This window comes from Balaenoptera acutorostrata, chromosome 2, assembly GCF_949987535.1.
Source record: "Balaenoptera acutorostrata chromosome 2, mBalAcu1.1, whole genome shotgun sequence".
In the NCBI taxonomy this organism is placed as follows: Eukaryota; Metazoa; Chordata; class Mammalia; order Artiodactyla; family Balaenopteridae; genus Balaenoptera; species Balaenoptera acutorostrata.
In genome coordinates, this window is record NC_080065.1 from 105,985,927 (window position 1) to 106,116,378 (window position 130,452).

General features: G+C 39.3%; 1 protein-coding gene and 3 pseudogenes across 1 annotated transcript; 2 read left to right on the forward strand and 2 right to left on the reverse strand.

Annotated features, from left to right (window-relative positions):
* Nucleotides 1-36,652: 36,652 nt before the first annotated feature.
* Nucleotides 36,653-40,805, reverse strand: LOC130706543 (protein FAM170A-like; annotated as a pseudogene).
* A 1,240-nt stretch (nucleotides 40,806-42,045) lies between these two features.
* Nucleotides 42,046-104,068, reverse strand: LOC130706528 (peroxisomal multifunctional enzyme type 2-like). Its single transcript, XM_057539086.1, has 19 exons — nucleotides 103,934-104,068; nucleotides 101,944-102,003; nucleotides 100,644-100,665; nucleotides 100,497-100,543; nucleotides 98,943-99,027; nucleotides 97,670-97,857; nucleotides 91,109-91,200; nucleotides 88,474-88,498; nucleotides 86,759-86,887; nucleotides 83,461-83,564; nucleotides 81,780-82,016; nucleotides 79,247-79,298; nucleotides 72,715-72,786; nucleotides 69,729-69,832; nucleotides 65,271-65,336; nucleotides 57,198-57,267; nucleotides 56,390-56,496; nucleotides 54,491-54,577; nucleotides 42,046-42,168 (listed from the first exon to the last, which is right to left on the reverse strand). Exons 1-19 carry the CDS (start codon nucleotides 104,016-104,018, stop codon nucleotides 42,142-42,144), a joined length of 1,659 nt encoding a protein of 552 aa, XP_057395069.1. The 5' UTR covers nucleotides 104,019-104,068; the 3' UTR covers nucleotides 42,046-42,141.
* LOC130706537 (60S ribosomal protein L21-like) lies at nucleotides 53,763-54,247 on the forward strand (annotated as a pseudogene).
* A 9,713-nt stretch (nucleotides 104,069-113,781) lies between the features above and the next one.
* On the forward strand, nucleotides 113,782-114,076 carry LOC130706539 (transcription and mRNA export factor ENY2-like; annotated as a pseudogene).
* Nucleotides 114,077-130,452: the final 16,376 nt, after the last annotated feature.

Below are 130,452 nucleotides of genomic sequence, written 5' to 3' on the forward strand. Positions count from 1 at the left end.
GATGTTGTTCCAAAATATTCTGGTTTGCATTGTTTCCGATAAAAAGTCAACAACTTTCTTATGGTTATTCCCCTGCATTTAATCTCTCTTTTCTCTGACTGCTTTTAAAATTTTCTCTTTAACAATGATTTTATAAAATTTGAATTATGTGCCTTTGCTTTTCTTTTTCTTGATTAGAATTTTTTGAGCTTCTAGGACATGCAGCCTTATAATTTTGAACAAATTTGGAAAATATTAGCCATTATTTATTCAATTCCTGTAAACCTCCTTCCTGGAACTCTAGTAACACTATTGTTAGAGTTCTTAGTACCATCCCATATTTCACCAAAGGTAAATATATCTGTATGGATAATTTCTATTGTTATGTCTTTAAGCTCACTGATATTTTTTCTGTGGTGTTTAATCTGCACATAACGTATTTTGGGTTCTAGACATTCTATTTTGTTCCTTTTAATATATGGAATTTCTTCCTCACTATGTTCATGTTTACATCAACCCTTGAATGATCTGGACATTTCCCTTTTCCCAGTGCTGAGGCACCTGAATTAAAGTTCAGGGGTCACCTAGGTAAAGTACAGGGGAATTACTGTTATACATTTGTCACAGTGAAAAATGATCTTTCATCATAGGCCTCTCTTCCAGTCAATGGGTTCATGGTCTGAGAATCAGATCACATCTGGAATCTAGGGGGAAAAAATTGTGGGCAGCTTTTTAATGGGCAGCTTCCCTCTGCCTCATCATTTATTTTTATTTATTTTGATTGTACATATTATGCAAAATGCTTGCTTGCTGCATATTCAGATTTCTGTAAGGACTAACATATCCTGTTAACCATTTCTATATCTCACTGTGAGTCAAGCTTCCTCATCTGCCACACAGATCTTGTTGCTCGTTGTGATCATTGCACTTACCTTGCTTTTGATTGCTAAGCACTACCATCTCCTCTTTGTTATTTTGAGATGCAATCAAATTAATTGCTATCAGGATTCCCAGTCCTAAAACAGCATCTTTTACTGTCATTCATAGCCTAGAGAGAACAGCCATCCCTGAGCTCCTAAACAATTTTTGTTCCCCTTTCACCAGTTACTTGCTTAGTACTGTCACCTGGCATGTCCTCTAGGCCTTCACATGAAATACTGTCAGCTGTTTATCCAGCTTTATGTAATATATCCTACCTACGTCTCTTTCTGAATCTTGGAATCCTTTTTCCATCATCAGCCCTGATAACTCCGACATTCCTACCTAATTTATTTTGTGTCACTATTTTTTTTTACATGTTTCTAATAGCTATCCTAGGAGAGAATAGCATGATCTCCCACTGTAGATGCCAGAGTGTTAAATTCTATTTCACAGGACTATCACCCATATTGATAAACTCCCCCATCCCCAACTTTCTTTTTTGTTCTGTTCCCCTTCATTCAGCATCCTCAACATATACAATCCTGTGCATCTACTCTTGTCTCCTCATGCTATATTGGTACATATTAGCCAAATCCTGCAGCAATGGCAGCACATAGTTTTCCTCATTCCTTAGCAAGCCTAATAGTTCTCCATATGGATGTTCTGGGATTTGTGCTGGTACTATCTTAGATCGGGTTTCCTGAAAATGGGGATTTTTAATGGGAAAGTTAATGGACAATGCTCTTAGGAAGTTCACCTGGAAGAATGTGAGAAAGGCAGAATCTGGCAGAAGGAGAAGCTGAATCACAATGTACAGTTGACCCTCGAACAATGAGAGAGTTGTTGAACAACCCTCCACACAGTTGAAGATCTGAGTATAACTTATAATTGGCCCTCCTTCTATGTGGTTCCTCCTTATACACAGTTCTGCATCCATGGATTCAGCAACTGCAGATCGTATACTACTGTAGTATAGTAATGACCTATTTCTGGATCTCAGTGCTGGTTACACAGTATGTTTAGTTTAAGAAAATCCACTGTGTTTTAAATGAACAATAGATGGAAATTAATGCAGCATATTGTAATTCAGTGAGTTTTTTTATGGGTTAGAGGTTTAGAAAAAAGTTTTTAAAAATCTTTATTAAAAGATACTTTTCAGAGCCAATTGTTTTCAGAAAAAAAAGTTTTCTCAAATGAAAATAAAGATGAAAAGGCAAAACTTTAAATACTCTAAAAAATTTCCCCAGAGTTGGATTTTTTCAGTTTATATAATGCAATCTGCTTAAGCTGATCTATTCTAAACAGTCTTTCACCACTGTGACAGTCCAAAGTTAACAACTTTTATTTATATATGTAAGGTCCTTCCAGGGTACATTTGAATCATCAAAGACAGACAAAGATGTGTTTAATTTCATTTAAGTCTATTTGGTTAAATTTTCTCTCTTTGAACATCAGTAGAGCCATGTGTGATATCTAATGGAAAATATTTCAGATTATTTGCTTAGATGGTCATGTGTGAGTCTATCGTCTATTATTTATATTTTAAAGTCATTTAATTTTAGAACTATATAATTTTGTTCTCTATTTTCTTCCTTCCTTCTTAGGTGTACACCTAATACATAGATGGATTACAAAAGTATAGGAACTAGAATGTTTATAACATCACTGTTTATAATAGGCCAAAACTGCCAACTACACTATTAATGCCTATCAATACTAGAATGGATAAATAAACTGTGGTATATGTCCATAATCATAGTATGTAACAATGAGAATCAAAATCAAAATCCACGTACAACAATATAAATGAAACTCACAGACATATCAATTGAAAGAAGTTCAATTATTCATGAAATACTCATGAATTCAATGTTCAATTATTCATGGCTGAATAATATTCTGATGTGTATGTGTGTGTATCACAATTTGTTTATCCATTTAGCTGTCAACACTTAGGTTGTTTCCATGTCTTGACTATGAAATAATGCTGCAATGACCATGACACTGCAGATGTCTCTTCAACATAATGATTTTGTTCTCTTTGGATATACACCCAGAAATGCAATTGCTGGATCATATGGCAGTTCTATTTTTAATTACTTGAGGAACCTCCAAACTGTTTTTCATAGTGGCTATATTAAAACACTTCCTGATGTGAAATTCCTATACACTAGCAATGAAAGATCAGAAAGAGAAATTAAGGAAACAATCCCATTTACCATTGCAACAAAAAGAATAAAATACCCAGGAATAAATACCTAAGGAGGCAAAAGACCTGTACTCAGAAAACTATAAGATACTGATGAAAGAAATCAAAAATGACACAAACAGAAGGAGAGATATACCATGTTCTTGGATTGGAAGAATCAATATTGTGATAATAACTATACTACTAAAAGCAATCTACAGATTCAATGCAATCCCTATCAAATTATCAGTGGCATTTTTCACAGAATTAGAACAGAAAATTTTACAGTTTGTATGGAAACACAAAAGTCCCCAAATAGCCAAAGCAATCTTGAAAAAGAAGAAACGGAGCTGGAGGAATCAGGCTCCCTGACTTCAGACTATACTATAAAGCTACAGTAATCAAGACAGTATGGTACTGGCACAAAAACAGAAATATACATCAGTGGAACAGGATAGAAAGCCCAGAGATAAACCCACGCACTTATGGTCACCTTATCTATGAAAAAGGAGGCAAGAATATACAATGGAGAAAAGAAAATCTCTTCAACAAGTGGTGCTGGGAAAACTGGACAGCTACATGTAAAAGAATGAAATTACAACACTCCCTAACACCATACACACAAAAAAACTCAAAATGGATTAAAGACCTAAATGTAAGGCCGGACACTATAAAACACTTACAGGAAAACATAGGCAGAACACTCTGACATAAATCACAGAAGATGTTTTCTGACCCACCTCCTACAGTAATGAAAATAAAAATAAAGAAATGGGACCTAATTAAACTTAAAAGCTTTTGCACAGCAAAGGAAACCATAAACAAGACAAAAAGACAACCCTCAGAATGGCAGAAAATATTTGTAAACAAAGCAACTGACAAGGGATTAATCTCCAAAATATACAAACAGCTCACGCAGCTCAAAATCAAAACAACAAACAACCCAATCAAAAAATGGGCAGAAGGCTGAAATAGACATTTCTCCAAAGAAGACATACAGATGGCCAACAAACACATGAAAAGATGCTCAACATCACTAATTATTAGAGAAATGCAAATCAAAACCAAAATGATGTATCACCTCACACCAGTCAGAATGGCCATCATCAAAAAATCTACAAACAATTAATGCTGGAGAGGGAGTGGAGAAAAGGGAACCCTCCTACACTGTTGGTGGGAATGTAAATTGATACAGCCACTATGGAGAACAGTATGGAGGTGCCTTAAAAAACTAAAAATAGAACTACCATATGAACCAGCAATCCCTCTCCTGGGCATATACCCAAAGAAAACCATAATTCCAAAAGATACATGCACCCCAATGTTCATTGCAGCACTATTTACAATAGCCAGGACATGGAAGCAACCTAAATGTCCATCAACAGAGGAATGGATAAAGAAGATGTGGTAAATATAGACAATGGAATATTACTCAGCCATAAAAAGGAACAAAACTGTGCCATTTGCAGAGATGTGGATGGACCTAGAGACTGTCATGCAGAGTGGGGTAAGTCGGAAAGAAAAAAACAAATATCATATGTTAACATATATATGTGGAATATAGAAAAATGGGACAGATGAACCTATTTGCAAAGCAGAAATAGAGACACAGATGTAGAGAACAAACGTATGGACACCAAGGGGGGAGAGGGGAGTGGGATGGATTGGGAGATTGGGATTGACATATGTACACTACTATGTATGAAGTAGATGGCTGGTGAGGGCCTACTGTATAGCACGGGGTGGGGGGAAAGAAGGTACAATCTGTTTGCAGGACATATATTAAGTTAACCTTAAAAATGCATTCCAATATACATTAGGTGCAGACAAATACTGTTTGATTCCACTTACACAAGGTACCTAGAATAGTCAACTTCATAGAGTCAGAAAGTACATTGGTAGATACCAGGGGCCGGGAGGTGGGGGGGTGGGGGAGGGGGAATGGGGAGTTAGTGTTTAATGGGGACAGAGTTTCAGTTTAGGCAGGTGAAAAATTCAGGAGATGGATGACGGTGAGAGCTGCACAACAATGTGAATGTACTTAGTGCCACTGAACTGTATGGTTAAATAGGGTTAAAATAGTATGTTTTATACTACGTGACTTTACCACAATAAAAAAACATTAAAAAAATTAAAACAAATGTTAGATTTGTTACTTCTCAGTATTGCTGTAAAACCTGCCTAACAAATACTATCGTCTATTTGTTGAACGCAATTGATATTTGCCTAGGAAAGCTGATGTGTCCGAAATAACAATATTATAGCCAGAGTATTCAGTGTTTACCTTTCCCACATATCTTAAGTAAGAAACTTAAGTTCAGGGAAGTGAAACAATTTGAGGGAATAATGGAATTAGTAAAAAGTAAAACAGATCTGTCTCATTTGAAGTGTTAATATTTACTCTATACCATCTCTCCAAAAGAAAAGAAACTGTATGTAGAAGCCATGTGGGGTTTTCTGTTTATATCCCACCACCCAACCAAATAAGTTATTAACATACCATATTCCAATAACAAAGAAACATGTTCCTGCAATTACCCTAATATGGGCATCAGAGCCACTATCTGAGCTAAAATCTATCGGACTTAAGAGGCCAGCATCACTCCTGTAACACGTTAAGTAGCTTCCTGGGGAGTGGAGGTTGAAGAAGTAATGATCCTCTGAGAGGAGGTATCTGGAATATGTTTGTGTCTGAACTTACCCACATTTATATGTGACATTCCAGAGTCACACCATCATAGCTCTTCTCCTTAAATCAGAGAAGTTGTCAAACTATACAGAGAGTCATTGTTGAAGTTACTTTTTAGTCCATATAAAATTACTTAGTGTTTGTCCAACAAACGAAAAACTAAACAAAGCAAACAAACAAAAAGCAAAAACAACTGAAATAAAAGTTTTTTTAAAATGTTTCATTGATAAAAGTCAAGTTCCTGGAAACAAATTTTGGTAAAAATCTATGCCTTCTCCCATGAAATGATTCACAACAAAATAAAACGAGAAGCATTGAAAAAGATAATCAGGAAATAGCAAAAATAAAATACATAAAATGACACAGGAAAATCACAAACCTTTCAACATCGTCTATAGATAAGCAGTTCTTTTTCTCTTCTCAACAAAAATTAAGAAACATTAATACTGCATCACATCAAGTTTAAATTCTAATTTCTGAGGTTAACAGAAATGTTTGCAAATGTTAAGTTATAGCTAATGAACTAACATAAATGAACCAGTATCCTAATAGTTTTCATTTATTAAACCAGGCTGATCAAAATCAGAAAAAGTAAACACAATGAGCTATGTGCTGTAGACATTGCAAATATTAAGCGCATTATTAAAGTTCTCTTTGATAATCTTTTCTAAAATTAATTTCAAAACCTTTTCTCAAGCCAGAGTCTATGCACTAACAGACAAAGCAACCCATGTATGATTTTCTTATTGTTTTGAATTTCTATTCCAGCTTTTCTCTTTCCTCTGGAACTGATAAGAAAAAGTGTAAGTAGAAAGAGGTTGAGCAGAGCAAACTAAGCACATGCACATAAAAAACACCCATTAACGTATGTTGACACACAAGTTGCCCATAGGCAGTATCTTTTAATGGTTCTTAATTTTGTTGCTTCCTACGTTGATGGACTTAGAGATTCTCATACTAGGTGAAGTAAGTCAGAAAGAAAAAGACAAATACCATATGATATCACTTATATGTGGAATCTAAAATATGACACAAATGAACCTATCAACAAAACAGAAACAGACCCACAGACATAGAGCAGACTTGTGGTTGCAAAGAGGAAGGAGGGTGGGGAGGGATGGATTGGGAGTTTGGGGTTAGTAGATGTAAACTATTATATATAAAATGGATAAACAACAAGGTTCTACTGTATAGCACAGGGAACTATACTGAATACTCTTCAGGCAACAGAAGTACTAGCTAGATTGGAGACAGGGTTGGGCACGAAAGCAAGCAGAGTCAGAGCACATTTAGGTGTTTGAATTTTGTGCTTAAAATATTTTAAGCAGGATTACTCCAGAGAAATGTTTACATCATGGAAAGATCACTCTGCCCCATAATTGAGAATTGATTGTACGTGGGCAGGGGTAACAGATAGAAACCTATTGGGAAAAATTGAGACCAGAAGTAATGCAGAGGAAATGTTGAAGAGAGGGTAATTTGGAGATTTTTTTTAAAATTAACTTTTATTGGCGTATAGTTGATTTACAATGTTGTGTAGTTTCTGCTGTACAGCAAAGTGAATCAGTTATACATATACATATAGTCACTCTTTTTTAGAGTCTTTTCCCATATAGGGCATTACAGAGTATCGAGTAGAGGTCCCTATGCTATACATAGGTTCTTATCAGTTACCTATTTTTAGAAATGGAGTCAATAGGTCTTTTTGATTAATAGGATGTACGAGAAGAACGACAGAAATAACCCCCATATTTCTGGCTTGAGAATCTAGGTTATGGTGGGCCATTCATCAAAATAAGGAATAGTGGGAGAAGATCAGCTTTTGGAGGGAACACGATTTCAATTTTGGGCAAACTGCCTACAGTAAGCGAAGTGAAGCTATGGCTGGAGATGCCAAACAGACAGCTATGGTTCTACAACTCTGAAAGTTTGGTTTCAACTCTCAGGCAGAGCAAGAAAAGTCTCTCTGTAACTCAAGCCTAAATCTCCAACGCAGTCCCGTCACTGAAAGCTCGCCCCTACACCAGCCCCTTGCACTCTTAGCCCTTTGTTCACATCTGCCTTTTGACGTTGTACCCCTTAATTCTGGGGCTCACCGAAACCCCGAAAGGCTAGCCTCCAGGGCGCTGAAAGATAAGAAAGCCCTTGTAATAAGAAAGGTCACTCCTAGGCTTTGAGCCAGGACCTCGCCCCTCCCCCGCGCTGCCTCCAACCAGGGGGGTGCGTGGCCTGGAGGCGGGGCCCTCTTCTCCCGGAGGGTTGGTGCCCCTGTCACCCCGCCCCCTGCTCCCTACAAAGGCGCGTGTACCCGTGACGCTATCCTGGCACCAGGCCAACGGCGAGCTTCTTTGCTTACTGGGCACAAGGAAGTCCGCGGGCATTCCGAATGCAGACTCGAATCAAGGTGTAAAAGTGAGCCTTGGGCATGGCCATCAACGGTAAGCCAGTGAGACAACTCAGTAAACTGTGGTCTCCACGCTCCCGGTCGCTTCCGCGAAGGGTGTAGCTACGGCGACTGAGCAGCGCCAAACTTCTTCAAACGAAATCTCACGAGGGAGCCGAGCAAGCTGAGTATCGGCTCCGTCGCCAAGCTCCACCTGGCACAAGCACCCAGATCTTCATGCGGGGTATTTGCTTCCGTCTTGCGTTGTCATCTTTCCAATAATCCCGTTCTTCTGTTTACAAAAAAAAAAAAAAAAAAAAAAACTGCAAAAAGAATAAAAGAAAAAAAAAGGTTGTGTGCGTTATTCTTACTTTCAGAAATGTCAGTGCAAAATCAACCCAACTGTGATCTTCCATGAGGTGTGCTCAGCCACAGGCCCACAAGAGCGAGAATGAAGGCTTTCTCAGCCATTGCTGGGAAGCTAATACACCACTTCCCAGACTCACAGCTGGGCTCTGGCTAGTCACAGAGTGAGGTGTATGATACACTGCCAAAGAGGATTGCTTTATTCGTGTACACTGTTCTCTAATGCTCTTAGCTTGTTCTCATGTCCTCGTTCTTGTGGGGGGAGCCAGAAGAAGAGACTTAAAGGTACCAGTTAAAGGTGAGTGGTGGCGTCTAGTATCCAGCTGCAAGGAGAACGGTGTCTTCACTAGACCACCTGTGGCATGATTGGGGCGTGGTTCCTGGCTGCAGAGCCCCCGACCTCACTCACTGGCTCTCATAGTAATTCTGTCAGCTGTCACTGAGCTGCAGCTGGTTTGAGATTGCAGCTGTGCAGGGTGATTGAGCACATATAGACCACAGTAGCCAAGTTTAATACGAAAATGGATTCATTTGGGAACCAACACAGGCTTTCCAGGAACTCATACTGCATAAGTCAGAATCAAGCCTTGGACGGAGATAGATTTTTTTTCCCTGGAATCACAAGATGTTCTCTAGGGGACCCTATACTGTAAAGGCAGCTGTAATTTGCATGAACTTAAGACTCATTAATTTATCCCATACACACTACTAAATATAAAATAGATAACCAACAAGGACCTACTGTATAGCACAGAGAACTATACTCAATATTTTCTAATAACTTATAAGGGAAAAGAATCTAAAAAAAATAGATATATGTGTCTGTATAACTGAATCACTTTGCTGTACACCTGAAACTAACACAACATTGTAAATCAACTGTACTTCAATTTAAAAAAAAAGATCCATTGATAGCACCAGGAACGAAACACCTCAGACCTGGCTTTTCCTCAAGCTCAGTTTAGTAGGTAGCAATCTAATGGATTTTTTGCTAATTTTTTTTCTCTTTTATCTTGTTTCTTAGCCTTGGATAGATGACCCAGTTTGGACCTAATGCAGCAAGAAAATATCTGCAGGAAAAAAATCGTTTTTAAATGCATCTTTCAGAGTAGGAAAGTTTATGTCCATGTGGCCTTACTGGACCTCTGAAGCACCCACCATCTTGGTGGTGACAGTAGCTACAGCACAGCTGGAGAAAGCTTGGGTTTCTGCAAGAGGAGCGCATGAAAGCACAACTAACCTCTCTACAGAAGATTTTTCCCAGTAGAGTTTAGGTTCACAGACCCTGGCCAACCAGCACAGTATGACTAGTAACCTGACAGGCTTAAACAAGAACTTTTCTCTTTCCTCCATCCCGCAGATAATCCTAAATAAATTGGCTGGCAACTGCAGTACAGGTCTGGATTGTGCTGGAATCTGGGAATGTCATTTTTGCTTATGATAACTGCTGCTAGTGTTTTTCTAGCAGTGAGGCTGCTACTACACTGACCTTCTGTATGCGGTGCTCTTTGTTTTTTGTTTGTTTGTTTTTTCAGCAATAGAAACATCAATGGTTTAATGGATGGGTGATCTTGCACATCTGAAGCAAGGTCCTGGAGCTACATCCCACCATGTGCTGCGGACAGTGGGCAGGATATGTTAGCAGTCTTTGCTCTGCTGTGCTCTTTGGAAAAGTAAGACACAAGAGAGTATTGCAGCTGGGTTAGGCCTACTTTGGAGGTTAGAGGAGTTACGTCCATTTCTAGTATAACAGGGCAAGATATGGTGATAGCACTAAGTGGTGGACAGTGTATTAAAGTTAAGTTTTTAATAAAAGCAGGACCATGTTTTCCATTTTAAACTTATCTCTTGGTACTTGCCTGGCTGTCCAGTGGTTGAGATTCCGCACTTTCACTGCAAGGGGCACGGGATCAATCCCTGGTCAGGGAACTAAGATCCCACATGCAGTGAGATGCAGCCAGAAGTTAAAAAAAACAAAAAACAAAAAAACTTACCTCTTGTGCACTCAGAACCCTATGCAGGAGGTAAGATCTGAATATTCATGCATTCAGCCTTTACTTATTAAGGGTGCTATGAGTCAGGCACTCTTCTTGGCCTAAGAACAGAATGGACAAGGTCCCTGCACTTACAGATCTTACATTCTGGAGAAGGGAGAGGATAAACAGCAAAGGAAGAAATGATTTCCTCTCATTGCAAGTGCTAAGGAAAAATTGTATCAATTTATCAAACAGAGCGCATTACGTTCTAGGCAACTTGTTCATGGTTTACAAATATTAACTCATAACACCCTAAAAAGTAAGTGCATAATTATCCTCAGTTTTAGATGGGAAACCTAAAGCGCAAAAAGGTGAAGTAATTTAGCTAGCATGGAGTAAAGAGAGGATTCAAACCCCAGTGGTAGAACTCTGTTGCCTGAAACAAGGTAACAGGATTCAAAAGAGATAGAAAGTTGAGACAGAGGAGGGAAGTACTAATTTAGAGAGGGCATCCAGGAAAGGCTTATGAGCAGATGAATTTTGAGCTGAGACTTGAAAGTTGAGAAGAAACGGTCAAGCAAGGATTGTGACGGAACTCTCCAAGCAGCATGAACAGCACATGCAAAGGCCCTGTGGGGAGAAAACCGTCACACCTCCTGGCACAAGAGGAGGTCACAGAGGGAGGCAGGGACCGGATTGTGTGGAATCTTGGAGGCCACAGTGGAAAGTATGGATTTTATTCTAGTTATAATGCAGAGCGTGTCAGAAGCGGGGGAGTAAAATGATCCGTTGTGCAAAACTACATATTCCCCTCTGTGCACTTATAAGAATGTAAATGCGTAGAGAAAAGCCCAGGAGAACATATCACCTGATTAAGTAGTTAGTTCTGGGCATGATTTGGGACCATGGCAATGATCAAGGGGACTTTGGCTTTTTCTGTTTTTTACCTGAAAAGCTACTTGTGTAATTATACAAATGAATAACTTCTAAAAACAATTTAAGCTCCATAAAATCCCATATGTTGTGTAGCTTAAAACCCTCTCAGTTACAAGCAGCTGCATCACTCTGAATTAAGCACAATATCTGTGGAGCTTGTGAACTCTGCTTCAGACACAAACCTGAATTACAGGATGTATATCTCCCTTAGAGAAACCGCAAGCAGTCGTGTGTATCGTGCAGTGAGCAAAACCTCTTAGGGAGAAGTTGGTAAGACTGAAAAGAGGCACAGTAAGTAAAGCTGATTGTGAGGCTGAGAAAACCCAAATAGGGAGTAAGAACTTGATAAATGAACTTGTTTACAAAATAGAAAGAGACTCACAGACAGAGAAAACAAAACTTATGGTTACCAAGGTGGGTGGGGGGATAAATTAGGAGTTGAGATGAACAGATACACGCTACTGTATATAAAATAGATAAATAACAAGGACCTACTGTATAGCACAGGAAAGTATATTCAATATCCTGTAATAATCTATGATGGAAAAGAATTTGAAAAATAGATAGATATGTATAACTGAATCACTTTGCTATACACCTGAAACACAACATTGTAAATTAACTATACTTGAATTATTTAAAAGGGTTAAAAAAAAAAAAAGAGTAAGAACTTGGCTGGTTTCTCCCAGTGGGAAGCAATTGATAATTCTATGCATTGTCTAAACTATGAAAACCAGTTTTAGTATATAGGGAGCTACAGCCAGTTTTAGTATACAGTGAGCTATTGCCAGTTTTGTCTTTCTTTGTAGAATATACCTGATGAAATGTGCTTTAAGAGTAACCCGGATTATCCTGGACACCTACTCCCATGACAGTTGAGCCACTTGGGATTTACTACCCACTTTCACATCTCATTGCTTTCAATCTTCCTCCTTCCTGTTCACAACCTCTCACTCATCACATGGCTTATTTCCTGCTACGTGACTCTTCACCTCAGCTCCTTTCATTCTGCTTGGAGACTTTAGAAGCCCTGTGCATGATCCAGCCAATGCCCTGCTTCCTAGTTGCTTAATGCCCTGACTTCCAGTGACTTTTTTATCCAGTCAGCTTTGGCAACTTTTTGCTATAGTCACACCCTGGACACGTTCGTTACCAGTTACCACTTTGGCAATCTCACATCCAAACCTTTCCAGCTCAAGTACTCCCGCTGCAGAATCCTTCCCTATCATGGCAACTTCCAATGTGTCCCTCCGTGTCTCTCTGGACACCCAGAGCCTCTTTCTGTCTTCCTCTCTGTCTTGCTTAGACACCATGACTCATCATTAGAATCCACAACCTTGCTTCTCTTTTCCTCCTAGAAAACTTTTTACTCCTAGAAAACTTTGAGATTTTCCAGCTTAAAATGTTCTCTAATTTCCATGATCATTTCTTTCTGGATGCATGAGTTATTTACAGGTATATTTCTTCATATCAAATATATGGGGATTTCCTAGTAATCTTTTTGTTGTTGATTTTGAGCTGAATGCCTTATTATCAGAGAGCATACTCTGATTTCAATCCTTTTAAACATATTGAGGGTGGCTTTATGACCCAATTTTAGTAAAATTTGATTCAATTTTAGTAAAGATTCCATGTATATTTGAAAAGAATGTGTGATTTGCAGTCTGGGGCTCAGGCTTCTATACATGGCTATTAGGTTAAGTTTGCAGATCATATTATTCAAGCCTTTTATATCCTTACTGATATTTTGCCTGCTTGTTCTATTAGTTACTGAGAAAAATGTGTATAAAATACCCCACTATGACTGTAGACTGTGAGGAAAGCCTAATGATTTAACACAGATTAGTGGAAAATATAGAATGAGAAAATGCAAGGAAAAGTTCTGGAAAGAGTGATACAAGTTATTTTTACTTGGAAGTGACACCTCGATTTTTTTTTAAATGATTTATTTATTTATTTATTTATTTATTTATTTATTTATTTTATTTGTTTATTTTTGGCTGCATTGGGTCTTCGTTGCTGCGTGCAGGCTTTCTCTAGTTGTGGCGAGCGGGGGCTACTCTTCGCTGCAGTGCCTGGGCTTCTGATTGCGGTGGCTTCTCTTGTTGCAGAGCAGGGGCTCTAGGTGCGCGGGCTTCAGTAGTTGTGGCGCACGGGCTCAGTTGCTCTGCAGCCTGAGGGATCTTCTCGGACCAGGGAATCGAACCCATGTCCCCTGCACTGGCAGGTGGATTCTTAACCACTGTGCCACCAGGGAGGTCCGACACCTCGATTTTAATCCCATCTTCTTCTCTTTCTATCTTCATAGACTTGGATAAATTTTTTAACTGCCCATAATCTCCTCCTAAAAGATATCATTTAAGTGCCTAGTAAGTAGTAAATGCTCAGTAAAATTTAATTTTCTTCCTTTTATGCAGAGGAACGGAAGGTTTACTCTAGAACAACACAGAGACTATAACTGTAGTCACCTGTAGTCACAGGTGGTTGGATATATTTATGCTTACCCGTGGGTAGAGTCCCTGGCGTGAACCATAGGTTCAGTACTTTCCATCTAATTCTCAGTATTAAAGAATCTCTTCAACATTTGTATATGACAGGTGGCTTAACAAGTTTATTCGTTATCTGTCATTACACAACAAATTACTACAAAACCTAGACAGTTTAAAATCACAAACATTTGTTTATTATTTCAGTTTCTATGAGTCATAAATCTGGGCCTGGTTTAACGGGGTACCTCCAACTCAGAGTTTCTCAAAATGTCTCTCACAAGGCTGTAATCAAGGTGTCGACTGGCATCAGTCATCTCAAGGCCCATTTGGGGGAGGCTCCACTCTGAGCCCACTCCTGTGGCCACGGGCAAGCCTCCGGTCTTTGCTGGCTATTGGCTGGAGACATGAGTTCCTCGCCACGTGGGCCTCTCCAGAAAGCTCCTCACAACTTGGCAGTTGTCCTCCCTCAGAGTGAGCAAATGAGAGAGCAAGAGAAGGCACCTAGACAGAAGCCATAGCCTCTTTTTTTTTTTTTTAATAGACTTCATTTGTTAGAGCAGTTTTAGGTTCACAACAAAATAGAGCAAAAAGTACAGAGGGTTCTTATATAACCCCTTCCCTGACACATGTACAACTACGCACACCGTGGACATCCCCCGCCAGAGTGGTAAATTTGTTACAAGATGAGCCTATATTGACACAACATTATCACCCAAAGTCCACGTTTAGGTATGGTACATTTTATTGGTTTTGACAAATGTATAATGACATGTATCCTCCATTATTGTACCATACAGAATAGTGTCACTGCCTTAAAAATCCTCTGTGCTCTGCCTGTTCATCCCTCCTTCTCCCTAACCCCTGGCAACCACGGATCTTTTTACTGTCTTCATTTTTATTTTTCTTTTTTGTCCTTTCCAGAATGTCATATAGTAGGAATTATACAGTGGGGAGTCTTTTCAGATTGGTTTCTCTCACTTAGAACATGCACTTAAGTTTCCTCCATGTCTTTTCATGGCTTGATAGCTCACTTCTTTTTAGCACTAAATAATATTCCATAGTCTGGATGTACCACAGTTTATTTACCGTTCCATCTGCTGAAGGACATCTTGGTTACTTCCAAGTTTTGGCACGCCACAGTCTTTTTGAAACCTAATCTTAGAAATAACATCCCATTACTGCTGTGGAATGCAGTTCATTGGAAGCAAATCAATAAATCCAGCCCGCACTCAAAAGGGAGAGATTACACAAGGGTGTGAATATCAAGATGGGGGAGGGAGGATCACAGAAGCTATCTTGGAGCTTGCCTACCACACCAGGGAAGACGAGTGTTTACAGCTACCTTGACCATGCCCAACCAGCCACATCAGTGAAAGGATGCCCTTTATAGAGTCTGTGCCTGGAAAGAGTCTACTCTCGTTTCATTGTAGCGTAATTTACCAGAGTACTAAGACTACTGAGCAACACAAATGGATGCTCTTTTTGCTTTTTGAGAATGATCCTAAAGCAATGCACAGCACTATAAAATGTGCTGCCAGCTCGTTTTACTACAAAAATAGAATCTACTTCTGGCACATTCTCTTGTACAGCTGCCCATTCCATTCCAGTTTTTAAACAAGAGAGAGACCTCCCAATTACACTGTGCCATTTATCCCACTCCTCCCTGTACTGCAGAGTGGAGTATAGAATAGAGGCCAAAATATCTGATAAATAAAATAATTCCAGGATTACTGCACATATTATATCACATATATTTACTTATACTTCTGTACAGAAATGACAATGAGCTGAATAGACGGTTTTACAAAGTAGGCATCCACTTGAGAAATGTTTGGATGTCATGTTAAAGTGCAATGTGCAAAATTTAAAATAAAGAATATTTATTAACGCTCACAGTAAAATACATATATATGTGATATCATGTTATATACAGATTAATAAAATATCACTGGAATGGATATATGAATTCAGATTCTACATTTTTTTTTGTAGGGAAACTTTATACTATTTACCCTCAAGTGGAATGGAAGGGTGACATCTGGTGCTTTTTCTCATCTGCAGATTCTAAAATCCCCATACTAGTCCAACATTTGGGGAAAAAGTATTTGTGAAACCATCTCTCGGTGGGAACAGTGGATCTACATGCTTATTTACAACTTTTAACAGATGAATCCCTTAACTCTCTGAGAGATGTGTCCAAATGTAGCATGGAACCTCTGCTCTTTGCCGTATTGGATAGTTACATCCAACCTGAATATGTTAAACAATTTGGTGATTTCTGCCTCAGGTGGAAACATGAAGGTCCACGATAGTTAGAAAACAGTGGCACCACGTCGCCACAAGAGGGAGTAAAGAGCCACAAAAACATCTCATTCAGTATGTTTAGGGCTAGGCTCTAGCATTTTGGAGAAAACAGAACTTTTGCTGTTTCTATTCCCCCCACACTCTTACCTCTTCTAATAATCCAGAGAGAGACTTTCTTCTGGCCAAATGCAGGCCCAATACCTGCAGATCTCTCTGTAGAGATGAAGAAAATAGAACCGGGAGCAGCTTACTTCTCCTGTGCTGTCCCAGGCTGACTTTCCAGAGGAATGCTCCCAGATACCGATTCACACAGAAGTGGGTTCCTGTCTCATGGTTGAAGACACCCTTCAGTGCCTGTCTCTGCTCTCTGATTCACCACCCAGGCCTAAATATCTGGTTTATGAGAATACATGCAATGTTCAGTGATTCAAGTAGTTTTTTTTTTTTTTTTTTTTATTTACTTATGGCTGTGTTGGGTCTTCGTTTCTGTGCGAGGGCTTTCTCTAGTTGCGGCGAGCGGGGGCCACTCTTCATCGCGGTGCGCGGGCCTCTCATTATCGCGGCCTCTCTTGTTGCGGAGCACAGGCTCCAGACGCGCAGGCTCAGTAATTGTGTCTCGTGGGCCTAGTTGCTCCGCGGCATGTGGGATCCTCCCAGACCAGGGCTCGAACCCGTGTCCCCTGCATTGGCAGGCAGACTCTCAACCACCGCGCCACCAGGGAAGCCCCTCAAGTAGTTCTTGAATTAACTTGCCACAGCACTAAAGTAACTAGGTAATACAGTGGCCAATGAGTAACTTTGAAAGGCCACCAGTAAGCGCTCAATAAGCAGAGAAAGGTCAGACTTTGAGCCTAAGAAAACACACCTTTCTTGGAATGACATAAATAGAAATCCTCAGTTATAATCCACGATCATTGCTGAGTCCTTTGCGCCTGGGGAAGTTCTAAAACTCCGAGCCCCATAAATGGTAACACATTATACCCAATTAACCATACAGGGTGTTTGGGGATTTTTTTCATTGTTAGCACAGCCTGGGAAAAAAAAATGATGAATAGAGCTGAATAAGATAGCTTTCCCTCATCAGAGTTAGTCAGACGCTGCAGGCAGAATGTCAGGCAAAAAATACAGGGAAGAGTAAATACAATGGGAGATAACTTATGACTGTGACCACAGAAATGTGATTCCTTGAGTCCTGACTGATGCTTACTAATCCTGTTTGGATTCAACAGAACAGGTTTCAAAACTACGATTTAAAACTTTTCTTGAAAATAAATTATCAAATCACTGCCGCAAGAGTTCCCTCTTTTACTAGATTTCTATGATAACTCTTCTCCAAAGAGTTCAAAGTGTTGTACTGAATAGAAATGTGAATTTTTAAAAAACACTGTCAGAGGCAAAGCTTAATCTAGTCACAGTGCTGGGAGAAAGGTTGGGAGATGGGAAAAACCATAACCAAGATGTCTTAAAGACTGAAGATGACTCCAGATGGCTGAAGAAAGAGCAATGGCGAAATCTTTTGGCCTGAAAACATTTAGCTAGCTAAAGGAATGAGAATACAGCCATGGCCCTGTACAACAGCAATCTTGAAAGCTTGGGGGAGCTAATTGCAACTCGGGAGACACGTCACAACTTGAATCTTGGAATCTTCCCACAGACTTCAGATCCAGAACGTTTCATGATACAATCCCAAAACTCCTCTCCCTAACACTTTTCTGCTATGAACACTGGTCCCTCTTCTACAATGCTCATTTATTATGAAGAAATATATGCCTCCAACTCACCACATACTTGTATTCCTGCCATTGTATCAGTGTTCCTTCCCAGCTTTAGATCTGCTCAAGTCAACAAGATTTTACAGTTGGGCCCCAAAAGCTCAGAAACGCCTGAGAAGCAGGCCAGCCTGGTACACAGGCCAAGTCTCTAAGTCAAGCTCTCTCTCAGAAGCCTCAGCAAAGGAACGTGAAGTCCTGGTGGCTTGTCATGATCCATCTCTGCAGTCAGGGGAATATGAAGCTTTGATTGGTCAGACCTGGGTCACAGGCCACGTTTAGAGCTGGGGGTGAAATTAGATCTACATTGAGAGTAGGAGAAGAGTAGATTCCCAGTTAATGTGAGAAGCTATTAGAAATAGAGTAAATGGGGACTTCCCTGGTGGCACAGTGGATAAGACTCCACGCTCCCAATCCAGGGGGCCTGAGTTCAATCCCTGGTCAGGGAACTAGATCCCACATGCATGCCACAACTAAGAGTTTGCATGTCACAACTAAGGAGCCTGCCTGCTGCAACTAAGGAGGCAGCCTGCTGCAACTAAGACCTGGTGTAACCAAATAAATAAATAATTTTTTTTTTTTTTTAAAGAAAGAAATAGTGTAAATGAATTCTGGGAAGCCAAGAAGTAACATGTGTCTACCTCCACCACTTTTCAGGCCTTCCCTCTCTATCATATCCTGCACAGGCCCATTTGGCTTCCAGGGAACCTTGGATGTCTGAATCTAGTGCAGATGGAGCCCTTGGTGTTGTGCAGTGTGGTGGCCCTGACTATTCACAACCACACACCAGGTCATTGCTGTGTGAGGAGGATCATTAGTATCCATTTGCTCAATACTGTGTCAGTCTCTGCTCATACCTTTTGTTAATTTCTATTGTCACCAAGTCACCCCCCCCACCATACACACACAACACACACACACACACACACACACACACACACACACACATCACAGGGAGACAAGCCAAGCCAATGATAACATCTGACAGCAACAAAAATGACCTCAGATAATAGGCATCATGGTGATAGGGGAAACTTCAAGGATGGTCAGGGTGATGGAGGGTGTTCATTACCACTGTTTTAAATTCATCTTAGAACAAGGCATGTCATCTGTACAAAATTCATGTAAAATAAATCATTTGTTTCAAATAAACATCTCTGTTCCCTCCTTTCAGCATTGTATTTAAAAAAAATAAATTAAAAGAGTCGATACTTTTTACCCACATGTGGTTCCCATATTAACCACATGTAATCAAATCAATTATTGAGTGGTTCACTAGGAAAGAGTGATTGTCCTTCCACAGTGAGACATCTTCTCCCAATTTTCAGAGCAGCAAGCAGATATAACGAGAATATAACAATTCTTCCAGGAAAGACATTCTTTTTCCTCAGAGTGATCCAGTTCTGCCCCCACAGTGTGTCATTTGCCCCTGGAACATCCCACTATCAGCCTTTTGGATGATCCTGGGGGTACTGACTCCTAGGAACTAGGTCTCCTGATGCTCTCAGACCTACCGTGAAAAAATGTGGGCTCAGGAACTGAAGGGTGAGGACTCCCATCCTGCTAGGCTGGAGAGCGCACAGGCAAGGAGCAGTGTGTGTGGTTAAAAGGGCAGCTACCACCCCAGCTCCACCACATACCAACTGTGTGCCCTTTAACAGTCCTTTCTTTCTGAGCCTGAGTTTTCTCACCTGTAAAATGGTGATAAGAGTTCCTACCCTCTAGAGTTGTGATGGAGACATGATGGTCCACAGAGAGAGTTTAGCATAGTGCCAGGCACATGGTACTAAATAAAGATTGGTTTTGATTAGGGTTTTGATTTGTGTTATCTTTTTTTTTCTCATTTTGTTTTTAAGTGCCCAGGAGGTAAAGCTTGGCCTGAACTCTTACTTCCATCAGGAGGACTGTCATTGACAACTTAGAGCAACCTTAAACAAGAGGAACTCAGTTAGATAACTTGGTCCTTCACTAAATATAAGAAAACAACCAGTACTTAGATTTCCCTTTACTTACCAACTTGGAAGAGCTAGCAAACAAATTTTAGTCAGCCTAAGGAATGTTTAAAAACCCTAATATCCTCTTTCTAGAGAGTTTGTCCTTCTAGTTTACATTATTTTGACTCAGTTCTGGCTCAAAGATATAATATGACGCATCACACAATCCAAAAAGGAAAAGGTCAGAGCATTGTTAAGAGTGATAGCTTCTACTTAGTGAGGATATACTAGACATCCTGCTATGAATGTTTTATGTGCCTTAGTGATTATTTGAGATAGGCACTGGATATGCCCATTATATAGATGAGGAAACTGAGAAATGAAATGAAAGAAAGGAAGTTTCAAAGAAATGAAATCACATTCCCAAGCTTCAACTACGAAGCTTGTTTTCTTAACCTTAGGCCACTTTGCAGCCTTCCAAAATACTTTCAGTGATTGAAAATGCTTAAAAATAATAAACCTTAATTTGAATCAATATATTCTCATGATACTTTAGGACAGACTTTAATTCTGAGTTCTAGCCAGTCTGTCTCCACTGACCAGGTCAGGTGCCTACTAATCTGTTTCTAGGCAAAGTTTCCCGGCACTAAGTTTTCTTAGGTTCCCTCTCCCTTCTCTAAAAGAGCAAGAACTTTCCACAGGGAATATAAAACCAACCTAGAAATCATCTTGTATCAATCAGAACTCTTTCAGTTACAGTAAAGAAACTTGACTCACACTGGCTTAAGCAAAAAAATTAAATGTATTGGCTCCTGAAACTGGAGAAGTCCAGGGGAAGGTGACTGCAGGTGAGGCTGGAAGTACTGCCTCAGATGATAGCATCAGGACTCACCTTCTCTCCATCTCTCCATCCCTCCACTTTCCAGGTTCCTTCCTTTCTCAGGCTGCCTCTCTCCTCAAGGAAGCACATTGGCTGTCAGAAGCTCCAGACTCATAGCCTCATAGTTTCAAGTCCAGGGGGAAGACAGAAGAATTCTTTCCCTGTATCTCTAGCAAAAGTCCTAGGATGATTTACAGTTGAGCCTGATTGCACAGCTGCATTACATGTTCATTCTTGAATCAATCACTGGCACAAAGGGGAGGCCATGCTCCGATTGACCAGACCCAGGTCACGTGCCCAGCTGTCATCAGAGTTACCATCTGCATCTGGATAGAGAGCTGGAGAGAGGTGGTACTGCTGTCCTACAGAGAAACCAGGATGTTGTTAACAATAGAAAGAGAATGGATGCTGAGCAACAAAATGTAGATGACCACAACGTAAACGATGTTAGGTCCTAATACCCTATGAGCCTAGGGACTCAACTACACATACTCCTAACTAAACTCTGGGCCCATGAGTGACAACATGACGTAACATTAGAAATCAGAACAATTCCTAAAATCACGGCCAGATAACGATTGCCAACCTACGGGCAGAGGTCCTAAGTTCGGGCAAAATATAGATTTAAAGAGTTAATATAAAGCATCTCTCACTCAACAATTAAGTTATGCCAGAGTCAATACCTGTGAATCCAGAGCAATGTAACAAGTATCAATCATCCCTCTTTCCCCACATTCACTTTGTCATGACCTTGGAAATTCCAGGATTTAAAATAAAGGAGCCATAACAGAGACTAAAGGAGCCAGAGGCAAGCAGGCTCAGAAGCTTTCAGCTTATCCTGAAGAGCTAACACAGGAGAAAGGTTCTTCTCAGATGGTGTCCATATGGTTTACATACAGTGTACATGGAATTTGTATCAAATCTACAGCCAGGGACAAGGGTGATGCAGAAGGAACAAACCAATCACATTTCTTAGAGCTGGGATACACCGAGAACATGACCTCAGCCTGGCACCGGTGAATGAGAGGAGTCATTGTTGAAAGGAGCCAGTGAACTGCTAAGACGGAATGTGGCTCTGGTTGGATGAAACCATTAGCACAGCCCTGGTACCCTTGGTTGAATATGTTATTACATTTCAAAAGTAAAGAGAAAGGTGCAACATGATAGTAGTGAATATTTTCAAAATGAAGATCAACATTTATCTCCAAATACGAATCTTCCTCAAATATAAACTGCTAATTTAAAAGGCCTCAAGTATTAAGTCTCCTAAATAAATTCTCTGTGCATCTGATTCCTTCTTCATAAAACAGCCTGGATGATGGTTTTAGTTTCAAATCTAAAATTCAACAGCAAGCATTTTCTTAGAAAAGGCAGCTACTAACTACAGAGGTATCTTAGTCCAGCGATGTGGCCTCAGGTCACACTAAAAACCACTCCCATCACCTCCGCATCCCTGTACACATTCTCCAGGTGGTGGTGATGATGATGATGATGATGATGATGAAGGTGATGGCGGCAGCTAACAGGAATCGAGCCCTTATTATATGCTAAACACTCTTCTTTACCCAAGTGCTTTACATGGATTATTTAAGTATTGCAATTAGGTTCACTTAACAGATAAAAATAACAAGAAATGGAGAAAATAGTAACCTGCACAAGGTCACAGCTTGCAAGTGACTCCCTCACCCAGATGTTTATTAACCCAGTCATCTGATTTGTGGACATGACAGTATGGATCTCCATTTTATTGCTGTCAGTAACAAGCTAGTTGTTACTTGTAATAATTGTCAGCATTCGAATTTGGATATGCATGAACAAGCCTCACATAGGTAAGGACAGGACTTAGATGATTTAGGTAATTTTTTGACAGCAACTTTCTTTGACCCATCACAGAACATTCTGCCATTGAACATCTGAAACTAGAGAAGGAGAATCCTCAGGATTCAACTCGGCCACCTACCCATTTTCTGGGAGCTGTAGGGTGCTGTACAGTGTAGGGCTCTCGGTATCAGTCCTGGGTTCAAGTCCTGGCTCTGCCACTTACCAGCTGAGTCACTGGGAAATTTTCTTATCTTTTCAGTGTTAGTTTCTCTTCTATAAAGTAGAGGATAAACATCACATACCTCATAGTGAAAAAGTACGATATAAGACAGCTGTGTTATTTTAGCCCCAGTAAATGGTTCACGATAGAATCATATTCAGGGTGGGAAAGTCTGAATCCCAAGATGATCACTATAAGATATCTGCAGAAGGGACAGAAAATTCAGAAGAACACAGGAAAGGATTAAATTCAGAGACAGCCATTCTACCTCTGCAAGAACTAATCTTTTTTTTTAATATAAATTTATTTATTTTATTTTATTTATGGCTGTGTTGGGTCTTCGTTGCTGCACGCAGGCTTTTCTCTGGTTGCGAAGAGCAGGGGCTACTCTTCGTTGCGGTGAGCAGGCTTCTTATTGTGGTGGCTTCTTTTGTTGGGAGCACGGGCTCTAGGCATGCTGGCTTCAGTAGTTGTGGAACACGGGCTCAGTAGTTGTGGCTCGCGGGCTCTAAAGTGCAGGCTCAGTAGTTGTGGCGCACGGGCTTAGTTGCTCTGCAGCATGTGGGATCTTGACTGAAATAACCCTCAATGTGCCACTTTGTCTTTCCTGGAGCAAAGAACAGTTTTGTCATCTGTAAGAACTTCCATCAAAGTTTCCCTCATCCACTCTCACTTGTAGGTAGGGTTTTCAAATTATAACTATAGCAGCAGAGTTGCTAAGTGTGAGGAAAGGGGGGAGGGGGTTAGGAGGCACAGGTCAGGCAATTGGCCTCTACCTTTAGGAGTGCCCCTTCTTGAGATGCCAAGAAGCTGATGGTGATGGTTCAACACCTCTCAGGGAAGTATGATGCCTGCTCCAACTCATTAGTCTTGCTTTTGATAATATCTACTTCCCCACTACCAAAGCTATCCCTCCTAAAATCAGCTCTTACTCCCTTGAAAAGTGGATCAAGAAGGTGGAGAGGGTAGGAGTTTGGCTCAGTAGTTTATATTTCAGAATTCATCCCACCATCATCGTCATCCCACAATATTATTTGGTCACTGGTGTTTATCAGGCATCAGAACTACTGTTGGTTGGCTCTTTTAATTCCACAACATACTTTGGAGAGTCTCCACATGGTATTTGCTGCCTAAAGTTGGCAGTCAGTCACTCTTAGAGACGATTCAAGAGAATACTTGATGAATCTTATGAGTAAGAGAAGCCAGACACAAAGGAGTACATACTGAATGATTCCATTTATATGAAGTTCAAAAACAGGTGAAACTAATCTAGTGCTAGAAGTCAAAATACTGGATGCCTTGGGTGGGGATTTCTGGGTAATAGAAATGTTCTTCATCAGACTGCTGGTTAATAGGTGTGTTTCCTTTGTGAGAAAATTCTAGCACTGTAGCCTTATGATTTTTCTATATGTATGTTATACTTCAATAAGTTTACTGAGAAGAGGAGGAGGAGGGGGAAGTAGAGGAGGAGGAGGAGAGAATGGAATAAAATAAAGGACAGAAGGAAATGAATGAAAATTTAAAACAAATAAGGAAACACAATATTAAGAGCTTGAAAAGATGTTCAACGTCATTAGTTAAAATCACAATGAGCTATCACTACATACCTATTAGAACAACTACAATTAAAAATAGTGATTATGACAAATGCTGACAAGGATGTGGAGAAACTTGATCTCTCATACATTGCCAGTGTGAATGTAAAACGGCATAACCACTCTGGAAAATGTTTTTTGCAGTATTTAGGATATGATTCAACAATCACAAGCTAGGGCATTTATCTCAGAGAAACAAAAACTCATTGCACACAAAAACATGTGTACAAATATTCATAGAAACTCTATTTATAGGAAAATATTGGAAACAACTCAAATGTCAATCAATGGGTGAATGGTTGAATAAACTCTAATACATCCATATAATGGAATACTACTCAGTAATAAAAAGGAATGAATTACTGATACATGCAGCATGCCCATGGATCTCAAGGGCGTTATGCTTAGTGAAAAAGAAGTCAATCTCAAATAGCTACATACTGTGTGATTCTGTTTACAAAACATTCTCAAAGATATAAAACTGTAGAGGTGGAGAACAGATGATTGGTTACTAGGGATGGGAGGGGAATGGAGTGGGAATGGGTGTGAGTACAGAGAGTCAGGTAGCATGAGAGAGTTCTTTTGTAGTGATGAGACAGTTCTGTATCTTGATCATGGTGGTGGTAACACGAATCTATAAATGGGATAAAATTACATAGAACTCACAATCCTGCAGCCTGTGTAACTAAAACCACATTCACAGAAAGATAGATGAGATGAAAAGGCAGAGGGCTATGTACGAGATGAAGGAACAAGATAAAACCCCAGAAAAACAACTAAATGAAGTGGAGATAGGCAACAATCAAGAAAAAGAATTCAGAAAAATGATAGTGAAGATGATCCAGGACCTCGGAAAAAGAATGGAGGCAAAGATCGAGAAGATGCAAGAAATGTTTAACAAAGACCTAGAAGAATTAAAGAACAAACAAACAGAGATGAACAATACAATAACTGAAATGAAAACTACACTAGAAGGAATCAATAGCAGAATAACTGAGGCAGAAGAACGGATAAGTGACCTGGAAGACAGAATGGTGGAATTCACTGCTGCGGAACAGAATAAAGAAAAAAGAAGGAAAAGAAATGAAGACAGCCTAAGAGACCTCTGGGACAACATTAAACGCAACAACATTCGCATTATAGGGGTCCCAGAAGGAGAAGAGAGAGAGAAAGGACCAGAGAAAATATTTGAAGAGATTATAGTCGAAAACTTCCCTAACATGGGAAAGGAAATAGCCACCCAAGTCCAGGAAGCACAGCGAGTCCCATACAGGATAAACCCAAGGAGAAACACGCCGAGACACATAGTAATCAACTTGGCAAAAATGAAAGACAAAGAAAAATTATTGAAAGCAGCAAGGGAAAAATGACAAATAACATACAAGGGAACTCCCATAAGGTTAACAGCTGATTTCTCAGCAGAAACTCTACAAGCCAGAAGGGAGTGGCATGATATACTTAAAGTGATGAAAGGGAAGAACCTACAACCAAGATTACGCTACCCGACAAGGATCTCATTCAGATTTGATGGAGAAATCAAAAGCTTTACAGACAAGCAACAGCTAAGAGAATTCAGCACCACCAAACCAGCTCTACAACAAATGCTAAAGGAACTGCTCTAAGTGGGAAACACAAGAGAAGAAAAGGACCTACAAAAACAAACCCAAAACAATTAAGAAAATGGTCATAGGAACATACATATCGATAATTACCTTAAACGTGAATGGATTAAATGCTCCAACCAAAAGACACAGGCTGGCTGAATGGATACAAAAACAAGACCCATCTATATGCTGTCTACAAGAGACCCACTTCACACCTAGGGACACATACAGACTGAAAGTGAGGGGATGGAAAAAGATATTCCATGCAAATGGAAATCAAAAGAAAGCTGCAGTAGCTATACTCATATCAGATAAAATAGACTTTAAAATAAAGAAGGTTACAAGAGACAAGGAAGGACACTACATAATGATCAAGGGATCGATCCAAGAAGAAGATATAACAATTATAAATATATATGCACCCAACATAGGAGCACCTCAATACATAAGGCAACTGCTAACAGCTATAAAAGAGGAAATCGACAGTAACACAATAAGAGTGGGGGACTTTAACACCTCACTTACACCAATGGACAGATCATCCATAATGAAAATAAATAAGGAAACAGAAGCTTTAAATGACACAATAGACTAGATAGATTTCACTGATATTTATAGGACATTCCACCCAAAAACAGCAGATGACACTTTCTTCTCAAGTGCGCACGGAACATTCTCCAGGATAGATCACATCTTGGGTCACAAATCAAGCCTCAGTAAATTTAAGAAAATTGAAATCATATCAAGCATCTTTTCTGACCACAACGCTATGAGATTAGAAATGAATTACAGGGAAAAAACCGTAAAAAACACAAACACATGGAGGCTAAACAATACGTTACTAAATAAAAAAGAGATCACTGAAGAAATCAAAGAGGAAATCAAAAAATACCTAGAGACAAATGACAATAAAAACACGACGATCCAAAACCTATGGGATGCAGCAAAGGCAGTTTTAAGAGAGAAGTTTACAGCTATACAAGCCTACATCAAGAAACAAGAAAAATCTCAAGTAAACAATCTAACCTTACACCTAAAGAAACTAGAGAAAGAAGAACAAAACCCAAAGTTAGCAGAAAGAAAGAAATCATAAAGATCAGAGCAGAAATAAATGAAATAGAAACAAAGAAAACAATACCAAAGATCAATAAAACTAAAAGCTGGTTCTTTGAGAAGATAAACAACATTGATAAGCCATTAGCCAGACTCATCAAGAAAAAGAGGGAGAGGACTCAAATCAATAAAATTAGAAATGAAAAAGGAGAAGTTACAACAGACACCACAGAAATACAAAGCATCCTAAGAGACTACTACAAGCAACTCTATGCCAATCAAATGGACAACCTGGAAGAAATGGACAAATTCCTAGAAAGCTATAACCTTCCAAGACTGAACCAGGAAGAAACAGAAAATATGAACAGACCAATCACAAGTAATGAAACTGAAACTGTGATTAAAAATCTTCCAACAAACAAAAGTCCAGGACCAGATGGCTTCACAGGTGAATTCTATCAGACATTTAGAGAAGAGCTAACACCCATCCTTCTCAAACTCTTCCAAAAATTTGCAGAGGAAGGAACACTCCCAAACTCATTCTATGAGGCCACCATCACCCTGATACCAAAACCAGACAAAGATACTACAAAAAAAGAAAATGACAGACCAATATCACTGATGAATATAGATGCAAAAATCCTCAACAAAATACTAGCAAACAGAATCCAACAACACATTAAAAGGATCATACACCACGATCAAGTGGGATTTCTCCCAGGGATGCAGGGATTCTTCAATATATGCAAATCAATCAATGTGACACACCATAGTAACAAATTAAAGAATAAAAACCATATGATCATCTCAATAGATGCAGAAAAAGCTTTGACAAAATTGAACACCCATTTATGATAAAAACTCTCCAGAAAGTGGGCATAGAGGGAACCTACCTCAACATAATAAAGGCCATATACGACAAACCCACGGCAAACATCATTCTCCACGGTGAAAAACTGGAAGCGTTTCCTCTAAGATCAGGAACGAGACGAGGATGTCCACTCTCACCACTATTATTCAACATAGTTTTGGAAGCCCTAGCCACGGCAATCAGAGAAGAAAAAGAAATAAAGGAATACAAATTGGAAAAGAAGAAGTAAAACTGTCACTGTTTGCAGATGACATGATATTATATATGGGGAATCCTAAAGATGCCACCAGAAAACTACGAGAGCTAATCAATGAATTTGGTAAAGTTGCAGGATACAAAATTAATGCACAGAAATCTCTTGCATTCCTATACACTAATGATGAAAAATCTGAAAAAGAAATTATGGAAACACTCCCATTTACCATTGCAACCAAAAGAATAAAATACCTAGGAATAAACCTACCTAGGGAGACAAAAGACCTGTATGCAGAAAACTATAAGACACTGATGAAAGAAATTAAAGATGATACCAACAGGTGGAGGGATATACCATGTTCTTGGATTGGAAGAATCAATATTGTGAAAATGACTATACTGCCCAAAGCAATCTACAGATTCAATGCAATCCCTATCAAATTACCAATGGCATTTTCTATGGAACTAGAAAAAATCATCTTAAAATTTGTATGGAGACACAAAAGACCCCAAATAGCCAAAGCAGTCTTGAGGGAAAAAAACAGAGCTGTAGGAATCAGACTCCCTGACTTCAGACTATACTACAAAGCTACAGTAATCAAGACAATATGGTACTGGCACAAAAACAGGAACACAGATCAATGGAACAAGATAGAAAGCCCAGAGATAAACCCACGCACCTATGGTCAACTAATCTATAACAAACGAGGCAAAGATATACAATGGAGAAAAGACAGTCTCTTCAATAAGTGGTGCTGGGAAAACTGGACAGCTACATGTAAAAGAATGAAATTACAACACTCCCTAACACCATACACAAAAATGAACTCAAAATGGATTTGAGACCTAAATGTAAGACCGCACACTATAAAACTCTTAGAGGAAAACATAGGAAGAACACTCTTTGACATAAATCACAGCAAGATCTTTTTTGATCCACCTCCTAGAGTAATGGAAATACAAACAAAAATAAACAAATGGGACCTAACGAAACTTCAAAGCTTTTGCACAGCAAAGGAAACCATAAAGAAGACGAAAAGACAACCCTCAGAATGGGAGAAAATATTTGCAAACGAATCAACGGACAAAGGATTAATCTCCAAAATATATAAACAGCCCATGCAGCTCAATATTAAAGAAACAAACAACCCAATCCAAAAATGGGCAGAAGACCTAAATAGACATTTCTCCAAAGAACACATACAGATGGCCAAGAAGCACATGAAAAGATGCTCAACATCACTAATTATTAGAGAAATGCAAATCAAAACTACAGTGAGGTATCACCTCACACCAGTTAGAATGGGCATCATCAGAAAATCTACAAACAACAAACGCTGCAGAGGGTGTGGAGAAAAGGGAACCCTCTTGCACTGTTGGTGGGAATGTAAATTGATACAGCCACTATGGAGAACAATATGGAGGTTCCTTAAAAAACTAAAAATAGAATTACCATATGACCCGGCAATCCCACTACTGGGCATATACCCAGAGAAAACCGTAATTCAAAAAGACGCATGCACCCCAATGGTCATTGCAGCACTATTTACAATAGCCAGGTCTTGGAAGCAACCCAGATGCCCATCGACAGATGAATGGATAAAGAAGATGTGGCACATATATACAATGGAATATTACTCAGCCATAAACAGAAATGAAATGGAGGTATTTGTAATGAGGTGGATGGAATTAGAGTCTGTCATACAGAGTGAAGTAAGTCAGAAAGAGAAAAACAAATACAGTATGCTAACACATATATACGGAATCTAAGGGGGAAAAAAAAGGCCATGAAGAAGCTAGTGGCAAGACGGGAATAAAGACACAGACCTACTAGAGAATGGACTTGAGGATATGGGGAGCGGGTGGGGTGAGATGTGACAGGGTGCGGGAGTGTCATGGACATATATACACTACCAAATGTAAAATAGATAGCTACTGGGAAGCAGCCGCATAGCACAGGGAGATCAGCTCGGTGCTTTGTGACCACCTAGAGGGGTGGGATGGGGAGGGTGGGAGGGAGGGAGATGCAAGAGGGAAGAGATATGGGAACATATGGTATATGTGTAACTGATTCACTTTGTTATAAAGCAGAAGCTAACACACCATTCTAAGGCAATGATACTTAAATAAAGATTTTTTAAAAAAAAACAAAACAAAACAAAACAAGAAGACGCATGCACCCCAATGTTCATTGCAGCACTATTTACAATAGCCAGGTCATGGAAGCGACCCAGATGCCCATCGACGGACGAATGGATAAAGAAGATGTGGTACATATATACAATGGAATATTACTAACCCATAAAAAGGAACGAAATTGAGTCATTTGTTGAGACGTGGAGGGATCTAGAGACTGTCATACAGAGTGAAGTAAGTCAGAAAGAGAAAAACAAATATCGTATATTAACGCATGTATGTGGAACCTAGAAAAATGGTACAGATGAGCCGGTTTGCAGGGCAGAAGTTGAGACACAGATGTAGAGAACAGACATATGGACACCAAGGGGGGAAAACTGTGGTGGGGTGAGGATGGTGGTGTGCTGAATTGGGCGATTGGGATTGACATGTATACACTGATTTGTATAAAATTGATGACTAATAAGAACCTGCAGTATAAAATACAAACAAAACAACTAATACTAAACTTTCATTGGGTTAACTGTATGGAAGTATGTTAATATAAATGTTTCAGACATTACGTGAAATTTCTAAAAATCTTGTATGTTCTGGTATAATGTCATAATTCATAATTCTAGTTATTACTTTAAAACTTATATCTCAGAAAAAACTAAATTTCCTTATCAATTGCACTATTATGAAGTTTCATCAAATCTTTAACCATGGTCCTTTTGAAGTCTTTTGTCAGTTACAGACACTTCTGGGTGTACTCTGATGCTTTTGCAAATATGTTCCTATAAAAGGGTTTCATCTCCAAGGAATTCATAGAAAAGACTCTGACAAGTACAGGTTTCTGATAACTGACTGTACTGCTGAACTGAATGAATAAGCATTTTCAGAACTCTAATGAAAAACTGATGAACTCATAAAAGTGTTAACAAAAGATCAAGATGAAAAAGAAAATTAATTACATGGGACTGAGTGAACTGATGAGGATGATTATAATTTTGGTGATTTTCTGCTTCAAATTAAAAAACAAAAATCCCACAAGGACTCAGAGGCAAAGAATATAGAAATCAATTTTCACTGCAAAGTAAAGGAGCTGTTACAGTGGAGGATTACTGGACTGAATGTCAATATTATGACATAGTATGAGTGTGTTTCGTGTTTGGTAATTGCAATCATTGTTGCTTTTGTTGTGGTCATCCATTTACAATGCTTGGTGTCAGTCTATTTATCTCTTGTCAAAATAAAATACAGTGTGCCTGTGTGAAAAAAAAAAAAAAAAAGAAAGGCAAACTCATAGAAACCGAGAGTAGAAAAGTGGTTGCCAGTGGCTGGTGGTGGGGGAAATAGGGAGAGGTTGGTAAAAGTAAAAGGGTATAAATTTTCAGCTATGAGATGAATAAGGCCTGAGGATCTGATGTAAAACGTGGTGACTCTAGTTAATAGCACTGTAGAGTGTAATTGAAATTTGCTGAGAGTAGAGCTTAAATGTTCTCCCACACACAGAAAAGGTAAATACGTGAGGTGATGGATATGGTAATTAACTCACTGGGGGAGTCATTCCACAATGTATATGTATATCAAATCAGCACGTATGCTTTAAGTATCTTACGATTTTATTTGTCAACTAGACCTCCGTAAGGCTGAGGTGGAAAAGAAGAACAGACACACGGGAGGAAGCCACAGGTGAGTGGGGGAGGAGCCTTCCAGGCAGAGTCCAAAGGTGCTCTAGGTAGAGGCCTAGAGGGTTTTGAGATAAGACGTGAGAGATAACGAAGGCATCAGCCATGCAAAGAGCCAGGGCAGAGGGCCCTGGGCAGAGGGAACAGCGTGAGGTGTGTTCAAGGAACAGAGAAGGTCCAACCAGGAGAGCAGCGTGGGCAGCTCTTGGTGGGGATCCTCCTCTGCCCTCTCCCCTTGGGCGGAAAGACTCGCTCCCTCTCCAGAGTGTCCTCACTGACGGAGCTCCAGCCACATTAAATAACAGTTAGTCTAGTAAGAAAGACAGTAGTTTAATATCCCCAGCAACCGCTCAGTGCCTGGAGCTTAGTAGGTGTCTGTAAGATGAGTGTTTGTTGACTGACTGACTGATGGACTGACTGGTAGACGACAGGCTACTTCTATCTGACTACAGACAGCCTACGAGGAATAATGTCTGGCTCTAGCTTTACTCTCTGCTCTTGATATTTTCCCTTGTGAGAGCCTATTCCCCTGAGGCAGAAAGCAGCCAAGACACCAGCATATTCCTCCCTTTGAGCGTCCTGCCCGTGGCTGGAGGAAAGGCAGCAGGTGTACGCACTCCTGTGTGGAGTTTCTCTCCTGCCCAAGCGGCAGTCATGACCCCACCTCAGTCCTGCCCTTGTTCCAGGGTTTTCTGCCTTTTCCGGTCCTACCAGCCCTCAAACCGCCAGCTCCTGCCCCTTCCCTGCCTCTTACTGGTGACCAGCTTTTACTGCACAGAGGAGGCAGAAGCCACTGGAGGGAAGCCCACAGCTCCTCTCCCACCCCCTCCTCTGCGCTCTGCCTCAGTCCCCTCTCCCTCTGGTACCGGAGAGGGACCTCCGGCCCGGGTCCCCATCTCCTCTCTCAGTGCTTAACACACCAGCAACTCTCCCCTCTCCACTACAACCTTCCACCGCCACACAAACATGGTCTTATTTCTTCTCTTTAAAGGACAACGACCCTCTCCTAGCCCACTTCCCTCCCAGCTGTTGCCCCATTTCTCCTCCCCTTTGCAGCCCCGTCCTCGAAAAGCTGCGTGTAATTCTGTGAGGGAACGAAACCGCCCGCCTCGGCCCGGCACGACGATGACCACTTGCCTGAGGCGTCTCACAACAGGAGGTCCCGACACGGAACACGGTGCTGCCGAGGAAAACTAACCAGCAGGACTCGGGAGGGGCCAGAAGACGGCGGAGACGACCAACCTCGCAGAGCCCTTCGCACTGGAATCCATCTTGGCTGAGAGATGCGCGCGCCACCCGGAAGGACCCTGAGGCCGACTACAGGCCAAGCGAGGTGATGGGCCGGAGGCAACCCGGAAACTAACCCCGTTACCGTGAAGCCCGAGACTGCGAGGCACGTGGCAGAGCAGTCCGCCTGGGTTCCCTAACCCTGCTGCTCTCCGCCCGGGCGCTCCTTCCCAATAAAGCCTCTTGCTGTGTCAGCAATTAAAAAAAAAAAAAAAAAGTCACAAGACCTATATAAATTATTTAGAGTTAAGCATATGTAAAAGTAAATATAACAAACTGAGTATGACCAATTAAACTCTGCCCAACCCAAGGATTAAAAAAAGACTGTTCTTACTTTATGAGAACAGACCCTCTTCTTAAGTAGCAGATCAGAAAGTGAGAGTGAATCAAAGAAACACAGCATTTGAAAAGTCAGCTAGTCCAAGCCTCTTGATCACGCATACAGAAGCTGAAGCCCACATAGGTTGAGTTACTTGGTAAAGGGCCCAATGTCCTGACTCAAGGACTAGCATTTTTCACTAATTCATAAGACACAATCAAACTCAGTACCTTGGAAAGAGATGGGAAAAAATGAAGAAATCAATCATAGAGTTACTCATCTTTAAGTAGAGAAATAGCCATGACAAAATTACAGGTATTGAGGGAAAATTGAAGTGCAGAGTTTAAAATGTCAATATTCCACAGGGAAACGGGAGACTATTTAAAATATTAATAGTAAATCTCTATCTAAAAGACATTAAAAGATCTCCAATCAAAATATTAATTTTAGAATAGATATGGTATGATACAATTTATAAATCAAAAATACTTAGAAGAAACACAATCTGGTTAACAGGTAAAGTCACAAGGCAATTGCAGGAGAAAAAGAGTATCTTTCTCGAAATGTCCATCAATAGGGGAATAATTATATTATGATTTGTCACTAGAAGTAAATAAATAACATTGGCCTAAAAAATGGGATAGACCTACAGCAAAGATTTATACTAAATCTCTATATTAAAGACATCAAAATATCTCCAATCAAAATGTTAATTTTAGAATAGATATGGTATGATATAATTTATAAATAAAAAATCTCTGTAAAGCTATAAATCACATATAAAGCACCTACATATGTAAATTCATGGACCAAAAGTCTTGAAATCAGACAGCTAGTGATCAATAATCTCTACAAAAGGAAATAGTCTTGACAGTGGGGTTGGGGGGTTATGAAGGGAGAATTTTATTGTACTTTTATACATTGTACTCTTTAACATAATTGTTTTTTTAATTAATTTATTGATTTTTGGCTGCTTTGGGTCTTTGTTGCTGCTAGCGGGCATTCTCTAGTTGCAGTGAGCGGGGGCTACTCTTCACTGTGGTGCACGGGCTTCCCATTGCAGTGGCTTCTCTTGTTGCAGAGCACAAGCTCTAGGCATGCAGGCTTCAGTAGTTGTGGCACGGGGGCTCAGTAGTTTTGGCATGGGGGTTCTAGAGCGCAGGCTCAGTAGCTGTGGTGCACGGGCTTAGTTGCTCTGCGGCATGTGGGATCTTCCCAGACCAGGGCTCGAACCCATGTCCCCTGCATTTGCAGGCAGATTCTTAACCACTGCGCCACCAGGGAAGCCCAATAATTCAGTTTTTTTATAAAGAGAATATTCCTAATATTATTCCTAATTTTTAAAAATATATAGTTGGATAACACTATGAAAAATTAACGGATATATTTTTTATTATTTCTCTTTGCTCCCTGGATTTTTTTCCCCCATCCAGTCAGCTAGGCACTCTGAGTTCACTGCATTAGGAAGGTAAAGACTCAGCAGAAATGAGGGAGAAAAAAAGAAACTTCTCAGCTTTGGAATGTTAAAAACGGAGGCCACAGTAGAACAGGTGAGAATTCTGTGAACAAAATATAAATCTCATCTCAAATGTAAAAAGTATTCTCTGCACTAGGAGGCAGGAGAGGGAGGGAGGGAAGGACTGAAGGAGGGAGATCAGTGTGGCCAGGGACATGGAAACTGTGCTTGAGGACGACATGCCCAGGAAGAGAATCAGAATCTGGAGGAGATCCAGCCTGCACGTGAGCATTGCCTCCAGCCAGCACCCCCATCTCAGACCTCGGGCAATTCACAGAGTGAGTGGGAGTAAGTCAGGAGGGCCACGCACATAGTCTGTGTGGCAAGGGTTGTGGCCATTCCCTATTTGTGAGAAGTCCCCAGCAATTTCCAGGCCTCCTTCTGGAAAATGCTGGTGGACGTCCCTAGTGCTTATGTGAAAGCTTGTTCACGAACCCTGAAAGATACAGATGTAGATGACTGATAGATGGATGCATAGAGAGATAAATGTAATTAAATGAAACATCCAGGAAAGGTTTGGAAAATGCCCTTTATTGCCTATGATATTTAGACTGTCATATGATGTTAGACTGAGTGCTGGGCCCTTCATCCTCCTTCAGACCACTGGCACTCTGTCTGCTACTACTATCCCGAGGGTCCTTTCTTCTCCCTGGAAGGGATAAAACAAATGAGGCAGAACAGGAAGAGACAAGAAGCACTATAAGCTCTGCTGGTCGGGGTTACCCTCCAGCGTTGCCTTAAAGCTCAGAGCCACACACACCACAGTGAGCTTGGCTCCAGATCAACTACCGCACAACGAAGCTTCTGGAACATTACCATATCTCGGGGGACCTCATTTCCACCTGACTCCCTTTCACATTTCCCTTTGTCCCAGAAAGCTAGGTACACTGGTCAGGGTGAGATCTCAGCTCAGGCCACAGGCTCTCAGACCTCAAACTTCTGGTCCTGCGAGGCCCCCTGTCCTCTCTTCAGACCACCCCTGGCTCTCTCTGCCGAGAAGGAGCTGCTGGCAGTACGTCCTCTTAGAGCTGAGGTCCATCATGCAGACCCTGAGAAAACTCCTAGTCAAAACGCTCCACATTCTTGTTTAAGTCAACAGAGGTCAATTCCTTTGGAAGTGCTGGGTGTGTCCCAAGTTGATGCAACTGCAGAGCCATTAGATAAACCAGCACATCTCTGCGGCCCCTTCCCTTACACTCCTCGGGGCCCTCGTGACATAGGCTCAGAAGACTGTGCCAGCCTCAAGCCTTACCTCTTCCAACAGAAGGCCACACTGTCTTCTAGGATCTTGTCCCATGAATCTCAGTTGCTGTGTGGAAATCAAAAGAGAGAAAAACACTTCTTAGCTAAAGAGAATTTCCTGTGGAAGCTGAAAAGCTCAGGATCAATTCCCACTTACAGTCATGACTTTATTATTACATGACTGGGCCAGAAGCACGGGAGCTGGTTATCTCCCCTTCAGTTCCCCCTGAGGTGCTAAAGCCCCCAACTCTCCCTTATGGAAGCATGAGTCTGGGGTGGAGAGATGGGACTGGCTCGGAGAAGGTACAGCTCCCTCCGCAGCCCCAGCCCCTGCTCACTTCCTGTCCTTCGGAGAATGTAACACGCAGCCTGGACATTGGCTCCACGGTCTCCTCGGGCTGAGGTCTTCCCCCGTGGGCTGCTCCTCCTCATTCTCCTTTGCTCCTTGCTTCTCCTCCTCCTCTCCTCCTCCTCCACCTCCTCCTCGGTGGTGCTCTCGGATTCCACATCGCCCATCATCTGGGCCATGGTGAGATGGAAGACATGGCAGCTGAAGCCCTCCTGGACACCGTACCGCACGTGCTGCCGGAGGATCTCCAAGGTGGGGAACACCCGGCAGCAGGCCATGCACCTGAAGCCGGCCTCCATGGTCACCAGCCAGTCCGGTGTCTTGGCCCTGGGTCTCTCCTGGACTGCAGCTGACCCTGATGGGCTGTATGGCTCTGCCCTTTCCTCACACTCTTTCTCCGCCCCAGTGGGCTCACTGTCAGACAGGCGGTTTCTGGTGGACACAGCAGAGCGGGGAGAACCTACCCGCACATCCTCAGGAAGGGTCACTTCTTCTATCCTCAGCCGCTTTTCTAGCAACCCCAAGGGTTTCTCTGTCTCCCAGGAGACAGCTACACCCTTGATCGTTTTCACCCGCATGTAGTATATTTTCATGCCTCTTTCCTCTTTGTTTGTATACAGAGAGGTCTTACTGAATGAAGGGGATGAGAAGGCGACACACTGTGGTGGGGGAGCGGTCTCCCCTTCTTCCTGAACCCGGGCTAGGGGTGCTCTAGGCCGGGGAGTGTCTCGATGTAATCTCCAGATTCCTGGGAAAGGAAATTAAAAACATAATAACATGCTCGGGCCATGCTGGAAGCTGAGGGAGCAGGTGTGGTAGATGAGAGAGGGACATTTGCATGAGGTAGCTGTGTCATGAGCTTGGTGTCTGTTGGCCGTAGGATGGAGTGGTGTATCTGGTGTCATCTGTGGGCTTTTCATCTGCGTGTGGGGGGATACTGGAGCGGTGGCTATATACAGGGGTGTGGAGTATGGTGGTGAGGGCTGTGGTATGTGAGGGATGTGGGAGGATGCGTGTACTACGAGGAGTGTGAGTTTGGGAATATCGGTGGTGCATTACTTGTGGAATGGGGGTGTAGGAGAGGAGCACTGTGGATCACGTGCTTGGGGTTTACGTGTGCACTGAGAATGGCTGTGCCTGGAGAGCGGATGTATGTGTGAGCTGGGTGGACCTCAGCTGGATGGTCCTGCTCTCAGGCTGGAGGTCTATGATGAAGAACTCTGTCCTTCTCAGGAAGCAAAGGCAAAGGCAAACCCTACATTTTCCTCTGAAGATGCTTAATCTGGTCCCTCTGCCCTCCACCTCAAGCCCAGACCTTTCCGGCCCCTGCTCCTTAACTTCCCCACCATGGTGGTACCAGGATTCACACGCCCCCAGACTCAGCTGAGATCCACGCCCTCGTACAGCTCAGCCATCCTGCTCAGGCTCCTCCACAGAGCCCTCAGCCCCTCTGTTGACCCTGGGTTTCCTCTCAGCCTCCCTGGGATCTGTGTGCCTCCTGCCTCCCAGCCAAGCAGCCCCTCACCTGAGGAGCCCCGCGCCCTTACCACCACGGATGAGCTTGCGTGGAGAAGAAGCACAGAAGTATTCAGAGGCAGAGGGGACCTCCCCTGCCCCTGGGCTGCAGCCTTGGGCCACCACAGGAGATCCAAGCTGAGGGGGATCCTCTTGTGACTTCGAGATTCCTGAGGGAGGAATGAAAGGCTCAGGGTGGGTTCCTCAATCCTCTGTCCACAAATATTTACTGACGGTCTGACATGTGTCAGGTGCAGTGAATACACACAGTTGAGAGTGTGGTTCCCAGTGGATACTCCAGTATTTAATTAAAATCAATACTTATTCTGTCAGTGTCTTGTGGGTAATGTGGGCCTAGGTGGTGACTGTGAGTATGTGTGAAGAGTGAGTGATGTCTATCACTTAAGTCTGTGGTAAGTGTGGGGTTGGCGTGGGGAGCACAGTGCAGATGGGTGTATCTGTATCTGTGGCCTCTGTGTGCATGATTTCTGTTCACAAGTCAGGAATTCTGGGACATGTAACTTTTCCTCATCACACGGTGTGGCTTGTATTTATGGTGTGTGTTCATTCATTCATTCACCAAGGTTCAGTAAGCAGCTACTCCTATGTATCCGGCACTCTTCCATTGTTCTAGTCTCTGGTAAGGCTGCACATTCTAGTAGAGGAAGACAAACACTAAACAACAATACAATAAATACATAACACATCAGCTGGCGGTAAGTATATAAGGGTTGCCAGACTTAGCAAACAAAAATACAGGGCACCCGGTTAAATTTCAATTTCAGATAAACCCAGAATAATTTTGTAGTGTAAGTATTCCCATGCAGTATTTGGTCTTACTTATTTTTCGTGTAAGTATGGCCTATACAATATTTGGGACATACTCATACTGAAAAATTACTTGTTGTTTATCTGGAATTCAAATTTAACTGGACAGCCCGTATTTTATCTGGCAACCCTGACATGGGTTAGTGAGACTGTGCTTTACTGTGGTTTGTACAAAGCGGGTCTGGCATCACTAAAGAATGTGTTAGAAGTGTGGTGTGTATGACATGTGACTGGTTCTTACAGAGGTATTTAGAGATAGCTGAAGTTAGCTGTGTTTGCGAGAGTTGAGGAGATACATATATATATAGTGTGTGTGTCATATATATATAGTGTGTGTGTCTATATACATATCTCATCTCCAGCGTTTGGTGTTGGAGGAGAGGATTGTGACACAGGTGGGTTGTATGAGAACGTAGTACAGGAGTGATGCGTGTATATACCTACATGTGCTGTGTGTGGTTTAATAAGGAAGTTATATGTGGGGTGTGTGATATATTTGCTGTATCAGAGTGTACATGGGTGTATGAGTTACTGCCTCATAAAACACCCCTAACAAGAATTCTGTACACACTCTTACATACACCGAGTGTCACCCAGCTCCAGGCAGGGTGACAAGAACTTTACCATGCAGACTTTATATCTGATGAGCACTCTACCCCCATTCATCCCGCTCTTCTCTCCACTACCACACACACACACACACACTCACACTCACACACACACACACACTGGAATATAGAGAAAAATATTCTGAATGGTGAGACAGGGGCAGTCATTGCCTTCCCCAGCCTGTCCCAGCCACTGCCTGAAAATCTGCCTGCTGTCTAGACCTCCACTCCCAGGGCCCATCCTAGTCTCCAGGACCCTAGGCCTGGTAGGAGCTACTGGGCTCTAATCTGGGGCAGAGGCCTCCAGCTGGAAGTCTGGGGTAGGCTCCACTCTGCCCCCACTTCCTCACGTGGCCACCCCTCTCCCAGGGCAAGCTACTCGCCTACGTTTAAGGTTTAAGGCACGCAGGCACCAGGTGGCCCGTGGCTCTCAGAGCTCCCCGCAGGACCCTGAGGACATCTCTCACCCCCGCCCATGCGGGCTCAGTCTCTGGAAAGCCCTTCCCTTCCCTTGATCTCCTTTGGGAAATTCTTCCTGTCGAAGGAATAAAACCTCCTTGCCTTCAATGACACCATCCCTAGACAAACAATCTCCTTTCGAACTGCATTCCACTTCTCAAGATACTTTTCAACAAGGCCTTCAACTCATGGGGCTTCTCTTTCCACTTTGGCAAAAGGGGCCAAGCAGCTCATGGGTCTCTCTCAGCATCCTTGCATCCTTCACACCCCCACCTCATGACCCCAGGGGAAGATCAAAGAGAATAAGAGAGAACTCGGGGACTGAGAAAAGCTGCACCTCTAGGTCTGTGCAAGCAGGATGCAGCCTGCTGTGAGTCCGACAAAGCTCCAGGCCCGGCAGCCCCAGGAGAGGGTCCTCAGACCAGCGGAGCTGACCTCCCATCTCCCAGGGGCACCTGGCCGTTCTGTGCCGTCTCACACCACAGGGACCCTCCGCGTGGATACGGCAGCATCAGTGAGACAAGGTCTCTCGCACCCTGTTTCACAGGTGACACGTTCTCAGTACCCCCCTTCCTAGAGAAGGCTCAGTTTGGCAGAAACCCATGTGCCCCAGACAAGTTGCCCCCCACATACCTCCTCCCTTCTCGGCAGTTTCCTGGGACTCTTCACTTTCCAGATGTTTCCTCTTTTGTCGCCGTCTCATCGTACCAACTGGAAGATTCCCTCAGAAGATGCCTCACGTCCAACTCCTCCTCTTCCCTACAGGTTGGCCCTCCTTGGCTTTTGGGAAATCCGTTGAAATGATTCAATACAAATAAAAATAGTCAAGTCTCCTAAATGGCTGAACAACTTGGACCACTTAGTGAACAAGCAGTACTGCCTAGTGCTCACCAGGGCTGTTAAGTTTCAAAGGTTGCCAGGCCTACAGCAGAATTCTCTAACCTCAGTGATGACATCAGAGCATTCTGTGGACCTAGGTTCAACAGTCTCTGCAACAGCACAGACCCCATTTTCAAGAACAACTCCTTTTTCCCAGCAGAACCTTTCCCATGAATTCAACTCTCACATCTTTCAAATGTGGCAGGATACTTTGAGATGTTAATCTGTTCCTGTTCATTTTTTTCCTTTTCTTCCTTTATTTCACCCTTTCCCTTCTGCATTCAAGTGGGTAGCAGACCCATGTTCACTGGCCAGTGGAAGAGCCCGGCAGGGCATAGCAGAAATAACATGCTGATCATCTTGGCTTTTATTTCTAAAATCGCAAACTCCATGGAAAAGAGAGGATACTTGAGCAGAAACATAACAGAAGCAGGTTTTTGAAATTAGGTACTGTCTTGTTTCCCTACTGGAGTGTTGAAATGTGCTAATTAAGTCAGAGAGAGATGTCTGTAAATCCTGGAGGAGAAAAGGCCTCTCAAGTGTGGCTGGAGGGGTAAATGGAGAAAAATTCCAAAAGGAGATGGCTATAGTGTGCATACAAGCAGAATCATGGCAACCTGTCCCACGCATGGCACAGGAGCCACCAAACCTAAAGGAGGCATGGCCCCCGAGCTGATGGGCATCTACACTTACAACTGTGGGCTCCAGTCAACAATGATCATGCTTCCACCCACTCCCTCAAAACCTTGGCCCCGTATGACTTCCAAATAGGGATGGCGGAAATCCAAACAGGACACCAGCAGGATCAAGGCTTAAAATACAAATTACGTGCAGTTATAAAAAAATTTTCGTACTATTTCTTGCACACCTCTGCTTGTGGGCTGTAATTTATACCAGTTATAAGTGGCAATGCATCTGGATCCTCCTGATTCCACTCTAGAATTAGAGACACCTCATTTTGAGGTAGTGGCCAGGATCCAGTGGGAAGATTGGTGCACAGGATGAGGTAGCCTCCCAGAAGTCACTGCTTTCATTAGACATACCACATGGACAGAGGCGGGTCCCAATTTGAAAGGGCACTGCAGAATGACTTAAGGTTTCAGGCAGCGGGAGAGTGAAGAGAGGACAACTTCAGCCTTGTGAGGGTTTGCTGATGAGATTCAATCTTCCTGCTTCTTGGAGAATCCCTAGAAAAGAAGGGGCAAGGAGGAGTTTTTTTCTTAATTTTTTTGTGCTAGAAATTTTCAAACATACACAAAGTAAAGAGAATGATATAAAAGGAATGCAGCACCACTTACCCATCACCCAGTTGCAACAATGATCAAAAGTCTGCCATTCTTCTTCTGCTACACACACACACACAAACACACTCACTCACTCGCACACTTTTAGTTTTTTGTGTATTTATTTTGGTTTAGGAGTTTGGGGAGGGTGGGGGAAGTGCTGTTTTTTATTGTAAATCTCAGACATTATGTCATTTCTCCTTACATGCCACAGTATTTACCTCCAACAGATAAAAACTTGTTTCTAACATAACATCATTATCTCACCCAACAAATTTAATCATCATTTCTTTTACCACAATAACTAAGCCATACTCAATTGCCTCCAAATGTGTTTAAATGTCTTTTTTATACATGATCTATTGAAATCAAGATCTAAAGAAGGTCCACGCCTTGCAATATGTCCATGTGTCTTTTAGTCTACAACAGTTCTCCCTCCCTTTGATTTGGCACCGATTTATTGAAGAAACTAAGTAATTTATCCTGTAGAATTGTCCACAGGAGTCTGTTGATTGTATCCCTGTGATGTCATTTAAGATGTTCCCTATTACCTCTATTTCCTTATAAACAGGTAGTTATAGCTAGAGAATTAATTAGATTTAGATTCGATTTCATGTTACTACAAGATTATTTTATAAGTGATGCTGTGTACCTTCCTATTGCTTTGCAACAGTAAGTACAAAAAGTTGTCCAGTTTTTAATGAAGTTAAGATTGATCAGTGAGCTCACGTACTGTCACCTTGGTCCCTCCATCCATAATGATGAGGAACCACAATGCTCCTCACCAACCATTCAACAAAGAGTATTAACAACCGGTGATAATCACCACTTCCTTAGGAGCTGAACTTTCATTAGAAGTTCTAATGCCGTCATTCCAAGGAGGATGATTCTTAAGGCATCTTTCTTAGACCCTGAATTTCTGAAAGAAATGAACCTCTCCTCAGAAAAGGAAAGATGATTCCAAACGTACCAGCTCAGGTTCTCCAACCTAGAGCCAATGGGTTCATCACAGCAAGCCCCAGCTAGGTTGGGACATACTTTTGTCATTCCTTCATTTCTCTGTCCATTCTTCATTATAGAAACCGTTATTTAGCCCCTACTATGTGCCAGGCTCTCTAGATTCTGTACTTGAACATTTAAGAACAAAAGAGATGCAAAGAGTTTCTCTCAAGGAGCTTAATTCTAGAGGAGAAGATAGACCATTTTTTTTAAATAAGTAAAATACCTAGTAGGTTAGATATTTGCAAGTACCATGATGAAAAAGAAAACAAGCAACTGGATATGGGACTATAGGAAATAGGGCAATTTCTATGCTGAATGGGAGATCATGGAAGGCTTCACTAAAAGGGCCTCATCTCAGTAGTACCTGAGGGCAATAAGGGAGCTTAGAGCCAAGGTTACATTTTTCAGGCAAAAAGAGACTGGAGTCTGGGTCAGGGGTTGCCTGGCCTGTTTGAATACCAGGAAGAAAGCCAGTGTGGCTGAGGGAGGGAGAGAGTGGTAAGAGGGGAAGTCAGAGGGATAATGAGGAACCAAATTATATAGGGTTTTAGAGGCTACTGCTCAAACTTTGGCTTTTACTCTGAGTGACATGGGAAGCTTGGAGAGTTTTAAATGAGAAATTACATGTTAAAAGATCACTCTAATTGCTTTGTTAAGAACAGACTTTTGGGAGGCAAGGTCAGAATCAGAGAGAACAGTGGGCCTATTGCAATAAACCAGGAATGAGATGAACCATAAAAGGAAAAATAGGTAAACTAGACATTATCAAAACTAAAATCATTTGGTACGTGAAAGATTCTTTTAAGAGTATAAGAAGTCAAGCTAGAGACTGGGAGAAAATATTTACAAACTACATAGCCAACAAAGAAGTAAGTCTATAACATATAAAGAACGCTCAAACTCAACAGTAAGAAAATAAACAATTTGATTAGAAAATGGACAAGAGATATGAAGAAATGCTTCACTGAAAAGGATATACAAATCGCAAATAAGCACATGAAATGATGTTTCATATCACTAGCCATTAGGAAAATGAAAATGAAAACCATAATGAGATATCACCACTCATCTATCAGAATAGCTATGGGATTCAGGTAAAAAATTAGCTTGCTTCTCCAAACAAATTTTTCTTAGCACCTGTCAAGTCACTATGAAAGGTACAGTCAAGAAACATTTTGCTATCCACGGAAGAGCAAGTAAGTTAACACTGGAGAAAACACTTCATAAACCATACAAGCTGCACAAAGGTGAGGCGCAACAGTTACCCTCAGGAGCTGTAACTCTGAATACTTTTAACCTCAAATGGACCATGAACTTCTCTGTTCCAACCTAAGATTCTATAGCCGTTTCTCAGTAACCTCAGGGGATTGGTTCCAGGAGCCCCTGCAGACACCAAAATCCACAGATGCTCAAGTCCCTTATGTACAATGGCATAATATAGTCAGCCCTCCTTATCCACAAGTTTCGCATACGCAGACTTAACCAACCATGGATAGAAATTTTGATTCACATTTGGTTGAATCTAAGGATGTGTATTTACTGAAATAAATCCACCCATAAGTGGACCCACGCAGTTCAAACCCACGTTGTTCAAGAGTCAGCTGTAGTACCAAGTCCAATGTGGAGGGACAGGGGGTTCCCCGTATCACCAAGCCATTATCAGACACCACCTGAGTGTTGTACAAACGCAGCTCAATTCTGACACTATTTACACAAAGATAGCGTCAGATTCCACAGATTAAGGGCTCAGTCCTACAAGACTGCTCCTACCACACACACACACACACACACACACACACTCAGACACCAGTAGCAAATAATGCACGTTTCCATCCTTGCTTCTGACCAACCAGATGTTGCTTTCGGCTTGATTAATCCATTCACACAAAGCGGGTTCACAGAACTCAGAGAAACACTTTACTTACTAGATAACCATTTTACTTACTACATATTACAAGTTTTATATATATATAGACTCAGGAATAGCCAGATGGAAGAGATGCATAAGGTAAGGCATAGGGAAAGTGTCTAAATCTTTCATGGTCTCTGAGCATGCTACTCTCCTCATATCTCCACATGTTCACTGACTCAGAAGCAATCCAAACCCCCTCCTTTTGGGTTTTTATGGAGGCTTATTAACATAAGCATGATTGATTAAATCATTTGCCTTTGGTGAATGATTCAACCTCCAGCCCCTCTGACCTCTTCAGAGGGGTGGGAATGAAAGTTCCAACCCTCTAATCACTTGGTTGGCTCCACTAGCAACCAGCCTCCGTCCTTAGACACCTTTATTGCTCTCAGCACTTAGGAAATTCCAAGGGTTTTAGCAGCTCTGTGCCAGAAACATTGAAGACCAAATATCTATTTCCTATTATATCACACAACTGCCTTCAATTTCTACAGCACTGCCTTCAAGAGGTTGCCCAGTCCATATTTCAGTATTTCCAATGATAGGAAACAATTCCCCTCAAAACAGCTTTGACATTTATGTATAGAACACTTAAACTTTAATTTAGGAAAAAGAAGGATCTTCCATATCCATGGGGCTTTCCCTATGCATCCCAGTGATACTCTTTGAAGACCGTATCAATCAAGAATAGGCTTGACATTTTATTGTCACAAATAATTCCTCCAAATCTCAGGGGTTTAAAACAACAAAGGTTCATTTCCCGCTCCCTGTGCATGGGCTGCACGTGGGCTGGCTAGGCGTTCTGCTCTCCGCTCTCCTTATTCCTGCCCCCAGCTTGACGAAGCCACCTCTCTCAGTCATCTTTGTAGAGAGAAAGAATTCTGGAGCCTCACACTGGCAGTGTGAGTTCTGGCCCAAAAGTAACACACATCACTTCCACCCAAAATTGTTGACCACCATCTTATTTTTAGGGAAACCACTGCCCAAAACCGCCTGCCCTGACCAGGCCCGATAGTAACCACTTGCACGAGTTATCTTACAACAGGAGGTCCTGGTAAGGAACGCGGAACTAACAAACTACCACCAACCGGAAGAATTCAGGAAAGGTCAAAAGGAGAGAGGAGACTCCAGTCCATATGCCCTACCAACCTCCCAGAATCCTTCTCGCTGGAACCTATCTTAGCTGAGCAATGTGTGCACCACCAGAAAGGATCCTGAGGCAGAATGATCGGCCAGAGACAACCCGGAAACTAACCCCATTACCATAAAACCTGAGACTGTGAGCCACATGGCAGAGCAGTTCTCCTGGGTTCCCTTACCCTGCTGCTCTCCGCCCGGACACCCCTTCCTAATAAAGTCTCTTGCATTGTCAGCACGTGTGTCTCCTCAGAAAATTCATTTCTGAGTGGTAGACAAGAGCCCACTCTTGGGCCCTGGAAGAGGTCCCTCTTCCTGCAACATTATCATGTGTCTCTCCATTTTCTAGACTCCTTAGGCAAAAATCATTGTGAACAATACTACTGAATAGTACAGAAACCATACAGAAAAATTCTAATCCCTCCCTGTTAAATATGACACTTGACAAAACCATCAAGCTATGCATTCACAAAACTGGGTCTAGAACTCAGATCACTTAGGTCATGATTCAGAACCTTTTCCCACTATGCTATGTTAGGACTTTTATACCAAGACAATGTAGTTGGGTTAATAATGCCTTTACTTCATTTTTTTTTTCATAAATTGATTCAGGAGGGAGGCTTTGGAAGCCCCTAAAACACTTGCCTTAAACTGAAAAGCAACTGGAAAATAATCCCACTGCCTTTTGAAATGTTTGACCTAGTAAAGATGAGATGTCTGGGAGGCTTTTATGTTCTGAATATAGGGAATAAAAAGGAAACAATCTTCCTAAGACTTTAAGAAACAGGCGGAAAAACTCTTGACTCCCACTTTGCTATTTTGATTAGCTTGTTGACACTTCAGTTCTTTGAGTAATAGCAGTGGCAACAGCTAGAGTTTAGCCAAGATAAAAGTATATATAATAGTGTGGCAGCCCCTGCAGAACCACATACCACTGTAAATGCTTTAGCTCAATCCTATTTGCTCATAGGTCTGTGCAAAGTAACAAATGGTTCTGAAACACTTATTCCAAATAGCTTCCTTATTATTACTTTAAAGATAACTTGGCTGCCAAATACTTGCTCCCTGGTGAAAAAGAATGCATATATGGGAGGAGGATTTATGTATCAAGATATGCTGCTTATTTTGCTCCCGCTGATACAATGCACATCTAATGAATTAGAGATAATCTTCCTCTCTTCCCCAAATTGTAGACAAATGAGTATGTCGTTCCTCCCTCCCTTCAATTCATCCTGGTCATAGTTATTTTCTTTAAGAATATTATTCCCCTGCTCAAATCTTAAATGGCTTCTCAATGCGAGAAGAATAAAACCTAAAATATTCAACCGAACATTCACAGCCCTAGGATTGAAGACCCTGCTGAGTTTTCCAGACTAAGCATAACACTCACCTTCTCGCCTCCACTCAACTAGGCCAGACTTCCCTCCCTCCATCAGAGGACAGGCGCTTACTCAAGTCATTTCTTTCAAAAGTATAATTTTTCAAAGTTCAATTAAAATCCCACTTTCTACAGGAAGCCCTTCCAGATATCCCAGTGAGAATGGACCCAGCATTTTCCCAGCATGCTAGTTGTACCTCTGTGATAACTCTTTTCCCATTCTCCACTCGGGCAGACTCTTCATGAATGTGTCTGATTTCCCCCACAACATAGAGTAGGATCCCTTGTAAAGTAGAGGCCAAGATTCCTTATCTCTGGATTTTCCACATCTCCTTGCACTGAGTATGATCCCTAGCAGGACCCTGTGGGGTTCCTGGGCACAAAAGCCTATATCGGTGTCCCCCATTTCTTGATTACAGGAAATAGGCTTCGTTCAGCCTCCATGACCTTCCCTGAGTTCCAACGAGAAGGTTCAAATAGTTGCTGATTAGGGAAGGGAGGGGATGCAGACAAGGGAGGAATAGTCAAAAGAAACAATACTGCAGCCTTGGGGCAGGGTCCTGGTTCCCCCTCAAGGGATACACATAACAATATCTTTGAGCTGTTTTGCAGATACTGAAAGCCCCACCAGGGGGGAGAAGTCAACGGTGTGCTACCCACAAACACACAAACCCCAGAACCAGTTGGAACCGTAAGGTTGATGATGCTGACTCCCACTTACCTCACCACCAACCAATCAGAGGAATGTCCATGAGCTGATCACACCCTCCTCTCTGAACGATTACTATAAAACTCCTCACAACCCTCTCCGGGTCAGGGACACAGAGTTTTGAGGGCAATTGCCTGCTCTAGCCCCCTTTGCCTGGCAAAGCAATAAAGCTATTCTTTTCTACTTCACCCAAAACTCTGTCTTGAGATTTAATTCGGTGTTAGGGTACAGATGCCGGATTCGGCTTCAAGTATGAGCTCCCCTACTTGCTCCCCTAACCCGCAAAAAAACAAAAGCTTAAATAAATTACCAAAGTACTCGATCTTCTTCCTCCCTAGGCCAAACAATGTCCTGACCAGTGGCCTCTCTTCTTTTTCCCCATACCAGCATAGAAATGCCATCTCTGCATTTATGTTTGCCTGTCACCATGTTCATGTAACTGAACAAAAGTGACAGCCCTGTTCATCCCATGTCCTGTGTAATCCACCCAACTCCCTTCATCTCCATCTAAAACTGTTTTTTACACTGCCTAAAATTTAACCATAGAGAAGTAGTACTTTGAATATTTACCCCTCAAAGATTTTTATTAAAATACAAGGAACCTCATGAGAAGTGGTGCCTTAATTTAAACCATCATCAGCCATTGTTTTAGCAAGGACTAGGGGAAAACAGGCTGAGGATTGGGCCATTTTTGAATGGGATTGGAAATGTAGAGACAGGAAAAAGAAGAAATGGTATCTGGTCAGGAGGTAGATGTTGGGGAGGTGGTGAAAAAGTACCAAAAATAAATATTCAACTTCCTCATAAATTTGCAACAGACGAAATCTTCCTGAGCTGGTGTCCCTGTGTGAAGCAATGTATTAAGGACATAAGACATACAGATCCACTGCAAATTAAGAATGTTAATAAACTGAGCTGAGACTCAGAGAGTTCAAATAACTAGGGTTGAGAAGAATATTCGAAGTTTATTTTTAAAGGAGCCCAGAGATTGAGGTAAAACCCACAACTGTAAAGAACACCTTTCCATCAGGGACTTAGCTTCTACGTATGAATTGTAAGTAAAGCAAGCAGCCTTAGAAAGCAGAATCAGATGATTACTGGTGCCTAGGAAAACCTCTGGCCTAAAGAAGTAATCTGAAGTTAGCCCCATCTTCCTCTAAACCCATTTGGTAGGGTTTTGAAAATCTCCTGCATGAACCTAATACACTTGACATGAATTCATGGAAGTAAATGAGGTTAACAGGATCTGACCAACATCTTAGTGTCTCTTCCAAAGGATGGGCAGTGTATCCATCATGAGGAAGGGAATATGAAATGCTCACAAATCCCATGATTAAAATGCCTCTTGGTCTATAAATCATGTTTCCCTGCTATTCATAGCTCTGAAAAGGATTAGAGAGAAACCGACTCCTGGGTGTGACAACTGGGGTCACTGAAGATTCGATGTTGCCATGAGCCCACAGAGTCTGCCCTGCAGAAAGCAGTAAAATGATCAAACCCCCACTCCTTCTGCTGGAATATTTACTGTTGACACAAGAGTTCAGCTGTAGACTATGAGCAAAAACGATTCACAGGCGAATTCTATCCAACATTTAGAGAAGAGCTAATACCTATCCTTCTCAAACTCTTCCAAAATATAGCAGAGGTAGGAACACTCCCAAACTCATTCTATGAGGCCACCATCACCCTGATACCAAAACCAGACAAAGATGTCACAAAGAAAGAAAACAACAGACCAATATCACTGATGAACACAGATGCAAAAATCCTCAACAAAATACTGGCAAACAGAATCCAGCAGCACATTAAAAGGATAATACACCACGATCGAGTGGGGTTTATCCCAGTAATGCAAGGATTCTTCAATATATGCAAATCAATCAATGGGATAAACCATATTAACAAATTGAAGGAGAAAAACCATATGATCATCTAAATAGATGCAGAAAAAGCTTGTGACAAAATTCAACACCCATTTATGAAAAAAGCTCTCCAGAAACTAGGCATAGAGGGAACTTACCTCAACATAATAAAGGCCATATATGACAAACCCACAGCCAACATCATTCTCAATGGTGGAAAACTGAAACCATTTCCACTAAGATCAGGAACAAGACAAGGTTGCCTTCTCTCACCACTATTTTCCAACATAGTTTTGGAAGTTTTAGCCACAGCAATCAGAGAAGAAAAAGAAATAAAAGGAATCCAAATCGGAAAAGAAGAAGTAAAACTGTCACTGTTTGCAGATGACATGATACTATACACAGAGAATCCCAAAGATGCTACCAGAAAACTACTAGAGCTAATCAAGGAATTTGGTAAAGTAGCAGGATATAAAATTAATGCACAGAAATCTCTTGCATTCCTATACACTAATGATGAAAAAGCTGAAAGAGAAATTAAGGAAACACTCCCATCTACCATTACAACAAAAAGAATAAAATACCTAGGAATAAACCTACCTAAGGAGACACAAGACCTGCATGCAGAAAACTACAGTATACTGATGAAAGAAATTAAAGATAATACAAACAGATGGAGAGATATAACATGTTCTTGGATTGGATGAATCAATACTGGGAAAATGACTATACTACCCAAAGCAATCTACAGATTCAGTGCAATCCCTATCAAACTGCCAATGGCATTTTTCACAGAACTAGAACAAAAAATTTCACAATTTATATGGAAACACAAAAGACCCTGAATAGCCAAGGCAATCTTGAGAAAGAAAAACGGAGCTGGAGGAACAAGGCTCCCTGACTTCAGACTATACTACAAAGCTACAGTAATCAAGACAGTATGGTACTGGCACAAAAACAGAAATATAGATCAATGGAACAGGATAGAAAGCCCAGAGACAAACCCACACACGTATGGTCACCTTATCGTTGATAAAGGAGGCAAGAATATACAATGGAGAAAAGACAGCCTCTTCAATAAGTGGTGCTGGGAAAACTGGACAGCTACATGTAAAAGAAGGAAATTAGAACACTCCCTAACACCATACACAAAAAGAAACTCAAAATGGATTAAAGACCTAAATGTAAGGCCAGACACTATACAACTCTTAGAGGCAAACATAGGCAGACCACTCTATGACATAAATCACAGCAAGATCCTTTTTGACCTACCTCCTAGAGTAATGGAAATAAAAACAGGAATAAACAAATGGGACCTAATGAAACTTAAAAGCTTTTGCACAGCAAAGGAAACCATAAACAAGACGAAAAGACAAACCTCAGAGTGGGAGAAAATATTTGCAAACAAAGCAACTGATAAAGGATTAATCTCCAAAATGTACAGGCAGCTCCTGCAGCTCAACATCAAAAAAACAAACAACCCAATCCAAAAATGGGCAGAAGACCTAAATAGACATTTCTCTAAATAATATATACAGATTGCCAACAAGCACATGAAAGGATGCTCAACATCACTAATCATTAGAGAAATGCTAATCAAAAACTACAATGAGGTATCCCCTCACACTGGTCAGAATGGCTATCATCAAAAAATCTACAAACAATAAATGCTGGAGAGGGTGTGGAGAAAAGGGAACCCTCTTGCCCTGTTGGTGGGAATGTAAATTGATACAGCCACTATGGAGAACAGTATGGAGGTTCCTTAAAAAACTAAAAATAGAACTACCATACGACTCAGCGATCCCACTACTGGGCATATACCCTGAGAAAACCATAATTCAAAAAGAGTCATGTACCACAATGTTCACTGCAGCACTATTTACAATAGCCAGGACGTGGAAGCGACCTAAGTGTCCATCGACAGATGAATGGATAAAGAAGATGTGGCACATATATACAATGGAATATTACTCAGCCATAAAAAGAAATGGAATTGAGTTATTTGTAGTGAGGTGGATGGACCTAGAGACTGTCATACAGAGTGAAGTATGTCAGAGAAAAACAAATACTGTATGCTGATACATATATATGGGATCTAAAAAAAAAAAAATGGTTCTGAAGAATGTAGGGGCAGGACAGGGATAAAGATGCAGATGTAGAGAATGGACTTGAGGACACGGGGAGAGGGAAGGGTAAGCTGGGATGAAGTGAGAGAGTGGCATGGACACATATACACTACCAAATGTGAAATAGATAGCTAGTGGGAAGCAGCCACATAGCACAGGGAGATCAGCTTGGTGCTTTGTGTCCACCTAGAGGGGTGGGATAGGGAGGGTGGGAGGGAGACGCAAGAGGGAGGGTATATGGGGATATATATTTATGTATAGCTGATTCACTTTGTTATACAGCAGAAACTAACACACTATTGTAAAGCAATTATACTCCAATAAAGATGTTAAAAGTAAATAAATAAATAGAATAAACGTAGGTGAAATAATTAGAAAATAAGAGGGTCCCAGAATATGTGGCACCAACATTAATTGTAGGAGGATTTCAGAGAAAGCCAGTATGTGTTTTTATATGGATGAGGGAAAGGGGAGTAGTAAGGGACTGCCTCTGAGGACAAGGTAGAGCTTCCTCTGAAGCCGAAAAGACAAAAGAAATTTGCAAAGTGAAATAGTGTGCATACATGAAGCAGGAAAATGATACTGCAAGCAGCAGGAAGTAATAAGGAGAAGGCAGCCATACAAAGAAGAGTTCTGCAAAGTTATTTATATTTATGAAAGAAATCATGATACAGTAAAAAAAAAAAAAAAAAAAAAGTTAGGGCCTAGGAAGTAAGCCTTGAGCCAGGCAGACCTGGGTGTCTATCCCAGCTCCACCACTTTCTATGTGACCATGAGCAAGTTATTTAGGAGACCTGAACCTAGATTTTCCTAAATTAAATGTAGAGCTGTTACGCATAGTAGAAATAATGGGATAGCCTGCTTATAGGTACTCGACAACTTTAAGCTGTTATTATTGTTGGTGGTGGTATTTAAACTGCTCGACACAAACCATCAATGTAGTACAAATGATCAGGCCAAAAAGTGTCACCCTGGTCAACTGTATTAACAAAAATAATCTGTAAAAAACTTATAAAAGGCTGATTGCATGTCCTTTTAGTATTTTACTGGAGCACTGCTAACAGCCTCACCCCAAAATTACTTAACTCTATAGGGAGATATACTCTGTCTTGTTACTTACTATTAATTAAGCCCAGACTCTGTGACATAAGATGTTAATTTGTGTCACATTTTCATTTTATATCTGTCTGAGAGTCATGCCTTTAATTTTCTGAAGATTATATTCTGACAACAACTTGAATGATGGGTTGAGCCAAAAAGATATGGTTGGTTGGGTTTTCAGAAATGCTATGTAGACAGGCACCAATTTAGCTGAGAATAAAAAACAGAAAATAGCTTCTTTTCGGCCAGAACCTCCATCTTCCAGTAATTCGCCAAAATGACCAACACAAAGAGAAAGAGGAGGGGCACCCGCTACATGTTCTCTAGGCCTTTTAGAAAACATGGAGCTGCTCCTTTGGCCACACACATGCAAATCTACAAGAAAGGTGATATTGTAGATATCAAGGGAACGGGCACTGTTCAAAAAGGAATGCCCCACAAATGTTGCCATGGCGAAACTGGGAGAGTCTACAATGTTACCCAGCATGCTGTTGGCATCATTGTAAACATACAAGCTAAGGGCAAGATTCTTGCCAAGAGAATTAATGTGTGTATCGAGCATGTTACGCACTCTAAGAGCTGAGATAGCTTCCTGAAACGAGTGAAGGAAAATGATCAGAAAAAGAAGGAAGCCAAAGAGAAAGGTACTTGGGTTCAGCTGAAGCGCCAGCCTGCTCCCCCAGGGAAGCACACTTCGTGAGAACCAATGGAAAGAAGCCTGAACTGCTGGAGCCCACTCCCTATGAATTCATGGCATGATGGGGGTAAAGAAAATAAAAGACCTGGACTGTAAAAAAAAAAAAAAAAAAACAGAAAATAAAAAACAAGGTACGGAGGCATCTTATTTTCAATTAAAAGTTACCACTGATTTTTTAAAAAAAACTTTCTAAGTTTTATCTCATATCCATAATATTAACCAAAAGAATGCTAGGATGGAACATAATTATAGGATACAGTGAAGAGGGTAACGAAACAATGTACCTCTAACTACATTATCCATACCTTGGTTTGGAAATGGATTCTATTTCCTTCCTTCCACATCTCAGTTTGTAGAGTTTGTCCTGGATATACTGGTTTTGCAAAACGAACCTTTCAAAAAAATGTGTTTTGGGGTTAAGAATGTTTTAATATGAAACTTTTCCACTTTGCAGGGGGGTGGTATTTGGGGGGAAGGTTGGAGAGCATAAAAGGAAGAAACAGAGACTGGACTATACTTAAATTCATAAAAATAGTAGTATGATAAAATTAGTAGAGATATTTAGTAAAAGTTAATTCTTTGTCTTTCAAAATATAGAATCAATAAATAGTTTAATCTTGACGAATCAAAACACAGAAGAATAATCATATTAAGTAGAGTTATATAGGTAACTACCAGAACAACTTAAGAGAAGCAGTTAAAAGTAGCACTAGGGGCTTCCCTGGTGGCGCAGTGGTTGAGAGTCTGCCTGCTAATGCAGGGTACACGGGTTCGAGCCTTGGTCTGGGAGGATCCCACATGCCGTGGAGCAACTGGGCCCGTGAGCCACAACTGCTGAGCCTGTGCGTCTGGAGCCTGTGCGTCTGGAGCCTGTGCTCCGCAGCGGGAGAGGCCGCGACAGTGAGAGGCCTGCGCACCGCGATGAAGAGTGGCCCCCACTTGCCGTAACTGGAGAAAGCCCTCACACAGAAACGAAGACCCAACACAGCCATAAATAAATAAATAAATAAATTAATTAATTTAAAAAAAAAAAAGTAGCACTAATTAAGTCTGAGGAATAAGACCTGGGGTTGTTGTATAGGACAGAATAATTACATTTTTTATTTCTTAATTTTCTATACTATTTTATTTGCTCTGTGTATATATTATTCGCTGGTTTTTAAAATCATTATAATAATAACTATAAAATAGTTATAATAATGAGAATAATCAGTGTTATCAAAGGCAAGACATCAGAAAATAAATTTCCACTGCTGCATGGAGTACAAACTGATAAGAGCTTTTGGAGCTATTTGACACTGCCTTAAAGTTTTGTTTTGTTTTGTTTTAAGTGTATGTCTTTCGATTTATGCAAAACTGTGCAGAGTCAGTTTTCTTTGCAATTTATAATGGATGAAAACTAAAAGTGCAAAACTAGGGCTTCCCTGGTGGTGCAGTGGTTAAGAATCCGCCTGCCAATGCAGGGGACACGGGTTCGAGTCCTGGTCCAGGAAGATCCCACATGCTGCGGAGCAACTAAGCCCGTGTGCCACAACTACTGAGCCTGTGCTCTAGAGCCCACGAGCCACAACTACTGAGCCCGCGTGCTATAACTACTGAAGCCCGCACACCTAGAGCCTGTGCTCCGCAGCAAGAGAAGCCACCGCAATGAGAAGCCCGCACACCACAATGAAGAGTAGCCCCCACTCGCCACAACTAGAGAAAGCCTGCGCGCAGCAAGGAAGACTCAATACAGCCAAAAAATAAAGAAATTTACAGTGACCACAAAAAAAAAAGTGCAAAACTAAAATCAATATGCAACCAACATACTGATATAGGTGCATGTTTATTAGAGTTCAAATGCAGCCACTTAACATTTTCAATTAAATTAAGGCAAATTATAAAACAGTAAAACATGAATAAATAAATTTTTAAAGGTAAATCTTGAGTTTGTTAAGGCATATATGCTGATATATGTATGCTCCTAATTAATTTACAAAACAATCAAATCAATCTGTTAAAAGTATAACTGTATATAATATCCTTCATGATGCAAGTGTAATAGAGGCATTTAGAGCTACAAAAAGAGAACTTGCTGATTGCCAAGTCAATGAAATAATAAAAATAATAACTTCGGTATAGTACCTATTTTTAAGTGAAGTCACTAAGACTCCTCTAAAACTAAAAAGGAACAAGTAGTTAAATTATTAATAATTTACACATACCTTAATTGCTTTGAATCTTGACACATCATTATCTGCAAACTGCTGTAAAACATGCCTGGCAGAAAATCCAAATGTACATAATCCATGTAATATGGGCTTGTCAAAACCTAAAAATGAGAGAGAGAATTTAGTTAGATAAAGGCACATTTCATGTTTAAAAACCAAGAACAGTTCATTCAGGACTTCAAAAATACATTTTTAAACTGCATTAGCCTGACTCATACCACCTATCTTAACACATTATTGACCAGGGGGATTTTTGCAGAAACTAACGCCTATGGCGTTAATACATCTCCAGTCAATAATGTGTTAAGAAACATGGAAAATATTTTATAAATAATACTTCCTGGGAAAAAAATTATGAAATAAACAAAAAACGAAAAAAAAAAGGAAGGAATGTCAGAGATCTGGGGACACAAATAATTATTTTGTTTCGCTTTGGTTGTAACCATGAAATCATCCACAGTGATTTCAATATCCATGTATGTAGATGATCCTTCTTCAACCTTTCAGTTCTTTGCTCTCCCCTCCAATGGCCTTGACCTTCATGATAACTCAGACACCCATCCCCATGGTCCTATCCTAGACCTTGCACTAGCAGGAGCTACCTTCCACCATAATCTGAATTTCACGTACACCATTTTCTGAACACTACTTCCCACCTTTCCATGTCTTTTGCATAAACATATTAGGAGAGGGCTATTTTTAAAATGTTACTCAAACTTCCAGTCATAAGTAGCGACGTCTTTAAGTATTATTTAGATAACTGAGCTAATATTTTCATTGGCTCACATTATTAGCAACTCACCTGCTAAGTTAGCAAAGTCAGGATCAATGTGTAAGGGATTCCAGTCTCCACTGAGGCGGTATAAAGCAGCCTGTGGAGAAAGAATTATAAAAGAAACTAGCACCCAGTGCCTTCTTAGAATACATTAAAATAAAAACAGGAAATATGGCTGATTATTGCATAAGAAATGCATTATAATGTACCTAATAGTAGCTTTGATTAAAAAATAACTATTTTTAACAAAAAAAGATTAAGTGTAAACCAAATGCTTTTTGTAACACCTGCCACTGAGATCATAAGGCGTGAGGACTGTCAAATAATAGGAAGGGGAACCAAGAACTACATCTGGGAACAACACTGGTTACCACTGCCTAAGGAGAAATTCACAAAAAGGAATCCATCAATCTACTCTCGTTAAAACACAATGAAGGGCTTCCCTAGTGGCGCACTGGTTAAGAATCCGCCTGCCAATGCAGGGGACACGGGTTTGATCCTTGGTCCGGGAAGATCTCACATGCCGTGGAGCAACTAAGCCCGTGCGCCACAGCTACTGAGCTTGAGCTCTAGAGCCCGCGAGCCACAACTACTGAAGCCCAAGCACCCCAACTACTGAAGCCCACATGCCCTAGAGCCCACGCTCCTCAACAAAGGGAAGCCACCACAATGAGAAGTCTGTGCACCACAACAAACAGTAGCCCCCGCTCGCCGCAACTAGAGAAAGCCCGCGCACAGCAACAAAGACCCAATGCAGCCAAAAATTAATTAATTAATTAATTAATTTTTTAAAAATAAAATAAAATAAACAAACATTTTTTAAAAAAACACAATGAAGATAAGGTGTAAATGTTTATAGCCTCTTCTAACCAAGCAAAATTTATGCCAACTTTCTTAATGGGGTGTTTTAAATTGAAGCCTGTAACCCAATACTAGACATATAAACATCACACACTTCTCACAAACTTTCATTCTACTGGGTATACTAAATCCTGAGATCAGCTCATCCTGCAAAAAAACAGACTAATAACTTGCCATTAAGATTATATTCCTGCTTACTCCAGATCTTCACATCACTTCTGTACTTAGATAAGGCACAATTAGCAGAAAGATACAGATAACAATAGGAAAAAAGTCACCATACTTCCCAGCATTTAAATTGTGCGTTGGTCAAATGAGAGAGTACTTTTCAGTACTGAAGGGAAGAAATTCACAAAAGAGCTAACAGTAAGTATTTAATGTATCTGTGTATTAACTTTGGGTCTGCCTCTAGACTTCTCTCTTATCAATTGCTAGGTTAAGCTTTCCAAGACTATTAAAATGTTGTGTAGAGACTAGCCATGTCAGCATACCTGACTTTCTTAATGAGTTTTTGTTGTTTTTAATTATTGATTATTCTTTTTTAACACATTTTATTTACAGAAAATAACATCTCCTGTAATTCATAGGAAAATGTTGTTTACTTTTTAATGTTTTGTACAATTTTCATAAGCTCTTTCTCTTTCCCATCACTCTATATGATAGTTTTCTAAATTATTCACTTTTTTAATGACTCAGTATTTTTTCCCTTTATATGGCTTCTAAAAATAATTAAATCAAATCAACAATTATCATATAGATGTGACTTAAGATTCTGTATAAGATGGCAGAAGATTAAATGATAAATTTTAGAAAGCACTTTAAAAAAATAAAACACTAGGCAAATATACATCATCATGTTGCATACAAATGGTAAAAGAATGACGAATTTCAGGGCCCAAAGCGGAAGGTGTCAAACACATAATAGATCATGGGCTTTGGCACCAGACAGACCTAGGTTCAAATCCAGCTCTGCCATTAGTGGGCAATTTTCTTTATCACCCTAGCCTCAACCTTCTCATTTAAAAAACTGAGAGGCTAATCAAACTCTTACAGAGCATTATCCTTGATAAATATTAATACCTCAATAAATGTGAACTATTATGATTATTTAAAAGATTTCAGCAACAGTATAAGACAATCAAGTTTTTAAGATTAGTGTCAGTGTTCTTACCCCACAGATATCATTCCTATAAATGAAAAGAAACAACTTTTCTAAAGAAATCATATTAAAGGAATATGAAAATTTTCATATTATTTCAATGACAGCATTGCTTCCAACAGAAGGCAGAATTAGCAAAGACATAAAAGATCTATGATGAGAAATGACTAAAGTCAACTGATTGGATGTTTGACTAAATTCAATCATAATGCAAAATGACCATTCTCCAAACAATAAAGAACACTATCAAGGTTTATTTTCTGAATATCCTGAAGGACTTTCGTATTTCAGAAGAAAAGCAAAAAGCTTCGTGTTTTGGTGTTTCATTTCTGCCTAGATGTAAAAATCACTAAAATTCACACATACAAACTAAGAAAAATAGATCTATATTGTCTTACTTGAGTATTAAATGTAAGTGGGAGGATCTTCCATATATGAGTAAATTAGTTCCTAGTTTTATTTATTTAAAGTGTACCATTAGGGACTTCCCTAGTCATCCAGTGGTTAAGAATCCACCTTCCAGTGCAGGGGACATGGGTTTGATCCCTGGTCAGGGAACTAATACCCCACATGCCAAGGGGCAACTAGGCCCTTGCGCCACAACTACTGAGCGCACACCCTCTAGAGCCCGCGCACCACAACTAGAGAGCCCACGTGCCGTAACTACTGATCCCACACACCCTGGAGCCTGCGCACCAGAACTAGAGGGCCCACGTGTCTCAGTGAAAGAGTCCGCATGCCGCAACGAAGACCCTGTGTGCCACAACTAAGACCCAATGCAGCCAAATAAATAAGTAAATTTTTTTTTTAAAGTGTACATTAAGTTAAACCAAATGCTAAATAAAAAAGGTCAGGAATTAGTTCTTCCCAAATCCTCACATCCCCTAAAAAAGCAAACAGATCGACAAGAAAAACAAGTAAAACTACACAGATCCCAGGCCTACAGTGTAATTAGAAGAGAAAAACCACACACTTCAAATTCCTATAAGTAGAAAAAAAAACACCTATATCCAGCAGCACTGTCTTGTGAGCACCCTCTCAAAACTGCTAGAGAGAGTGGTAGGGGTGGGGAGGGGGAGTATAGCAGAAGCTCATGGAAGAGAAAAAAGGAAACAAAGAAAAATCACTTCGAGACACAGACAGTCTACCTCGAGGACAAAAATACTGAGAAGAATCCTGGAAGATTAGAATACTGACTACTGAGAAAAGAATTAAAAGTGCACGGGCCTCCAAACGGCAGTCCTAGAAAGGCAATACTTCTGAGGAAGAAGAGGATAAAACAAAGATGTCTCCTTCGAAGACGAATGGTGAAGAAAGAGAAGCAAGAGGGGAAATTTATGATCCTGCAGGATAAAGAGAACTACAAAAAATTTAATAAAACACTTCCCCACTATGCCTTACTCCAAAAAGCCATCCATTAAAGAAAAGGCACTTTGCTATACTGACAGATGACAATCTTGAATTTCTTTAAGAACCTTGTAAACTGTCCCAAACTACTAACTTTACCTACAAAATGCATATAGGTAAGTAATCTTCACCTGTACAAAGCTACAATAAGACTAAAAAAGAAAATAAGAACCAAAACATTATAATAAATACAATTTTCCCAAACAAAACAACTAGCAAACAGAAGAAAACGATAACACAATACTCAAGCATTTGGGGATAGGAAATAAACATCTGGAATCTGAAATTCAAAAACCAAAAATATAAATGGACAACAAACATGAAGAAATGAAGTAAGAGATGATTAAACTTGGGAAAGAAATAAAAGAAAAATCAAAGTCATACCAGAAATTGAAGACTAAATTATAATGTTCCCAAAGGAGAACATATTCAAACAAAATTTTAATAAGGGGCATAGAAGAAAAAGAAGAAAAAAACCAAGAGAATGGAAATGAGATTAATAAAGAACTACAAAAGGACAGAAAATGGTTGGAAGAAAGATAGAAAAAGATCCAATGTACATAAAGAGTACCTGAAGAAATAAAAATAAAACAATGAATAAGAACTAATATTTAAAATTATAACCCTAGAAAACTTTTTGAAAATAAAAGATCTGAACACACATATTAAAAAGGCCCACCAGGTACATGGGAAAACGGACCTGGAATGAGCAACACTGAGACTTATCCTAGTAAAACTATGAGATTTTTAAAGATGAAGGAAAAAAAAATCCTAAAGCCCTCGAGGATAAAGATCAAGTAACTTAAAGGAAGATAATGACTGGCATCAGACTTCTAAACAGCAATATAGAAAGCCAGGCAACAATGGAACACCATTTTAAGAAACTCAAGATTTCATATCCAGCCAAGCTGTCCTTTGAGTATCCAGGGTATAGAAAAATAGTTTTAAATACATAGGAACCGGACTTCCCTGGTGGCGCAGTGGTTAAGAATCCGCCTGCCAGTGCAAGGGGACATGGGTTCAAGCCCTGGTCCAGGAAGATCCCACATGCCGCAGAGCAACTAAGCCCATGTGCCACAACTACTGAGCCTGTGCTCTAGAGCCCATGAGCCACAACTACTGAGCCCATGTGCCACAACTACTGAAGCCCGCACGCCTAGAGCCCGTGCTCCGAAACAAAGAGAAACCACCACAACGAGAAGCCCGCGCACCACAATGAAGAGTAGCCCCCGATTGCTGCAACTAGAGAAAGCCCGCGCGCAGCGACGACAACCCAGTGCAGCCAAAAATAAATAAATAAATTTATTTAATAAATAAATAAAAACATAGGAACCAAAGGAATACTATACACGAGGCCTTCTTGGGGAACCTACCACAGGAGGAGCTTTATCCAACCAGGAGATATGGGAGAACCTTTGGCAAAAGGATTGATATATATTCGATTGCAAATCTAAGACTAAGACAAAGGTGGGGAAGGGGGAAGAATAATATATAAATGTTAAATTGTTCTGAAAAAGTAAAATTAATGCATTCCCCAAAATGGGAACTGTAAGGGAAAGAGAAACAAGAAAATAAAATAGGCTCTTTAATTGTTAGAAACAAGTAGGAAACAAAGCACAGCAATAAAAACTGAGAAAACAAATAGTAATAAATGAGAAAATTGGGCACTATGGGCATATAAAAAGGTATAGGACTTCCACTTTCAGCCTAGATGGAATAAGTGGAATGAACTTACTCTTCCACTGTAAACAATTAGGAAAAAAAAATTTTTTTAAGTGGGCGAGGGAGATACTGTTCTTAGACATTGGACAGTAGGCAGGACAGGATTATGATTCTTGATAGAAAAGAAACAAACAAGATGGACTCTACAATGGCCACAGCGCTCTGCCTGACAGCACTTTCTAGACTGCAGTGCAAAAAGGGAAACCGAAACATAGCAAAACAGTCTCAAAGAGTTAAAGAGATAAAGATCAGAGTTCTGGGAGAATGGGCAGCTGGAATGCAGACGTACTGAAAAGGAGGAAGCTACACAGGAAACAGCTCCAGAAATTGAAATAGAAATCCCCTTGAGGGCCAAAGAGAAAGGCCCTGGAAGATGAGACACCACCCGGAGAAGAAGCCGGGTGGAGATTAGAGGCACGCCAGCCAACAGGGAGCACTAAGACCCTGCACTTGTGAAAGAGCCATCCGGGACTTTCCTGCCCCACCCAGCCGCCGTCTGAGAACAGCCACATGAGTGACAGCCAACACCGTTTGTAGCACAAGGACCACCCAGGCGACCCAGAGTCATGCAAAATAATAAATCACTGTTTCAAAACAAAATTTTAAAAGTACTTACAATACACATGGTAATATAATAAAGAATTATACTTTAATGGATAGTATAACCAATATTCCAAAGATTAACTTTATTTAACAATGATGGTAGCTAAGGTCCTAATTGTTAGAATAAGTAGTAGGAGATATGTATCTAAGGAAACTAAAGATACTTGTTTTCATTCTCCTCAAATACAAAGCCTGACACCTGTTACCTATTTATTCTTTGGTCTTTCTGGATTATTGGAGAAGAATTTTCTCTTTATTAATTATGAAAAACCATGAAGTATACTTGTACTATATACCAGTTTGAAGATGAAGAAATTTTCCTAAAGACATGAAAAACAAAATATTCCAGAAGTGATATTGGTAGAGCTATGGTTGCCAGTTTCCCTACTGATTGAAAAGTTACTTATTTAATTTAAATACCTGGCACAAAGTTTAGGCTATAACAACATAATCTGTTCCATTTCCACTTCTCCTTAAAGGTCTGTTCGTCCACAATCATCTCCCACCACTCTCCGGTGTGAATGCTCTAATTCTTACTCCTTGTACATACATCATGCTCTTTTCTGCTATCATTACTAAGTTCTTATCCCCTTCCAGGCCATACTGCAAGCCTTATACCCCTGGCAAAACAGAAGATCTATACACCATTTTAGTTCAGAAGTCCCATCTTTCCTACCAAACTCTTCTGTATGTCATTCTCTAATGAGTAGCCCATCTCAGAATGTCTACAGCACTTACTCTATAATTCAAAGCCTTGTATTTAATCATTCGTTGCTTAGAATAGGTGCCCTAGAAATGAAGACATCTACGCCTTAAATCTAAGTGTCCTTTCAGTTCCTTGTCAATAGATCACACTTCTACTTGATTTGTATCTCCTATAGCACAGATCCAATTTAAAACAGCCCACAAATCCCCTGAAATTTATGCAAAGTTTTATGCAAAATGTTTTTGAAGAAACAGTCGGTAGTTTTTATCATATTCTCGAGTGACCATATGATACAAATGGTCAGGAACCTCTGTCAAATGATGGGTGCCCATTATTTATACAAAAAAGATTTGTTAACTTATAAACTGTCCTTTGTCACACAGCAAAATACTCAAGTCTGCTAAAAGCTAACAAAAAGTTCTATTCATCTGAAAAAAGAAAACAAGAAAATCTTTCTGCTTACTGTATAAAGAAATTCAAGCCATGGAAACTATTCAGCTTTTCTTATCTACAGCAGATACATTTTATTATTTCAGTAACACAAGAATAATAATGGAGCATTTCTGGGTTTTCTGAACCATGAAACCATGAAGTCTTCTGTTCTTTAGTGTGCTAATAAAATGAATTTCACTATGAAGCTTTAATTAAACATAAATATGAGTGCTCTCTTAAGAAACTGATAAGAAATAGGGATGGGAAGAACAATTAAAGGCAAAAACTAATCTGAGGTAGAAAGTATTGTTCTATCACCCAATTATATAGTGTATAAAAAAATACAATTAATATGTTCCAAACTTAATTCTTTCTGGCTCATGAAATTATATTCCTATTTGCCAGCACACATAAATCCTGCAGAAGTTCTCATATCAAGTATATCAAAATTAGTATCAAAAAATAAGTGAATTTTACAAATAATGTGCTGTCATCACCTGCTTATTCACAGCATAACTTCAGAGCTTTACATATTCTGCTCTATATTTGCATGGTTAGGATTCTGGCCATCGTAGGGAAGAATCGTCAGGTCTCTCAAAAACAAAGTTGCTTTTCTCATCTTTATGGTCACCTTTTGCTTCTTAGATAAATCTTTGCATGCTTACAGAATTTGTTAACTGACAGGGCATTTTAACTCCTCCATCAGAAAACATATTATTTATGCCAAACAAATGAGATTAAATCATCTACTCCTTTCTCAGATGCTTTATTGTACCTGTCCACTAAAGTTAGCATAAAATAATCTCTCTCGAAGCAATGTAGCTCAGTTTTCTTTTCCAATAGAAGAAAGGATAACTGAAATTTACCTTTTATTTTATCCTGCTCTCTAAGGCTTTAATGAAATTCTTCACTACTAAGCTAGGCAGTCTCCTTAAGGCAAGCAATCCATTGCCAACAAAGCATGATGCTTTTTCAATTGACTAATGAAAAGCCATTTTACATTTTCTTTTGATACCTAGTGGAGAAAAAAACTGCTAAGTAAAAATTCAGAAAAAACGAATTTCAACTACAGAAATATGCCATTATTTTTATTACGTAGAAGAACACAGCCACTACTTTTGGACTCACAAAATTACAGGGTATCAGAGTTATCAATCAAAAAGTGTCAGGAGTCAGGTGGCTTTATCACTTTTCAAAAATACATTCTTACCTGATTAAGTGAGGTGGTATCTGTAAGTACAGCATCAGGAGGTCTATTAGGTATGGCTACAGCTACCTGAGATCAAAAAACATTACACGTTAAATTATAACAAAATAATTGTTATTCTCTTTACCCAAACTGATATTTGATTAACAACCATGTTTCAATATACAGTCATCCCTCAGTTTTCAAGGGTGATTGGTTCCAGGACCCCTTCATGGATACCATGATCTGCAGATGCTCAAATCCCTTATATAAAACGGTGTAGTATTTGCATATAATCTATGCACATCCGCCCATACACTTATAATACCTAATACAATGGAAATGCTGTGTAAATAGTTTGGGAAATTTCTGGAATTTTTTTTTTCTGAATATTTTTGATCCACGGTTGGTTCAATCTGCAGATGCCAAACCTGTGGATACAGAACCCACAGATATGGAGGGCTGACTGTAACAAAATCTGCAAGCTGGATAAAAAGTTTATTTTAATATTTTATTTTCAGCACATAATGACATTTAAAATTTCATAACTGCTAGCTTCATCTACATTATGATTTCCCTGAAATGACCTTGTTTAACGAAAGGAATTATATAACCAGATCCATTCTCTAGGCCACAAAGGAGAAAAAGGTAAAGACTCTTTTCCCAATGCAAAAGATGACAATAACTGTAAGAATTAGACCAACAATTCACATCTATATTGATTTAATCTTTAAATGCACTTTACTAAGGGTGTAGATCTCTTTGCATTTATTTTCTTTTTAATTTTTATTGGAGTATAGTTGATTTACAATGTTGTGTTAATTTCAGGTGTACAGCAAAGTGAATCAGTTATACATATATATATATCTATATCTATATCTCCACTCTTTTTTAGATTCTTTTCCCATATAGGTCCTTACAGAATATTGAGTAGAGTTCCCTGTGCTATACAGTTAACTCCTTATTAGTTATCTATTTTATATACAGTAGTATGTATATGTCAATCCCAATCTCCTAAATTATCACTCCCCCACCATTTCCCCCCTGGTAACTATAAGTTTGTTTTCTACATCTGTGACTCTATTTCTGTTTTGTAAAGAAGTTCATTTGTATTTTTTTTTTCAGATTCTGCATATAAGTGATATCATATGATATTTGTCTTTATCTGACTTACTTCACTCAGTATGGCAGTCTCTAGGTCCATCCATGTTCCTGCAAATGGCATTATTTCATTCTTCTTTATGGCTGAGTAATATTCCATTGTATATATGTACCACTCTTCTTTACCCATTCCTTTTTTTTTTTTTAAGTGCATAAATCTTTTTTTTTAAAATAAATTTATTTATTTTTTTTGGCTGTGTTGGATCTTTGTTGCTGTGTGCGGGCTTTCTCTAGTTGCAGTGAGCGGGGGCTCTCTTCATTGCAGTGCGCAGGCTTCTCCTTGCGGTGTCTTTTCTTGTTGCGGAGCACAGGCTCTAGGCGCACAGGCTTCAGTAGTTGTAGCACGCGGGCTCAGTAGTTGCGGCTCGTGGGTGCTACAGCACAGACTCAGTAGTTGTGCCGCACGGGCTTAGTTGCTCCACGGCATGTGGGATCTTCCCGGACTGGGACTTGAACCTGTGTCCCCTGAATTGGCAGGCGGATTCTTAACCACTGCACCACCAGGGAAGCCCCCATTCCTCTGCTGATGGACATTTAGGTTGCCTCCATGTCCTGGCTATTGTGAACAGTGCTGCTATGAACATTGGGGTGTGTGGTTTTCTCCAGATGTATGCCCAGTAGTGGGATTGCTGGATCATATGCTAACTCTATTTTTCATTTCTTAAGGAACCTCCATACTGTTCTCCGTAGTGGCTGTATCAATTTACATTCCCACCAACAGTGCAAAAGGGTTCCCTTTTCTCCACACCCTCTCCAGCATTTACTGTTTGTAGATTTTTTGATGATGGCCATTCTAACCACTGTGAGGTGATAACTCATAGTTTTGATTTGCATTTCTCTAATAATTAGTGATGTTGAGCATGTTTTCATGTGCTTTTTGGCCATCTGTATGTCTTCTTTGGAGAAACGTCTGTCTAGATCTTCCTCTTTGCATTTATATCCTAATTGGAGCAGTTGAGCTTCTTGGATGTGTAGATCAACGTTTTTCATCCATGCCATTGTTCCTTCAATTATTTTTTTCTGCTTCTTTCTCTCTCCTCTCTGGTATGCCCATTACATAAAAGCTGGTGTACTTAATGGTATTTCACATTTCTCTGAAGCCTCTTCATTCTTTTTCTTCACCTTTTTTCTTTCTGTTCTTCAGACATAGATAGATTGATCGATCTTCAAGCTTTTTGATTTTTGATCTTCAAGATTTTTGATTCATCAACAGATGAATGGACTTTCAAGCTTTTTGATTAAAATCAAAAAGCCACTTCAAATCTACTGTTGAAGCCACTTCAAATCTACTGTTGAGACCCTCTAGTAAATTCTTCATTTCAGTTATTGTACTTTCAGTTCCAGAACTACTTCTATTTGGTTCTTTTTTTATATAATTTCTATTTATTGATTTCTTTCTCTTTTTTTTTTTTTTTTTTTTGAGCCACACCACGCAGCTTGCAGGATCTTAGTTCCCCGACCAGGGACTGAACCCATGCTCCCTGCAGTGGAAGTGCGGAATGCTAACCACTGGACCACCAGGGAATTCCCCAATTTTTCTCTATTTGATGAGACATTGTCCTCATACTTTACTTTACTTCTTTACACACTTTACTTCTTTAAGCATGGTTTCCTTTAGTTCTTTGACTATATTTACAATAAATGCTTTGAAGTCTTTTCCTATTAAGTTGTCTCAAAAGCAATCTCTGTTGCCTGTTCTGTTTTGTTTTGTTTTTTCCTATCTATGGGTCATACTCTTTTATTTCTTTCAGATCTTGTAATTTTTTTGTTGATAACTGGATACTTTACATAATATATTGCAGCAACTCTGGATACTGAGACCCCTTTCCCCTTCCAGGGCTTGTTGTTATTGTTAACTTGTTCATTTGTTTAGACGATTCATTTGGCTAGACGATTTTAGTTAAGTATATTTCCCCCACAGTGTGCAGACTCTGATGTTGCTCCTCAGAGGGTACAGCCTTTGGCGAGCACAGTCAGCCTGGGATGACAGTGGTTCTAGCAGGGCGCTCTGTGACCGTCTCTCCCTGATCTCTCTGTTAAACTGTCTGTCCAGCTGTTCGGCTTCACAAATTGCCAGATGACTGTTCTATTATTTTCAACAGTGCCCTGGGGCATAAATTGTTCCACAGTCTGATCCAATTAAAGTCAGGCCTTTTTGGAGGTGTAGTCTTTGAGGCCAGTCTTTGAGGTTTGTTATGATCCCATGACGACTCTTCTTAGCTGTCTCTTTCCATGGTTCTCTCTGGCAAACTTCTAGTTGGACTAGTTTAGTTTACTGCTTCCATGGAGCTACCAGCCTCCTCTTGATTATCACTAAAGTAACCTTGTTTTTGAAACCATCCTTACTTTTGAGCTTCCAAATACTTGGTACCAAAATGAGTCAGTTTCCGTGAGAAGGGCTTCAGAGCTCTCTATCATTACAGCCTGCCTTGCCCCCCAGGCAAAACCTCTGCACCACTGCCACGGACATGAGGGCAAGGATAGTGGCCCACTTCTCTCCAAGTGACATCCTCACTTTACAAGAAGAGTCCTAGGCAGAGGTCGGAGCTTCTGGTCTTCTCAGCTTGCCTCTAGCAGCAGGGGACCCCCACGCTATGAGCAGCCTGGGCAAGAGTTATCAGGGCCCTAGTGTTCTCAGCCTGCCACGGTGGAACACAGTCTCCACCCTACAAGTGGGGACAGGGTGGAGGAAGACAGCCCCGTAACTCTCAGCCACTTTTACCTGGAATTGAGCTTCTGCAACACAAGCTGGGGCCGGGGAGCCGGGGTGGGGGTAATAGGAAAAATGAGTGAGCTGCTCCTCCTAGGAAGACAGTGCAGCCCTATTCTGGGAACTGAGGGCAGAGGTAAAAGCTAGGTTAAATTGATGTAAAATCCAATTTACAAAATATTTTTAGGAAAAAAATATGTTTTTGGATAGAATTTGAGAACTAAAGAGTAACTAGAATTGTTTTATACAAGAGAAATGCTCAAGTCATTTAATGAATGATAATTTGCATTTATACAAGGATCACTTGTAAGTGTTAGGTTTTTCTAAAGAGTTTTGGATGCAGGCAAAGTTTGCATAAGAAAGTAAAGATATTCCCATAGTTACCTCAGCTACATTACACTTACGTCAGCCAGACTTTTCTATATATAACATATGTTATATATTAAAATATACAAATATAAACAGCATTTCAAATCCAAGGAACACATTCTGATTCAAAGAAGTGTGGATTACTGAAATCCTACTCTATGAAATTACACATATGGTAAGTTCAAGATACAGATAAGGATCCTTAACGACACACGTATCTCACTTATGAAGTCATAGCCTACCTTAGCTTTGTCTGATGTCCGTTTTCCACCAAAGCCTCCAGCGCCAACAACAAAGATGGAGAACTGATTATAACATATAAGTTCCTCCCCAGAATAAGAGTAGACTGAAAAGCAAATGAAAAAAAAAAAAGAGGTTATTACCAAATGACATAACTAGTTACCCAATATGTGATCAACAATCCTTTTAAAAGTTTCAGAAACAAAATCCAATTACTAAAAGGCTTTGCAATTTAAAGACACCCAAGTTTGGGATACAGAGCACTCATTTTAATCATTCACTACCAGTCTCTGGAAGGCAGAGAGAAGAGGATCTTGACAAATCCTTTCTGGACTATGAAACAGCAGTTCATCTCACCTCTTCTTAAAGTGCCCCAACTGCCTTTCATATTTCAATTCTCTCCTTCTCAAACCTTTCAAACAATTCCACTATAAAATGCAGACTAACACACATGAAAAGATGCTCATCATCGCTAATTATTAGAGAAATGCAAATCAAAACTACAACGAGGTACCACCTCACACTGGTCAGAATGACCATCATTAAAAAGTCTACAAATAACAAATGCTGGAGAGGGTGTGGAGAAAAGGGAACCCTCCTACACTGTTGGTAGGAATGTAAATTGGTGCAGCCACTATGGAAAACAGTATGGAGGTTCCTCAAAAAACGAAAAATAGAATTGCCATATGATCCAGCAATCCCACTCCTAGGCATATATCCAGACAAAACTATAATTCAAAAAGATGCATGCACCCCTATGTTCATAGCAACACTATTTACAATAGCCAAGACATGGAAACAACCTAAAAGTCCATCAACAGATGAATGGATAAAGAAGATGTGATACACAAACACACACACACTGGAATATTACTCAGCCATAAAAAAGACTGAAATAATGCCATTTGCAGCAACATGGATGCACCTAGAGATTATCATACCAAGAGAAGTCAGAAAGAGACAGACACATACCATATGATATCACTTATATGTGGAATCTAAAATATGACACAAATGAATGTATCTACGAAACAGAAACAGACTCAGAGATATAGAGAACAGACTTGTGGTTGCCTAGGGGAAGGGAAGGTGGTGGAGGGATGGATTGGGAGTTTGGGATTAGCAGATGGAAACTATTATATATAGGATGGATAAACAACAAGGTCCTACTGTATTGCACAGGGAACTATATTCAATATCCTGTGATAAGCCATAATGGAAAAGAATATGAAAAAGAATGTATATATGTATAACTAAATCACTCTGCTGTACAGCAGAATTTAACACAACATTGTAAATCCACTAAAATTCAATAATTCAATAAAATTAAAAAATTAAAATAAAATACAGATAACCACACTCCCAAATTTTCAAACATTCTTCTGAAGTCCTCAATAGAGCCTGGAATGTAAAAGAAGAAATAAGTGAGAATGAAGATATAAGCTTCAGGAGGGCAGGATCATGGCTTTTTTGCTCACCATCATATTCCCAGCAATTAGAATAGTAACTGGGACAGAAAAGGTACCTAATAAATATGTATTAAATTAATTAGTAAATCAATGAACAAACGATGTGACTGAGCAAGTTAGTGAATAAGTAAGCAAGTAATGAATGAAAGACAGCTGTCCCTCTTTCTACTGACTACTTTCCTGGTGACAGTTTGAGCATCACCTAAATCACCAGCACTATAAAACTAAGAATATGATTTTGAATTGTATAATAAGGAAAAATATAATTATAACAAAAATAAGGGAAGTCATGGTGATTTGCATTTAAAATAAGACTTTTATCCTTATTACACAGAAAATTGGATATCTAATTTCATTTATATTTTATCTACAACTTCTAATACATTATTACCCATTACCAAGCTATAGCTAAATAAATGGAGTAGATCAAGAAAGAATAGTAAAAATTAAAGCTAAGGTTACTGCAAAACTTTTTTGTGGTAGACATTTGGTAGAATGGTGAGAAGACTAAAAGAAAACCAGGAGAGTTCCAGCCAAATGTTAGCCAATATTTGGAGTGGTAAGAAAATACCAAAACCTTAAAAAAGAAAGAAGAGGGGTAAGGAGGAAGAGGGAAAGAGAGAGAACAGACACATGTTCTATGTGTCTATGATGAAATACATAGTTTACTTTGTAAACTATGAGTTAACAAAAACAATGTAGTAGAAAAATATTTAAGAGCATTAAAAATGTTCTCAATATATTATTAAGTAAAAACAAGGCAAGTTCCAAAACAACATATTCAGTATAACCTCCTATGTATTTAGAACAAAAATGATAAAGCCTATATTCCAAATACCAGACAAAAACTTTCCACTGCTATTTCCAAAATTTTTTATAATGTTTATCTATTTCTATTGTTCTTAAACTTTAAAACAAATAAATTCTAAGCAATGTATCTTTGGCTTATGTTTAGTTACTAGTATTTCAACATTCATTAAACTACTATCATCTTTTTTTCCACTGCAAATAAAATGTGGTTATGGTGTTTAAACCCCATTATAAGTTCAATAGGTTTGAATGTGCAAGGTTAAGAACCTAACTACCATTTATAAGAATGATTCAGGGGTCAAATACGTTTGAAGTTCCAAAGAGCTAACACAGAAAAGAGTATCTACAACATAGCCTAATTATCAACTGAGGGCAGTCTATGTATTCATTCCTGCCAAAAAACATACTCTAGGAAGCATAATTCTCCTCTATGTTTGCTATACCAGCCACATTTCTCACCTCTGTGCTTTGGTTATGTTGTTACAAATCTCCTGAAATGTCCCACTCTCTGGACCTCTACCCCAACCTACTCCACCCCCTCCTCCCGTATTTTCTAAAAAAGCTTATGAATTTTTAGAACACTAATCTTGCTTTCTCACAATTGGAAGATAAATAGAAACTTATTAATCAACTTCTGTGATAAAGTATTATGTTACATACAAAGCCTATGAATCTAACAATATTATTATAAGAACTAGAAATGAGTTACCATCCATAAACATTATTAAACCGGATCCTTTATCCAGGACGTCAGCAACAATTGCTTCACATTTTAATTTTCCTAAAAATGGAAAGTAAAATAATAAATAAATAAATAATAAATAAATAAGGAGACTGTTTTAAAGACCATAAGTTATATGAAGACATGAGAGAAATTAACATAACTTCCACTGTAAGTTCAGTAAAACTAAAAAATCATGATTTAGAATAATTTTCAATATAATGTTGAATCATAAACATTAAAAGCAATCAGAATACCTGAGTCACCAAATTTGAAACATCAATAATTCTGATACATTAGGTTGTAAAAAGTAACAATTTTCAATCATTCAATGAACACTTGTTAAGCATACAGCCAACACCAGCTACCCCATTCCTTCTCAAATCTCTACTCTATGGGCTTCAGTTAGACAGTGTTTCTTTCTAACTACTCTGTTCTTTTAGGGACTGTTCCATTATTTAACTGGTAATGTCTTGATGGATTAACAATTATTTGGGAGTGAACTCATAATCTTTTTCTCCAACCTGTTTGTCTCTTTTGTTCCCTATACGAATGAATGGTACTATCCACCCAACTGCCAAGCCAGAAACTTCAGCATGACCCCTGCCTCATAAAATAGTGTCTAAGTATGTGGCAAGACTGGAGTATGCAGAGACTGGGAGAAGCTAGATTATATGAAAAGTTTCTGACTTCATCCTGATGTCTATGAACAGCCATCTGGGGTTTTTAACAGGGAAGTGACAAATACACTTGCATTTTGGAAATAATATTCTGGCTGCAGTGAGATGAGCAGACCTGAAGGGAGCAAGAATGGAGGCAGAGGGCTTCCCTGGTGGCGCAGTGGTTGAGAATCTGCCTGCTAATGCAGGGGACACGGGTTCGAGCCCTGGTCTGGGAAGATCCCACATGCCGTGGAGCAGCTGGGCCCGTGAGCCACAATTACTGAGCCTGCACGTCTGGAGCCTGTGCTCTGCAACAGGAGGCCGCGATAGTGAGAGGCCCGTGCACCGCAATGAAGAGTGGCCCCCGCTTGCCGCAACTAGAGAAAGCCCTTGCACAGAAACGAAGACCCAACACAGCCAAAAATAAATAAATAAATAAACTCCAATCTCTTTAAAAAAAAAAAAAAAGAATGGAGGCAGAGAGAACACTTAGAAAGTGAGAGATGATGGTGGTCAAAGTGAGGGGGACAGAAATAGGATTCTAAATGTATTGAAGGGAGAGAATCAAAGAACTTGGTACCCGCCTTGGTATGAAAGATGGTAAAAGAAACGCTAAGGATAACTAGATTGCTGTCACTTTCACCTCCTAAATCTCTCTCTGCTTCTCCCACTTCTCTCCATCTCTCCACCACCACCTTAGCCTAAGCTACCATCATTTCATTTGAACTACCACAACAGACTTCTAACCAGGTACCTACATGTCCACTCTGACCAACTTTAAAACATGCTCTCCTATTATGTCTGAAGTTATTTTTTCCCAAAGTCAACCTGATTACCAACCTGATTATGCCAAATCCTTCTATTTTAAGTTCTAATGGTATCACGTATGTTTCATCTGTAATGTTTATCACATATAGTTGCAAGTGTACATTTATTTGTGTGGCTTTTTGACTATTGGCTGCCCTCCCCACCAGCTAGGTTATATGCTCCGTGAGGGCAGAGTCCAGATTTGCTTCCATTCTCCATTTATTCACAACCCTAGCAGAAAGTTTAGAAGTTAGAAAGTAATCAATAAATAATTGTCAAATTGCTGGTGACCTCCTCAGGTGATCAACTCCACATCCAATCAAACACCAAGCCCACTCCCTACGTATCTCTATAATTTCTCCACTTATATCCATCCCCATGCCCACAATCCTATTCAATCAACCACGGTCTCTAACCTAGATTATTACAACAGTCTCTTAGAAAATCTCCTTCTCTCTATCTCATTCCCTTAAAATCCAAGCATTACAAACATGAGCCAGAGTTGATGCTTTCTAAAATCCATGTTTGATCATATAATTCTCTCCTTTCAGTCCTTCAGTGGTTATCTATTGTCTTTAAAATAAAAGCCAAACTTCTTCACCTGACCACACACTGCACACTGCCTCAGATTAAAAAAAGGGCTGTGTGAAAACTTAGGCTGTAACACTAAACTGAAGACTCAAACTGAGACGGTGGAGCAGGAGGACACGGAACTCACCTCCCCACCAACAAACACATCAAAAATATATCTACATGTAGAACAATTCTCACCGAAAACTAAGTGCAGACTAACAGAAAGACCTGTACAACCAAGACTATAAGAAAGACCCACCGGTAATTGGGTAGAAAGGGAAGAAAAGCGATCAGGTCAGGACCTGTGTCCCTGAGAGGGGACTCAGAGGAAAAAGGAGATTACACGGGAAGAGACCTTCCCTGGGGAGTGAGCAGTTCAAGCCACACATTGGACGCCCCAGCCCTGGTGTCCAACAAGGGGAACACGAGTCCCCTTGGCTGGTTGGAGGGCCAGTGGGATTAACAGGAGGGCTGTGGGAAGCCTGGACTCCGGGAGCACGTGAACACTTACGTGCCCCTGAGGCAGGGCAGAGAGGGCGGACTGAAACCACTTGGGTAGCTGACTGGTTTCCTACGACTGCCCTGGTCCCCAGCCTGAGCTGAGAGAACACGCCAGCACCATGTGCCTCATGTCGCAGCTTCACACTCTGGGCTGCCATGATTGAGGAAAAGGCTCAGCCATGAGACACTGAGGAGGTTCAAACTCTACATGGCAACTGAGCAGCGAGGGGGCAGCAATTACTGGTGGCTGCACAGGGGCCCCAGATCTCTGATGGTGGCCATGCCAAACGAAACCCATGCTCCGGGAATATTACTCAGCCATAAAAAGAAACGAAATGGAGTTATTTGTAGTGAGGTGGATGGAGTTAGAGTCTGTCATACAGAGTGAAGTAAGTCAGAAAGAGAAAAACAAATACTGTATGCTAACACATATATATGGAATCTAAGGGGGAAAAAAAAAAGGGTCATGAAGAACCTAGTGGCAAGACGGGAATAAAGACACAGACCTAGGGGCTTCCCTGGTGGCGCAGTGGTTGAGAGTCTGCCTGCCAATGCAGGGGACACGGGTTCGAGCCCTGGTCTGGGAAGATCCCACATGCCGCGGAGCAGCTGGGCCCGTGAGCCACAACTGCTGAGCCTGCGCGTCTGGAGCCTGTGCTCCGCAACGGGAGAGGCCGCGATAGTGAGAGGCCCGCGCACCGCGATGAAGAGTGGCCCCCACTTGCCGCAACTGGAGAAAGCCCTCGCACAGAAATGAAGACCCAGCACAGCCATAAATAAATAAATAAATACAATTAAAAAAAAAAAAAAAAACAAGACACAGACCTACTAGAGAATGGACTTGAGGATATGGGGAGGGGGAAGGGTAAGATGTGACAAAGTGAGAGAGTGGCATGGACATATATACACTACCAAACGTAAAATACATAGCTAGTGGGAAGTAACCGCATAGCACAGGGAGATCAGCTCTGTGTTTTGTGACCACCTAGAGAGGTGGGATAGGGAGGGTGGGAGGGAGGGAGATGCAAGAGGGAAGAGATATGGGAACATATGTATATGTATAACTGATTCACTTTGTTATAAAGCAGAAACTAACACACCATTGTAAAGCAATTATACTCCAATAAAGATGTTAAAACAAACAAACAAACAAAACAAAACCATGCTCTGACCGTCACTGATTACCCACACCCGCCCCTCTTGCTCCACCACTGCTCCCCTCTGGAGTAAGGGTGCCAGTGCTGGGAGGGGGAGGAAGCACACACTTAAAGGAAACTTAGCCAGCTCAGACCCGACCCTCAGGGCTTCTGCTCCAGCAACTTGGGACCTGCCCCCGCACCAAATAGTGGGGTAACAGCCACTAAGCAGAGGGGAAGCTCTACCTAACATCTGGCTTGGCCCTACCCCTCCATCTACAGCTCCACCCCCTACCAAGATGACAGCTGCCAGCACACCTTGAGAAAAGACATAAGTTGTGCTCACATCAAATCCAGCTCTCCCATCAATGCCACTGGGCACATGCAGACTGTATAGGGACATGCCCACGAAAGAACACCCCTTCAAGACCACCATAGGTAACTATTTCACCAAATTTCAATAGATAAAGAAATAGATAAGCAAAATGAAAAGACAGAGGAATCTGTTTCCACTGAAAGAGCAAGAGAAAACTCCTGAAAAAAACAACTAATGAAATAGAAATAAACAATTTACCAGATAAAGAATTCAAAGCATTAGTAATAAGAATGCTAACTGAATTATGGAAAAGAATAGCTGAATACAGTGAGAGTTTTAACAAGGAGCTAGAAAATTCTAAAAAGAACCAATCAGAACTGAAGAATACAACAACTGAAAAGAAAAACACACTAAAAGGAATTAACAGCACACTAGGTGATACAGAAGAACACATAAGTGATCTGGAAGATAGAAAATGGAAATCACCCAATCAGAACAGCAAAAAGAAAAAAGATGAGAACATTTTAAAGGATCTTTGGGGTAACATCATGCATACCAACTTTCCATTATAGGGGTCCCAGAAGGAGAAGAAAGGGAGAAGGGGGTAAAAATATATTTAATGAAAATTATGGCTGAAAATTTCCCAAGTCTGAAGAAGGAAACAGCCAGGTACAGGAAACACAGAGGGTCCCAAACAAGATGAATCCAAACAGACCCGCACCAAGACATATCATAATTAAAATGGCAAAACTTAAAGAGAATTCTAGAGGCAGCAAAAGAAAAACAAAAAGCATATACAAGGGAATGCCCATAAGGCTATCAGCTGATTGTTCTGCAGAAACTTTGCAGGCCAGAAGGGAGTGGCATGGTATATTTAAAGTGCTGAAAGGGAAAAACCTACAACTTAGGATACTCTGCCCAGCAAGATTATCCTTCAGAATTGAAGGGGAGATAAAGAACTTCTTGGATAAGCATCAATACTAAAGCAACCCTAAAAGAAATGTTAAAGGGTCTTCTCTAAGTGGAAAAGAAAAAGCTGTAACAAGAATTAAGTATCTATAGAAAAGAAAAAATCCCATTAGTAAAGGCAAATATATAGGGAAGGCTGAGGCTCAACCACTTAAATAAGCTAGTACAAAGACTAAAACAAAAAAAATTGTAAAATCAAGTATAACTACAATAATCAGTAAAGGGATAAACATGAAGATGTAAACTATGACATGAAAAACACAAAGTATGGGGGCTTCCCTGGTGGCGCAGTGGTTGAGAATCTGCCTGCCAATGCAGGGGACACGGGTTCGAGCCCTGGTCTGGGAAGATCCCACATGCCGCGGAGCAGCTGGGCCCGTGAGCCACAATTACTGAGCCTGCGCGTCTGGAGCCTGTGCTCCGCAACAAGAGAGGCCGCGATAGTGAGAGGCCTGCGCACCGCGATGAAGAATGGCCCCCGCTTGCCACAACTAGAGAAAGCCCTTGCACAGAAACGAAGACCCAACACAGCCGTAAGAATTAATTAATTAAAAAAAAAAAAAAACACAAAGTACGGGGGAAGCGAGTAAAAAATGTAGAGCTTTTAAAACGTGTTTGAACTTAAGGGACTACCTGGTTTAAAACAAATAAACACAGTCATAGATCAACATCTATGAGCCCCATGGTAACCACAAATCAAAAGTCTAGAACAGATACCCAAAAACAAAAGAGAAAGGAACACAAGCAAAAGAAAAGCATGAAACCACAAAGGAAAAAAGTAAAAGAAGAAAAAAAAAAACAGGGAAGAACTACAAAAACAACCAGAAACAAGTAACACTAACACTGAAACAGAACTATTCAGCATTAAGCAATAAGAATTTTTTTTTTAATTAAAATCTCAAAAAAAATTAAAGTATAATTCTAGCTATTTGCTGACCTCTACATTATATAATGTGAAATGAAAAAGACTTTTTTTTATTTTACCACCTTACATGGTCTGTATATAATTAATATTCTGACATCAGAGTAGCAACATAAAACAAACATATCAAAGTAAAGTGAAAAGATAATGAGATTTACTGAACAAGTAAGGTATTATTGAGAAAAATAAACTGATTATTAAGACAGCCTTGGTTTTACTTACTCTAAAAGAAAATAGAAAAAAGTTAATTACAAGACATTCTGTATCTTTTAACATTGTTTGCCTTATGAAAATCAGTACCAACACAAATACCTGAGAAAAGAATGAAGAATCATATTCATGGGAATCATAACTGATTATACACAATCACTAAGTTTAGGACACACACAGAATATGCTCCTTTCAATTGTTGACCAGATGTTTAGTATTTTGAAATAATTTATTAAATAAGACTATTCAAATAGGACAAAGTTTAAGGCAACCAAAATAGGTACTAGTTAACATCAATCTACTCTAATGGCTGACATGCACATAAATAACTTATAATATTGTTTATTTAGGTTGCTCTATGCCAGTTTAACACATTGACACAGTTTGGAAGGTTAGTCAGAAAATAAAACCATCAAGAACTCACCTGCTCTGGGAAGTGGTTTATATAACTCCAAGTACTGCTCCCCATGAAGAACCTACGTTAGGGTAAGCAAAATTTTATTAGTAGACTTTCTTTTTCCACAGCTTCTTCTGTGGATACCGCTAATCACAAGTGGCATTTCACTGTCCACACGTTCACGTGACTACTTCCCCCAAATTATCTGTCTCAATTTGGCTCCCACTTCTTAATTATATGATTCAGAAATAATCAGTCCCCCAATCTAAAGACTGTCAGCTCTCTAGAATAGAAAAGATACATTTGTGTTCTTTCTTGACATTCATAAATTTTTGTTGACTGATAACTGTGGATTATTTGCCAATGGAGACACTAAACTAGGCGCATTTCCAGTGCTCGTCACTGCGCCTGGAACATAGCAGGTATCCAATAAATATCTATTGAATAAAAATGAACAAATAGGTCAGTACTAGTAAAGTAATTTCAGGTCACACCTGCCAAATACAAATGACATAACCAAAACATTAATATAAATCTTACAACCACATTCAAGTAAAAGCACTGCCAATGTCAACATTTCCTTAGTGTAAGAGTAAATACTAAAGACCCCGTGCAACATCAGAGCCACTTAACTTCAATGTATCAAAGCAAGAATATAAAAATATATGTAGGAATACAATAGGACAGTAAAAACAAAACCTGACCCATATATCCGAATGACCACACTCAACTGCTATGGGACAGTTTAATTCCCAGTCTTCCTCAGAACCCAGAAGGGAAAAAGAAAAGGGGTGAGGGTAGTGATGGGAGGACAAATGAAGGACTGCCTCACTATCATACGACCTGGAAGCTCAAGGTTAGGAAGACTGGGATTCAAATCCCAAGACGGCTATCATTCCCAGTGACAGATTTTGAACACTATTCATGATTTCCAACTCCTTCCAACTCTGAGGAAGAATTCTGAAACATTTACTTTAATTGTTTGTACTGACATTACCCAAACAGAAGAACTGTATGCAACAAATACCATGGGAGAGTGACTAAAACAACAAACTGCCTGGCATCTATTCCTTGCCTCCCTCCCAACTTCATCGAATACTTTAATAAAATAACCATAGATTCTCATAGACTCAGAGCAGCAATGAGCTAATCGATCCTCCAGTAAATGGGTTCTCCAATCAGTCAAAATCACAGAAATCAGTTCAAAAGTCTACGATTCAACAGTTATCAACTGGACTCATGGCCTGACCCTCACTTCAAGAAATAAAATAACCCCAAAGCCTTCTCACAATTGTTTGCTCCTCCCTTCTTGAAACCATTTATTCACTTTGCTTCTCAAATACCACACTCTCCTGATACACCTCATACCTCATCAGCCACTCCTTCCCAGTCTCTCTTGCTCACTCCTCCTCATCTCTTCCACCTCTCACCTCTCACCAAACTCAGGCTTTTCTCTACTTACATTCACACATGGGTGATTTCACCCAGCCTCATGTCTTTAAATCTCACTTAAATGCTACGAATCCCAGTAGGGCCTCCCCCGCAAACTCTAAACTCACATATTTAACTGCCCACTGTATACCTCCACTTGAATGTAGAATAGGCATCTCAAATCTGTCTAAAACCAACTCCTGATCATCCCCACCTTAAAGTAACTGTATATATCTATTTTATTATACATAGTAATATATCATATGTAACTACTATACATGTTAAATACATTGTATGTAATTAATTCTAAATATATGGGTATATATGCATATATATCATCCCAGTTAGCCAGACCAAAAACCTTCTTCCTTGACTCCTCTTTCTGTCCATGCATATCCAGACTAGTGCTGGAATTACCATAATCAACTCCAAACTGGTTTCCCTGCTTCCATGCTTGGCTCCCATAAATCTATTCTCCACAGAGGAGCAAAAATGAGCCTGTGAGTGAACATAGCCAGATCATACCACTCCTCAGTTCAAAGCACTACAAATGGCCTCCCATGTTAATCAGAGTATGAGGTAAAATTCTTATGATGACTACAAGGCCCTCTTCTCCTACCACTGCCCCCTTGCTCATTCTATAGCTGTATCAACCCCCTTGCTGTTCCAAAAACAAGGTAAGTATGCACCTGCCTCGGGGCCTTTTACACCTGTTCTCTCTGCTTCAAATATTCTTCACTCTTGCTCCTTCATCACTATCGTCAGGTAAGGAATATCATACCCACTTTATACATAAGGAAACTGAAGCTTAGAGAAGTTATTTACCCTTGGTCAAATAGCATGTAATGGCAGAGAGAGAATTAGTAACATTATGCCAGGGTTATGGACTGTACATAATTATTGTTGTCTTCTTTTTGCTTGCCTTTTCAACTAACTCTCTACCCTTTTTTTCTTTTTAAGAAAAATCAAAAGACATGCTAAATCTTTATCCTTGAATCAACCACTATAAACTATTGTATTAAGACACCACACACACACACACACACACACACACACAGCATGTGACATTTACCAATCATATTTAAAGAAAGAGAAGAAGAGCAAAATAAAGGTTTCTTATTATGCATACCTTTGCCAAGTTGACTGAGAGCCCAGGAATCTCTGCTAATCCTCCACCCATTATAGATTTCTGAGCTAGAATAACTCCGAAGGTAGGCAAACAGGAGAAATCAGAACTCCCTTCATAAATAAATTTCAAATCTTTCGGTTCCTTGAGAGATGCTCCCACTCCAAGGGCATACATAATAGTGTCCAGTTCCGTATAAGAAGAAGAAAATGGAGGAAGTTTATGGCCAATAGCTCCAGCCTATGGAACAATTGTAGAAAGTTATTTTTTTCACTGATACTCTTGTCAAATCTTTAAATTTCTGACTTTTCAAAACTATTAACTGCTACATACTTAGCTTTGTGAATAGAATGTCATTTTACTAAATCTGATAGGGTATCATAATTGTTTCACTATATTTTTTAAATAAAATCAATTATAATGTATGGAAAAAGACTTCATTTACAAATAAGTACTTTTTTCTTGCCCGCTTCTTGTTAACAGATAGTATATCTCATTTTCAACTTTCCTGTCTCTGATGATGGAAAAGCCTATTAATACAGTGACTGTTAGCTACTCAAAATTACAAAAAATAAAAAACTTATTATAAACAGGGATAATGAATGGCTCTATAAGATCTATTTTATAAAAGTCAGTAGAAACAGATGAGCAAAACACTGCTTAATGCTTGTAAATCAGACTCCTTCATAATGGTTTTGGTTATAATTAGATTTTACCGTAAGCTCCTACCCAGGACTATCCTTTATCTAATTGGATATTGTATTTTTCTATTTAGTGATGACATGCCTAGCTAATTTGTGAAGCATATGTTAGGTTCTAAAAGAATCATGTCCAATTTTTGATCACTTTCATTCTAAAGCAAGAGTCAGCAAACAACAGCTGAGAATTAAGAATGGTTTTTACATTTTTTTAAGAGTGGTCTAAAAAAAGAAAAAGAAGATTATGTGTCAGAAACAGTACGTGGTCCATAAAGCCTAAAATATTTACCATCTGGCCCTTTACCAAAAAAGTTTGCCAACCCCTACTCTAAAGTAAAATCACATTTACAAACTGATCATATTCTCAGGGTTACAATTAGATTGTTTATTTCATCACTATGTCTCCCCTGAGTCACCAAACACCACAACTGAATGTGTCAAATGACTTATTTCTTATTATTTATGCACTATAATTTTTTTTTAAAAAAAGAAGTACTGGACATAGTTAATCAGCAAACTTCACAAGAACTATAACCACAGCTCTCTTAGAATTTCTGACACAATGGGAGACTTTTTACTTGCAGCCATGTTGAAATATTTCCAAAATACAATCTATCAATGCTTTTCCTTAAAAGAAATGACTCAAAAGAGGCACTAAGTTAAATATCCTTTTCTAAAGAGTTAGAAAGTGACTGAAGGACGATTATCAAAAATGCTCCAAAAAACAAAAAATACGCTTGTTTATTACACGGAAGAAGAGAAAGTAAAAGTTACATTTAATATTTTAGCTTTACATTCATTCAAATTTTATAAACATTCATTACATGTTCTATAAAGTTTTATGGTCACTCACCTTTCCTATTTAACAATAAATTAATAGCTTGGAAAAGCATTTTTTGCATAAAAGAAAAGAAAAATGAAAAAAAGGAAAGAAAAGAAAAAAGTCTCCAAAGAAGGCAAAGCGTTAGGCTTTCTCTTCCACTTACAAATCCTGATGTAGCTGTTGATGTCACATTACTGGTATGATTTGCCGAAACTCCTCCATCTGAATCTATTTTATTTAGAGCTTCAATTATACCGCCAATTGAGTCTAAAAAAAAGAATAAATAACAATAATAATGCTTTTTTTCCATCAACAGACGAATGGATAAAGATGTGGTACATATATACAATAGAATATTACTCAGTCATAAAAAAAGAATGAAATAATGCCATTTGCAGTGACATGGATGGACCTAGAGATTGTCATACTGAGTGAAGTCAGAAGGAGAAAGACAAATATCTATGATATCACTTATATGTGGAATCTAAAAAAAATAGTACAAATGAACTTATTTACGTAACAGAAACAGAGTTATAGATGTAGAAAACATACTTATGGTTAGCAAGTGAGAGGGAGACACGGAGGGATAAATTGGGAGACTGGGATTGACATATACACACTACTATATATAAAATAGATAACTAATAAGAACCTACTGTAGAGCACAGGGAACTCTACTCAATACTCTATAATGACCTATATGGGAAAAGAATCTAAAAAACAGTGGATATATGTATACGTATAACGGATTCACTTTGCTATACAGCAGGAACTAACACAACATTGTAAATCAACTATACTCCAATAAAAATTAATTAAAAGAAAAATCAGTCCCACTAGGGTGTGGGAAGAGCATTTGCATATGTGAAATATCTAGCCAGTTATTTTACAGTGCTATTTAAATAGTGACCCACAGGACAAACTTCCAGATTTTTCCTATATAGTTGAACTATATTTCATTTCTACTGAAATAAAATTTAAATCATGAATGATTCAAGTCAATCAACTTCAGGATAAATAAGGATGAACGAACTGAATTTTCTCTTTAGGATCACTGGAATTTAAATAAGACAGAGTGCTTTGGTAAACCTATTACATAAAGATCATAAAAGCATCATCTTTCAAATATCCTAAAGAGCTAATATTCTCCTGGTGAAATCCAAATAAATGTAAGCTATTTCCAAAAAAAAAAAAGCTTTTGTTACAGACGTGACTAAGAAAAGCTACAATGCTTTAGACAATCATTCCTATAACATCCAGCAAGCCTGCTGCAGAACCTTCGCTGGCATTCATGAACTGACTGTACGATGTCAGGCTATTGCAGGAAAAAATCGTGAGACTCTGAACAGACCAAAGATAACTGGGTGTTTCCAACATACTCTCCCCACGTTATGATTCCAAAGAGGCTCTGAGCTTTGCAGTCTTTGAGTGATTTTTACAACTCTGTAAAGTCGGATCCTTGTCCACAGATGTGCAATTTCCATCTGGTGGAGGGACAACTAATTTTCCTTCTCTCCCCACCATCACCCCTCCTCCAGGATGCAACAATGTCAAGATTACCCCCCAGGTCTCTGTACAGGTAACTTGCTCAGAAAATATTACTGAAAATTCTTCCAGAGAAAACCACCATTATGACCAGTGACTATGGACAGAATTCAGAAGCTGCTATTCTGGGGTCTAAAAGGTTAATAAAGGAGATTCACAGAGTATCCACATATGCCATAAGGTTCCAAAAGCTCTGGGACCTTTCTAACAAACCTCCTTCTAAACTCAGACAAAAACTATAACTAAACTACAGAATGTGAGGTGACCAGGGCTCTCTGCCATTCCTGGTGACACGAGGTAGGTTTCTTGCTTACCAATCTTCCTCTTACCACCCCATTTAGGCTGCTGCCTAGATGGGAGGCTATTTAACTGAAAGTAACCTCGGTACAGGCCGGCGGTACTGCACTCAAAGACAGACCACCTGAGTTAACTCTTGGCTCAAACACTGAGAAAGCTTGGGCCACTTACTCAGCTTTTCTGGGATTTAGTTCCATCATCTGTAAAATGAGAATGATGAAATGGGTGCTTGGAAAGTCGTGATTCTACAGAAAGTGTAAGATTTTTTTTCTAACTGTACTTCAAATACTAGGGGTATCTTTTCATTTATAACTATATAGTTCATTGTTACCTTTTTCTTTATATTAGTCTAATACTTTTAAGGCAATAAAATGGAATTCTGACCTCAGAGAAGAGTTTTTAAGACACTTCTTCCTTTTTCCTTTTCCTAATTTTCATTGATAGGTGACTGCTATTCGGAGACTAAATTTATCTCAAATATCAAAAAAAAGAATACAGAAAATGCTACCGCTAATGACATAACAATCATGTTATCCTCTGATTGAGAAAAGTACAATGAATATTTCAGTGAGTGTACCAGCAGACAGGAAAGTAACATTGGGATTAAAAAAAAAAAAAGAACAGTCATTTTTCAGATATATTCTTCTATCAAACATTAAATATAACACTAGGAAGGGAAAAACAGATTTTTCTATAAAATAATCCTGATTCATGATCCTTCCCAGAAAGGTCCTTTAAAGTTCATATACTATATACATATGTGAGTTATACTAGAAAAAATAATGTGACTTTTATTGGCCATCTCTTCCTGTGGCATATCATAGATGATTCAATAATTCAAGGTAACAAGCATTTACTAAATCCTTTCTATGAGTTCAGCACTATACTAGCACCAAATACAAAAGGACATACAAGATACATTCTCTGCCTCCAAAGGAACTTACTATGCAGCTAAGAAACCACACACTTATGAAACAAAAGCAGTGGAAAGCAGTCATGATTAGACGCTCAAGTTGTAAGAGTTCAGCTAAGAAAGAGATCTTCTGAAGCCCAGAATATCTGGGGAGTTTTGTTGAACATCTGGGGCTTGAGTTTTTCTAAAGAAGCACCGAGATTAGCAGAGGTGATAAAAGGAATAAGAGGCATCTTAGAAAGGCAGAGAAACAGTAGCAAAGACAAAGTGCTAAAACAAAGCAAAATCTATTCACTAGAGAGAAAAGACCTAAGCCTAAATAATATAAGACTTAACTAAACTTTGGGGAAAATAAGGAAAAATCAGGTCAGATAAGGAGCATGTGATTAGATAAGGCAAGACTTTGAAACCAACCACCAGATGGGGAATAGATGCATTGAGCACAAATGGGTAAACACCTCCTACCGTCCTCTCAATCACACATATACCAAAAAATCAGGATCATAAGAAAACTGAAAAACTGACAGTGGGAGTAACATACATACCTTAAATTGGAGAGTTCTAATACCTACTGGAGCAGAAAATGTGCTCTAGATGATTTGAGCATCTAAGTTATCACAATTAAGAAGACAATTCCATAAGAGAAGAGAATGCTTTGTTGCCTCTGATTCTCCAACCAGGACTGAACTGACTTGGGACTCTTTACCTTGAATTCTCTGAGGCTTGGTGGCATTATCAAAGTCACAGATCTTCGTCCAGTTAGCCTTCACCGCCTCAGGAGTCAATGGCTGAGTCCTCTGTCTTACAATGGCTCCAAGGGTCCGCTCCCATCGTACTGGTTATAGAAACAAAACTAAGATACTGAACACACAGTTTAAGAGCGAGACAGAAAGCAGAATTCATGAGTCCCCTGAATTTTTTTTTTTTAACTTCAAGAAAAATGGAATTTGGATAAAAGATTCTAACTTCTAAAGATTTTTACTACAAATGTTTTTTTAAAAGAATAACAAACCCATTAGGATGTCAAATTTCTTTTTCTAATATTTGAAGCTGAAGGGAAAACCTCTCCCTCCTCTGACTATGCCAGATACTACTAAAGGTAAGATGAAATGCTGAATCAGAAAGTTAAATTATATATAATCACACCAAAAGACTGTCTTCATCACCACAGATCACTTAGATAATACACTTTAAGGTAACAGAACAGAATAGGGCTTTGTTGAATAGCAAACTGAAAACTAGTGGTGATAACAGGCCAAAGACTCCAGATAATCAAATTAATATATCAGACAACCCCACATAATTCTCCCGTTTCCTCCCTTTGCTCTTCCTCCTTGTCCATGGGAAGTCAACTAGATTGCCCAGATTCACAAAAATCATCATTGCTGCATAAGTTCCATGAAGATAATTTTTAACATTGTGTCTTTTTTAAAAAGCCTGAGGAATAAACAGAACCTTATTTAAACAGAATGGTCAGACTTTGATGATTACTAAATCGAAGATTTGTCCTGGGGAATGACAGAAGCTTCTAGAGATTTCTTATTGATAAAGTCCCATATACAGCTTTTATTGCAACAACTGATCTTCCTTTCTTAAAAGATGTCATAAGACACTTAAAAATGTTTGAATAAGTTACTTCATAACTTAGAGAACAGTCATTAATAATATTCTACAATATGTTGTAACAATGTCATCCAGTAATGGCAGCCTTTTAAATAATTCAATTAATTTTGATACCAGCATCCAACTGAAAACTTGAATTGGGATATTGGAATGTTCACAATTTTTTTTAAACACCATAAAGTAATTATCCAATCTGGAGCTCACAAGGTTTAAGAACTGGGGGAAAAGAGGACTTAAGCCAGATGAATTTACTGTTGGGCTGAAGGAGAATAATTTCTATAGATCAGCTGCAATTTCTCTTCTAGAAAGCTGTCCAGTGTGATTCCCCACTGTCTCCTTCTGATGTCTCATGCTCCAAGGAAGAAAAGAATCACTGAGAGAATTGGAGAACTTGCCTAGGACAGAGCTCTTCCCATCTTCAAAAAACGCCCTCCCTTCCACTCACTACTCTGCTGAACAAGCATGTGGGGTGCCGGAGACATGGGAAGACACACATCAATATAAAGAGAGACTGTGCTGTCTGAAAAAACAGCCAGTTCTGAATAGGACAGGACAAATATTGAATAAGCACTGCTAATAGGAAAAAAACTGAAAAGATCCTTGAAAATACCACAGGCCTGCAGGACAACTTCCATGTTTTAGAAGACCTGTTGCTATTACAATGTTTGAGTTTGATTATGCGTGCACTAAATCCAATGGTTCGGCATTTGACAAGGTCTTTACCCAGCTCTACCTGGATATGCAGGTTTAAAGATATGGAAATAATGTATGGCAAACCAAAAACCAAAAGAGACTTACATTTTCCAATCCATCCTGCTCCAACCTACCAAAAAGAGGAGGAAGAAGTTATACCATCTAATGTGAAATTACTAATAGAATTTTCATGAAATTAACAAAACAGGCAGCTATCTTTTTACGAGTATCAGAATGCTAGATGACAATGGATGAAAATAATGCAGCTCTACAAAACTCCGTTGGCCGGCATGACTTTGCACTATTCATGTTATCAGAGTAGAAAAATAAAGCAACACAATATAGCAGAAATGCATGTAGTAGAAAAGCATGACTTTGCACAGAAACCAAGGTGCGATACCAGTTCTTCTACAGACTAGCTGTCTGATTCCTGGTCAAATAGTTTGACTTCCCTAAACTCAAGATTCCCCTTATATAAAATCAGGATAATAATACACTCTTCATGAAGTAACCATGAAGGTTAAACAATATAAATACCAAATTTGCCCAGCACATCACTTGAAATACATGTCCTTCTAGAAAGACTTAATGAATCAAAAAAAATAAAAAGCAAAGAAAAATAAAGCCAGGATTTGACTTAATGAACTACATATACTCATTTTAATGAAACACCTTTATATAGAAATATGGCAAATGACCAAATACATTAATCACCGTACAGAAAGATGGTATTTTTTCTAGAAGCCATTCAAGGAAATCCTCAGAAGAAAATGTCTGATGTAAGAAAATCTGTTTGTCATATCTTCAAACACCACAACTACAGTGTTCCACATGCATATAACAGAAGAAACTGTACCAGCAGACAGCACACTTCTCAGTGGCTCTACGCTCAAGGGTATGGCTTTTTAATCACTCATTCCTTTACATATATTAACAGGACAATCGGCCTTGATGCTGTCAGAGTAGTTAAAGTGGCAGTGGTACTGATAACAGGCAAGAAAAATATCATCTTTTATCATATTTGGGGAGTGAAGCAACAAGCTGCAAACTCCTCGCAGGTGCTAGAAACGACAGCTCCAGTCGATCCAAAAAATCTCTATCTGCCACTCTAGATATCTATCAAAACTTGGCAAACAAAGTGTCAATTTACATTCAAGGTTTAAGTCAGGATATTACACACCGCTCTTACTGTATTTTGCACTCAATCTCACACAGCAAATGTCCCTTACTAAAACTGTTCACAATATAGTAAACTAAAAGAACAACATACAAAACTTCATCTACAGCATTATCCTAGTTATCTGTGCATGTCTGGGTATGTGTGTAAATTGTATACCTAAAATAAAAAGACTACTCGTGTAAAATGCACATCTAATAAAAGACTGGAAAAGAATATCCATAAAAATATTAATAGGAGTTATCTCTCGATAGTGGTAATGTGGGTGATTTTTATTTTCCTCTATAAACTCCCCTATATATTTGAAGTTTTCTACAAAAAGCATATATTATTTTTGGTCACAGAATTAATAACAAATATAAATGTAAAAGACAAAGAATTTTTGTTTAATTCCTTAATGAGATAAAAGACAGGCAGACCAAATTTGGAGCTCCACATGGCTTGATATTATTAAATTTCTCTTCTGTAAATCTAGAGTTGTAAAGTTCTTTCCACCTCTAATTTTCCACAATTCACAATCAACGACTGTGATTAAGAAAGCAGAGGTGCCTATCTCTGCATAGACAGGTGTAGACTGTTTTTCATTTACTAAACAGCTTTTTATTCAAATAAATCAGGCTAATATATCATTCACTTCAAACTGAGCCAGGTAATTTTGCTACCAAGAAATATCTTTGGATGTCATGTATTCTGCATGCAACAGGTTTATTATTATATTACCACAGAGAATCAAATAAAGGAGGGTGGTCTAAAATATAACAGTTTATGCTAGAAAAGAAAAAAGAGATCAAACTCAAATGAGGACCAAAAAATATATAAATCAGCATAAGGAAATCTAAAGGGACTTTGATTATAGAGTGAAAACTGAACCTCACTGGATGGTAGGATTATGTGTGGTTTTTATTTTTATAGCAAACTTGTAAAGCTTTGCAATAGGGAAACATAGCAAAGTTTATTTTTAAAGTTAATACAGATAATAAGTTGTGTTTACTGATCTATCATACCCAGACTGAATTCCTGCTATACTGATATAATAGTTAAAATTGAGGGGTGACTGCTAGGTATGCTAAGAGTTTAAAAATATGATCTCCAGTTCTCACAACAAAACCCCAAGAAAACTAAAACTCAGGGAGGTTAATCTGTACAATATTCCAGCGAGCCAGCAATTACCAGAGCAAGAAATCAAAACCTGGCCTGGCTGACTTTAAACCACCACCTCTGTCCCTTCACTTTACTACTCAGCATCTCTAACCAAATGAGACTTTCTGTATCTGACTAAACACATCAAACCAGCCAGTCACATTTTCATTTGACAAGAATATCAGAAATGAAGGACTAGGGAAGAACAATTTACAAAGTTGCTGTTACTTTCTCAAAAAAGGACATTAGTCATACTTGTTCCTTAATTATAACATATACATAATATTAAAAAATATACAAGTGATACCAACTGATGCAGATTTTTACAAATGTGAACAACTGGAAAATACTAATTTTTGAATCAGTTTTTATATTTAATTACACAAATATTGCTTTGGGAGAACGTGCAAAGGTGCAGAATACCTCAAACAAGCCACCATTTTCCTCACAACTCTCATGGCAAAGCCAGAGGACCAGGGGTGCCACGTAATCTGGCTTCAGAGCTTCCAGAAGATCTGAAATAAATAGCCAAAAAAAGAAAAAAAATCTATCAATAAGAATATATACATATTCAATCAATCATTTTACTTTCTGAAAATTCCTCACTTATAAAATTATAGGTTCAGAGACTTTTTAAATAAATAAGAAAAAAATTAGATAAACATAAATAATTAGTATTAACATCCAAGGCTTTTAGAAGAATCTTTTCATCCCAATGGATATATTCAGGCTTCTAACATACAAGGCATCAGATATACCTTTCCAAGATGGGTAACATACTGTTTAGAAGACAAGTTAAAGCTGCCTTGGCAAAGACTGGTGAGCAAAGGCATACATAGCATAATGAACTTAGGTACCATTCATTCCCAAAACTATTTTGCTCTCCCAGAAGCTAGAAAACTACAAAACAGCCTTGACAACTGTAATGGCAGTAAGATGATGGAAAATGGACCTTGCAACCGTTACTGATGAGTCACAAAGTGTTAAGAAATATTTTCCTGCTGCATACCTTCTGTGAGCAACTTAACAGAGCAGAAAGGTACTACACAAGGAGCATGAACACCTAGATTTTACTGCTGGCCCTGCCATGTAGGCAATTTAGGGCATTGAGCACAGCACTCAACTCTCTTGGACGTGTGTCTGCATCTGTAAGATGGTAATTAAAATGCGTTACCTGCCTATTCTACTAAGTTGTTGCAAGGCTCAAAGGAGACACGATTTGTAAATACATCTTATAATCTTTAAAGAATCAAATAAATGTAAATTTTAACTGTGAAGGGACAAAATACAGTTTTATATTTTAAAGTGACAACGATGACATTTACAGTTCCTGTAAATTAAAGAGCAGCTCTAAGAACCTTTCACTTTACAGTATTCCTGACCCCAGAAACTGTGAGATAATATATACTTGTTGTTTTAATCCACAAAATTTGAAGTAATTTATTACACAGCAGTAAATAACTAATACAGCTTGGGAAGTTAGTTCATGGGTATTCATCCTAAGATTATGTTTCATTTCATGTAAGAAACATGTAAGTCACATACATGACTTTCCATTTTTCAAATATATTTCAAAGGGGGAAATGAAATTGCAAATATCTCCCCACATTACTCATAACACCTGGTTCTTTAACAAATAATTCCTTTGACAGCCTGTAAGTTAATATTTCAGAGGAAAAGATGAAAAACGCTGAGGCAAAATAAATTTTCGGCTTTTTCTAAACTATAAAAAAGTAATAAATACCAAAATTTAAAATAACAGGAATTCAGAATCTGAAGGGCTTTTAAAAATGATCTGTAACAACTCTCTTCCTTTACAGAAGAGAAAGCAGGTCCAGAAAGATTAAATTATTTGTCTAAAGTAGATCTTATTCTCCAAACATCTTTCACTAGGGTTTGGTGGGCATAAAAGATACTACGTTAAACAGTGACCTAACATCTCTAGAGGTCAAAATTAATGGAAGCTACATTCCCAAAGGAAAGCAAATTTAAAAGCTCAAGTTTTCAATATTTTCTTGGAAACTTGCTGCTTCCCCAAGAAAGTCTACAGCCAATGGCAAAAAGTGACTAAGGTAGGAGTCTAGCACAGAAATGATACGCATAAAATTCTAAATAGTGGTTATCTCTTGGCATGAAGCAGAGGAACAGAATAGAAGGTATAAAGTTAGATGCAAGTAATGTTCCAATTCTTGGGTTGAGCAGTGAGTTCATGACTATGCATTACATTTTGATGCTTTACTTCTTGCCAGTAACCTACACTGTTGTGCATATATGTAGCATTATACTTAAATAATCCAGTTCTTTAACAAGAATTCCTTCAATAAGATATGAGAGTATAAAGAGTTTTTAAAATAAGGGACTTTTTTAAATGGCCCTGTTGACAAAAGAAAAGGAAAAGAAAAATTAGATCTCAGGTACAAATAGCTGTTCTACACTAAAGCAAACTGGTTAGGCACAGCTCTTAGGAAAAGCTAGCAAGTACATACTTGGTATTACAAATCCCAAGTTCTAAAATGAATGTTAGCTCAAACGTGGAAAGTAAAATGGTATTGTGAATAAGCATTTGTATGCCATGAAGCAGCTAATTCTAAAGTAATTTCACTCATCAATTGTTTTGTACTGTTTCACAGAAACTACTTTTAAAGTATTATAGATATTTTCTTTTTAGAAATATGTTAAAACCAGGAGTATCAAAAACCATACAGTTTTCCACCAGTCAAGTATTCTATTTCTTATATAACTAAATAAATAAGCATTGGCTCTCAATCATACATTTAAATTTTTAAATTTAAAACTTTATATTTCATGTTTTCAAAGAACAAAGTTGGAAGACTCACATTACCTGATTTCAAGACTTACTATAAAACTACAGTAATCAAAACATCATGGTATTGGTAAAAGGACAGGCCCAGAGATCAATACAACAGAACAGACAATCCAGAAATAGACCCACACATACCTACGTGGTCAACTGATTTTCCACAAAAGTGCAAAGGCAATCCAAATCAAGAATGAGGAATAGTCTTCAGGACAAATGAACTCGCAGTTTCTTCAACAAATAATTGGCACTTTTTCAAAAAGGAGAATGAACTATCATATGTTAAATAAAACTTAAGAGATACAGTAACAAAACGACTGTGAACCTTGTTTAGATCATTGTGGAATAAACTAACTCTAAAACGATATTTTTTAGATAACGAGGAAGTTTTCATATAAATTTGGTATTAGACAATGTTAATGAATTATTTTATTTGGTGTGATATTGGTATTGTGGTTATAATGTCCATATCTGTTAGAGACACATTTCCAAGTATTTATTAGGTGAAATGCAACATCTAAGATTTGCTTTGAAATGTTACAGAGAAAAAGGGAGAGGGTAACAAAATAAATAAATCAATAAGACAAAATCATTTTGAAATATGCCCAGAGCATTCTGTTCTCCTTAACAAAGGCCTATCCTCAAGGGAAGCTACCAGAGCCTTATTTGACCTAAGGGAAGAGCAATTAGACTAGTGGAACCCCTCTAGCCTTCCTGTCTCAAATAAGGGGAGAAAAAAAAAAAAGGCTAAAAAACTCTACTGAAGCTCAGAGTCCAGAGACTTTGACCTGCTAAAAAACTTGCGGATTTAATCATAAGATTATAGAACACTTCCCCTCGCCATAATTTACAGCCACTTCAACAGGCCTCCAGTATAACAACAGTGGATTACAACTGAGAGAGCTGCAAACACAAAGAGTACCTAGGGAAACCCAAAGACAACAGGGGACACAAAAACAACGACAAAGAGGAAAATGTAGCCTCTGACACCAACAGCTACAGCAACCAATGAACGCAACCTAACTCCTAGCCAGATAAACATGAAACCTCACAATAAAGCTCTGTATACCACACTTTCTACTACCCCAATACATCATGTTCAGTTTTCAACAAAAATTTCAAGGCATGCTAAAAGACAAGAAAAGTACAGGCTGAGGAGACAAAGCAAGCCTCAGAACCAGCTTGAAATATAGCAGAGATTTTGGAATTTTCAAACTAGGAGTTTAAAATAACTGTGATTAACATGCTAAGGGCTCTAATGGAGAAAAGTGGACAACTTACAAGAACAGATGACTACTGTAAGCAGACAGAAGGAAATGCTAAAAAAATCAAAAGGAAATGCTAAAAAACAAAAACAATATAACATTTTGAAATGAAAAATCAGTAAGCTTGATTTGAATATATGTCAACAGAAACTTCCCAAACTGAAATGAAATGCAAAGAGAAAAAAGGACAAAAAAATAAAAGGGAATAGAATATCCAAGAACTGTGGTATAATTACAAAAGATACATTGAGACTTCCCTGGTGGCGCAGCGGTTAAGACTCCACGCTCCCAATGCAGGAGGCCCGGGTTCAATCCCTGGCCAGGGAACTAGATCCCGCAACTAAGAGTTTGCATGCCACAACTAAGAGTTTGCATGCCACAACTAAGGAGCCCACGTGCTGCAACTAAGGAGCTTGCGAGCCACAACTAAGGAGCCTGCGAGCTGCAACTAAATGGGCCCACCTGCTGCAACTAAGACCCGGCCCAACCAAATAAATTAATCGATTAATTAATTAAAATAAAAAGATAGAACAGGCACATAATGGGAATACCAGAAGTAGAAGAAAAAAAGAAAACAACAGAAGAAATATTTTAAGCAGTGATGGCTGAGAATTTTCCAAAGTTAATCACAGATACCAACCGCAGATCCAGGAAGCTCAGAAGACATCAAGTAGAATATTGCCAAAAATCTACACCTATTATTATGCATACTATATTCAAACTGTGGAAAAAACAAGGAGAAAACCTTGGAGGAACACAGAGGGGAAAAAATACCTTATGCATAAAGAAACAAGGAAAGAATTATGTCAGACTTTCCTTCAGAAACCATGTAAGCAAAAGAAGAGTGGAGTGAAAGATTTCAGGTGCTGAAAGAAAAAAATTACCAACCCAGAATTCTGTACCCGGTGAAATTATCCTTCAAAAGTGAAAGAGACGAAAGAGAACAAAAAAACAAGCTAAAGACTGGGAAAAAATATTTGCAAAACACATATCTGATAAAGAACTTGTTTCCAAAATATTCATGGAATCCTTTTTTTTTTTTTTTTTAATTTTTATTTATTATTTATTTACTATGTTTATTTTTGGCTGTGTTGGGTCTTCGTTTTTGTGTGAGGGCTTTCTCCAGTTGCGGCGAGTGGGGGCCACTCTTCATCGCGGCGCGCGGGCCTGTCACTATCGCGGCCTCTCTTGTTGCGGAGCAGAGGCTCCAGACGCTCAGGCTCAGCAGTTGTGGCTCACGGGCCCAGCCGCTCCGCGGCATGTGGGATCCTCCCAGACCAGGGCTCGAACCCGTGTCCCCTGCATTAGCAGGCAGATTCTCAACCACTGCGCCACCAGGGAAGCCCTCATGGAATTCTTAAAACTCAACAACAAGAAAACAAAGAACCCCCCCCCAAAAAAGAAGAAGAAAACAAAGAACCCAATTTAAAAATAAGCAAAAAATAAGAACAGACACATCACCAAGGAAGACAAATAAATGGCAAATAAGCACAGGAAAAAAATGCACAACATCATAAGTCATTAGGGAACTGCAAATTAAAACAATGAAATACCCTACACACCTATTAAAAGAACTAAAATGCAAAAGATAAACAATAATAAATGCTGGCAAAGATGTGGAGCAACAAGAACTCTCACTCACTGCTAGTAGGAATGAAAAACGATAGAGCCATTTTTGAAGACAGTTTGGAAATTTTTACAAAGCTAAAGACACTCTTACCATACAATCCAGCAATTATCCTCTTTAATATTTACCCAAATGAGTTGAAAACTTACGTCCACACAAAAACCTGCACATGAATGTTTATAGCAGCTTCACTCACAACTGTCAAAAACTGGAAACAATCAAAATGTTCCACGATAGGTGAATGAAAAAACAAATTGTGGCACCTACATACCATGTAATATTATGTAGTGATAAAAAGAAATGAGCTTCAATCCTCCCAGTCATTTGGGAAAAAGAGGAGAGGATGAAGAGATGGAACACAGGGGATTTTTAGAGTGAAACCATTCTGTATGATCTAGAATCGTGGGTACGTAACATCATGCATTTGTGAAAACGCATAAAATCATACAACCTAAAGAGTGAGCCCTAAAGTAAACTATTAACTATAGTTAATGATAATCAATCAGGGACTTCTCTGGTGGTCCAGTGATAAAGAATCTGCCTTCCAATGCAGGGATGCAGGTTCGATCCCTGGTCAGGGAACTACGATCCCACATGCCGAGGGTCAACTAAGCCCGGATGCCACAACTACCGAGCTCACGTGCCTCAACAAGAGAGCCAGCGTGCCACAAAATATAGAGCCCACGCACCCTGAAGCCCATGCGCCGCAACTAGAGAGAGAACACCCACGTGCCACAACTTGAGAAAAGCCCACGCACCACAACGAAAGATCCCACATGCCTCAACGACCCGATGCAGCCAAATAAATAAATAAATAAATAAATAAACATTGATCAATACTGGTTCATCAACTGTAATAAATGTAGCACACTGATGTAAAACTGTGTGGGAGGAGGAGTATATGGGCACTCTCTTTACTACCTGCTCAATTCTTCTATAAACCTAAAACTGCCCTAAAAAACAATCTATTAATTGTTTTAAATAATTATTATTATAAACCAGTAAGAATGGTATTACCTCATTCTGTAAAGAAAAAATGTATGTATGTCTACCTACACAAAGAGAAAAAGTTTAGCTCAGTGTGGTAGAATTATGGGTCACATTTTGTTTGTTTGTGCTTTCCTAAATTTTCTATAATGAACATAAACTACACATTATGCTTTTTTAAATTGTAAGGAAATTTTTTTAGCTACTCAAAAAATTAAATACTTTTACAAAGCTCACGCCACACAGGTATGTGAGGAACAGCATTAAAAAAAAACTAAACTACTTACCATCAGGCAAAATGTCCTGGGTCAACCGTGATCCAGCAGTAGGGGCAATAGTGTTACAATGAATGTTGCTTTTCTCGCCTTCAACTGCAAGACAATTTGAAAGGCCCAGAAGACCCAGCTTTGCAGCACAATAATTTGCCTGGCCAAAGTTGCCATATATTCCTGAAGCCGATGAAGTCATGATGATCCTAAAAGGAAAATCAATCTCTCAACATCAACTTTTCTATATTTTGATAATGTTGCAACTCTAAGCATTTTTTTTTTCATTACTATTATACCTGTCAAAAGCAACTCTGTATACTGCCATTAGGTTCTTAAAGTCATGATTCATATATCTAAATTAATATAAATAATAAAAGTAATCTCTCAAAATTCAACTGTGAGATTTTATTGTTTTAGAAAGAATCCCTGGTCAGGATCAAATGAATTCAAGTGTAAGAATGTATATTCATTATGTACTGAAAACAATAAGTATTTATAAACATAAAATAAACTGCCAATTTACAAGTTAAAATTTTAGTAAGAAATATTAGATCATGAAGTTCTAATTCTTTAGTCCTCAGAACTTTGCTCCTTTCCCTTTCTGGATAATATTAAATGCCTCATATTAAATAATACCATCTCATAATCTGACCTAATCTCACTTACTCTACTTAGTAGAACAAGTAAATCCTATCATTGACTTTCAGAAACTGCTAGTATCAAGATATACTAGAACTCTCCAATAAGAACAGATATCACACGCAATTTACTTCTAGTAGATGTGTGTGAACCCTGAGTTAACAGGAATAACTTTTATGTTAGAGAGCATGGGGCCACTTACTAGGTCTGCCACGTCTGAGTCACACAGACGCAACTATAAGAGTCTTACCGTTCCTAGTTTACAAAGACTAACTCATGTCTGACCAGTGTTAGCCAGTAGAAAACAGCCACTCATCTCTCCCCAGTTGGTCACTGGGCACAAAAAATGATATTTTGGTTAGAGAATAAAGTACTGCTGAATCCTCAATGTTTGTACTGCTAAAATATCAGAGAATAGCAGGAGAATCATTAATAATGAAAAGTAGGAGGTGAAAAGAAATACTAAGTTGTCCACCTCGCTAATCTATGACTGACACCAATGTAACGGGGAGGCATCTTCCAAAACTACGTTTAAAAAGCCTGTGCATATCTGAAGGTGTATTTTTCAACGTCAAAGCAATTCTTTTCCTCTGGACATAAGAACCCACACACGGCATCTCCAAACCCCCTTGACAGCCACATACAACTCTACCTTCCAAATTTCTGTTTCTTCATGTGATCCCACGCTGCCCGGGTCACCAGGGATGAGCCCCGCAAATGAACTCTCTGGATGATATCTAAAACAAGACATTTTTATCATGAATATTGTCAAATTTAGACAGACCTATCTCAGAATCAACATAAGCAAAGACTTACTTATACAAAGATGTTCATTTTATACCTAGCATTCAAAATCAGCTATTGTCACATTGCACTCTGAGTAATCATTTCTGCTTTAGTTCCAGTTACATAACCAATCAATAATTCATACCTATTTTGCCGATAATTTATGATTAGATTATTATCTAATATATCTAACTTTATCACAAATATAATGCCACCTAAATACGATGCCTATGCATATCTAAGTGCAATGCCATCTTTAATTTTTGCCTATTTTATATAAAAATTCATAATACAAATAACCAAGAATTTTACATACATAATTGGGACTCAACACAAACGTTAGTTAAAGCATAATCAAAAACCACTCAGTTCTTCATCAAGAAATGTTTATAAAATGTTCAGTATATCCCTAAATCCCTATTTTTAACAGGATTTGCAAATGAGTTAGAGAGAGCTGGGGGTCGGGGCGTGGAGGTGTAGGAAAGAGGGGGAGGGAAAGAGGGAAAAAGAGAGACAGAGAAGCCTGCTTTCTGAAATGTCAATCTAATGAACAGACAACTTGGAGGATGATGCAGATAAACAAACAATTCCAGATTTAATCTTACTCTGATGAAACCAGAAGAGGACACACTCCAGCCCCATCAGAGCTCAAAGCAAAGCACCGACTTAAGTCCCCTCTGCCAACAAATTCTATCTTTCTCAGCTCCTTTTTTTCTCCAGTTATTACAAGGGAATTGGAAGCTAAAAGCCGTCTTTGCTTAATTCTAAGTCAGAAAGATATCTTCCTTCTTCCAAAAGAACTTCTGGCAATATTTCCCAGAAACACACTCTATAAACAATGATGTAATTCATCTCAGTTACCATGCCTGCCACCGTCGCAGCCACCAATGCTTGTTTTAGTTCTGATAGCCAATGAAAGTAAGGGCAAAAAAGAGCAAACAGGATAAAAAAATTTTATAACTGTGACTGTTCATCATCTAAACTCAATCTTTCCAACATGACATTCCTAATGGAAATTTTTCCTACTTATTAGAAGTTTCAAAATTATATCTAGGTTTTTCCCACCCAGTTCTCAGATCTCCATCGTTTTTAGTGCCTCAGACTCTCTTCCACAGCCTACTCTTGCTCTTGAAATAAGAATCACACAGCCAGACAAGCATGCAAAAGGCTGTTAGAAACAACTAATACTGCAAGAAAACGCTGACAATCTCTCAAAGAGAAAAAGGGAAACGAACGAAGTCACAAAAGCCTTTTCTTCCAACTGTTCATTTTCAGTTGTAAAGCTTACTCATCATCAGTTATATTAGCAGAAGCAAAAATAGGTAGAAGCAAGTTTTTCCTTAAGTGTGGAAATGTATCAAATATTAGAAGGCTAAATGGATAAGTATGTTCCAGAGAACGTATATTTAAAATAACTTACCCCAGTCTTCATCACTTATTCTACCAAAGGAACGGTCCCTCAAAATTCTAAAAAACTGATATTATATATGTTGAGAAGAGAAAGTCAACACTTAAAAAAAGTTTGCATGTACATTACTTTATTGGAAATTTAAAAAGAAATACTCACCCAGCATTTTTGATCACAACATCTACAATATAAAAATATTCAAGTCACAAATATAAAAGCAAGCATATTAATTTGCCTTTGCTTACAACACATTTCTTTCAAAAGCGTTCCCTGCCTCCCCCCTGCCCATGGAAAAGTAGATATAATAGGTAACAAGTGCTAGCAGAACACAATTTTATACCTATAGTAAAAAAAAAATCGGATTCACAAAAGCACAATAAGTACCCCATTATAGCAGTGCTTTCCTCTCAAGTCTACATACCTAAATGTTTCCACCTCTACCTCCTGCCAAATTTCTGTGAGCTTATTTACAGAATTAGCAGTCACACAACTCTTAGGTTCTTAGAATTCAGTGGTAATCGTAAACCATCCCTCAATTAACTTCAAAATTCACAGGGAAAGTTAAAAGTTTAAAAGATTTTTCCTTGCCACTCAAAAGTCAAAAGCCCAGAAAGGAAACCATTAGAGTCAGAAACTGATGGCCTGTCTTCATACATAATTGCATTCTCACTATAAAATAAAAGGGATTGTTTCTTAAGGTTCAACCACCATCTTGTGGCTATTTTCACCTTATGACTTCAGAACTTTGTGGTCTCTATCCCTGTGTCAGACACTATGTGAACATGTCTCTCACAAGCTCAACCAAATATAGCTAGAAAAATATATATGCTAGACCAAAAAAAGGGGGGGGAAACACATTCAAACTACAAAAATTAACATTTTTCAGATTATAAACACGTTGGGCTTATCTGCAGTAGTTTCCCTCTAGTAATTCAATAACCTTTTACTAACAATGTATGGGACTAAGTCAGGAAAATTAAACAATATATTTGAAATGCTTGAAATGCTTCTTAAAAATGAAGATTTTTATTTTATATAATTCATCTTAATTAATTTGCAAGATACTGAATCATTTTCATCTGAATCATTATAATTATCTAAAATATTCCACTGGGTCCTCTATTGCCAAAATACTGATTTATTTTTTATTTTCTAAATATATTTGGGGTATGATTAAATTATTATAAAAAGGAAACTTAGAGAATACTTACAAGTTTTTTTAAAGGCTCTTAAAGTACAAAAAAATATAAAACAAACTCAACACATACATGCATAAAAACTGTCACCTCAAGCCCTTTGTGGAATAAGATTAGGGTATGTAAAAAAATTAAAATTTAAAACAAATCTAAAAATTTGATTACCAAAAAAGAGTTTTTAATAAACAAAAGTGAAATAAAAAATATTTCATTAGAAAGGTAGAAGCTGCTCTGTTAGTACCATAAATGCAAAGAAACATTACCTATTCTTCCAAAAGCATCCAGTGCTGTCTTCACAACCTTCTCTCCTGCGTCCACTGAATCTGAGGGAAAGGGAAATTAGGACAAAACTTCAGTAATATCCCTTACAAAGGACTTCTAAATTCTGTGGCTCAGAGCACATGACAGATACTATTCATTCAACAGAACTCATTTCCAAGGAAAATACATTTATATTGCAGGCACGTAACAAACTAAAATATAAATGATACATGTTACAAAAGAAATTTAGTCCCTAAGGCAATCCTTTAACCTACCAAAAAAAAAAAAAAAGAGAGAGGGGGTAAATGAGAAGTATTTGACAAATAATATCCAAGACACCATGGTCCAACAGAACTTTCTGTGAGGATGGAAATGCTCTATTTCTGCACTAACATGGTAACCACAAACCACATGTGGCTCCTGAAGTGTGGCTAGTACGACAAATGGAATAATCTATTTTATTTCATTTCTGTTGAATTTTAAATAGCCACATAAGCACTTCCCCTTAAGGATGCAAATGAGACTTTCAGAGGGAGGGAAGGAGAAGCGTGTTTAATTTGAAAAAGCATGTTCAATTCTGTATCACTACATTTGGAAAACAAACCTACTGTTTTTGTAATACTAACTACAAAAAGAAAAGCTCAATGAAATATTACGGATTTGTGATTTTCTGCTAATCAGCCCAGGAGAAGAGCTCATATCCCCAGAGCTGTGTGTCAAATGGTCAGCTGTCAACTCAACATCACCATTGCCTCTTTCTACTTCCTCTGCAATCACAGCGGGAGCCAGGTCCCTTCCCTGGGACCCATAAGCTCCTGAGTTAGATCTGCCAAAAAGAAATACTCGCTTAAAGGGAGGAAAAGTAGGAAGAGACTGTAAACGCAGGCAATCTTGTGAGCAGGCGGCAGATGTGAGACTGACAGCACATCCAGGTGAGCTCTTGAAAACCACCTGCCACAAGCTGCGATGGTCATCGACAGTTTCCCTGACATGCACCTGCCCAGACCTTCCAATGGTAAGTCTCTAATTCTTTGTATAAAACCCTTCACACTTGGAAAACCGAGAGGGGCTTCTGTTTTCTTGACTGAATCCTGATTGATACAGGTTGAATATCAAAACTGAGGGGCAGGGAAGAGAGTCTGAAATCTTTATCTTTACAAAATAGGTTTTAAAACCCCAGAAATTTTTTTAAGTTGAAAACATTTTTCTAGACTCTCAATGTGGAAATAAGATACTAAAATGTCTGTCTCATTATTCCCTTGAACTCTCAAAACAAATCATATCCTATTTCCTTTCCTCTAAAATTTCAGAATAAAGTCACTGGCAATCTAATTTTCTCCCTGGTCCATAAAAACAATCTAATTTGCAGAAAAGTCAGTAAGCACTAGCTTTTTAAAGTAAATCTACTCAAGAGGATTCCTTACAAATACTATTAGAATCAATACATCAAACATACAGGTTGTATTTGCTGTCTTTATTTCTAATGCCTAACTTTGACTCTTACGTTTTCATAAAGATAAGAAAGTTGCATACAGCAATGATCACCTGTGCAGAATGTAATATGAAGGCTGGGTGCAGAAAGGGGGCACTTCACTTCTTACACTATATTACTTTAAGAAATGTTTTTTAAAAGCAATTTTAAAACGAAGAATTTAATGTTACTCTGTAGAAATACATAAGACCTTTTAGCTAAGGCAGGTCTTTTAAGAAAAGAGCATATTCATATTCACATCTACAGTAATGTACTGATTATATCATGCGCTCATTATTAAAAATATTAAATAGACAACTGAATAAAAGTTAGACTCATGAAATAATCTACATCAAAAGTTTAAAAAATACGTCACTAAACATCTTTGGCAGACTTAGGTAAAATCTAATTTCATAATTATACTGGAATGCCAAGATATTTGCTCAATACTTATTAACATGAGAAACAGCATCAGTGGAGGAAATATAAAACAAGCAGTATAGTTCTCTCAAATATTGTACCATAGTTGGCCACTGCTCTTCCGCCTTTCCTTCTTATTTCTTCAACAACCTTATCAGCAGCTAAGGAGCCTTTACCAACTCCCATGAAGTCCCCTCCTAGATCATTCACTGCAATGCAAAAATAAACAAATAAGAATTCAGTTCTAGACCTTAAAAATATGAGTTGGAAATGAAATTATATTATTAGTGTATTTCTTCAGTCAACTTCCTAATTCCCTACTACTATATTCCCATCTTACTGAACACACCATGAGATACGTACTTTCAAAACATGCCTCTTTGTTTTTAAATATAGATATGAAAAAATATATATACATATATAGATATGAAGCAGAAAAATATTTAAACACAGGTTCATGTCATGAAATTTTTAACTGTGCAATGCTTCTCCTTTTTTAGAAAGAAAAAGACCATGATTCAAACCACTTTTAGCAAAAAGAAAGAAAAGAAAAAAACCTAAAGATCACTTTTAAGATTAAATACACAGGAAAACAGTATGGACATTCTTCAAAAAATTACAACTAGAAGTGCCACACGATCCAGCAATCCCACTTCCAGGTATTTATTCAAAAGAATTGAAATCAGGAACCAAAGAGACAACAGCACTCCAAATGTTCAATGCAGCACTATTCACAATAGCCAAGATGTAGAAATAATCTAAATATCAACTGACAGATAAAAATGGATAAAGAAAATGTGGTACATAAATACAATGTATTTATTCAGCCTTTAAAAAAAGAAGGAAATTTTGCAATATGTAATGACATGGATGAGCTTTGAAGATAATATGGTAACCCAGTCACAGAAGGCCAAATGCTGCATGATTCCACTTACATCAAAGTACCTAAAATAGTCAAACTCATAGAATCAGAGAGTAGAATGGTGGTTGCAAAGATTAGGGGGAGGAGAAAATGGGGAGTTGCTAATCGGTGGGCATAAAGTTTCAATAATGCAAGATGAATAAGTTCTACAGATCTTATCTGCCATACAACATAGTGCCTGCAGTGCATAATACTGTATTGTACACTTAAAAATTTGTTAAATGTTCATATTAAATGTTCTTACCATAATTAAAAAGAAAGAAAGAAAGAAAGAAAGGTTAAATACACAATGTGAAATATCTTCTCCACGTCAAGAAGGTCTTTGTTTACAGGAATGGTGATAAAGAACAAGCAAGGGGCTTCCCTGGTGGCACAGTGGTTGAGAACCTGCCTGCCAATGCAGGGGACACGGGTTCGAACCATGGTCCGGGAAGATCCCACATGCCGTGGAGCAACTGGGCCCGTGAGCCACAGCTACTGAGCCTGCGCGTCTGGAGCCTGTGCTCCGCAACGAGAGGCCGTGACAGTGACAGGCCCGCGCACCGCGATGAAGAGTGGCCCCCGCTCGCCGCAACTGGAGAAAGCCCTCGCACAGAAACGAAGACCCAACACAGCCAAAAATAAATAAATTTATAAAAAAAAAAAGAACAAGCACAATATTAAACTCTTGGAGAAGCACACGTGAATTTTTATAAAACATAGTGTGTCATGGTCTACCAAAAAAAGAAATAAAAACTATTTATTGAAAGAGGTCAAAAATTACATACACAACTAATATGTGTTCAGTCACTAATTATAGCATATATGTAATTTATATGTTTAACAACTGACCACACTTACCACATAACATCTCCCTATATCCAATTATATAGATACAAACATTAATTGCACATTTACTATTTGCAAGGAAATCTACAGAAATCTACAGATGTATAAGAATGGTGCCTATCCTCAGAGTTTATAATCTACTGAAAGTTAAGTATGTGGTAACTACACTAATGCACTAATTGCATCATAAAGTTTATAAAAGCCAACATAACTAAATAATATGATAACGAAGGTAATTTATACAATAATTTAATTATTTACAAAATAACATGCAAAAACAAATGAAAAGATATATAGATCAATGCCAAATAACTTGGAAAAAACAGAATTTAAAACAAATACCTGGGACAAAGAATTAATTTGCATTGCAAAGTGATCATTTTTATAGGGTTATTGCACACTGTGCAGAATATAACAATTTAAAAATTACTAATTAATAAATGGCATAGAGGTATATACTAAAATTTAAAGTCTCTTAATATTACCAAATTGATAATTACCATACCTGGGGAAAAAAGAAAAACCCACAAGATCTGTTTTTCTTTTCAAGAATGGGTCTCTTTTGGTGGGGGCTGGAGTGAGGGCTGCAAGTGGGGTTGGGTGGTAAAGGGAGATACAGGGATGATACCGAGCAAAGCTAGCCTAATGTGCTTTTACTCTTAAAGGAAATGAGTTTTTCAAAATGTGGACTGGGATATATTTTTTCTAACAATATAGTCTTAACAGCCTTACTGCAAATAAAAAATGCCGCAAAGACACAAAATAATGGGGAAAAGGCTTACATTATCCCTCAGAGATTTAAAAAAAAAAGTGTTAAGATTCTCAAGACTAAATTCCTATTAATTATTCATTTCTGTACAATTACTCAAATGACAGGAAACAGTTTTTAAAAATCAAGATTTTAAAACATGCGGCTAACAGTCTATTAAGACCCTTTTTAACTAAGCAAGAGAAAGTTCAAGAGCAAACTGGCAAAGGCCATACTAAAGTAAAGAAAGAATTGTTCAATTGTGAAATGAAACACTACCCCCAAGTGGAAACTGTTCAAAGTGCAACCAAGTGCAAGCAAAGGTAAGAACTGAAGACTGTATAAATAATTATTGAGATCAATGATGTGCAGTGAAACAGTTTCAGAATAGATTTATTCAAGACAAGTCTCCACCTTAGAGAGTACAAACTTAACACTGACCCCACTCAGTTATCCCACTATCACCAGAGCTAAATCACAGGGATTTCAGGCTTAACTAGAAAAGCACTGGTTACACGCTGAAGGGCTTGGATAGCAACAATGTTCACAGATTGTATACAAAGAGAAATGCATCCACACTATGTGACACTGTTCAGCTTAAATATATGACTAAAATTCTAATCACAATAATATTTTAAAATACCATTACCGCCTTATACTGGTATGTATATACCTTACATTTTCAAAGACCCATCTATGTACATTGCTGCATTTGATCTCCATACAGCTTTTTAGGAGTTTGGCCGGAACAGTTGTTCCTATTTTCGCAGAAGAGCAAAGTTTAGGAAAGGTTATGTAACTTGTTCCAGGCTCCAAAGCTTGTCCAGGCTCCAAGGCTGTATGAAATGGCAAAATTCAGACTAGAACCTGGACCTACCACAATACCACTCTGCTCCTCTAATGCTGTAAACAAGTTTCTTTTATCCTAATTATTTCCACTAAAAAAAACAAACAAAAAAAAAAATCACATGTGCTTGGGGAGAATATAGAAGAAACAGTAAATCAGCCACCCCAGTCAAACAAATAGCCTTAAATTAGGGAGTAAAAATGGTTAAGATTATGATAGTTAAGGACAGAGTCTTTTCAGCTAAAACCATCAAAATATCCCCCAAAGTGATATATTTGTAAATCCTCCATATAAAATCCAGTTTATAGCTCTGAAGAGTTTTTTTTTTTTTTTTTTAAGATGTAAAATCTTTTTCCTATTTCTGTCATTTTAAATAAATCAATGACTTGGATAGTCTACTAAAGACTACATAAGGTTTTTTACTAAAAATCCACCCCAAGATTTTACTAAATACCTGCAATATGCTAACCACTAGAGCAGGGATATAAGAATCCAGAGAATTCTAAAACACACTTGGAGCCTGTAAAAGTACTCTATTAATAGGTAAATGGATACCTAAATACAAAGTATCAAGTTATCAGCTATCCAAGCCTGAAAACAGAACCATGTTTGTGACAATGCCTGTTTCCCCATATCCTCCCAACACTGGACATCATCATTCTTTTCAGTATAACAATTAAATGATTACAAGTTGTAGCTCATTATTTAATTTACATTTCTTTGAGCACTAGTAAGGTAACATTATTTTCATGGGCTTATTGGTCATTTATACTTCTTATTGTTTTGCCTGCTTAAATCACGTTTCATTTGGGGTGTTTTTCTTTCTTACAGATGTGTACGTGTCCCTTACTTATAAAAGATTTTAATTCTTTATACGTGTTGCAGATCATAAGTTCCTTTATTGAAATGTTGAAAGAGAAACAGAGGTAACATTGGAGCATTAATATTATTTGATGAGCATTACATACATTGTTTTCCAGTGTTTTGTTACAAAAACCAGATTGAGAAATCTGGATTTGTCTTTAGCAATCCTATTTGTGTACAGGACTTTGCTCTCAGAAGTTGGTTTTCTTGTTCTTTCTTGCTATCCTTCAGCCCTGACTATTGGCTCCAAAGACTAGAGCAAGAAACATGCTTTGGGTCTCCTGATATCAGGGCTGCTAAACCAGCTGAGGGAATATACGTCACTTATAGTTTGATAGGAAAAAAAAAAAAAAGCAAAGCAAATTGATTATCATCTTCCTCAAACTGTCCCATCTTCTCAACATCAGTTTGCTGGGTGAGTTATTTCCCAGGTACTCTTTCCTTTCTCCCATTTCTGAACAGCACATGTCACTGAGCCATCAAGGCTTGACATCAATTTCATTATGACTCTTCAAATGTTCACTCTGTTCCCACTCTGTATCCAGCACTGTGCTAGGTGCTTTAAGCTCGCAAGGTAGACAGTTTGTGCACTGAGGAGTTTCCAGTTCTTTCGAGGAATCGTTTACTGCCATTTCTTTCCTATTCTATAATTTCATGCCCAGATTACTACAGTTGCCTTCCCGGTGGTCTTCTGCCTCCAATCTTAATCTTTCCAGGCAATCAGCAGACTGTTGCTGGGTAATGGCCCAAAGGCAGCCTTTATACTACGTCATCCCCTTGCTCAAAATCTGCAGTGGAACCCTAATTATTCACTGCCTAACTTTCAAGATCCCTTAAAGTCTGCCCTCACTTTACTGCTTCACTTTACTATAAGTAGTTCGTCCTTTTTGCTGTAGCTCAGTGCGGGAAATTGCTTATATAGCAGTTTCTAACTTGCCACTTAATTATCAAGAGTAATAATGTTATAATGCTTTGTATTTGAAGAGTGCTTTATCACTGTGCTTACACATATTCGTGTTCATATATTTATTCAATCCAAGGGTTTGACACCAGCTGAGTCATATCCACTACCAATGACATATCTATAAACGACTTTTATTTCCAAAGTAAAATGGTGCTTCCAAATTTACAAAATCAAAATAACTTGCATATGTATTGATTCTGTGAGTGAAATCCTTTACAATGAGTAATCTGAGAAGCATATAAAAAGATGACACGGGCAATATTATACTACAAGTGTACTTATTTTTTGGAGAGGTTATTTACTTTTTTTTTTTTTTAATGCTTTCAAGAAATTCAAACCCTGCAGACTCAAAAAGTCGTTTTAATCCTTGTCTTACCCCAGAGGTAACTGCTATTAACCATCTCTTGGATGTTCTTCCAGACATTTCTGTTTTCTATGCTTGATGCCTTTCCTCCTATTTTGATAAAGTTTCCGATAGCAAACAATAGCATTAAGAATCATTTCATTGATTTTAGAGCTGTGGGCCCAATGGGGATTTCTTCCTGTATTCTGTTCATGTCCTGACTGCTACCAAAAAGTATTTGAGGTGGCTTAAATGTGCAAGGACTATTAAAAAACGGAAAAATTAAGAAAACGTACATCAGAGAAAGAGAAGCCTACTCAAAGCATATGCTAATGGTAGTTACTCTATTTGGGGACAGTGTCAGGTTTACCCTCAAGCTTCTTGACAGCCAAAGAAAAGGCGGAAAACACAGAGCTGCCATACTATTTTCACGTTTGGTAGAAAGATACAATCACCCTAGTTCATCAGAGTCTTTTCCAGAATGGCCATAAATGTATCTAAATATTTGAAGACCTCCAAAATGTTGTGACAGTTTAGAAAGCAACGTCTTAAATTAGGGCTCTTTAATTTAAGGGACTTAATCTGTCTCAACAACAAGAAGGCATCAAAGGTCTCCTTAAAGGGAGAAGAAACTGAAAATGAGAGACTGAGTCCCCTCCAGAGTTCAGTGCTGGGACCCTATCTCCTGTTTATATGCACTCACCACCTGGGTAATCTAATCCAGTCTCCTGGCTTTGAATACCACCTAGAAACTGAAAACAGATTTACACAGCTTCAACCTGTCCCCCCAACTACAGAGTCCTATGTCCCACTGCCTACCTACTATCCCCATCTGAAAGTCTACTGGGAATGTCCCCTCTCTGCGAATCCGGCCCTCCTCCAGTCTTTCCTATCTCGGTAAACCACCACTTTATCCTTCTCTCTCCCTTTCAACCCACATCAGCAAATAAGCAAATCCTGCCATACCTACCTTCAAAATATATCCAGAATTTAACTTCTTTGCACCACCTCCATCCCTACCACCTGTCTGAATCACCTCCATCTCTTATGTAGATTACTGCAATAACCTGACAGATCTCTCTGCTTCCTCTTCTTTTTTTAACAAAAAATCACAAGTGTGGACAAGAATTGTTAATAGGATAATAGACCCCAATATACCCAACGTACTTCTCCACTTCCACGCCTGCTCCCCTAGAACCTATTCCTCACACAGCACTCAGAATGATCCACTTAAACCTTAAATGAGGTCATGTTGCTCCTCCACGCTCTCCAATGGCTTCCCATCTCAATCAGGGTAAAAGCCAGTCCTTACTCTGAACTAAATGGTCCTACATGACCTGACCTCCTGTGATCTCTCATCTCTCACTTTGTTCCCCTAGATGACTTCACGCCAGCCTGGGATGCCCCCTAAGCTCACTTTGACATAATCTTGAGCACAGTGCCCAGCACACGGTAGGCAGTCACTATTATTCGCTTTTTACCCCCTTTACAAAAGGTTTTAATTCTTGATGTCATTTAATCCCCATCATAATCCTGGAAGTTATTAGGTAAGGTGGCTACTAATATTCAGAGGTCATGTAATTAGACAGCAGAAACAGGATTTATAGCCTGACCTAACTTCAAAGACAATTCACTTTCCCCACTGCAGTTCACCTTCTGGCTGTCAGGATCACACAGCGGTTAAAAACACAGGCTCTGGCATCAGACCACAGGAACTTGTAACTCATCTTTACCAGTGATTATGCAACTGCAGTACAGAAAAGAAATCATGTCGATCTTACTTCAAAAGATTGCAGTTTCAATTACCCAAAAATGCTACTCCTCCAGTTCAAGAATAGAAAGCATTCTGCCTTTCTTACTGTCCAAAAAGAGGTTCTCCTTGCTGGAACACTTCCATCTTCTTTATGTTCACGCCCTCAAGACAAAACTTAATATTCAGAGAACTCGATACAGCTCACCTACTGAGGAAATCTCAAACCTATTCCATTCCCAACATTTCCTTCAGACATGTGCGAACATTTCTTGAAAGATGTAACGTGTACGAAACCAAATGTCCCTTGTTGTAATTATCAGCCACAGGCTTAGCAGTTCTTATACCCAGATTTAAATCTCCCATAATGCTTTATATTACGGAATATAAAACATAGCAATCATATTTACATGAAGAGAATATCTTAAGTGATACCCTTTTTTCTTTTCTTTTTTTTTTTTTTTTTTTTTTTTTAATTTTTATTTATTTATTTATTTATTTATTTATTTTTGGCTGTGTTGGGTCTTCGGTTCGTGCGAGGGCTTTCTCCAGTTGCGGCAAGCGGGGGCCACTCTTCATCGCGGTGCGGGGACCGCTCTTCATCACGGTGCGCGGGCCTTTCTCTATCGCGGCCCCTCCCGTTGCGGGGCACAGGCTCCAGACGCGCAGGCTCAGCAATTGTGGCTCACGGGCCCAGCTGCTCCGTGGCATGTGGGATCTTCCCAGACCAGGGCTCGAACCCGTGTCCCCTGCATTAGCAGGCAGATTCTCAACCACTGCGCCACCAGGGAAGCCCTTAAGTGATACCCTTAACTTTGGGCTTGGCCAGGTGATTTCCTTTGGCCAATGAAAGGTGAGTAGAAATGACATGCCACTTCTAAACAGAAGCTTTATGAGACACCAAGGGGATCCATTTTTATTTTCCTTCTGCCGGAAGAACAGCCATGATGAAAGTTGCTCCTTCAGCTGGGATCCTGAAATTAGTACGACACATAAAGCAGAGACACAGCTGACCAGAAGCTGAAAGGTCAGGTAGGTATGAAATTACCCTTTTTTTTTTTTATGAATTTATTTATTTTATTTATTTTTATTTTTGGCTGTGTTGGGTCTTCCTTCCTGTGCGTGGGCTTTCTCTAGTTGCGGCGAGCAGGGGCTACTCTTCATTGAGGTGTGTGGGCTTCTCATTGCAGTGGCTTCTCTTGTTGCGGAGCACGGACTCTAGGCACATGGGCTTCAGTAGTTGTGGCACACGGGCTCAGTAGTTGTGGCTCGTGGGCTCTAGAGCGTACGCTCAGTAGTTGTGGCGCACGGGCTCAGTTGCTCCGCGGCATGTGGGATCTTCCCGGACCAGGGCTCGAACCTGTAACCCCTGCATTGGCAGGTGGACTCTTAACCTCTACACCACCAGGGAAGTCCTGAAATTATCCTTTATTATTATAAACCATTGAGATTTGTCTGTTAACTCGGCATAACCTAGCAAAAGTTGACTTATATGAGAAACAAGGTACTCCATTTCTTAAGGTCTTACTTCTTACTGGCCTCTGAGCTAGTCATAGGATTAACTGATTAGTAATTTTTCCACAAACAAGATACTCTGATGTCATAAATCCTAGGTTTGCTTACTCCTCTTTACTATTTTTTGCTTACTCAGGTAAAAATATGCTGAGCAGAACAAAATTAACACAGGAGAAATGTTAGTGCACATGATACAACCTGGACTCAGGGCATCTGTGTTTTAAAAAAATTAAAGCAGAGGGTAGTGGTGGTTAAGGAAGAACAAAACCCATTGGTAGCCCAGAAAGTTCACAGCTAGGTCACAGGTTAAAAAGTGGTAGAAAATATCAGTGAAAAGTTCTACATTTTCACATAAACTAAGCTAAACTAAATCTGGCTCTCCAGCCTAGTTTGGTAAATATTTTTCCCAAAACACTAATTTTCTGCCTTTTTGGACTCTCACAAGCACTTGCTGCGATACCATCCCTGAGGCAATGACAAAATAAACAGATACACTGTCCCTGTTTACCTTTTTCTTAGAACTGAAAAACTCCAATCTGAGTTCAACAAATTCAAAGGTAATAAATAAATATAGGAAAACTGATCCACATAAACACATACTGCTGCAAAAGGTTTTACAAAACAAGTTTATAAACTAAGATTATAACTTAGTCACAACAAAAAAAGCAGAAATTTATTCAACCAATCTCAAAGACACACCAACCACTCCCCAGCCCGCCCCACCCCCTGAAAAGGGCTACAGCAAACAATAAAGGAAGGAATGAACAAAGTCCCTTCTTTACAAAAGGCAACATTCTCAGAACTTTAGGAGATACAAAAGATAAAATGAGATACTTGCACTTACGGAATTGAGTGGAAAAGATGTAAATAAATAAAAAGTTTTAAGTATTAATAAATAAATAACAATATTTTTTTTTAAAGGAAAAAAAAAAAAGTAACAACATGTGCCTTTAGGCCCTGACATGAAATATTTTGGGGAAAACCTGGCAAAAAAGGCCTGAACTATACACGCCCTGACCAAATACCACAATATCAAAATTTGTCCTTGCCCCAAGAAGTAGACTGGATTAACAGCCAGTGGCTATGACCTTAAACAAGGAACATCCAAAGTCGCTGTGTCCCTTCCATAAAGATATATGCTAGGTCCGGGCAGCCGAAGAGTGTGGTTAGCAAGATGAACAAAGGTGCGCAGATGAGAGCAGCAATTAACCAAAAGTTGATAGAAACCGGAGAAAGAGAAGGCCTCAAAGAGTTGCTGAGAGCTAAATTAATTGAATGTGGCTGGAAGGATCAGTTGAAGGCACACTGTAAAGGTAATTAAAGAAAAAGGACTAGAACACGTTACTGTTGATGACTTGGTGGCTGAAATCACACCAAAAGGCAGAGCCCTGGTACCTGACAGTGTAAAGAAGGAGCTCCTACAAAGAATAAGAACATTCCTTGCTCAGCATGCCAGCCGTTAAGATTGAATTAGATTGTGTTGTTTTGTGGTTTTATTTCTGAAAGTAAAACTTGCCATAAATTAGGAATTGATTTCCCAAAATAAAATCCTTTTTTGTATGATGGTATACAGTTTTCAGTAATGATGTATACAATTGTATTGATATTTTTCCCTAAATGTGTTATTTTAATAAATATCTCATGAATTAAAAAAAAAAAAAAGATATATGCTGAGGAAGAAAAGTATATTCAATATCCTGCTTAGGTCTTCTTTGTTTAGAAAACCTGGCTGCTTGTTCAGTCTTTTATTACACATCTCCGTAAACAAATTGGGAGAAATTTGGCTCTCTGTATTCCCTGATAAGATGTAGGAAAACTGGGATTGGGAGGACAATAATGTGGGCCAACAATTTTAGCCCAGGAAAGATATTAATAAATATTGGGCCATACATCTGCCCTATGTACCTACCTGGCACTCATTTAGATATTCCCCACAAAGACTTGGCTGTAGACAAATCCACTCCTAGGTCCATACCAACTGCCAAGTACATCAGGCAAACCACTGAGATTACTAAAACCTCCCACTTTTGGTGTATTCTTCAATACACCATCTTCCAACTGATCCCCCCATAATAAAATTCATGCAAGTGCCCCTTTAATTAAAAAATTTTTAACTGTTATAAAAGCTTCCATTTGAAAAATTTTTATGAAAGAGATTAAAAAGAAAACACTTTGCATTCCCTGATTCCAAACATTTAGTTATGAAAATGCACTTATTTCTTACCTTATCAATATATTTACACTTACAAGGATTCATCTTGCACCAGTCTTCTACATCGAAAAATTACAGCCCACAATAGACCAAATTCAAGAATTTCCTTTTATATAATGAATGTCGGCTCATCTTTCTCAGTTCTATTAAGTTGCAAATTCTGTGAAACTAGTATACTTTAAAAAGTAAGTTACAAAGTTAGCCTCAATGGAGAAAAAAATTTTTCTGGCACAAGAAAAAATTAGTGATGAAATTTGACCTTAACAAATTATTTGATGTGAATACAAAGGCCTCTGGCTTGTGAAGACTGTATTTTAGTTCCCAGCTACTGAATGAAAAGAAAAATGTATCAACTTACCAACAACTGATGCACCTCTTTCTGCAAAAGCCAGGGCATAGGCTCGGCCCAATCCTATTGAAAACAAAAGAAAAAAATCAGAAGGTTGAGCAAATGTTAGCACAATTTTTCTGGTCCACTCAACTCAATCCCTATTGCAAAGTAACTGGTGAACAATTAATTACATTACAAAGGTAGAGCTTTCATTGGTACTCTCAGCCTCTACTTCTTCACCTACTTCTACTTTCAGGGGTTGGAAAGCTTAAAACTGTATTTTCCACCTATTCTACCTACCATTTCCTATCATTCTACCTAGCTTCTAGGATGGACGCTAGATGTGAATTGGGTTCCACCATTAAACGCATTTGCATGAAATGTGGAAGGAGGGAATGAGGCAGAAGCCACCTTACTGTGACTTTTGGATGTTACTGTTGGTTAAGAAGCTGATTTCTTGAGGCTTCCTAGGTATTAAGCAGGTATAGTGGCAGCTTCTAGATCTAGCTCCCTAATTTCTGGATGGCAGCTTCCATTCTCTAGATCCCTGGGGCCAGTGGCTATTTGGGCTGTGGCAGTTCCAATGGTAGCCTCAGAGGTAGTGGCTCCCCTAATGGACCAGTTTTATACTGTTCCATAAGGAATTCCAAGAGGAACTGCCTAAAACCCAACTGCTTAAATTAAGTCCTTTCCTGTTTCAAATATCTAGTGGTTTCTATATCCTGCTCTGAACCTTGACTACATAATCACCACACACAGGAAATATTTAATTCACACTCAAAGGTATGAGGTGTAAATTTATACATCCAAAAATGGATACGTGCCCATATAAATTGTATAGGCAGAGAATATCTCAGGAAGACTATATAAGAGACAGGCAATTAGGGGTTACCTCTGGGGAACAGAATTATGTAACTAGCAACAAGGGGTGGAAAGCTTACTTCTGCATTGTTTAAATTATTTTAACATGCACACGTTTTTTTGTTTTTTTGTTTTTTTCCTTTTTGCATGGAAATTTAGTCTGCCCAGTTTTACAGAACATCCCTTACAATTGCCCAGGCCCAGGTCCTTCCCCCCAGATAAGCCTTTGATAACATTCTCCATGTCTCCCATTGTTACTGGTCAGCAGAAGGGTTTCACTTCTTCTGGTGTCAATGTGGATAATCTGAATTTCCCTGAGCAGGCTGGACACCTGAGGGGTGACCAGCACCACCAGCCTCCTGGTGGCCCTGTGGTCCCGCAATGATTGCCCCAGCACCAAGGACCCTGGCAGTAGACGTCATTGGTAGCCAGCGTGACAAACGCCTGGTCAGACACCGGCATGGTTTGAGGCCCAACGCGCCGTGGGCACCGGGCGGCCAAGTGCGCCTGGGCGCGGGGCGGGCTCGAGCAGGGCCTGGCGGAGGCGTCGTCTCCAGGCGACCCGCGCGGACTTCCAGGCCTGCGGCGCTCCGGCAGCCTCTGCCCGGGCCGGCGTCACTGCCCTGCGCCCACCACGCGTCCCCGGTGCCCTAGCGCCTCGGCCCGGGCAGCGGCGGCGGGGCTGCGCTCCGGAACCACGGCCCCGCCCCCGCTCTGCCGCCCCGGGCGCCGGTCCACGCGGCCGCCGCGCCAGGCCGGCGCCGCCTCGTGCCCCTGACGCCCCGTGCACACGTTTTTTAAAATGTAATTGAGAAATTTAATTGGTAGTTTAAATTTAATTTGAATTAATTGATAAACATGTAAACAAATATTGAGATGGCTAAATTATCAGGCTCTTCTAAAAAGAACCCAAACTATAAAGTTTTCCAAAACCAAAAGATCACCAAATAATTTATTTTAAAATTTAATCCACTCTGAATGGATGAGAGAGAACCCACCCAATATAATAACTCAAGTCTCCTCATATTTTATCAGATCTAGGCTGAAGCACTTGCTCGAAACATGAGGTTTTCAGAGAAATCAAATACTCATAACCAGAACGCAAAAAAAAAAAAAAAAGGTAACAAAGTAGAAAATCATCAGATGAAAGGAATGGGGTATGTCTCTCGTAGAGATTGATCTAAGTTAATCAGAGAATTATCTCAAAACCAAGCTATACAATTCTCTGAAAAGATATGTCAGTAATCTACTTTTACCATAAAGGCCCATGCAAACTGTACACAAATCTGTATGTAAAGTTAAAAGTGACATTCTCCTCCCTGTTTCCCTGTAACACCACTCGTCCATTAACAGGTTCGTTAAGTGTCCTCCAACGTTTTTATATCTGTGCTTACATAAACATTATTTAAATATTTTATGTGTCTTTGTCTCCCCAACTAAACTAGAAGGTCCTTGTAGGTTGAGATTATGTCATTCTTTTACATTTCCCACAATGCCCAGCACATCTTTACAGTCAAAATGCACAAAAAGTTAAAGCCAAGAGCCTCTATTTTCTCTTAATCCTCTTTTAAATCCTGTCTTAACTTTCTCCCACACAGAAGTTCATTGTCAACCGTCCTCTCTCCCCCATTTCTCTTCTGACCTTAACTTCTTTAGCACTGTCAAATATCAGTTGATTCTTTTCTCACAGTGCTTGTTCAGTGCTCTCTTCAGTGGGTTAGACTTCTCTCTGCTTCAAGCTGACAGAGCCTCTGAGATTAGCTTCCTGGACTATTTCACCTTCTAGCTTTACCAATCAAAGGAAGTCAAATGACTTCGAAACCTCTCCTGACTCCAGAATCTCCAACTACTCACACACTTCTCACTATCTCCAGAGCTACAGCTTGCTATTTTATAACCATCTCAAATTCACAATGGCCAGACTCCCTTCTTCCACGGCCCACCTCCACCACTCTCACAACTACATCCCCAGCAACTACTACAATCAGCTAATAAATACGAATTCCCGTTATACCACCCATCACGGCAAAATTGTTTCCCTTAATCCTAGACAATTCTAAACCTCTCCTTCCAGGTCTCCCATTAAACTATTCAATATTCCAAGCTAAACAACAGCACCTGAATAGTGCAAAGATATTTCTATTCATCTCTAGAACATGCGTGGGTTGGAGTCAGACTAATTCCCAGACACAGGCCTGGCAGGCATTCACGGACACCCTCCTGGGATGTTTAGCAGTGCCTCAATTCTACAGATATGTATCCTTAAATGAGAACCCCAAGACCTCAAGGACAACAGTCTTCATGAGAGGACTGGAATTAGATCTCAATCTCTCTTTCATAATGATGGCCCAGTGTAGACCTAATGACAGTCTCAACTTTACCACAAAATTATATCTGCCCCAGATCAGTATTCAAATCTAATGGCTAGTAATTATATCATAATCCAGGCTCTTTAAAATACGGATCAGTTCATGAACAGGAGGTGCTAAATTCAGAACTGTCTAGTCACAACCCATTAATACTTCACAAAATCAATTTAGTGGGTTGTAATCTGCATTTACTTAATGAAACAGAATAGAAACGTTCAAAGTGCACTGCATTTACTATGTACCGTGTCATGAGCTTGTTTCAAATATGGTGCGTGTGTGTGTGTGTGTGTGTGTGTGTGTGTGTGTATACCAGGTCCTGGTATAAAATGTATTTCATACTGTGAATCACTCACTGTCAAAAGAGGTTTAAAACATGAGTGCTTTACTTAATTATTTCCATCAAAAGCAAAGTGTAAACAAAATGTTTTCCCAAAAACATAATCATTTTAGAATAAATATAGCTACGGATAGAAAACATTTGGCCACCAATTAATACTAAAGATATTTTCTGAAAGGAAGCATGTGAATCCATTTTATAAATGGAGACGTGAAAATACGTATGAATTAACTGTCAGAATTCCACTGTTTGTGACTTCTAATAGATAATTCATATTAATTCTGCATTAGGTCCATTCTAGGTATAAGGCACTACCAGTGGGTAATCAAAGGCCCGTAAGGTCAACATCCCTGCACTTGGAGATTACAGAGATAATGGACAGGTGGGAAATAGTGTAAAACCTCACTGCAAAGCATCCGTGTGGGTATGAGTGGTTTGTCTTAAATTTTGTCCTTTAAAAATAGGGTTATTTGGGGACTTCCCTGGTGGTGCAGTGGTTAAGAATCCGCCTGCCAATGCAGGGGACACGGGTTCGAGCCCTGGTCCGGGAAGATCCCACATGCCGTGGAGCAACTAAACCTGCGCGCCTAGAGCCCGGCTCTGCGACAAGAGAAGCCACCGCAATGAGAGGCCCGCGCACCGCAACAAAGACCTGATGCAGCCATAAATAAATAAATAGAAATAAAAATAGGGTTATTTCACATAACCAATCTCCACTTGGCTTCTGAAATACAGGAAGATCTGGCTCACTTCAGAAAGGTCTCTGCTCTCTACTTCCTACTGCCCCCACCCCACTCTCATTTTATTCCTCTATCACCTGCCTGAGTCCTGCAGGCATTGGAGTTTGCAATCCGCTTGATAAACACACAAAGTCCAAAAAGGAGGACTCTTATCAGATGCCTTTTTTTAAAGAAGGTCCTCTCAAGAACTTAAAATCATCCGACAGAGGGAAAGATGATTGACTTTTCAAAGGCAAGGGGCTGACATCTCTACTCCTGCGGGGGTGATTCCAGCCCCCAGGCGGCTTTTCCGCCACGTTTAAAACACTTGACAGAGGCCTAGGGAGTCTATTAACAGGAAGAGTCGCAATCGATACGCACAGACGGGCGTCGGGATGAATTTTACCTAGTTTTGCAACCCGCAGCCGAGCCGGGCCTCTCTCCTCTCAAGATCTGAAGCCTTGAGAAGCTCCCACAGGGTTGGGGGCGGGTGGAGAAGTGGGCTGCACCAGGAGTTTCTGGCTCCCCACTCAAGGCTGGCCAGCCCCTCCTCACCATCCTCAGCCGATTAGGCGCCCGGAGAACAATCGTTGTCCGTCCTCCCACCCTCAACCCCACCGAGTCCAGTCGCTCGCTCCCCAAGCCGCCCCGCCACCGCTGCCCGCAGCCCAGATGCTGAGATCGCAGCTACAGCTGCGTGTGGATCCCGGACCGCTGGAGGACGCCGGCCCTCTAGCCTTCGCGTACTCACCTCCCCCCGCGCCGGTGACCAGTACCACCCGCCCGTCGAACCTCAACGGCGACGCCATAAGTCTAGCCTGCAGCGACACACATACACGAGGAGAACTACTGGAGTTCAGACTGCGGGACAAGGAGGACAGGAGGACAGGCTGGGGCAGGACGGCAACGACCTGCCAGTTTCTGCGGAGGAGAGAGACGCCCGAGTTTTCCAAGTGCGCCTGCGCAGCGATCCCTTGGAACTCTGGGAAATGTAGTCCAGCATGCCTCGAGTCGCGGCGAGAGCCTGCCCAAGAGGCTTGGCTTGAAAGGGCCAGTTCTGCGGCCGGAAGTAACGGGAGCTGCTGGGACCTGTGTAGTAAAATGATTGACTCCCCTAACTTCATTCATACTTTCATCCATCGTTTTGTCATTCACTCAACAAGCGTTTTCTGGATTTAGGCGAGGATGCAGCCCCTATCCTTAAGTAGCTTTCAGAAATAGCAAGGGGTAAAAAAGATTTCTTAGAATGTAATCCTTGGACCTCTTGGATGGAAACCACCTGGAAAAATGCAGAGTCCTGGGACCCCAGGCTGACCTCCTAAATGGAACTGTTACCAAACTGGTCAACTGGACCCTCACTAAAGTCCTAGCCAGGCGCCGACACCCAGGGAGGTTCTTTTTCCGCTCAGATTCGCACAGCCAATAATGAAACCTATGCTGAGACTGGAACAGCACAAGCTTTCATTAATGGCCAAAGAATGGAGAAGCGCAAATTGAGTTCGCAAATCAACTTCACAACCCAATTGGGACAGAGACACCATATGTTTAGGAGGGCCGAGGTAAAAGGGAGGGAATTGGAAAGAGTGGGAGGCATACTCACGTCTTATCTGAGAACAGGGTTGTGGTTTGGACACAGAACTGATGCAACACTCTTTTTCAGTCCTTGTATGGGCTTTTCCAGTTGTTGTCAAGGCGATCGTCACCTGTCATGGTGCTGGTGGATGGGCCCTTTAGCATGCTAACGTATTACAATGAGCGTATAATGAGGATCAAGGTCTACTGGAAGTCAAATCTTCTGTCATCTTGGGTCTAGTTGTTCTAACCAGTCCTTGCTTTTCTCTTTGCAGCTTCCTCCTGAACTTAGATAAGAACAACTGGTTTCCATTCGAGGGAGGGGCAGGGGTATGATTCTGGGGCAACAGCCTTGGTAACAGAATCTCAGGGGACAAAAAAGTGTCAACAGGTGCTCCTAAATGATTTTTGCTTTTGTATGGTGAGTACAGTCAAATGATGTAGGTTTTCTCAATTTTGACACTATTGAAATTTGGGGTCAATAATTTTTTTGTTATGTGGGGTTGTTCAGTGCATTGTAAGATGTCTAGAAACATCCCTGACCTCTACCCACTAGATGCCAGTAGCACCCCCCCCAAGTCACAAAAATCAAAATTGCCTCCAGACATTGCCAAATGTCCTCAGTTGGGGTGGGGTGGGCATAACCCCTGAAAGAGAACAACTAGTTTATACTAAGATAAACTAAGCCTCAGAAGTAACATTTTTGGAAACATAATTTTACTAGCATAAATAAACTTTAATGTTTATTTTCCAAGGTGAAAATAATGCTTTCTAAATAGTTACTAAATAGCTTCAGTGGTGTCCAATTTTCAAGCGTGAAGTTTCATTTTGGGTATTGTCATGCACTTTAACACAACTGAATTGAACATATGAATCCTCATGTGGTGTCTCAGAAATCAATATCTTAGGCAAAGAGGAATCTGAAACTTTCTGAATAATGGCTATGCTTGGTTTCCGATTAAGTCTCCATTTGTTCACACTCTCAATATACTATCTCTGTCCAAAAGACATAGTGATGATATGGGCTTCCCTAGTGGCGCAGTGGTTAAGAATCTGCATGCCAATGCAGGGGACACGGGTTCAAGCCCTGGTCCGGGAAGATCCCACAGGATGTGGAGTAACTAGGCCCGTGCGCCACAACTACTGATCCTGCGCTCTAGAGCCCACGAGCCACAACTACTGAGCCCACGTGCCGCAACTACTGAAGCCCTGGCACCTAGAGCCCGTGTTCCACAACAAGAGAAGACACCACAATGAGAAGCCCGTGCATTGCAACAAAGAGTAGCCCCTGCTCACCGCAACTAGAGAAAGCCCACGTGCAGCAATGAAGACCCAACGCAGCCAAAAATAAAATAAATTTTTAAAAATAATAAATTAAAAAAGGACATAGTGATGATAAATACAAAAAGAGAATTATAAAACTAGGATCAAACAAAAATCTTTGTATTTCCAGAGAGAAACCCAAAGCAGAGAATGGGGCTATACTCACAGACCTATCCTCACAACTTACTGGAATCCAAGTGCAGAAGCAGGAAAACATACCTGGAAGGTAAAGGTGATAAAGAAGATTGTTGCTCAGCTCTCTGAGAAGTCATCAGTTAGTGTCCTTCTGTTTATAAAAAAATTTTTTTTTAATAGCCATCCTGAAATTCTGCCTGGGGTTCAGTTGATATATAGAAAGAAACTTCCTCCATGAATGTCAGACATTCCTTATGAGATCATTTTACTTCTTCCTGAAGTTTATCCTTTAGAAAAGAGCTTCCCAGATGAGGTGTCATGAATGGGTTACAGATGTGCATGAAATATTGATATCCTCAACGCTTAGTGTGGCTGTGGAGAACAGAATGGCTAGAACCCCCTGGCTGATCTCTGGCCTGTGACCATTCTTATCTAGAGTTGACCCTTGAACAACATGAGTTTGAACTGTGCAGGACCACTTATGGGTGAATTTTTTTTCAATAGTAAATGCTACAGTACTACAAGATCTGAGGTTGGTTGAATCCATGGTGTGGCACCATGGATATGAAGGACCAACTATAAATTATATGAGGACTTTCAACTGCACAGAGGGTCAGCGCCCCAACCCCTGTGCTGTTCAAGGGGTTGTTCAACCCCTGTGTTGTTCAGCGCCCCAACCCCTGTGTACTTCTGTCAGAATACTGCAGGAATATTTTATATGTGTGATGCGATTTGAAAATATTTAGGAGTTAAAGTATTAGTACTTCTTATAAGAATCTTCATTAGCTTGCTAGGGCTGCCATAACAAATACCACAGACTACTGGCTTAAAAAACCGCAATTTATTTTCTCACAGTTGGAGAGGTTGGAAGTTTAAGATCAAGGTGTCGATTGGTTTGGTTTCCTTTGAGGCCTCTCCTAATGACTGCAGATGGCTGCCTTTCACTGTGTCTTCACATGGTCTTTTCTTGCAGCAGATACCCTGGTGTCCCTTTGTACGTCCAAATTTCCTCTTCTTACATGACACCAGTTAGATTGGATTAGGGCCCACTCTAACAGCCTCATTTTCACTTAATCTTCATTTTAAAGGCCCTATCTCTAAATACACTCACATTTTCTGGTCCTAGGGGTCAGGGTTTCAACAGAAGAATTTTGAGGGAACACAATGCAGCACCAACAGAGATTACTGTTGATAAACTCTTCCTATTTTACTTGAAAATATCTTCATTTCACCCTCAGTATTAATTGATAATTCAGTTGGATATAAAACTGTCAATCATAAACTATGATCAAGTGGGATTTATTCCAGGGATGCAAGGATTTTTCAATATCCTCAAATCAATCAATGTGATACAACACATTAACAAATTGGAGAATAAAAACCATATGATCATCTCAGAAAAGCATAAAAGCAGAAAAATCTTTTGATAAAATTCAACATCCAATCATGATAAAAAACACTTCAGAAAGGGAGAAAAAAGGGAACATACCTCAACATAATAAAGGTCATATATGACAAACCCACAGCTAACATCATACTCAATGGTGAAAAGCTGAAAGCATTTCCTCTAAGATCAGGAAGAAGACAAGTATGACCATTCTCACCATTTTTATTGAACATGGTTTTGGGAGTCCTAGCTACAGCAATCAGAGAAGAAAAAGAAATAAAAGGAATCCAAATTGGAAAAGAAGAAGTAAAACTGTCACTGTTTGCAGATGGGATGATGCTATATGTAGAACATCCTAAAGACACTGCCAGAAAACTACTAGAGCTCATCAATGAATTTGGTAAAGTTGCTGGACACAGAACAAATACACTGAAATCTGTTGCATTTCTACACACTGACAACAAAATATCAGAAAGAGAAATTAAGGAAACAATCCCATTTACCATCACATCCAAAAGAAATACAGAGGAATAAACCTAAGGAGACAAAAGACCTGTATTCTGAAAACTATAAGATGCTGATGAAAGAAATTAAAGACCCCACAAACAGATGGAAAGATATACTCTGTTCTTGAATTGGAAGAATCAATATTGTTAAAATGACCATACTACCCAAGACAATCTATAGGTTCAATGCAATCCCTATCAAATTACCAATGGCATTTTTTCACAGAACTAGAACAAAACATTTCACAATTTGTACGGAGACACAAAAGACCCCGAATAGCCAAAACAATCCTGAGAAAGAATGGAGTTGGAGGAATCATCCTCCCTGACCTCAGACCACACTACAAAGCTACAGTAATCAAAACAATAAGGTACTGGCACAAAAACAGACATACAGATCAATGGAACAGGATAGAAAGCCCAGAAATAAACCCATGCATTTATGGTCAATTAATCTATGACAAAGGAGGCAAGAATACACATTGGAGAAAAGACAGTCTCTTCAGTAAGTGGTACTGGGAAAACTGGTCATGTAAAAGAATGAAATTAGAACATTCTCTGACACCATATACAAAAATAAACTCAAAATGGATCAAAGACCTAAATGAAAGACTGGATACTATAAAACTCCTAGAGGAAAACATAGGCAGAACACTCTTTGACATAAATCGCAGCAATACTTTTTTGGATCTGTCTCCTAGAGTAATGGAAACAAAAACAGAAATAAACAAATTAAACTTAAAAGTTTTTGCACAACAAAGGAAACCATAAACAAAACGAAAAGACAGCCTACAGACTGGGAGAAAACATTTGCAAAGGATGCTACTGACACAGGATTCATTTCCAAAATATATAAGCAGCTCATACAGCTCAATATCAAAAAAACAAACAACCCAAACAAAAAATGGGAAGAAGACCCAAATAGATATTTCTCCAAAGACGACATACAGATGGCCAACAGGCACATGAAAAGATGCTCAATATTGATAATTATTAGGGAAATGCAAATCAAAACTACAATGAGGTATCACCTTACACCGGTCAGAATGGCCATCATTAAAAAGTCTACAAATAATAAATACTGGAGTGGGTGTGGAGAAAAAGGAACCCTCCTACACTGTTGGTGGGAATGTAAACTGGTGCAGCCACTGTGGAAAACAGTAGAGAGATTCCTTAAAAAAATAAAAGTTGAGTTACCATATGATCCTGCAATCCTACTCCTGGGCATATATCTGAAGAAAACTCTAATTCAAAAATATACATGTACCCCAATGTTCACAGCAGGACTATTTACAATAGCTAAGACATGGAAACAACCCAAATGTCCATCAATGGATAACTGGATAAAGAAGGTATGGTATATATATATATACAATGGAATATTACTCAACCAAAAGAGGAATGAAATAATGCCATTTGCAGCAACATGGATGGACCTAGAGAATATCATATTAAGTGAAGTAAGTCAGTCAGAGAAAGACAATCATCATATGATATGACTTATATGTGGAATCTAAAAAAATGATACAAATGAACTTACTTACAAAACAGAAATAGACTCACAGACATAGAAAGCAAACTTATGGTTACCAAACGGGATAGCAGGGGGTATGGGGGGAAGATAAATTAGGAGGTTGGGATTAACATATACACAACACTATATATAAAATAGATACACAATGAGGACCTACTGTATAGCACATGGAACTATATTCAATATCTTGTAACAACCTATAATGGAAAAGAATCTGAAAAAGAATAGATATATATACATATGTATAACTGAATCACTTTGCTGTACATCTGAAACTAACACAACATTGTAAATTAACTATACTTCAATTTTTAAAAATTGTTTAAAAAATGTCAGCTGGTGTTATATAAAGTCTAGCGTATTATATATTATGCTAGATAATATGAATATTATGCATATTATACTATATTAAAAACTTTAAATTATCTTTCACATATACATATATATTTAACATATGCTGAATATACATATTTAAGTATACTCTAGAATATATTATATATAAAATAATATACATATGAATATATATGTGTGCATGTGTATGTGTGTGTGTATGTGTGTGTGTGTGTGTGTATATATATATATATATATATATATATATATATATATATATACACACACATATATATTCCAGCATATAGTTTTAAATGGCCAGGCATTTGAAGAAACAAGACAATGTGAACAAAATCCAGGAGAAATCAAAGGTTATAAAACAGACACCAAGGGCTTCCAGATAATAGATTTCAAAATAATTATTCTTATTTGGTTCAAGGTAATAAAAAATGATTGAAAATTTAAGCCATGAATGGAAAATTTTAAATGATCTAATGGATTTTTTAAAATAATAATAAAAACATAATGACTAGATTAAGAATTTCAAAAATGTATTTATTATCAAATTACACATGATAGAATTAGTGACCTGAGATAGGTCAGATAAAATACGTGAAATAAGCACATGGAAAAAATAAAAACATGAAATACTGGAAAAACTTAAAGGTCAAAGAGATGTGTAAGAATTCCAAAGTAGAGAAGAGAGAACATGAAGAAAAAGCAATATTTGAGTAAATAATGACTGACAATTAACCAAAACTGATGAAAAATATATAAAGCATCTAATTTTAGAATATTCAGGTAAGATAAATACAAACAAAACTAAACCTGACTACATAATGGTAAAATTACAGAATATTGAAGAAAAGATGAAATCTTCTAGGTAGCCAGAAAGAAAATGTTCAAATGAACAAAAGTTTAATTTATGTTTGGTTTTTTATTTCTCTATTTTTTCCAGTTTTCCAATTATTGAGAAATAATTGACATACATCATAGTATAACTTTATGGTCTACAGCAGGATGGTTTGATTTTTTGATTTGCATATACTGTGAAGCAATTACCACAATAGGCTCAGCTCACATATAGATACAATAAAAAGAAAAAATAAGCAAAAAGGAAAAAAATGTTTCTCCTTGTTACGAGAACTCTCAGGGTTTACTCTCTTAACAACTTACCTATACAACACACAGCAGTGCTAGCTGTAGTCATCAAGTTGTACATTACATCCCTAATATTTATTTATCTAATAACTAGAAGTTTGTACCTTTTAACCACCTTCCTCCAGTTGCCCTTCCCCCCACCCTCAGCCTCTGGTAACCACAAGTCTGATCTCTTTTTCTATGAGTTTGACTTTTGTTTTTTAGATTCCACATATAAGTGAGATGACACAGTATTTGTCATTCTCTGTCTGATTTATTTCACTTAGCATAATGCCTTTAAGGTCCATACATTGTCAGAAATAGTAGAATTTCCTCATTTATCTGACTGAATAATATTCCATTTTGTGTATAGATACAACAACTGCTTTACTCATTTTATCTATCAATGTACACTTAGGTTGTTTCCATCTCTTGGCTATTGTAAATAATGCTGCTATGAATATGGGAGGGCAGATATCTTTTGAGTTAGAGTTTTCATTTTCTTTGTATATATTCCCAGAAGTATTAGAATTGCTGGGTAATATGGTAATCCATTTTTAATTTTTTGAGGATCCTCCATATTGTTTTGCAGTGGCTGTACCAATTTACAAGCCCACCAAACCCTTTCTCCTCATCCATACCAGCATTTGGTATCTCTTGTCTTTTTTATAATGGCCATTCTAACAAGTGCGAGGTGATGTCTCATTGCAGTTTTAATGCATTTCCTTAGTTACTAGTAATGTTGAGCATTTTTTCCATGTGCCTGTTGGTCTTTCTTATATCTTCTTTGAAGAAATGTCTATGCAGGTTCTTTGCCCATTTTTTCATTGTTTGGTTTTTTTGCTGCTGATTTGTGTAAGTTCTTTATATATTTTGGATATTAATCTCTAATCAGTTATAGGGTTTCATATATTTTTCCCATTCCATAGGTTGTCTTTTCACTTCGTTGATTGTTTCTTTTGCTGTGCAGAAGCTTTTTAGTTTGATGTAGTCCCACTTGTTTATTTTTGATTTTGTTGCTTGTGCTTTAAGTATCATATTCAAAAAATTACTACCAAGACCCATGTCAAGGAGCTTTATTCCAGGGATGGGGGGGAGGTGAAGTCAAGATGGCAGAGTAGGAGGATGCAGAGTTCACATCTTCTCACAATTAGGGCACCTACCAGGCTCTGGTGGGGGACCTTGGACACCTAAGGGGACGGGAGGAACCCCTGCACAACCAGGTAGGACGTGGGGGGTTGGGCAGAGGGAAGCAAAAGTGGAGGCAGGATGGGACTGGTGCTCCTGAGGGGCGGCTGGGGGAGGGGAGGGGTTCCAACACCCAGAGGGGCCCACTCACCACTAAGGGATCAGCGGGGACAGGGAGATACCTTCGGGGGATCAGAGGGGAATGTGGCCAGCATTTCCCCCACTTGCTCGGGCCCCAGCAAGCCTGCTGGGGTCCCAGGCCTGAACCTCCACCCTCTGGGGCCCCCTCCAGTCACGCATGTCCTGGGGGCATGGGAGGGAGGGGGGGAGCAGAAGTAGAGGCGAGAGAGAACCAGTACCTCAAGGGGCAGCTGGGGGAGGGGAGGGGTTCCCATGCTCGGAGGGGCCCACTCATGGTGAAGGGATCAGTGGGGATGGGGAGAGAACTTTGGGGGATCAGGGAATCAGAGGGGAATGCAGCCAGCATTTTCCCGACCTGCTCGGGCCCCGGCAAGCCTGCTGGGTCCCGGGCCTGAACCTCCACCCTCCAGGACCCCCTCCAGCCACACTGAGCCTAGGCCCAGCTGCCCCTGCCTAAGCCCCGCACCCCCATCTAACCCCCAAAGGCCTTTTCTGGCATTTTTTCTTTTTTTTTTTTTTTTTGCTGTTGTGGTTCTGTTTTGCCTTCTTGTTGTTGTTTCATTTATATTATTATTTTTTCTAATATATTTTTTATTTTTCTAACTTTATTTTATTTTTTATTCTTTGTTACTGTTCTGCTCCTTTTAGTTTGTTGCCTTCTTTTTTTTTTTTTTTTTTTTTTTTGCTGCACCCTGCAGCGTGCAGGATCTTGGTTCCCAGGACAAGGGTCAGGCCTGAGACCTGTGGTGGGAGTACTGAGTCCAAACAGCTGGACTAACAAAGAACTTCAGACCCCAGGGAATATTAATTGGTGTGAGGACTCCCAGAGGTCCTCATTCTGGCACCAAGACCTGGCTCTACACAACTGTCAGCGTTGGACTGCGAACTCCAGTGTTAGACGCCTCAGGCCAAACAACCAGTAAGACAGGAACACAGCCCCACTCATCAAAAAAAGTGAGATGACAAAAAAATATGTTACAGAAGAAGAAGCAAGGTAAAAACCTAAAAGACCAAATAAATGAAGAGGAAATAGGCAATCTACCTGAAAAAGAATTCAGAGTAATAGTAGTAAAGATGATCCAAAATCTCAGAAATAGAATGGAGGCATGGATTGAGAAAATACAAGAAATGTTTAACAAGGACCTAGAAGAACTAAAGAACAAACAATGATGAACAACACAATAACTGAAATGAAAAATACACCAGAAGGAATCAATAGCAGAATAACTGAAACAGAAGAATGAATAAGTGAGCTGGAAGATAGAATGGTGGAAATAACTGCTGAGGGGCAAAATAAAGAAAAAAGAATGAAAAGAAATGAGGACAGTCTCAGAGACCTCTGGGACTACATTAAATGAACCAACATTTAAATTATAGGGGTCCCAGAAGAAGAAGAGAAAGAGAAAGGGTCTGAGAAAAAAAATTTTTTTTTATTAATTATTAATTTATTTATTTATGGCTGTGTTGCATCTTTGTTTCTGTGCGAGGGTTTTCTCTAGTTGTGGCAAGCGGGGGCCCCTCCTCATCGCGGTGCGCGGGCCTCTCACTATCGCGGCCTCTCTCGTTGCGGAGCACAGGCTCCAGACACGCAGGCTCAGTAATTGTGGCTCACAGGCCCAGGTGCTCCGCGGCATGTGGGATCTTCCCAGACCAGGGCTCGAACCCGTGTCCCCTGCATTGGCAGGCAGACTCTCAACCACTGCGCCACCAGGGAAGCCCCTGAGAAAATATTTGAAGAGATTATAGTTGAAAAC

Coding starts and splice junctions, on each gene's coding strand:
- LOC130706528 (XM_057539086.1), bottom strand. CDS start 104,018: ATGGGAGTTGGTAAAGGCTCCTTAGCTGCTGATAAGGTTGTTGAAGAA. Junction 100,544..100,643: donor GTTGTGATCAAAAATGCTGG/GTGAGTATTTCT, acceptor TCAGTTTTTTAG/AATTTTGAGGGACCGTTCCT. Junction 57,268..65,270: donor ATACCACCTCACTTAATCAG/GTAAGAATGTAT, acceptor CTTTCTCCACAG/GCTGCTTTATACCGCCTCAG.